At 45.6% G+C, this 144,179-nt stretch overlaps 1 protein-coding gene and 1 pseudogene across 1 annotated transcript; one reads left to right on the top strand and one right to left on the bottom strand.

Annotated features, from left to right (window-relative positions):
- Positions 1–23,215: 23,215 nt before the first annotated feature.
- On the bottom strand, positions 23,216–23,821 carry LOC121821945 (spermine synthase pseudogene; annotated as a pseudogene).
- Positions 23,822–80,021: 56,200 nt separating this feature from the next.
- LOC143268246 (uncharacterized) lies at positions 80,022–121,922 on the top strand. Its single transcript, XM_076549421.1, has 5 exons — positions 80,022–80,082; positions 82,921–83,009; positions 112,734–112,747; positions 117,454–118,052; positions 120,214–121,922. The coding sequence occupies exons 1-5, from the start codon at positions 80,022–80,024 to the stop codon at positions 120,384–120,386; spliced, it is 936 nt and encodes a 311-aa protein (XP_076405536.1). The 3' UTR covers positions 120,387–121,922.
- The last annotated feature ends 22,257 nt before the right edge of the window (positions 121,923–144,179 follow it).

Below are 144,179 nucleotides of genomic sequence, written 5' to 3'. Positions count from 1 at the left end.
TTCTGTTCACTGGGTTCAATATCATGGAAACAAAAGTGTGCAGTCCTCACAGGATTTCTGGGCAGGTCTCTATGATGGCTCAGGTAGTGTTTGTTCTCTCTTTCCCACACTGCACAGGGTGAAAGTTCAACACCTCAGCCCCTGATTTCAACAAGCCCAGAAAACTGTAGCTTGTGCGGCTCCCCAAGCAATCTGCTGAGACTTTCAAACAGTAGACAGAGACAAAGCCACTTCAAATACATTGCATCTTAAGTCAACAGAGCCGCATTATCAAAAACAAAGCAAAACAAAAGCTTTGGACAGCATGGCTCACAGTCTTTTAAGAGATGGAACCCATGCCTTGGCATGGCTAAGGTGATCCAGAACCTGACACTAGATAGTTCATGGGCTGAGGGCAAAGCCTACGACTGTTATTTTGCTAAAGGAATGTAGCAACAAAATAAGGTCCTAGTCCTGTGTTGGCTCGCCCATGGATCCAAGCACCATCAATACTCATCGGAGATGCTTATTCCTGTTGTAGGAGATGGCTGACACAGAGGTCCACATCTGGACAGTGTGCAACAAGTGAGAGACTTTGGAGCACTCCGTCCTAAAAGGAATGTGTGCATCAGACCCCTCCCCTCGGGGTTTAGGGATCTGCACAAAAGAGGAGGTGAGAAGATCGTAAGAGCCAGAGGGGATGTAAGTCTCTGTGTGTTTACTGGGGTCTGAGCGGCTGTGGACTGGGTGGGACACAGGAAAACTTCAGCTACAGGGATGGATGACTCTGGAGAAACAGCATCTCCCAGGTACACCAGACTGATGCAAGTATGAACTCACAGAGCCTGGGGCAGCAGGCACAGGGCCTGCATAGGTTCAAGCCAGATGGGGTCTCAGCACTGAGAGGGGACATGGGCATGAGCTCCCATCCCTAACCGAGAAGTGATTTGCATCTGGTACGTGCTAGGAAAGGGGAAATCAGGTTTTTTTCCAGTAGTGTTGCTGATCTATCAACTACACTCCTGCGTATTTTTTTTAGTTTACTTGGTTTGATGTTTGTTTTTCAGGTTTTTTGTTTTGTTTTGTTTTAGAGAGACAACATAAAGTTGGGTGGGGAGGAAGGTGGGGAGCATCTGGTAGGAGACTGGGAAGGGTATTATGATCAAAATATATTGTATAAAAATTAAATAAGATGAATAAACTTAATAAAATATATATTAAAAAGAAGAAATTCAAGTCAAAGTATCTCTCAGTCAACATTTTATACCAATATTTCCTGGACAGTTGAGGAAGAATCAAGATTAGAAGTTTGAGATACCCACAAATTCCATCTTTTAAATGCTTTTTACTCATGTTTTAAAACATTTAGCACAAATATTTCTTTTTTTTCCATGAATTCCTCTATTTTTGAGAAGGTTCCAACTCTGATTTTTTCTTTCAGTCATGCTGTTTTCAGAGTGGAGCCACCCTACTACCAATGTGATGAGCTTTCTCCATAAAGGCAAGTCCAGAGGTCCCATGCCTGGTTCTGACTGTCCATTATCACTCTCAGTGGTATCAATTGCCTTTTGGATTGTTACCTGGAAGGCAGCACCCATGTCTGTGTATGATATGCAAAGGAACTTGACAACCTACTCTGCTGGAATTGGTGGAATGAGGCTTGGAGCACTGTAAGACCACCATAATGAAGTAGCTCTGGGGAAAACCCCCCACACATGGGGTGGGGGTCAACACAGCAAGACAGGTTTGCAAGCATTTGACAGGATAGCTCATCCTCTTGGTCAGGGCAGGGCAGGCCACTGAGACAGTAGCCAGCTGCCCTCTTACACCAGAGCTGGATCTGTATTTCCCTTGCCTGTTGCCTCACTGACTTTTTTTTTTTAAATGATGCTTGTATCTCCCTAAGCATCACTGAATGATTATTAATACATCACTTACTGGTTTCTAATGTGATTTAATAGCGAAAACAAAATTCTAAAATCTATGAAGAAAATCATACTGTTTTTTAACCCCATGAATTTTGTGATGGGGTTTTCTGGGAATCCTTTGGGGCTTTCTACCCAATTTACTATGTTTTAATGCTGGTTTCCTTAAAGCCCATTATTCCCCTAAACAGGAGCTATAGAAGCTATTTCTTGTTCTTTTCTAGCCTGTCTAGGCATGGCCCTACAGAACTTGCATCATATTACCTCACTATGTGAGGTTCGACCTCTTCCTTACAACTGTTGGGCAACCACAGGCTTTGACACAGGAAAATAGCTCCAATCCTCAAAGGGCCTTGCACTTTGGCTGACATTTTTGAAAGATGTTCCGCTGACACATGGGACTGGCCAGGTGGAAAGTGAAGAACTACAAAGCCAGATTCAACCTTGTGAACATTGTTCCCATCAGGGCACTCCCCAATTCTCTACCTTCAGCCCTGGTAGTGCAGAGGAGCTCTACTAGATATTTCCAGCAGTTTCATAATTCTTATCTGTGAAGTTGCCTCCGACCATAGCCAGTGGAGCTCTAGACAACCATTTAGTGAGCAAATAACAACTACTAGGCTGTTAGATACTTTTAAAAAACGAGCCTCCAAGAATGGACCAACAGAATGCTGGCATGCCGATTTGGGGTGCCTCTCCCAGATGGACATGGGATGTTTAGGTGTCTGAGCTCTGAATGGTCCACTTTCCATTCTTGAACTTACACTGCATATGTAGGTATCGTATCTGTTGACTTCCATCCATCTGTGTTCTGACCACGGTGCCATCCTGGCTTAGACTATTGAAGGGGAAAGAAAATGGTTCAGGATTCCTTACCCTGTACAGCCCTTTTAATATGAGCAGCCATTTTAAAAAAAATTACCTCCCCATCTCCACAGACTCCATGGCACCTACCAAGAGGACTTCAGTCGGTGACTGCTTCTTTAGCTTTGGGGCACCATAGCCCCAATGGGCTCTTCTAAATAATACATTCTCCTGTGTCCAATCAACATGACGGCGGTCTTGATGAAAGATCTACTCAAAGGCACAGGACTGCTTTTCCGCGGACCCTTTGTTCTCTGCCCTTCTGGTGATGGTATACAAGGATGCAGAGACCCTACCCTAGAAACACACCTACTGCAGTGTGACCATAAACAGTATCTGCAGCTGTGCAGCAAGATTGCAAAAGGAAAACATTATGTGACCGGAACATTTGGAAGTATTTTTTGCTTTTTTTTTTTTCTCACAGTAGGAAAGACTTGTGGGGTTTGGTCATTATAGATCAAGCCTGGTGCCAGCATCTGACAGTGCCACCGGGGTATTCGCAGGACACAGGTTGTATCCTGAGGATTGCTGTCACTGACACTCAGTTATTGGTAATCAGGAACTGCAGAGGCCGAGAGATATATATTGCTTTAATATAAAAGGTTGTAAGGCGTCATGGCGTTGTGAGTCATGACAGAATTTCTACCTTTTATGTGTGGAGATAGATTTTTAAAATTAGCATTGACCTGCACATTTGACCATAAAGAACCGAGGAGAAGGCTCCTTCCTTGGTCATGAAAACAGAGGGTAGACACTACCGAGAGCCTTGTGTGCAGGGTGGGACGGTTGGGGGATATAAGTGCCTCTTCTCTACACACTGCTCAAAACCCCGGTCACCAAGGCGCTCTGCATGAGCCCAGCTGATTAGAGTATATTTTAAAAATCAGAGTGTGTGGACAAGGGCTACACACACACACACACACACACACACACACACACACACACACACACACAATGTACCTGGGCCCTACATAGACCTAGGTTACTCCATGATGCTGGGGCATTTTTTTTTCTTATTAGTTTTAACTCTCTCCAAATTTGCTTAATAAGGTGATTACTTCAACTCTGCCCAAAGCTGCTGAAAAATCGTCTAGTGTGGCAGTTTCTCTGTTCACATTTTTCCCCTTGTCTTTAGACCTTCATCCGCTCCTGCTGTCTTCATCAATTTTGTCTTAGTTTGATGTTACGTCTCATTATATGCACTTGATTTGGGCTTTGGAAATCTAAAAAAATTATTTGACAATTCACTTAACAAAAGTATTTACTCAGTTCTTGCTGTGTGCTGGGAAAGGTGACAGGCACAGAGCTGACAAAGATAACTAGGATGTGCTCCACATCATCGGGGCGCAGTTTAGTGGGGAGACATAGCAGCGAGCAGATAGAGTCGATGTTAAGTAGAAGCCATCAATAGACATGCGCAGAGCACAGGCTGAGCATGGAGAGGACACTGGTGAGTTCTCCACCAAGCAGTTCTAGTAGTTAAATAAATGTGTTTTAAAATAATCTCGGAGGGTTGAGAGGAGAGTTCACCATGCTCAGGGATGGCGCAGGGAAAAGGCCGTCAGGTCAAGAGCCATGGGAAGCAGATGGAATGGACACTGAGTATATCAACTGTAAGTCGATTCTGAGCCACTGAGATGTAGGAAAGAACTCAGAACAGGATGATGCTAAAGGTGGGAGGGGCCCACACTGCAGGGTGTGGTGGGGAGTCTGGGGTTTAGACCCCAGACGGAGGGAGCCAGTGGCGGCATTAGGGTGCGGGGCACTTAGTCATACTTTTGCTTAGAGATGTGAACTTGGAAGTGGTATAGGTTATGATGTGTGGAGAGACGAAGGCAGGGGAAGTTAGAAGGATGGCATGGCCTGAAGTTCACGGGCCTGAGAGACTGAGGCTGCAGTATAAGAGAGGGAAAGGCCAGGCTGAAGGAAGGTGGCTGAGAAGCCACGTGGGCACTGTCCAGTCCTGCTCGTGATCACGGTCAGGGCTAAGACGGCTTGCCTGTTAGAAAGGTTTTTTTTGTTTGTTTTGTTTTGTTTTGTTTTGTTTTGTTTTGTTTTTCCTGAAAGAATACCTAGCAAGCAGTTGGGGGTTTTCCTTCCCTCAAGTACTCCTAAAATAGAAGGCTGCTGAGAGATGCACACTGTCAGGGCTGGTATTCCTCCTCTGGACATCATGTAAACGTTCAAGACCGGAAGAAGCGGGTGAGCCAGCACAAGTAGGATCCGTGCCCCGTTCCCATTTCTCTCCATCCCAACTATCCACTGTCTTCTACCCTTGACCACCCGAAGCAGAGGGGGCAGGAAGCCTTGTGTCTGTCAGTGGAGCTCGCCAGGCAGAGGTCAAAGCATCGCCAGGTGGAGGTCGAGGCAGACCCCAGCACTGAGGACTCAGGCCCAGGTCAGTCTTAACTCTGGCTGTGCTCTGCTGCTTCTGCCTGGGCGTGTGCTGTTGTCTCGGGTACCTAGGCTTTGCTTGAATCAACAGTGAAATAATTTCCCACAGCAAACAACAGTCGAAGGCCTTTTTGCAGGTGATTATAAAATCTAGCCTGGCCATACCTTCCCCTAGAAACAGAAAAATCAAAAATAACCGACATGCATGGGATGGATCTCAATCTCAGTTTAGCAGAAGCTGTAAGTGAGAGGCTGCCAACCTCCTCTGGGGACCTCCATTAAGGAGACCAAGTGACCAGATAATAATAGCCAGTCGTTATTAAGCAGTTTTCATTTGTCACATGTCAGGGACACACTACATGGACCACACTCCTCCTTGGTTGATCTAAGATGATGGATATCATTACCCTGCTTCAAATAAGAGAAATCAAGGCTGAGATGTGCTGCTTGCTATGGCCAGTCCATCTAGCAAGTAACAAGCCAGGAGCTGAGCTGAAGCAGGTCAACCTTGTATCTACCTATAGTCAACCGCTTTGATTTGCTGGGTAAAGTCTTGACCCAGAAGAACCAAAGCTGTAAAGCCCATCTTGAGTTAAAGCTTTAATGTTAGGGAATCATGCCGGGAACCTTCCTGCCAATCACCCTCACTTCCTGCACTCACAGCTCAGATGGTTGGTTATGCAAAGGAAGCTCCCTACCTAGACTAAGGAGAAACGATTGTCTTTACCTGACTCGTGTGGCTGACAGCCCCAAACACATCCCAACCTTTGCTCATTCCCTGTGCACTAATTGCTGTCGTGCCAAAGGCAGGCAAGCGTGAACTGTCTCAACACCACTGCCAACTACCGGAGAAGTGTTCTGCATGCTCTTCTTCCTAAGTCAGAGCTAGCATTAATGCCCACTCCGTCTACACTACAACACTTTTATATGCCTAAAACTGGTGGAAACATTGTAAATAATAAAAACCAGAAGCCTGGAGTAATCGATGCTCTTCTTCAAAGTACACTTTTAAAAGCGGGGAAAGAATTATTCTTACTTTCCTCTCATGGTTTCTGGATACCTGCGTGGAGTGCCTGGCGGGGTCAAACACAGGGAAGGCTGAATGTCTTGGGGGGTAAGAGGTCTATGCCTGGGGAGAGGCGTTAAGGACAAACAAAGAAGTTTGTCCTTGTTATCTGCTACCTCTCTGGGTTTTGCCTGGGCCAGTAGAGTTTTGTCAAGGACGTAGGCATCATCTGGATCAACTACTGAATAGCTGTCCTGAAAGAAAAGACATTTACTTCTCGCCAAACTGATTTTATTCTGGCTCTTCTAGAGGTGGGCCTATGATTTAGGTGGCCTCATAAATTCTACCCCAGCCCCCTGGATTCCACAACTCGGCTTCCTCTGCTAGCACATGAAAAGCAACTGTAGCAAGCCTCTGCGCCTTCTTTCTACTTTTCTTCTCCACCGGCCTCCTCCTCAACTTTAGTGTGTACCGGTTGCCATGGAAACAGCGATGTCCTTGCTGTGGACAGAACTTAATCACAGCCAAAAGGGTGAAATAAAGTACATTTTTATCTTGGATTGAAATTTGTATCATGATTCATGAGATGGAAGAGGGGAAGGAGACTTCGAAAAGCCGGAGGACCAGGAGGATGGAGGAGGGGAAAGGAAAAGCAGGAAGGGAGGGAGGAGGCAGAAACTAAAAATGGTACCCAGTGTGTAGGCCCGAAGACACTGTTGGTGCAGGGCTGGGGGTTGATGGGCACAGTTCCCTTACTTCAAGGTAGCCTGGTCCTGTTCAGACCTCAGACATTCTGTGAAGCCAAGGAAACAGCAGACCCTCCAGGCTACTGGCAGCATGGGCTTTGAGAGACGCTTGCCCCAGGCTCTGTCCCTACCCCAAGTCTAAAATTCTGCAATTAGAGATGAATCCTCCTAGGAGCAGTTTTCCATCATTGCAAAGGCCTGGCCAAACGCGCTAAAACTTAAGCCACAACCTACCACTATTTTTAGAGGATAGTGTGCCGAGATCCCTTTCAACGGTTGGCAGTTAGTTGAGGGCTAGGCGCTCTGGCATTCGGCAAATGTGTAATTAAGTCCTAGGTTTCCAAGACATTTCCACTTCTTCAGGTGCCCTGTTGTGCTGACCTGTCAGTGGGCCCTCTCAGCGGCTGCTCTGTTCATCCACCGGGGAGCTCACCCAGGTTCATAGGGTTGGAAGCTTGGATGTGTTGTTTTTTTTTTGTTTGTTTGTTTGTTTTTGGTTCCTCTTTTTAAAAAGACATGCAAACTTAAAAAGTTACGTAGAAGGTTCTGAGAGGAACTCAGGAAAATAAGGGCCTCACTGGCTTCCTGGTAATTTGCCTCTGCTTGGACTATGCAAGTTAATATTTGAAACAACATTCTGAGGCACACAATTCTTTCCATTTACAACCAAGAAAATTGAAGTGCTGTAAGAGTAGTCAAATTTTATTTTTAAATAAATAGATAAAAACGTGTTCAGCCCGTGGGCGTAAGTGTGATTCCTTGGGATTGATAACCAGGGGTACGCTGGGGTGAGGTGTTGCCTCAGTGCCTTTTCCTTTTTGTTTTGTTTTGTTTTCCAGCTGCTGTAATGTGGAGAATCAATCCCACCTTTCCAAACTGTGACTTTTACTTCCCCTCCAAATCCAAGCCAGCTGACAGCATTGGATTTCAGCGGTGGCTGGCGTGCTGGAGATGGTATCTCCTGTTCCTCTTGCAAATAATTGATTGGCTCCCTGCAAAGCACTGCGTGCTCTCACCACAGAACAGGGATGGAAAGGAAGCCTGTCAATTGGATGGCTGGTTAATAGCCACAGCCGTCGTAACATCCACCGATTTCGGAATGGAAGCTGCCACCAGCCTGCAAAGCAACCGGATGGCTACTTTCTGGAGTCTTCCTGCTGGCATGGATACTCCCAGGAAAACAAGAGAAACAGACTTCCTATTTTCTTCCCCTTACGAGGGAAATGGGGCTCCAAATTTTATTTGCCGTTAGTCACTTAGAATAGATGCATGCACATACAGCCTCACCTGCTGAACATCTACAAGCATGCTTTGGCGGCGGATGACCTCAGAATGGTGAAAACTCATACAAGACAGAGAATCAGAATTCCCCAGAGAAGCAAATGGGGCGCATGAGTGAAGAGGCATGGCTTTCAGAAGACTGACTGCTACCAGGGAGGCCATGAGCCTCCACACAAATCTCTCCCGTTGGCTTTTGTGCACCGTGTGCTCTCGTGGGTCGAACGCTAATGGTACGGTTATGAAAGAGACAGCTAGGTACCAAGCACTGGATTAAGTGTACTGAGACCCATGTTCTAATTTAATCTGTTTTCTATTTGTCCTTATAACATCACCGTGAAGGCAGAGCAATAGTAGGCAACTCCTTTTTTTTTTTTTTCTAATGGATGAAGAAATGGAGGCCCCAATCAATTGATGAGACATCCGCCATGCGTCCATCCTCTTTTTAGTAACTTACATCACCTCTGACTTGCCTCCACATGGTAAGATGTTTCACTTCTGTCTTTTGATGGCTCGGTAATTTTGTCTAGGAATGGGATAAAGGAGAAGAGGTTTATGGGCTTCTTGTTTGTTGGTTGGTTTGATCTTCCGGTACACGTCAGAGTAAAGCAAGCGCCAACAGAAGGCTGAAGAATTCAGCAAATGTTCTAGTCCGCTTCGTCGTCGTTGTTAACGACCATGACCAAAAAGCAGCTCAAGGAAGAGTTTATTTTGGATGATCTTTCCGGAAGGTTGGATGTCTGTACTGGCGCTCATGGCAGCAGAAACAGTAGCAGGAAGCTGAGAGAGCAAGCAGGAAGAAGGGCAAGGCTATAACCCCTCAAAGCCCATCCCCGTGAACGTACCTCCCTTCCCAAGGCGGCACCTCCTAAAGGCTCCGTGACCTCCCCAAACAGTGCCACCAACTGGGGACCAGTGTCCAGACCCATGGGCCTACAGGGAAAATTTCTCACTTAAATCATGATATCAACTCGACGGCTCTGGGATGGAATTTTAAAGATAGTTTGGATGGGCGGAGGATGTACCTCAGTTGGTAGAGCACTTGGCTAGAACGCAGAAAGCTCTGGGTTTGATGCTCAGCATCATGTAAGCCAGGCATGGTAGAGCACGACTGTAATCCCTGTGCCTGGGAAACAAAAGCAAAAGTTTAAGGCCCATCCTCAGCTACACAGTGAGATCTAGGTCAGCCTAGACTATAGGAGACCTTGTCTCCAGGAGAAATACTGTTACCATGGTTTGGTTGAAACATAGGCCGTACATAGCAGAGATCTGGTTGGACATTTGGATTCGTGTTAAGTGCCACATAGAACATTTCTGAATTAATCTGTAGACGACAGAGAAAATGATCAAAATGGAGCCAAGCTTGAAAAAGAATATGCCGCACACGGAGGCTAGACTAATGCTGTAGTTCTTGTCGGGGAAAGATCTGGGGAAGAGACTAGAAAAATAAATCCAATCACCTACCAGGGAATGTTCATAGGGATGACCCGGAAATCTGAGCCTGCCATCATCAGAGGCTGAATCAGTCTGCCACCATTGCAGCCCAGCACCCTGGGACTGACCCCTTGACTGACCGGACAGCCTTGATTTGCATGACCCCGGTTTTCACAGCCCCTGAGTGCGGGCAGAGACTGCACAACTGGAACATTACACACACAGCAGCAGTTTACACTAACCCTCCGGGAACTACCCTGGCCACTCTGGACTGTCCTTCTTCATGTGGCATGAATTACATGCCAGGTAACTGCACACAAAGACATTCACCTGTAATGTAAAAGTGCTTCTCCTGAACGGTTACCTGCCTCCCCAGGCTGTTGTCTTACCTGTAGGTGGTATTCTAGTTATTGACCATTATGCTGTCTTCTGGGAGTGCACTCAATAAGTTGCATTTCCTGTTCTTGTCAAAGGGGTGAATTCATTCACCCCCTGCCAATTCCTGTTATTGTAGTGACTGGTTATCCAGTCCGTTGATTTCCACAGGTGATATCAGAAGAATGTGGTGAGTATGGTAGGGTGGAGCAGAGGGTCAGGGAATACTAAACATTGTACTTTTTCTCTATCCCACAGCTCGTCTAACATTAAGCCATGGTCCCTACAGGTAGCTACAGAGTGTCTCCAGGAATATTTCTCACAGAAACGTTGACATCCAGAGAGCCAGAGCCAGGCTGCCCAGCCCAGAGTGACCCGCCTGTAGCACTTACTAGTCATGGGTTCCCCACATTCACAAGCTAGGAACTCCAAGGGGTGAGGAAGAGATGGGAGAGCAAAGAGCTGAGGAGAAATGACTACTGAGGGTGCAGAGATGCAGCTTACTGGTCTGGTGAGGCCATTGGCTTTCAGAGCACATGGATATCTCTGCTCTGGAAGCAAGATCACTTTATAGGTTTCTATATTTCCAATGTTGCTTCCTTTCCTCTTCCTTCTAAGTTTTCCAAGGTCATGCTTTTCAGTAGGAAGCTCCCTTTGAAAAATCACCTGCCTGTCTCAGCTATGTGGACCAGGAATGCAAAGGGAATCCATCACCCCTCACCCAGATCTCAGTGTTAGAAGTGGAGAAGCATCACCAAGGCTGAGGCAGGGTCCAGTGGGGATCTGGGAAGAGAGAGGCTGGAACAGCTGCTCTTTCTGGTCCCATGGGTGTTGGTTTGTTTGGTTAGCAGAGGAGCCCCCTTCCAAACACATCACAGACTTAGTGATTCACTCACCTGAGAACAGAGACTAAGGTGACCCCAAAGATAAGCAGAGCTCCAGTTCCAGGGGTTCCATAGTTTCTCAGTCTCTCTTCACTGAGCTGCCAATGAGATCAGTCTAAAAGGCGAGTGCCATCACCTCAGATGAAGCCCTGTGCTTGCCCTCCCGTCTCATGCCCATTGCCTTCTGGGCTTATCTCCTCTATGCTTTATTTCCTAGCAAGACTGATCTGTTTGGTTTTTATCCTTCCTTTTGACCTCCATCACAGGCAAGCAAGCACTGACGCACATACGGGGACACACACACACACACACACACACACACACACACACACACACACAGGTATTTCTTTCTTGCAGTGGTGGGTATTGCACCTAGGGCCTTTTGCATGTTGGGTGAACCTTGCGTGACTGAGCTGTGCCCAGTCCCTTGAAAGGCATTTCTTAGAGCACTCTGCCTTGCTCTGAATAGCAAAGCATCCCCAAGTTCTCCTGACTTTAGTCAACTGGTCGCAGTGTTTAGCTTCTGGGATCCAATTAGACCTGTAACAGCATAACTGTTGCGCCGCCCCCACCTCAGGTCAGGATATTTGCTTCTGTTCTCTAAGCCAGACCTTGGACCAGGGTTTCTGGAATGTAAAACTCACCTCCGTTGTTATCTATGCCCATCAGTCACTCACACGACAGACTGAGTATCTGAATGAGTGAATCCTGGAAACTGGGTACCCATGTGGTGTGTGGGGCGGGGCCCCAAAACAACTTCACCACACAGCTGCCATGAGAGGCTTAGAGGCCCAGACACAGCTTCTGGCAGGCGATACCTGGACCCAGGAAAAGCCATCTAAGAGGAAATACCTGACATTCCAAACATTCCCTGTACCCCTAGACAAATGTCAGCCAATCAGGGTCCTGAGCCCTGGAAATCCCCTCAACCCAACATCTACTATGATAAAAACTCCTCCCTGCCTGGGCTATGGGCTCTCTGTTCTCACTGTTGTATGGGACAGAGAGCCCAAGCTCTGAGCTTGAAAATAAAGGCTCTTTGCTTTTACATATGGGATTTGGTCTCCGTGGTGGTCTCTTGGGGTTCCAGAGATCTGGGCATAACAGTGGCCCCAGTATGACTACAGAACTATGATAATCATACAAAAGGAGAAACATCTTTATAAGGGGGACGTTATACTCAAATAAAGATGAAAACGATTGATGGTTTCAGTGTGGACTTCATTTGGAGTCACCAGGTTGGAAGCTTTCAGCTCACTGATATTTCGTGTTTATTTACACATGATGAAATCCGGTTTCCTGTTCTGAGAGAAAATGTTTTCCACGGAGCTTTATTAAAATGTTCAAATAGTCTCACAGACATCAAATCGCTCTCACAACACAAACTCCTCAATGTAAACAAATCAGAAATGTGAGGATTAAATTCCCCATCAAACATATGTGGGCTTGAACAGAGAGGGCAGCCATGCTTGAAGGGAAAAGCTCTGAGCTGTGTGGAACCTGTCTCCATGGGTGCTCAGGACCCCACTCAACCAAAAAGATTCATCTGGAGCCCACCACACTGCCTGCAAGGCATCATGGAAGTGGAGAGTTGGGAAAGCCCTCGAAGACAAATACTTTCTTCTTTACAAAAAGAAGCCAAAGAGTTAAAAAAAAAACAACAAACAAACAAAAATCAGAGTGAACGCCAACAGCACACCGGACACACTAGAGACCCGTTCTTTTCTGTTGTAGTGGTTGCGCTGTGTTTTCTTTTTAGACAGTCTCATGTAGCCCAGGCTAACAGCAAATTCTTTCTAGAGTCAAGGGTGATCTAGAACTCCAGACCCCCTTTTATCCTGCAGGGCTGGAGTTACAGATGTGCTCCACCACACCCAGGGTAGTTCATACCGAGGATGCAACTCTATGACGGTAGGCAAGACCTCCAAGCAAGCCACGCCCCAGCCCTAAACAACCGTTGTTATCTTTCAAACAAACGACCCACAATGGCTGGACTCTCCTTACCAATACACAATTCCTATTGGCATGGAAAAGGATAAGTGGATTTTATCGTTAGGGTTTTATTTTTTAAATGCACGGGAGAGAGCTGCTATCACGTTCCTCCTGGTACAAAGGCAGGCACAGGCAGAAGTGACCGGCTGGCCCCACTGTGATGCTGCTGTGGCTGTTTTCCCTAACAGGAGCAATTGTAAAGCAAACAATTGGGAAATTACTGAAGACTTTCCCTGCGGCCCTCCCCTTCTGAGGGTCTAGACCGCGCCTGCTCCTGGCTACAATAGATCTGTTCACAAAGAAAATTTTGAAAGCACAGCACATATGCTTGTCTGTACCTTCTGAAGGCCACATGGGATTTTTCCGACGCCTTAGCTTACTTTCAGAAGCTAAAGCTGTCATTAAGTCAAGGGCAGAGGCCGCTCTCAAGCATGAATCATCCTTCACAGGCTTCATTAAAGGGAAAGAAACTTCTTTGCTAGTTAGTGAAAGGCGGTCGGGGAGCAGGGCGGGGAAAGGATTTCGGACTTTCCCTCCTGCTCGGGAGATAAGGGGAGATGGCTCTGGGCCTGCCTTTTGAAAGAGGCACAAGACAACAAACTAGCTCTAAAGATTCAAAAGACGAAACCTGAGGTGTCGGTGGCTTTAGCCCAGAGATTCAAAATGAATCAGCAGAAGTGAAAACAGAATTAAGTTTTTTTAAAATTCCAGGGCTCTGGCCCCTGGGTTTTTGCAATGCTGTCAAATTTGGGGCCAGGTGTAAGCAGTTTCCTTCTTATGCGCAACACATTCCAGAAAAGATGTTACCAAAATTGAAAGCGCGCGCGCGCGCGCGCGGGCTCCAGGCAGGTTCCCTCCCCTAGAGAGCCGAAATACAACACAATAGAAATCTCTGATTGCAACCCCCACCCCCGACTGGCGCACACCACAAGTTTGGCCGTATATTAGAAACAGTGTGTACTAAATTTTGAAGTAGTTGTGACTCATCAGTAATAACATAAAAGCTATGTGGGCCACTTCACACCTATATTCCCAGCACACTTCTTCAAGCTGAGGTAGGAGGAGGATCTCTGTGACTCTGGGGACAGCAGAAGCTGTGTAATGAGTTCCAGTTCAGTCTGGGTTACAGAGTTGAGGCAGTCTCAAAAAAAAATCAAAACAAAACCCTCCATAGAAACCCACATAAAAAATATCTGCAGTGACCGATATTTGACTGAAATGCTTATATCTGAAATTTAGTAGGAGCTGATAGGCAAAAGGGCGCTGGTGGTGGCAGTGCTGGTGGCCGGCGGAAAAGTCACGGGCCACGGCCACGGCCACGACTACCAGAGTTACAGAGAGCTTTATTAGAAGGAAGGAGGGGGTAGGGGGGAGGAGAGCCAGGCTTGGAGAGAGAGAAAGATGTCAGGAGCAGAGCAGAGAGAAAGGGTGGGGTCCACGTCTGGCTTTTTTTAAGGCACAGATTGCGTGACCATGCCACGCGTGTACATAGTCGCCAGTGCCCACTGATGATGTAAGACGCAAGACCCTGGGGAGTGAGGGCAGGATCCTAACAGGAGCCCCCTAAAACCTCTTTGCTGGTATATTTCTTGTTTGTTTTGTATGGTTTGGTTTACGACACTGGGAATTGATGCACACCACAAGCCTGGAACATGAGGGACACTCACTGCGCTTCTGAGCAATATCTCCAGTCCAACAAACTGTCCGGCCACACCAAGAGCCATTCTCCAGAATCTCATTCTCAGGTTTTTGGTAGATTCAGCTGCTCAGAAGGTCATATGATGAACTAGCCTGCATCCATCGTGGCTTGAAAACCATCTTATAATAAAGACAAACTAGGTTCACTCCTACTTATGATTAAACCTGTTTCTCAAGGATTGGGCTATGCCCCACCTATAAGCTTAACTACAAGTGATTCTGCACTGCCTGTTCCAGGAAATGGCAACCAAGTCTTGGTTTCAAAAGGTTATTGTTATTATGTCTGTTGTTATGACCACCTTGCAACCATGCCTCTGTTTCACAGGAGGTTGTTATGACCAACTTGTTCTGCGCATCCTCTTCCCCTCCACCTACTTGCCTGCCAAATACCCCATTTGGAACCCCCCACTCCTGACCTATAAAAACCCTTATCTCACCCATGTCCAATGCTGATCTCTCAGACCCTGCTTTTAGGGAGAGATGGCCAGTGTACCTGAATTTTAAAAAGCTTGCTTTAATTAATTTGGCCATGATGATTTGGATCGATGGTCTTTCTCCTCAAATCTCTAGAGTTCTCACATAGTCCTAAGTACTTTGCAAATACTTTACAAAGATTAATTCTGTTCCAAGCCCTATAACAACACAATGAGTTAGACACTACATTTATCCCCATTAACAAATGATAAGACCGTGACACATCAAAGGTAAATAAGTTGCCTAAACTTGTAGTTAGTAAATCATGATAAAGCTAGAATACAAAACATCCAGGAGTCTGGGCCTCTGGTCTATGTTTCTGACTACAGTGCTATGCTGTCTCATCTAGCTGCTCATCTCATTAGCTGTCATCTGTCTATCCATCCTGAAACAAAACAGGCTATAATAGACACCAGGACGAAGTCATCTTCCTACAGTATGCATCCCTTTGCAACTTGCTTTTCTCTCAATATTATTTTATGAGATTTGTCCACATCGCTGCAATTAGTTCTGGATCATTCATTTTTCATTGCTGGCTATTGCATCATGGTGTGAGAATGCAGGATTATCTATTTTAATACCAAGGAACATTTATGGGTTTCCAGAATATTTTCCTGTCACGTGCATCGCTGTAATGATCATTCTTGTACGTAATTTCTGTGCACAAGTGCACTTTTTACCTCGGGGTATGGGCTAAGTGTAGAACTGCTGAATCAAATAGTTTTCTTATCTTCAAGCGTATCGCACGTTATTTTCCCAAAGTGTGCTAATTCACACTCCTACAGCAGACAAGTATCCTTTGCCCACGTTATCTTCCTAACTGGGTGTGTTGGTTAATCTGTTTTTTTCAACCAAGGCTAGGTCTGTGAAGGTATTTGCAGGAACAGTTAACTAAGGTGGAAAGCCCCTCACCTATACTGAGTGGCAGTCCCCACAGCAGCCCAGACAGAAAGAAGAAAGGGGGAAGGGATGCCGCTTGCTTGCCTGCCTTCACTTCTTGTTGGTGGGTATGTCTATACTGTTGCTGTAGTTGTCTTCGAGGACACTGGAACCCAGCGTTTTTGGCCTTCTGTGGTGATATTTTACTAGTGCTGAAATGTGGTGATATTTTATTAGTGCGTTAATAAATAAAGCGTGCCTGGAGATCAGGGGGGAAAGACCAGCCATTTTAAATAAACAAAGAAGTCAGGCAGCACACACCTTTAATCCCTTAGCAGGCAGACTCTCTGTGTGTCCAAGGCCACACTAGGGAACAGAGCCAAGCATGGTGACACGTGCCTTTAATCCCAGAACCAACCACAGAGACCTGGAGGTCTGTACAGACAGACAGACAGTGACAGAGCTGTGTAGGAAGAGGAAGTGAGGTAGCTGGGCTAAGAGCCAATGAGAGGGCAGAAAAGCAAGGCATATAAGCCTGGGTAGACAGGAAGTCATTCTCCTTGGAAGCTGTGGAATTAGTTATCTCATGGCTTTTCATATATTTCCCTGATCTCTCTAAGACTTTAACCTGTGTTTTTTATTTAATAAGACTGTTTAGAAATTCAGCTATAGCCTTCCAAGTGGACTAGAGAACAGCAGCTCTCTAGGAATCTTCCAGACCTTCAGCACCAGATGACTAGTGCTGAGGTGTCCAGCTTTGTGGATTGAGGTGCTGACTTCTCATCCCTCCAACATGAGATGGCCACTCTCTCTGTCCCTACCATGTAAATCAATCTACTAAGTCTTTTTCATGCTCTGCATTCACTCTGTTGGTTCTGTTCTGGGGCGTTCTAACACACTGTGCATTATTAGACTTTTTAAAAATTCTTGCTGACGCACTTTAATCTATAACTTCTTGATTACTAGTTAAGTAAGAAAACCTTTCAAGTCAGCACTTCTGGGCACTGCCTGTGCGTAGGTTTTATAACCTCCACCCTCTCATCACCAGACAGTCTTTCTGTGTACCTCATGCTGTCTTCAAACCCCAAATCCCACTGCCTCAATTCCCAGTGGTAGGGTTGTGGGTCTATGCTACCACAGAGAGCCTCTACTTCTTTTCCCGTTTTTTTTTTTTTCCTCATTAATCTGCAGGCATATATGTTTGTTTGCTTGCTTGTTTGAGACAAGGTCTCAGTACTCAACCTTGGCTGGCCTAGAACTTGCTGCGTGGAGCAAGAGATGCAAGAATTCTACTTGCATTCATATTTCGGTGTGGTCGCTCTGCAACATTACCCATCTAGCAGGGGTATAGCAGCACCCCTCATTGTGGTTTCCATTTGAATTTCCCCAATGGTTTACAATATCAAGCATTTTTCATTTGCTTCTTGGCCACTGTCTATCCTGTGAAACAGCTGTTTGGACAGTTTGCTTGGTTTTAGAAGTCAGATAACTTGTGTTGTCCCGTTGTTGGAGTTTTAGTGACCTAGACACCAAAACCTTTGTAAGGCAAGTGTACTAGAAACATTAATTGACTTGTGCACAGTTTACCATTCCTCTTTCAGATATTAACTTTTGAGATGTAGAATTTCTGTTACTGTGTTTTCCTATTTGTTTTCATTATGACGACTCTGAGAGTTTTGTCTGAAAGCCTGTGCCCATTTCAGACACGTATGCTACAGTTGCCTGTGTTTTCTTTAGTGGTCTTAGCTTTTGTATTTAGGTTGTTTGATCCAGCTCAGGTGAACTGTTTAAATGTTTATTTGTTTATTATTAGTGTGTGTGTGTGTGTGTGTGTGTGTGTGTGTGTGTGTGTGTGTGTGTGTGATGTGTTGGGAGTGGTACATGGGTGCTACTGGTACTCTTGTTGAGGACAGAGGACAATTTGATGGAGTTGGTTCTCTTTCCACCTTGGTTCTGGGGATTTAATTCAAGTTGGTAGGTGTGTGTGGCACACATTCTATCTGGTGAGCCATCTCACTGACCTTTTCCATTAATTTTTATGTGGTGTGACGTGTCAGTGAGAATATTTTTTTTCATGCATATTGCAAAATTATCTCTTTCCCTGAGGCATTAAAGTGCCTTGATTAAAACCAAGTTAGGGAAGCATGACTTTGCCTCTATTCTTGTTAGGGTCTGAGGATCACTCCACAAAGACCACCACTCAGGTATGCATGTATTTCTCAAGACAAAATTCCCGCATGCAAGGGTCAGCCATTTAGGTAAAATGGCAACGACCACAAGAAGAGCGTGCAAATTCCTTTTAAGCACAGCTAGGAGAATTCCAGGGTGGGGGATTGGACCTTTGGGATGATTGGTGGCTTTGAACCTAGTGGCAGTGGGTCAACAGGGAGTTGGTTGGGAGCCAGGGACTCTCCAGCTTCAGGGTAGGGTGGCTGTCTTTGGTCACCATAAGGTGGTAGGGCATGGTTATCCCTGGGAGGGTCACCTCAGCCCAGGAAACCGAAACTGAGGCCTGGTCTTTTGGCAAGGCTACTCAGGCCCTGCCATGAGGTCAGTCCTGCTATAAGAGGGGACGACCACTTCACTCTCTATTTGGTCCAATTACTCCACTTATCTACCCTTCAAAGAATACTACACTGCATTGATGACTGGGACTTACATTAAGTTTTAAAATATGATAGTTTAAGTCTTCCACCATTGTTCTTATTGTCCGGGGTTGTTTGGGACTATTCTAGGTCTTTTGTGTTTCCATGAGTTTGTTTGCAATCTCTGAAAATCCTGCTGGGAGTTAACTGTATTATATTAACTCTACAGATCATCTTAGATGAAATGGATTAAACCTACAGATCAATTTGGTTAAAAAGAAACAGATGCTATAATGATACTGAGTTTTTTGATGCATGAACACAAATATATTTGTCCATCTATTCAGGATTTTTACTTAGCTCAGTGTTGGTTTTTTAGTTTTCATTATAAAGGTCTTACACATATTTCATAAAGTTCCTATGTGTTTTGCATTTCTGATGATATTGCAAATAGTGTTTTAAATTTTTTATTTCCAATTACAATTGTTTTCTGTGAGGCAATCATATATCTTGAATGCAGTGGCAGGCTCTATGTACTCCCTGATCTCTTCTTTTCATATTCGTATTCTTGTGTAATCTCTTCCTCTTTTGTCTAAGCTAGACATGCTTGGTAATGTTCTGCTAACAGACAGAATCTAACAGAGAGATGAGAGACACTTCCGGGCTAGAGTCCATCAGCTGACTTCAGTCTTGCTCGCTTCTTGTAATGGAAGCCACCTGCCTGGAGGGAGGCAGGAAGGGCTAACAGGAGGCTGAAAACACACCCAGGGAAGAGCCAGAGTCTCATCCTAATGACACATGAGGAATGGATGTTACCAGCCAGTGTGCAAGTGGTGCCGGAAGAGGATTCTTTTGACCAAGTCTTCAGCCCCAGCTGGCTGGCACATGTGATTTCCGAGATAGCCTGAGTCAGAGTGCTCAACAACTGTGCCTAGAATTTTCCTTTTCTTCTCTCCTCCTCTTGTCTTCATTTCCTCCCTCCCTTTCCTTCCTTCCTTCCTTCCTTCCTTCCTTCCTTCCTTCCTTCCTTCCTTCCTTCCTTCCTTCCTTCCTTCCTTCCTTCCTCCCCTCCTTCCTTCCTCCCTGAGGTGCTAGGGATCAAACTAGAACCTTGCTTATACTAACTCTGTATTACATACCTAGATGCCTCTCACTTTGAGATAGTTTCTCTCTATGTCATGCAGACTGCCTTAAATTCATAATCCTTCTGCTCCAGCCTCCAGATATTGAAAGCACAGGCATGAACCACCATACCAGGCTGTCCTACAGCAGCCAATACATAACGAATGCTTGCAATTTTACATTGCTAAATTTTTAAGGCAATCCTATACATGAATAACTAACAAACACACTATTGCCTTTCTAAATGCACTTATTGGCCATGATAACTAGTCTGGACTCTAGAATTTCCTATCAACACAGTTATGTTCTCTACAAACAAAGCCTGGTTTTGCTGTTCACTTTCCTGTGTTCTGTTTGTTTGATCTCCTTCTCAAGAGAAATGTATTCAGTCTTTCATTAGTAGGAACAGTGTTAGCTGGAATTCTTTGCAAAAGTCTTCTGTTTACAAAATGATAAAATTCTTTTCTGATCTTGGTTTTCTGAGGGATTTTTTTTTAAATCAGAATGGAAGTTGAAGAGTTTTCAAATGTATTTTCTGCATTATAAACAAACCCAAATTATATTAATGTATGACAATTGACTGTAAAATGTTAAGCCAACCATTGATTACTGGCATAAACTCTTGCTCATGAAGTATTGTGCTTTTCTCGTATTGCAGAACCAAATTTCAAATATTTTCATAGGGATATCTACATTAATGTCCGTAAGGAACAATAAAAAGATGTCTTTTGAAATTGCAGCATGAACCCTGTCGTTTACCCCTGCCTCTGGACACTGCTGTAACCACAGCTGGTTATCGCTCACAAGTTCTGCCTTTACTGTTATTTAGTTAAAACAGTTTTCAGATTTTCTTCCACGTCTTCTTCTTCCCACTTATCTCATTTCTTCTTTCTCTTTGTTCACTTGCAAAGCCTTTTTGTTTTGATTTCTGAGCTTTGCTTTAGAGTTTTCTGCTTGTCTTTAAGGGCTCTGATCTTTTCAGCAACACCTAACCTGCTAATTCTAGCCAATCAATATTTTGTTCGGGATAATGTACTGTTCAGTTCTATAATTCTTTTTTAAAATTTTTATTACATTTTATTGATTCATTTACTTTTTTTGTGTGTGTGCATGTACACGAGGTGGATGCATGCCATGTGGCATGTGTGTGGAGGTCAGAAGACACCTTGCAAGAGCTGCTTCGATACTTCCTGTTGGTCCCTAGGATAGAGCTCAGGTTGGAAGACTTGGTGACAGGTACCTTTCCCCACTGAACCATCAACCAACTCACTTCTATACTTTTACAGGTTCCTTTTATCTACTGTGATTCACCCATTTCTTTAATTTGTTTATATTATTTTCCCTTAAATCTTTAAACATATTACAAAGCCCTGTTTCCTAGTGCCGTCATCCCTGTGGCTTCTGGGTCTGCTTCTCTTAACTGATTTCCTTTTGGTTCAGTGTCTTATTGTCTTTCTTTCTCACAAGTTTACAAACTCCACTAGGGATGCCATTCATGTGGTTGGCTGAGGATCCTTTCACTCTACCAAATGGAACCTGCAAACAGAAAAGAAATAGCCAACACTTTGTGTTGGCAATCCTGAGCTCTCCTGCCACTCCTGCCACACATATATGGTCTAGACTTGTAAACCTGGAAGCTTTTGCCTCTAAGCTTTGGGATCTAGAGGCTCTGGGCTTTAAAAGGCTGGTGTTTTTCAGCCTTGAGAACTGGAATTTATTGATCCAAAATTTCAAAGCCAGTACGTTACATAGCTCTGGATCTCGGGTGGAAGGCTTCTCACTCCGGGCTTTGAGTGCCATTACCCAGCACCCAGCCACCAGTGTTACATCTCTCAGGATCCTTTGAGCTTTCGGTCACCTGAGATTGCAGCTCTTACCCTTGGCTCTTCCTAGCCTCTTGCCTCTGTACCCTCGGATCCCTACTGTTTCTGCCCCTGACTATCTTGCTGCCACTTTATGTGGGGAGCAAAAGTCCCAGCAGCTGCTCTCCTGTTCTCCGTGTAACCGGGACAGCCCAGTATCCTCATGATGAAGACCACACACAACCAGTTGGAAGAAGCCCTTCTTACGTCCTAATGCTGGAATAGGGTGCACAGAAGAGAAGTCTCAAGGGCTGACCCAACAAAACCGAGAGACAGCCTGCTTACAGAGCTAGAAAAAGTAGTTGACATACTAGTGCATGGGTTGAATTCCACCAACCACAGTGCGTGCACACAGCTCCTAGCTCTGCCAATCACAAAGCAGTCTTGGGCTTTTGTACAAGCAAACATCAATCCCAGGCTTTCTCCTTAGCCACTGAGGAGGTGCTCATCCTGACTGCATCCCGAGTGAGACCAGTAGGGTAAGCAGCGTCACAGAGAGTTTGCTGTGGCTTGTGGTGTCCAGAGAGCAGACTTCTGAAGCCAATGGAAGTTACTGGAGTAGTCATGACTGAAGCAAGGCCTTCACATGCACAGATCTGTACAGACCATCCAAAATTATGTAATAGTCCATCTGTCAATTAAAGTAAAGATCCACCTTATTCTCACTCCTGGGGATGGCTCCTCCCACCCCCTAAACTCAGAATATGCCCCCATCTCCCATCCTCCTGCCTCCCCTAAAGAACTTGGGTCTAGCGAGTCACATGACTGCTGGCTGCTGCCTTTCTAGAGTGTACACTCTGCTTCCACTCTCATTTTTAACAAGTCTATGTTTTCCACTATGTGTCTTGTTCAAGTCATTTTTCTCCACAAAGCACCTGGACATGGCCTCGGGGACACCCCAAGGCCCTTCCAGTAATAATAGTCATATCTTAGTTTTGCCTAACAGTTGAGACTAGTCATTAATGTATTTTGTCTAGTTTTATAGTTATTTGTAATGTAAAAGCTAATTACTTCATTATGGCCCAAGAGATTTTTTGTTTGTTTGTCTTAACCATAAATGTATTTTAAATGTTATCAAAGGCACCTTTTTTTTACCTATTAAAATTACTCTGTGCCTTTTCTTCACTTTGTAATTGTGGTGAATTACTTTAATACCTTTCCTAATGATAAAATGTCTTCCTATGCCTTCGAAAGCCCGACTTGATAATGAGGTTTTGGTGGGTTTTTTGTTTGTTTCTTTTGTAATTTTAATTGAAGCACTGCTAATTCACTTACTGAACTCTCTCACAGCACCAAGTTCTGAAATGGAAGTCAATTTTGGAGGCTAAGAAACACCACCAAGAACTTCTCTCCAGAATACCACAGTGATGCTCATTCTGCCAAACGAATGTCCAAACTGAAGGCCCTACTAAAAAAAAAAAAAAAACAAAAGAAAACCACCCCCAAAACAAACAAACAAAAAATTCCCATTCTAAGGATGAGTGCATTTTACAGCCTTGTGACACTGTCTAATCGTCCTTCAGCTGGCTTTCACAAAATAAGCACCCAAGCTGACTAAAATAGGCATTTCCCTCTGACTTTTTTAAAATTAAAAATAATAATTAAAAGAAAAGAACTTGAGGCAGTCCAGCCAATGGCCTGACTTGTTTCCACGGCGTATATAGCAGATGGAGCCAGGAAGGTGACCTGAAGCAAACACCATGAGGGGCTGCTCATCTTCAAGGCTTGGCTTTCTTCCAAAACTCAGAAAATACCCACAAGCCCAAGTATGAAGGAGCATGGACAATCTCCTTTGAGAGTTCCTCAGGATAATACAGCTGTCCCCGCTGTTCTTCATCGAGCAACAGGGTCTCCCTCAAGCGGACACGGCTCCCCTGTGTGGAATATGCCTCATCCTGCTGCAGCACTTTCATTAAAAAGAATCAGGCTGTGAAACTCCCGTGCGGAGTCTTCTGGAGATGCGGAGGATGGGACAGCTATCACATCATTAATCACATGATCAATCCCTGTCTTCTCGGGCGCGTCTCTTCAACACCGGAACGGTCTTCTGTGAGAACCTGATTGACGTCTCCTTCAAGTTTGCCTCAGACATCACTGAATGTTCTTCCTATAGATCTCTTACACCCATCAGTCACCATTTGATTAATGTCTCCCGCAGTGACCATCCTGGGCTTCACTTGGACCGTTTCATGTAAGATGCACCCATCGCCACATCCCAGAACATCTTCGACAGTGCAGTTTTCTGTATCACTGCCCATGATGGCTTGGCTCTGCTCTGAGTCACTCTCTGCAGACTTAACTTCCTCTCTAAGAATGAGAATCATGTTTGAGTGGCAATAAAGGCCCATTCAAAGAAAACTACTGTTGACCTCTAGAGAGGGGGATGCTAGGACATGGGCTCTGTGGAGGGGGTGTAGAGGCCCTTTATAAATGTGTCCTAGTAAGATCTTAGCTTGTTTTACCCAGCAGAGCTGCATTAGAGGATGCCTTGACCACATGCATGGTTACTAGGTGTTTGGAAGGGTCTCCACTTGACTGTGCTTAGGAGGAGGTCTTATGCCCCACCCCTTGGCATTCCTATAAACAGCTCTTTAGAAGAGATAGGGAGGGCCGGTGAATAAGGATCTAGTCCCTCCCAAGGCTATCCTGTGTTTCTGTTTCTCTCCCCTCTATCCTTCTATGGAAAACCCTCCTCCCTCTCTCCTTAAGAGTACCCCGGGGTAAAATGTGGGAGCTGGCCTCCCAGCTGGCCTCCCACAAAGGGGAAATGGAAAAATGGGAGAGTGTACCTACCCAGCGAGCGAGGAGGAAGGCAACCTAGAGATGGAGAAGATGTATAAATGATACTAGGGATGCTTGAAAAAGCCATAGGAAATCAGAATGTTTTGTTCACTTAAAAGTGTGTTTGTGTGTGTGTGTGTGTGTGTGTGTGTGTGTGTGTGTGTGTACAGAAACAGTTCAAATGAAGTCCCGCCACATGAGGCAACAACGCTCCCCACCAAAGTGATAGACTGTCTAACAAAAAACCCAGCGCATGTATGAGACACCTCCTTTTAAATTACTGATGGGGGGGGGGAGGTGCCCAAGAGACGCGCAAACCAACGGAGGCTATTGCCATTGCTCTTGGTTGCCTCTTGGAAGTTGAGGGTAAGGCCCCACCACTGAAGACACCATATACTTCAGATGGAGGACTTGGGAGAATTGGGAGGGGTCTGACCTTGGAAGCCTCTTTCCTGGGGACCAGCTCTCATAGTCTCCAAGGGTGCTGTACAAGCGGCCAGGAGAGAAAAGCAGCAGTCCTGCCCAGCTGAATGCCTACACACCACAACACTGACTAGCACAGCAAGAGCTCCCAAAGGGTGCAATAGCGGCCCTTGCACCCTGGGGGTGACCACAGCTTACCATCTGATCGGACTAAAGCCCACTCAGCTTGAGGAAACTCATGCCTGACAGTATAAACCTAGCCCACCACCCACTACAACTAGACTACTCCTCGCTGTAAAAACTAGCCCATTACTAGTGAGACCTTGAACCCTAGAAGAGAATCTCCCGAACCAGAATAATTTCTAAATGCATTCTAAATACTTATCATTATACCCCACATAAATGACTTCTCACCCCTCATCAAAGAAGCATATTTATGAATTATATAGAGTCTATTACAGAGATACACAACTGGTCAAAATGAATATAACGGCCTGATGCTTACAGTAGGGTGGCCAAGCCAATTGATACACCTACAACACAACCCCTACATCTAAGACTCAGAGAACACCGTAGAAGAGGTGGGTGAAAACTCTAAGAGCCAGAGAGGATCCGCAAGTCTGCTGTGAGACGGTATCTTCTATCTATGACAGAGAAGCCACCCTCTTAAAATCTGAGCAAGATGGTTGGCTCACCAAACTGTGAAGGGGGCCGGAGAAACGGCTCAGTCGTTAAGAGCACTGGCTGCTCTTCCAGAGGACCCAGGTTTGATTCCCAGCAGCTATTCGGCAGCTCACAACTGTCTGTAACTCCAGTTCCAGGGTCTATGATTCCCTCTTCTGGCCTTCCCAAGGTGCTGCTGCTGTATACGCATGGTATACAGACACATGTGTAGGCAAAACAACCGTACACAAAAAATTAAAATAATAAGTCCTGACCTACATAAAGACAACATACAGATGTAGATGGGGAAAATCTCACAAAACTTTACTCCTAGATGAAGAGCTACAGGCAGTTAATAGCTCCTGAGATGGAGATAATTATTATTCTCCAGGGACAAATATCCTGATAGATTATCCAGTCATACATGGTTAGCCGTGAACACGTACACAGGAGCAACATTAAACTCAGGAAGTTGTATTTATAAATATAAATATACCTCATAAATATATAAATATATATTTATATATTTATATATATATATATATATATATATATATATCAACAATAATTAAAAAAATAAGAGGCCATGGACTTGAGAAGGGGTGGCGGGAGGGCATGGGAAGAGTTGGAGGGAGGAGAGAGGGAGAGAAGTGACGTAACTACGGTATTCATGTCTAAAATTCTCAAAAAAAAAATTAAAAAGAGAAATAAAGCTAGAACTCCTTCTGGACAAGAGAATATAGTCTCTAGCATTTCAGGTGGGCCAGGTACATCACTTGGCCAAGAGACCGCCCAGGAAGGTGGCTCCAGTCATGCTAAAGAGACAAGCAGAATTATTATTCCTTTAAGGAGACACTGCACTTTGCCTTACCAGGATCCCCTCCCCACCTCTCCTCCACCCCCAGGGTCCCCACCAGCTGCAGTGAGGTTGAGCTGGCTGCAACTGGCTGCCTTTCTGAGACCCGGTTAGGAAGACCCGACTTCCCGGGCTTCTCTTTTCTGTCTCTTGCTTGCGGATGCTGCCAGAGCCCAGGTTTGGAAGACCCGACTTCCCGGGCTTCTCTTTTCTGTGTCTTGCTTGCGGATGCTGCCAGAGCCCAGGTATGCTTTCCTGCTTTCCTTCCTTACCCTTCCTCGACACCTCCTCTCCCCACCTTGTGGCTGCCCTGCGATGGACCTTTTTCTCTGTTCTCTTCTCCATTCTCATCCTCCTGGCGGCTGCTGAGATGTACAGCTTGCCCGCCCTGGGAGTTTTTCTTTTCATTTCTAATAAAATTGTCCTCAAGCTTCCATTAGAGTCCGTCCTTAAATTCTTTTACTAGCAAAACTAAGAACCGCAAGAAAGGACTCGGATCTCTCCTGTGTCGGTATTTCCAAGCTGCATTGGCGTAGATTTGAACGTTGGTAAGGGGGATCTCCATTGTACACCACTCATCCGTGTCTTACTCACCAGGCACCCATCAATGGTGGCCAGTGTTTGGGGTCCTCAAACTATAGGGGACAAACACTTCACCCGCCCCGTACTGTCCTGACTCAGTTCTTTCACTTTTTTTCTCTATTCCAAAGGCTTCTAGCTTCTTGTTTGCCTTGTAGACCCAACGACACCAGCCCAGTCCAACAAATTCTCAGATTGCCAAAGCCTCTGTTTTTTTGTTGGGGCCCTGGCTGAGGCTGCCATGCGCTGCTCCTGGAAAAGACGTCAAGGGACTTGAAGATTGGCTTCCTCCAAGAATGTAGTCCAACGGGCTGTGCCTCGCCGGCTGCTGCCACAGAGAAGCAAAGCCCTGCGACTGGCCTAGGGGAGATGATGGAGGGAGACTGGAGGCCGTCAGGCTGCATCAGGGCAGGCATGCCTGCATCGGGGTGGAGTGGGTGGAAGGCAGAGGGCAACCCCGGCCTGGGAGTGGGTGGGTACTGGACAGCTTCATTCTCTAAATGCTTCTAGAATTGTCCTGTCAAGGCTTTTCTTCGGGGTGTTTGCACGTATTTTCAAGAATGAGATCAGTTGGGGTTTTTGTTGTTGTTGATGTTGTTGTTGTTGTTTTTTGTCGTTTTGTTTTTGACCCTGTCTTTGATTCTGCTTTTAAGATTATGTTAATCTTTAAAGATGAAAGTTTTTATTAACACTGAGAATTTCATACAATCCATTTTGAATATATTCACCCCTCGACTCTGCCCTCACCTCCCTCTCGTTCCCCCTCCCCTTCCCCACAGAACTTTAAGAATACTTTGGGTGTTGTTTTTTTTTTCTTCTTCTCCCATGGAATCCAGTTTGTGCTGTTCAGCTAGTCTCAGGACTGGAGCCTGCCTCGATGTGAGGTCTAACAGCTCCTCAGCTGGCAGTGAGGTAAAGTGTCCCCCAACTCATTTATGCTGGGATTTTGTTTGGTGAGAGCTTTCACGGGTCTGTGTGTGCCTGTCGCGACTGCTGTGGATTCACACACACCCTGCCGTGCTGTACCTGGAAACCAGGTTCCTTGAAGTCAGGTTCCTTGGGCTCTTAACACCCTCTCTGTTCTCTACTCCACAAAGATCCGTGAGCCTTGGGTGAGAGGTGTTTGTTTTATCTGTATGAGTGTTTTGCTTGCGTGTATGTATGTGTACCACGTGTGTGCCTGGTGCCCATGGAGGCCAAAAGAGGGCCTCAGATTTCCTAGAACTGGAGTTACTACAAATGATGTGCATCACCCTGTGGGTGCTGGGAACCAAATCCACGTCCTCTGCGAGAGCACCAGGTGCTTCTAACTGCTGAGCCATCTCTCCAGGCTTTATGTCAATCTCTTAAAAGATGCAAGGGTGGGTTACCTTCTGCTTTACCTTCTGTTTCTGCTGTGGCAGTTTTTACTACAAAGTGAGTGACATGAGGTGACAGCAGTTCATCATCTTGAAGTTCTGGAGGTCAGAAGTCCAAACTGAGTCTCACTGGCTGTGAATGTCACCAGGGTCACACTCCCTTCTGTGTGTGTGTGTGTGTGTGTGTGTGTGTGTGTGTGTTTTGACGTCTCTGTTCTTTAGAGGATGCCTTCATTCCTTGCTCACGGTCCTCTTCCTGTCAGTAGTCACATCACTCTGCTGTCTTCCTTTCTCATCTATGAGGACACACGTGATTACCAGGGACCCACTACGTATAGGGTGAACCGCTGTCTCAGGTTCTTAAAGGGCACCTGCAGTGTTTGCTGGGGCAAGTACTCACAGGCTCCAGAGGTTACGGCTTGGTCTCTTTGAGGAGCCACTGTTCACTCTCACCACAGGGAAGAACAGTCTCTAATTTTCTTCTCTTGGGGGAGACTATATATGTGGTTGGAATCATCTATTTGTTAAACAGCTGATAAAAATTGTCTGAAACAGTTTTGCTTGCAGATTTTTATTTAAAATATGGACAAACTTTGAGTCTGTATGTCGGCTTCAATGCAACCACAGCAATATTATTAAAGTATGGAATTATTACCTTGCAGATTAAGAATATAATTATATTTTGCTCCATTTTGCCCGTATTCATATCCCTCTATGGACTTATATGTCCATATCTCATCAAAATGTTCCCCTTTAAATATTTTTAAATATTCCCATTTAATTATATCACCAACTAGAAATACAGTGGGGGCCTTTCTGATTCATAATTCTTTGTGTTATTTTATTTAATTTGGCAAAGTGCCTGCATGGGTTCTAATACCAAAAGTGTAAAATCAAAGTTGACACAAAGAAGTCTAGCTTCCAGCCCTGTCCACCGACCCCATTTTCTCCCTCATCATGTAAGTCATCATTTTCATGACTTTGAGGTTAATTATCCCAGTGTGCTGTTTTTCCTGCGAGGAATTATGGGTATGCATGCATGTGTGGATATTAGTTCTTTGTTTTACTTCTGTAAATGTCAAGGACTATCTTGTTACTCTCTGAGCTGGTGCTGATATGGTAGGTGAGAAATGGTATTTCAAGGTACTCTTCCTTTGGATTTTTTATATTTTGAGGAAAGTTAAGTATCTTTCCCCAAGTTTAAGGACATATATTTCTTTTTTGTGAATTATCTATTTAAAATTATACAAATGTATATTACTTATATTTTACACAGATCTATTGGCAGATACCAACCACCTTTATGATGCTAAGTATTAATATTTCCCCAATATATCATTTCCTTTACTTTGATGTGACATAGGATTTTTTGTCTTGAAAACTATTTTTACTTTATATACCTGTGTGATAGAATTTTCTGATATTATTTTCCTTCATTAAGCTTGATTTTTATTTATTTTATTTATTTATTTATTTATTTATTTTGGTTTTTCGAGACAGGGTTTCTCTGTGTAGCTTTGAGCCTTTCCTGGATCTTGCTCTGTAGACCAGGCTGGCCTTGAACTCACAGAGATCTGCCTGCCTCTGCCTCCCTAGTGCTTGGATTAAAGGCGTGCATCACCACCGCCCGGCCCTAAGCTTGATTTTTAAGTACTACTTAGAAAGCATTTTTTCCATGCCCAATTTATTGAGATTTTCGCCTGTTATTTTAAAAATGATTTATTGCAACATTTTGCATTTAAAGGCCCCTCATTGCTGACGGTTGGTGATGTGCTTGCCGTGGTCTTTCCTTGTTCTCTGTTGCTGTGATCAAATACCCTGACAAAAGCGACTTTGGAGAAGAGGGTTTACTCAGCTCATGGTTCCGGATTGCACTCTGTGAGGACAAGGGAGTCGGCTGCGGGAGCTGGAGGAAAGGGGCCAGTTAACTCCTGGAGGAGAACAAGGAGCTTGTCGAAGTGGTCCTTAAGGGCAATGCCAGATCCCACAAGGAAGGTAGAAAAACAAGAGGCCAGCACAGGCCAGGAATGCCTAGAGCAGTGGTTCTCAACCTGTGGGTCGTGACTTCTTTAGGCGTCACATAGCAGATATCCTGCATATCAGATATTTACTTTATGGTTCCCAACAGTAGCAAGATTACAGTTATGAAGTAGCAACGAAAATAATTTTATGGTTGGGCGTCACCACCTGAGGAACTGTACTAGAGATCTGCAGCATTGGGAAGGTTGAGGACCACTGTGCTATAATGGAATCACTGACGCCTGCTTTACCACCTTGAAGTCATGGTTCCTATTTGACACCTCTCTCCAGTCAATGGCTATGGTGGAGAGGAACCTGTACAAGGTTTCCTATTTGGCTCTGGGATGACCCCTTGAAACAACCATGAGGATGCAGGGACTAGGCTCTGTGCAACTCCATGACCACCAGGAGGGGCTGTCCACCGTGACAGATGACATGAGCTGTGGTCACGATTCCCTCCGCAATACTGAAACTGTTATAGATGATCTTGGCCAGGAATGTTAGGCAGTTGGTGGTGCAGGAGGAATCACTAGAGATCTCGTGTGAACTGCGCTTCTCATTGTCCATGCTCATCGCAAACGTGAGGGCACCAGCAAAAGGGGCAGACATGATCCTTTTGGCTCCACCCTTCAAATAGAGCCTGCCCTTCTCCATGGCAGTGAAGCCATGATTGAACTCCCCATGATTCTCTGCACCAACAGGTGATGGTGGGATCTGATTCCTTGAAGCTAGAGTTGGCCTTGTCATTGATGGCAGGGCTTCTGGGTTGAGCTTTGACTCTGCTATGGAACTTGACATAGATAGAAGACTTTGTAGTTAATAGATCTGTGGTTGAGGTTCATGAAGGGGCACTGGAGGCCTCAATAACCACTTTGCTGGGGTTAAAATCAGACCTGCTGACCAGAAACTTAATATATCGCTTCCTCCTCTGCTGTCATGACCACAGGGTGCCGCCAGCATTGTTCAAGAATATATAGCAGGGAGGAACAGTAACTAGATATCTATATTTTTATCTGTACTTCACAATTTTCCATATAATTTAGATATTTATTTTTGGTCTATGATCATAATTGGTTTATTTTATTCTATTTTTGCCCTTGTAAAATGGCATCTTTGGCTTGGTAGTATCTTTGAGTTGGTTATTCTTTGCATACATGCTATTAATTTATATATTAGCTTTTATAGCTTGTAACCTTATCCAACTCTCTTATTGTTTTTAACAATTTTCCCTTTTCTTTTAGGTTTTCTAGAGATAATCATATTGTCAACAAATAAAGTTTGACCCAACCTCCTCAATTTATGCTATTAATTGCTTTGTTTGCCTGTTTCTTGATTTTAGTTTTTTCATTTACCTATGAATTCAGAGTCAAATAATTTGCCTGGTTATTTTCCAAATGAAGTTAAACAATTTGATTAAAAACACTCACCTTTATCTCAGTTACACAAGACAGAGTAGATGTCTCTCGATATACTATCAACACTTGTAAGCCTGTATTTCTTCTTTAATGAACACTAAGTGCAAAAGTGAAAACCTATTTTCACAATACCACAGTCACCACTAAGGACACAAAGAGGTCAATGGAGTCAAAACGTTAATACTGGGCCACAGATAGTGCCCTCCTGAGATGGTCCCTTGTTTGACCTTCTATTCAAATGCAGCCTCTCAGGTGGGAAAGGACCAAAAAGTTATTAAAAATAATATAGCCAACTGTAAGTCATACTAGAATTAGAATTTTCAAAGGTTGAAGACAAACTGTATCTTTTTCAGCCAAGACATTTCCAGAACATATTCTTCAGCAATACTGTTATCTAAGTATAAATAGTAACAACTTTAGTTCACAAAATTCTGTGAGAGAGTTCTATTTATTTCCTTTTAATTAATGTTTTTATTGGCATGTAAAGTAAAAGGTTTCTCTCTAAGGTTTTTTTTTTTTTCTTGTTGTTGTTTTGTTTTATGAGACAGAGTTTCTCCGTGTAGCTTTGTGCCTTTCCTGGATCTTGCTCTGTAGACCAAGCTGGCCTCAAACTCACAAAGATCCACCTGCCTCTGCCTCCCGAGTGCTGGGATTAAAGGTGTGCCACCACCGCCCGGCCTCTCTAAGTATCTTTATACATGTATGCCATTGTAATTTGCTCATATCCACCTCCCCATCAGCCTTTAAATATTAACATTTTACAGGAATTTTATGATTTTAAATATTGATTGCTTTACAGTATGTGTGATTATACATTGTCAAAGTCATGGGGCATATGGCACCAAGAGTGAATCCAAATTAAGCCATGGCCTTGTGGTGACGTGGATTTGTCAACTAAGTTCACTCATTGGAACGAGTCGACCACTGCTTTGTGGGGTGTTGGTAGTTGGGGAGGTTGTAGCAGTGGGGATAGTACATATGTGGGACCTCTGCACCTTCTGATCAGCATTTCTGAATTAAAAATTACCTGAAAATTAAAGTCTAATCAATTAATATACAAGTGTTTACTAGTACACATGAACAGTCTACCATTTTCATTTAATAAAACTATGTGTTGAATCCTATTCTAGTTTATTGCTGTTTTACGATTTAATTTTAAAATATTTTATATTGCAATTGAGGTCCCTATAACCATGACTGCTTTCTGAGTTTCAAAACAGCTGTAGAAATAAATTAATGGCTCAGGAGAAATGCACATCTTAAAAACCTTTTTGATACTTAACATCCTCCTCTATCTGAACATAAGAAACACTCGCTTTTGTGGGGAGGCAGGACATGAAGAATTGGGGTAGGTGGTTCTCATTGGCGAAGGCTCTTGGTAACAGAGAAAAATGGAAAAGCACAATGTCTGGTGTTTTCCCCTCTACACCCCTACTCCCATCCCTCTAAGAGAGATTCTCCAAGGGAGGTTGTTGAAATGTTTGCCTTACACTCATCTTTCCCTGAGACCCATGCCTATGAGACTTGGGGGTCTATGGCAGGATCTATTGAAGAGGGAAAGTGTAATTCAGCTTTTCACAGCAGGAAATTCAACTCGTGAATCTCATCTTTTCGGGATGTGATTCAAATCAGCAAGCTCTTGATTGTGAGCCAGCATGGAGAGGGGATGGGCCCCTGCTGAGAGGGCCTGGCTCTCTTGGCTTTTGGGTCTCCCCCCTCAGCCACTCAGTGACCTCATCATCCCGTCTAATCAGGAAAACATAAATAAGCGTATCCAAAACTTAGCAAAATGTCACATAACATTCATTAAATCTGTCATTATGTCCACCTTTGTAACTAGAATGCCTTAATAAGATAGATTAACTCAGATACGATGTCGTTTCTCACAGTAAACTCTTGTAGTTCCCCTATGTGTAAAAATTCTTCTTGGGGGCACATCCTGTGTGCAGAAATGACAGTCACAGCCCTGCCCAGCCCCTCTGGGTCCCTGTCACCACACCGATTGTTACTCTCTGTAAGGACGGCTTTCCTGGCCCCTCCTGCAATAACTTCCATGTCTCCTGTCCGTCAGTATTGCCGGAGTCTTCATCTGCCCTTGACGGCCTCAGTCCCACATCCTCTATAAGTTGCTGTGTCTAGAAGTGGTCTCTGGGCTGGGCCTGGGTATCTCCTGGGAGTCCCAGCTAGAGAAGTTTCCCACAGTTGTTTACCCACAGACAGTGTGGAGGATTGATCTGACTGCCCCCTGACTTATTTTGTGAGACTCGAGTGGACACAGGAGGGAGAAATCGTGACTACAGACTCAAGGTGAGTTCTGGTTCCCACTCTGCCACACTCGTGGGGCCTTCTACCTGATCACTTCACTCCCTGATGCTTAGCTTCGGAATATGCAAAAAGAACACATTAGTCTGAACAATTCTCTTGAGGTTGAACTAAGAAATGTATCCTGTGCCATTTACGTTATTCGTGATTTTCAGTCTGAAACCTAAGGCTTTTCAGAGTTGCAGAAATACCAATGCATGGAGCCCTGAGCTCTCGGAGTGACCCTGCAAAGCCTTGAGTACCTTTGAATTCCTCACCCAGGTTTCTCCACTTTGACTGTGCACAATGTGATAAGGTGATAGAAGTGAGAGATAACTCAGCCTTTCCAACAACACAGTGTCACCTAATTTAAATCCTCACGGCGAATCTGTAAGGTTGGTTTTATTCTGTCTTACCTCTGGGGAATAAGGCCTAAGGGGATGAAATGGGGCACAAGGCTAGCGACTAGCTCATTAGTAAATGTGCTCTGACTTCAGAGCCTCTCACTGGCCTCTCCACCTCAGACCACTAGATGCAAGGATGATCTCTTAGCTCTGTCTATCATCGTATCAAAATAGACCTCGGAGGAACCCTGGGCTCCAGCCTCGGGCTGTCTTAAAGGAAGAAAACATTCAGATGCCCTAACAATTGAACAAATAAAAGCTTTTCAGGAAGTACGGTTTTCACTACGCATAACCTGTGTCTATACTTGGTGTAATGACCTGCAAATTTAGTCTTTGCCGAGTGTAGATTTATTCTTGGTCTCAACATTGTCGTCCTAGCCGCTCTTGCCTCATAGCAAGACATGTTGCCTTCTTTACAAGCACACCTTCTCTTATTCGTGATCAAGAAAACACTGAGCAGTTTTCCTTTAAGATGTCTACAAAACTGCCCCTTCCCTCCAAGGTTAATTGCTCCCCTTCAGGTAGGCCCCCACCTCTCAGTCTCCCTCCGAAACCTTTTTCCAGTTGACCAGGGAGGATGACTGGAGTACGTAAGATGGACAGCTAGAAGCCAGCTAGGATGAAGGACGGTCTCACTGACCTCCACCAATATGCGGAGAGATCAGTAGACACAAGCATGAATTCACAGTCACTGGCATAGGTGACTTCCCCACGTGTCTAAGGGAAAGGGGAGTTTCCTGAGACTGCTGGCCATTCTCAGAATGGTGCCGCACCCCCCCTGGGGTGACGGGGAGGGTCTGCTGTCAGTGCTGACCAGCCCTACCCCACCCCCAAGGACAGAAGTCAGCGTGACTCTTTCCAGCTGCACAGCATCCATGCCAGACCTGAGGCTGGTGTAGGGCGCTGTGAGGAAGGATTCAAGTACTTCATTATCCTTCAAATTCTAGAGTGAATACCCGGGCCTCTTTCAGTTTTTTGCTTTCAACTTTGCAAGCATTCTTATTGCAGGTTTTTTTTTTTGTTTTTTTTTTTTTTCAATCCCCAGCCACTTCTGAGAGTGACCTTGAGAGGACTTCTGTTTCTTGTTATCAAAAGAGCCTGGCTGGGCTGATTACTGATAAACCACCCTAAGCCCGCCTAGCCTCACAGCATTCGAAACAGGCTACAGCTCTTTTGGATAGATCCGCAGACAGCTGCAGGGCAGCCACAGATTCTTAGCTCCGACTGCCCAACACAAAGAAAAGTTGTTGAATTAAGTCACTAAAAGGAAGCAGGCAGAGGATTAGTTTAAAAACACCCTGGAGCGTGTTCCCATGGACAAGGGCAGCTGCAGGCTTCCAGCAAACACCAGAGGCCCACATTTCAGACTCATCATCAGAAAAGAAGGCAGGATGACGTCATAAGTCAGAGTCGCATACAAGCCTTTCCACACATACAAGCAGATCTCGCCAGACACATCCCCAAGCCATGCAGTTTCAGAGCGGCAAGCATATGGCACACAGGAGCCACTCTCTGCACCCTAGGTATCCTGGCCAATGCTGCCAACCAGGCACTGCCCACTGAGCCTATGAACAGCTGCCCTTCTTCCGATAGCTACACCCAGAAGAAGGTCAGCACTGGAAGTGGAACTGACTTGCCAGCATGTCCCTGCAGTCTCCCTCTCAAGGCAGAGGAGGAAACAGCCTGGGGAAGGAAGTTCGCTGAATTCTCCACTCCACTCGGTGATTTGGTGACAGAGCTTAAGTACAGTTCCGATCTTTTGACTCTTTACCCACTACTTTCTCTAGTAAAGTACCTCTGGCCCTTGAAATGCTATTTTCTCAAACAATGCCTTCTGGGAAACCTAAGAGCTTCTCCAGCGTACCACATGATGCCATACAAAGGCTGTCCAGCATCTTCCCAGGCTAGAGGAAGCAGGGCCCACAACGCCTCGTTAAAGGGAGCTGCAGATGACCTATGAACTTCTGCACAATTCTTAATTTCCCTCTACTTCCTGTCCTCGAGACACTCATGGCCTCTCCAGGGGAGTGCAGCAATGGCACCCAAATGGCCACATATCTGGTAAATGGCAGGCTGGGTGTGGTGGCTTCATCTGTAAGCCCAGCTCTTGGGAGGCTGAGGCAAGGGGGGTCATGAGTTCGAGGTCAGACTGGACTACATAGGAAAACCTGTCCTAAAAAGGAAATAAAAAGGAAGAAACGGAGGAAGGGAGGGAAGGAGGGAGGGAGGGAGGGAGGAAGGAAGGAAGGAAGGAAGGAAGGAAGGAAGGAAGGAAGGAAGGAAGGAAGGAAGGAAGGAAGGAAAACAAAAGAGAAATCACACGTGGTGGTATGTACCTTTAATCCCAGTCCTTGGGAGGAAGAAGCGGGAAGATCTCTGTGAGGCTGAGGCTAGCCTGGTCTACACAGAGAGTTTCAGACCAGACAGGGTTGTTTAGTCAGACCTTGCTTCAGAAGAAGAGAGAGAAATGATTAGAAGAGGTAAATACAGACACAAAACTGAGTCCCGGGGCTTTACGATCGGCTCCTACCGTCCCCAGCCTTTGCTTTGTGACACAAGCCTGTGCGTGTATTTTACTCTGTTTGATTGTCCATTTTCCTCATAAGGGAAGGAAGTCTTAATAAATCTTTTGTCTGTTTTGAGCTCCATAGATTCTTTTTTTTTTACCATGCTAATATACTACATGGCTGCAAGAAAGTAATTACTTGATGAAATTAAGACATTCTGCAACTCTAGCTTATAATGTCTTTAATTTCCAGATGCACACAAATTATATCTACCTCAAGAAAAATAGTAATTTCCTTTGTTTCTCTCACAAAAGCAAGTAATAACAATCTTTCTCCTGCAGTTATTTTAGGCAAATTTTCCAATTTGTTATCTTAGACCTCTCAGAACAGTAATGATACATTATTTCGAGTTTCAAGTTTTGCTTTTATGCCTGTATTGCTAATGATCTTTTCGATGGAAAATGATGCTTTCTTGAAAAAAAAGAAAAAGAAAAAAAAAGCATTGACACTCATTGTCATAGCTCTTCAGTCTCTTCATAGTCTGAGGGAGGAAATCATTAATGGTAATGAATGAATGGGCTTATTGAAAAAAATTATGCCACAGATAACTTGTCCTCATCAATACTGAAACAAGGATTGTGTCATACAAGACATAAATAGACAAAATTAATGACACGGAACAGAAAAGCTTAAAGAATCGTGACCAGGAGTGGTTTACCAAGTTGCTGGAATATTTATTAAAATCTTGTATTCATAAAGAATCAAGCATTATTGAGCACTTATACTGTAAGCAACACTATTTAGGGGATCACAAAGTCACCAGACCTCTAAGAGCCCATAGTCTTGTTCGGGACACGGGAGGTGAGAATCACCACAGAAGAATGAACGTTGCAAGGCAAGGCTTGCATTAGCAACTCGAGACTAGGCGCCAGGTAAATCTGAAGGAAAGAAATTCCATGAGCCCCAAAGGAAAAGACGACATGAGACCTGGGCGTAATTTCTGGACAGGAAAGTTTTTAATTGAGCACGAAAGGCCCCTTAGCCGAAGCGGAATCTGTTCCGTTGGCATTCCCCACAATCTCATCTCATTCTCATGTGCAGCCTTCCACACCTCACGGGGACTCAACTTGCCTAGCCTGACTCAGTTCTTCTTTCTGGTTCATCTTCATAACACCGCTCACTTCCATGGACTCGGTTACTAGGATTTAGACACGAGTCTCCAGCGGATCAGCATCGCACCACGTGGACTGCGAACCCCGCCAGGCCTCCTGCCAGAACTGTCCTTCTTCCAGGCCGGGTTGACCAAATCTTTTCTCTCTATGCTGGCCTTTCGAACGCCAGCTCCGGGAAACGTTCTCATGAGAACTGGAAGCTCCTCCCCGGAGGTCTCAGAGCGCCTCTTCTTGCACCGATTGCGTCTTGCTGCAGTCTTGGTTGTTTGCCGCATACTTCCTCATTCTGGGGTCCCCGCAGCTGAGAACAAGTTCTGCCACCAGCGGAGACCAGGCCAATGGCCCTGCTGACACTCTTGGCCATTGATGGATGTTTTCTTCTAAGCGAGCAAAACCAATTTTCTATTCCAGACATCCTAATTGGGATCTAGAGACGCAAATGAGTTTCTTTGGTTTCTCAGCTTAAAATGTTTGATATTTAGAGTCAAGGTACGCCGTCAAAAAGAGTAAAAAGAGAAGGCACAGACTGAAAGCATTTCGAACTGTATGTCTTAGGAAGGGTCTTGTATGTATAGCACACAAACTATTCTTACAACTCAAAAATAAAAGACAACCCAGTGAAGAGAGGAACTTGACTGGGTATTTCTGTCGAGAAAACAGAGAGCCCACAAGCATATGAAAATATACTCTATGTCATTTAGTCATTTGGAAAATATACATCAAAACTGCAGTGAGGGGCTGGAGTGATGGCTCATCAGTTAAGAACACTGGTTGCTCTTCCCGAGGACTCAGGTTTGGTTTTCAGCACCTACATGGAGGCTCACAACCATCTGTAATTCCAGTCCCAGGGCTTCCAATGTCCCCTTCTGGCATCCCTAGGCACTGCATGCATGTGGTACACAGACACACATGTAATTGCAAAACATCCATACACACAAAAAAGAAATCTCGAAAACAACACAGAATTGTAGACGGATTGCTAAATGATCTTTTTAAATAAAATCCTGGAACCAGATATCATGGTTAAAACCTGAGAGATCAGAGGAATCGGAAAAGTCACAAGCCAACTTGGCTTTACCAACCCTCAGCTTCCAAAAGAGACCTACTTCCTATATACCCACACCTATATTCCTTTCTGTTCAGCTACCTCAACTAGTGTTGGAATTTATGGCATGTGCCACCATACCTGGCTCTGTTCCCAGTGTGGCCTTGAACTCACAGAGATCCAGACAGATCCCTGCCTCTCAAATGATAGGATTAAAGGTGTGTGCTACCATTGCCTGACTTCTATGTTTAATATAGTGGCTGGCTTTTTCCTCTGATCCTCAGATAAACTTTATTGGGTTTCACAAATAAAATATTGCCACACAGAAACACTACTTCATTCTCTAGGATGGCTATAATAAAAACTATGGTGTTTTTTCCCAAGGCAAAAATATTTCCCATGGAAAAATTAGTACCCTGTATGTTGCTGGTGGGAATGTGAAATAATGCAGTTGCTGTGAACAGAAATTTATTCCTCAGAAAATGATACATAGAATCACCATATGACCCAGCAATTCCATCCTTGTGTATAAGTCAAAAGAACAGAAAAGAAGGCCGCCTCGTTTCTCCTGTCCTTCAAGAGCAGGCTCTAGTCATAAGGTTTGTGTGCATCCCAGCCTTTGATTTTCACACTTATATTCGATTCCTTCTTTTTAATTTTAAATTATAATCTAATTTATTATGTGTGTGTATGTGTGCACATGTAGTCACCCGTGTGCACCTGCTGGTCATAACAGCTTGCATGTCACCTCTAAGTTGTGGAGTCAATAGAGAACATGTATCAATCTGCTTCCTCCTGCTGTCATGTGAGACCCAGGGGTTGGGCTCAGGATCTCAGTCTTGGAGCCTCACTGACCCTCAATTACCTCTTTAAAAACAAGATCTATTTTATTTTTAGTTATGTCTGTATGTGTGTGGCACGTGCCCATGTGAGTGTAGGTGCCTGCAGAGTCCAGAAGAGGGTGCTGGATATCCTAGAGCTAGAGAGTACCAGGACTCAGGAGCTGCCATGTAGATAGATGCTGGGAACCAAATTCATGTCTCTGTAAGAGCAGGAAGTGCTTTTAAGTGTCAAGTCATCTCTCCAGACCACCAAACCCTCTCCCCGCTCTTCTCCCTTCTCCCCACCCCCTCCTTTTTAAAAGTCCCTCTTTTTAACTTGAATGGGTTTCTGTGACTGGGTCCAAAGATCCCTCAGATTCCTCGCTTCTTCCTTTAGGACATGGTATATAGAAGAAGCCATCTCCACTCTGTCCATAGGATCCAAGTAGACTAATAGCATGGTTAGCTGGAGCAGAGAATGTGTCTGTTAAAAAAGAAGGTTGGAAAATAGACTGGAAACCAACACAAGCAACTAACTTTTTGACCTAAGTAAAAACCTAATGGAAGACATTCTTCCTGTTTCTCATAATAATTTAAATCAGGTTGCCTAGTAACCATCTTCTTTAAAATGGTTCTTTATATATATAAAAAAAATGGTGTTTTTATAAGAAGCTATGGATTTCCAAGCCAGGTTTTATAACCTCACGCAGACCCATATGTCTTTTTCCAGGCAAGATTCCAACTGGCTTACAGAGGAGCATGCACACTGAAAGGCGAGCTCAGAGAGTGGAGGATCCCACTGATGCCAGGGGATGGACTTCAGTGGAATGGTATTATCCAAAGGGCACCTTAAAATGAAAAGCAGGTCCTGACTTTTTGCTACATTCTGTGTTTACTTTCCTGGAAAGAAAGCCATTGGAGGTGTTGACAGGACCGCCACACAGGTGGTCATGGAGCACTTATGGAGAGATGTCCAAAGAAGGACACTCCCAGTCACTGAGATTTAATATAAGAACTCTAAACTCACTAACAGAATGTAACATAGGAAGTGCAGTTGTTTTAAAGTTTTTCTTGAATGTAATTTGGTTATCTATTCATCATTATACATAATCACATTAGTATTATTCACTAGTCTTATTAATACATTTGTATTGTACTTAATCGGCTTTTACTAACCATCTCCAAGAACGGAAGTACATTGAATTAAAGAATAAGGTGTTATAATAATGTTTGTTTCTTTAAAGAATTACTCGTATCCATTTTTGGTACCCTGTGGGCAAAAGAGAATATCTCATTATGGCTGTTTCTGAGTTGTGGCTTCCTTCTGTATTTGCTGTAGGACGGAGGGTAGAGCCTGGAAGAGAGAACACTCTGTCTCAGACAGTCTAAATCAGGGAACTCAAAAAGTCAAGTAGGTGGCACTCAATTGGAGTAATTAGCAGAAGAGTCCACCTAATGTCAGCGTGCCAGCAGGTAACCAGAGCCACATCTTGATTATCGCACTGTTTAAATGCACTCATGGCATCATGCGCCACTACAACTAAAGAGCCCCTGGCATTTCCCAGGCATGCTTTCCCCTAAGAGTCTAGTTCAGTCATTTTCCCTGGGGTGAAGATGGCTGGACAAGATATCTTTGGAAACAATTATGAATCTCAATAAGAGCTTCAGGAGCACATTGTGGGGTGGGAATCAAGAGTGCTTGTTTTTGTCAGTTAATAACTAAAAGAATTTTTTTTTTCTTCCTCGGTGACTTCTCCCTAATTGTGTGACAAGGATGGATGGACATGTCACAGAAGCAGACAGGCAGCATTCTGAGTAGGCCATCCCTGGTCCCTGGGTTCAGCTGAAGTGAATTTCTTTTCCTGGGCCACCAGTCACACGTGCACACATGTGTGAACAAGGTATTCACACAAGCAGGCCCAGCTAATAGGGCCTCATAGTCAGGGGAGCACGAGATGACCCCAGCTGGGTCGCTGGACCTCACCTGGAGGCAAGCAGTGCACTCCAGACATGCACTACAGGCATCTTCAATGGCCCAGTGGTCTAAGAACCACTTGCAGGGCCTCCCACAGGCAGGCTTCCTGTTCTCAGCCCAGCCCCATCAGAGCAAACCCCAGCTGCTCAGAAATGGACCCAGGCACTCTGGGGATTCAGTCACGATTTATGACTTCTATTCACATATAGATTACTTAGCACACCATGCTAGTATAAGTTTGTCATATCTCATTAAATAATGAGGTACACACACACTACATTATTTCAGATCGAAGGCCCTTTTCTATAGGCATAGTAGGCCATACCTATACTCCTAGCAGTTGAGAAGTCGAGGCAAGAGGATTGTGAGTTCGAGGCCAACACTGGCTATATGGTGAATCTCTGTTTCAGAAATCCGAAAGAAGGGCTGAGGATGTCAAGCAGTGGCAGAGCACTGCTTAGCACACACAGGGGTCTGGGTCTGGTCCCCAGCACTGAAAACCCAGCCATGACAACAGCTGGCTTGCTTGCTTGCTTGTTTGTTTGTTTGTTTGTTTTGAAGGCATTTTCCCCTTGTGATGGTTTGAATGAAAATGGCCCTATAGGCTCAGAGGGAGTGGCATTGTTGGGAGGTGTGGCCTTATTGGAGGAAATGTGTCACTAGGGTGGACGTCGAGGTTTCAGAAGCTCAAGCCAGGCCCAGTGTCTCTCTCTCCCTGCTGCCTACCTATCCAGATGAAGAATTCTCAGCTCCTCTCCAGCACCATGTCTGCCTGTGTGCCACCATGCTTCCTGCCGTGATGATAATGGACGAAACTGCTGTGGGATGTTCTGTATGTTAAATGTGTTGCTCTGATTGGTTAATAAAAAAAAAAAAACACTGATTGGCCAGTAGCCAGGCAGGAAGTGTAGGCGGGACAAGGAGAGAGGAGAATTCTGGGAAGTGGAAGGCTGAGGCAGAGAGATACTGTCAGTCGCCGCCTTGACAAGCGAGATGTAAGGTACAGGTAAGCCACGAGCCACGTGGCAACTTATAGATTTATAGAAATGGGTTAATTTAAGATAAAAGAACTAGATAACAAGAAGCCTGCCATGACCATACAGTTTATAAGCAATATAAGTCTCTGTGTGTTTACTTGGTTGGGTCTAAGCAGCTGCGGGACTGGTGGGTAAGAGAGATTTGTCCTGACCGTGGGCCAGGCAGGACCAAGAAAACTCTAGCTACATGAAACCTCTGAAACTGTAAGCCAGCCCCAATTAAATGTTTTCTTCATAAGAGTTGCCATGGTCATGGTGCCTCTTCACAGTCATAGAACACAGACTAAGACACCCCTGACAATAAACCATGTCTAAGGAGATGGAAGAGAAATTTGGGAGATAGGAATGGATGGTAATCTCAAATTCACCTAGCAGTGGATTGTGGGTCTATCAACCTCAATGGATCAATAGCTGTAAAAGTCACCTTAGCTCAAAACTGATGATGAACACAGAGCTGAGTCTCTAGCATGGGGCCACATTATAATAAAGAGCATCCCCAGTGAGGTTTAGTTTCTTCAGTTCAGCAGTGTATATATTACATGTTTTCATTCAACTGAAACTTGACTTCAGCTACACTGAGAATCTAAACATGTGAGTACATTGTGAACCACTCAGATTGTGACGATCAACAGAGTTAACAGTCATCCACTATGAACCAGGTCCTGCACAATGAGCTGAAGGCACACGAAAAATGAGACATTGTTAGGGTCCGCAGATCACCCCATAAAAGACCACCATGCACGTATGTGAAGGTAAGAGTGTTTATTTCTCAAGAGAAGAATTCCTGCGTGCAGGGGGCAGCCCACAACAAAATGGTGACCCCTTTTATAGACAACCAGGAGGGGATCAGGTCATCCTAAGCATGACTGGTCAAGAGAACAGCAGCCACACTAATATGTCTCTGATTGGCTGGGGCTGTAAGTGCTGAATCATGCCTGGTATGCAATATCTCTCCCATCTGGCTCATCAGAAACAGAAACTGAAACTTGACTTTAACTCAGGCCTGGTGGAGACTGGGGCCAGAAGAAGCCCACCATGGTGCTACAGTGGTCTCTCATTCCCCCTTGAGTAGTGGTTCATCTCGAACCCTAGATACGTCTCTGTGTCAGGACCCAGTGGGTCCTGACTTAGTGGTTTGTACTGCTGTCGTAGAAGCAGCAGCTGCACTGTGGAGATCTGCTCTGTGACGAACTTGACCAGAGCATTGATTATACAGGGTCCACAAGTCAGGGCCAGCGTCAGAAGGACCAAGGCACATACCAGAGTCTTCAGCCAGGGCGACCAGTTAAAGAGCGAGTCACACCATCCCTCATTTCTTTGCTTTTCTAGCTGTCTATCATGTAGTCTTTTCCTGAGGAGGGTCATAGAGTCTTTGATAACACCGAGTGGTTGGCATAGAAACAACATTGTTCTCCCAGAGTCGGAGAGAGACCTCCTTGTTGTAGGAACAGCAAGTCTAGTCCCCTTCTATTCTGGAGTGCTTCCTCTGCCAAGGAAGAGAGGGACTCTTCTAGGTGGGTGATAGATTTTCCTAGAGTGGCTGTGTTCTTAAAGCTCTATAGTTCTGGCCCTGGAGAACAAGAACTGATGTTCCAGCACCTGTAGCCCTGGCAAGGCCAAGGCCTAGGAGGGAGGATGCTAAGATAGCCATGAAAACCTCCTGTTTGGCCCATTCTGGTGGTCCTAACTGGTAGAAAATCTCCTCCTTGAAGTAATAGGTTATCTTGGGAACTAATTGCACCAAGACACAGAAATCCTTAGTGTTATTAAAAACTTGGGCATGTGTGCAGGGGGCTGAGCCAGTGGTTCAAGCCCATCAGGCATCATCAGGGGAATAAAGTTCCCTGTCCCTGTTGGACTGAGAGTCTCATTGCAGAGACTGGTATAATCTGGTGGGGGCTGGCCTAGGCAGAGGCCATTCCCTGTCACAGACCATAGAGCAAGCTTCCCTTTGCCTGATTATTGTCATCTACATGACTGGATGTCCAAGGAGTCAGTACAGTCTCCCATTATTGCAATCCTTTCATAATAGGGGGGTTTTGAATCCAGGCCAAGCCAGAAGGCTTTAGTGAGACCGAGCTTTGAGGCATTTAAAACCAAAGAGGTAGCTTTTAAAGGATTTAAAGGTCCTGGCCTGGGGGTAGGTCCATGGGGGCAGCCTTTCTAATGAGGGTGATTCTATCTGTCAATAGCCATGGTCTAGTTGTCTTAGGTCACACCGTAGGGTCCGGTATGAGCCTGGTGGGGCCCATCACCTTACTGGAGCCCAGGAACTTTTGTCTTATAAGGGCTGGATACCTAGTAAACAATGTCCCTAAGTCCTCTGTTTGTCATACACCCTTAGACCCCATGTTTTCCCTGATGTCCAACTGGGGGCTTTTTATCAGCCTCAGTGAACTGGATCAATGCCGGGTTACATGCCCCCTTTCCTGCCTGCCCATCAGGCTGGCAAGGTGGTTCACTTCCTTTTTTACTTTGATAAGGTCCCTGCTCTTAGGGGCCTTCCACCAGGTGTGGCCTGTGGAGATACACCTCCATGAAGCACAGAAATAGAGGCTTCCACACACACACACACACACACACACACACACACACACACACACACACCCCGCAGGTCCCATTTTTGAGTCTTAGTCAGATCATGTTGGGGCAAACATAGAAATGATGGAAATGTTGTCACAGTTGTGAATCAGAATAATAGGTTCCTAAGAGGGTCCCCAAGTCAAAGTATAAATCAGGAAACCAAGTCCCTAAGGGTGCAGGGTGGGAGGTTTGATTCAAGACCTCTCTTCTGTGTCAATGGCCTTCCAAGTAAGGTTAAAGGGCTGATGGGGTTGGGGTGCCCTGTGGGGGCCTGGTTGGAAAACCCCAGCAGACATGAACCAAGGAAATTAAGGAAGCATAGGAGCAAGCCCACCACTTAGCAGGTTCAGTGACTTTCTGGATTCTTAGTTGAAGAAGGTCCTGTGGGTGTGTAATGGTCCTCCACAGTCCAGGGTTGGTCTCCTCCGGAGCATAGTCCTCAGGGTCAGCATGTGGATCTATGAGCTTCATGTGCGAGTGTTGTATCCAGGTGGGGACCCCGTCTACTTTGACAGCCATGGGAGCTGTCAGGATGACGGTGTAGGGTCCCTTCCAGCCCCGCTCCAAGGTCTCCTTTTGATGTCTTTTGATGATCACCACATCCCTTGGCTGGAACCTGTGAGGAGCAGGCAGAGATGCATTCTTGTAGACAGCACATATTTGGTGCCAAAGCTGTTTCTGCACCTGGAACAAGACACACAGGGAGGAAAGAAGTCTTTGGTCATTAAATTCAGATAACAATTTTGCCTTAAGGTTGGGTAATAAGGGTGGAGGTCTGGCATACATTATCTTCAACAGAATTAAGTTCAGGGTGTAAGGAGAATTGCAAATCTGAAAAAGAGTGACAAGAAGAAGAGATACCTAGTCACCACCTGTCTCAAGGGTTTATTTAGTTTGAGTCTCCTTTAGGGTCCAATTTATTCTTTCTATCAGGCCTGAACTCTGGGGGCAATAGATATAATGAAGCTTCCAATGTCTCTATAACCTTAACTAGCTTTTGGGTTACCGGAAAGATGAGGGCAGGTCTCTTATCTGAGCCTAATAAGAAAGGAAGTCCATACCTGGAGACAATATGTTCCAGACGTTTCTTGACCACAACAATGGCTGCCTCATTCTTGGTAGGGTAAGCTTCCGTCCATGCTAAAAAGGTATCTACAAAGGCCAATTGGTACCTGTAGCCATAGAATCCAGGGTTTATCTCAGTGAAGTCAGTTTATCAATTGGTTCCAGGCTGTGTTCTTTCTTTGCTCCCCATTGATGCTCTTGTGCCTGATTTGGCATTCACCAGGTGACATGTCCGGCAGCAGGTTATAACTCCTCTGTCTTTGGTCTCAGGTCAAACACCTTGAGGTGTGCTCTTCTTAGTAGGTCTTGTATTGTCCTCTCCCCTAAATGGGTACCTCGATGTATCTGCCAGACTAATTGGCTGGCAAAGTCTGAAGGGAGGATAATCTGCCCAACAGGAGTCCTATACCATCCATCCTTTCTGTGGGCATTGGTGCAAGTTCGAATCCTCCAAAGTTCCTTCTTGGTATAGGCAGGGTTTTGGGGCAAGGCTGGGGCTGCTAGTTTAGGCAGGTTGACTAGCAGGGCGGCTGCCCCCTGGAGGGCCTGTGCAGCTGTGGCTGCCCTCTCGTTTCTCTTAGAAACAGGGTCCTCTCTGTTTTGATGTCCTGGGCAGTGAGTGACAGCCACTTTTGGGGGCAGTCATATGGCTTGCAGGAGATTCAGGATCTCCTGCTTGTTCTTGATAGTGCTTCCTTCTGCCACCAGGAGGCCTCTTTCCTTGTAGATGGCACCATGGACATGCATGGTGGCAAAGGCATATCAACTGTCTATATATAGGTTGAGTCTCTTCCCTTGCCTCATCTTTTCTTTAAAAATTTTTTTTAAAAAAGATTTATTTATTCATAATGTGTATGAGTGCTGTATCTGCATGTACACCTTTATACAGAGGAGGGCATCAGATCCCATTATAGATGGTTGTGAGCCACCATGTGGGTGCTGGGAATCGAATCTAAGACCACTAAAAGAGCAGCCAGTGCTCTTAACTGCTATGGGATGGTCTGTATGTCAAATTACTCTGATTGGTCAATAAATAAAACACTGATTGGCCAGTGGCTAGGAAGGAAGTATAGGCAGGACTAACAGAGAGGAGAAAAGAAAGAACAGGAAGGTGGAAGGAGACACTGCCAGCCACCGCCATGACAAGAAGCATGTGAAGACGCCGGTAAGCCACAAGCCACCTGGCAAGGTATAGATTTATGGAAATGGATTAATTTAGGCTGTAAGAACAGTTAGCAAGAAGCCTGCCACGGCCATACAGTTTGTAAGCAATATAAGTCTCTGTGTTTACTTGGTTGGGTCTGAGCGGCTGTGGGACTGGTGGGTGACAAAGATTTGTCCTGACTGTGGGCAAGGCAGGAAAACTCTAGCTACACTTAACCACTGAGCCATCTCTCCAAACCCCCTTGCCTCATCTTTAAGGCCTTGGTTAGGGCTATCAGTTCAGCCCTTTGGGCCGAGGTACCTGGGGGTGGGGCTTCTGCCACCCAACTCCAACTCTTCCATAGTCACTACCATCCCTGCCTACCTGGCGCCATCCTTGATGAAGCTACTGCCATCTGTGTACCAGGTGACATTGGTCTCCTTTAAAGGTGAGTCGCCAAGGTCTGGCCTTGTTCCCTGTAGGTGGTTCAAGATTTCCTGGCAGTCATGCAGAGGACCCTCCAGGTCCGGGTTTGGGAGCAGAGTGGCTGGGTTGAGAGAACTACTGGGGGTAAATTGGACTCAAGGGGGATTTGAGAGCAAAGCCTAGTAGTGAGTCAGCCTGGCATTGGTCAGGCATATGTCTGGTGGATATTTGAGGACCCCCTCTATAGCATATGGTGTGGTTACTATGAGGGCTTGACCAAGAGTCAGTTTGTCTGGGTCCTTGACCAGCAAGGCTATGGCTGCTATTATGTGGAGATATGGGGGTCATCCCATTGCCACTGGATCTAGCTTTTTGTTTTGTTTTTTTGTTTGTTTGTTTGTTTTTTGTTTTTTTAAAATATTTATTTATTTATTATATATACAGAAGAGGGCGCCAGATCTCATTACAGATGGTTGTGAGCCACCATGTGGTTGCTGGGAATTGAACTCAGGACCTCTGGAAGAGTAGTCAGTGCTCTTAACCTCTGAGCCATCTCTCCAGCCCTGGATCTAGCTTTTTGACAAATTGTCCACTGGCCTCTTCCAGGGTCCAAGAGTCTGGGTTATGACTCCTTTGGTTACCCCTTTCTTTTCATCCACATATAGGTGAACCGGCTCCATGACCTCCAGCAAGGCTAATGCTGAAGCCTCTAGCAAATCTGTTTAGATTTTGCCAAAGACCTCTTCCATTTGTTCAGTGCATTCTAGGGTATTCCCTCCCTGCCCAGGATTGCTTCATAGAATTAGGTCTAGCCAATTCAGCAAACCCAGCTATCCAAAGCCTACGGAATCCAGCTGGCCCCAAAAACTCTCTCTCCTCCTGATAGTTGGTGGTCCAGGAGATTCATAGAACGGTCTCTTTTCTTACCTTTGACAGCCAACTTCTACCGTGCCCCCGCCCCCCAGTATGTTCCCCAGGTAAGTTACCTCGGTCTGTCAGAGCTGAGCTTTCCTTGAAGACATACGGTACCCCAGAGTCTCCAAAGTTTTAAGCAATCCCTCAGTAGCAGTCTCACAGGATTCCAGAGAGTCTTCAGCAAGCAGCGAATTATCCAAGATCTGACATTTGTGTGGGCCTGTCTGTACTCACCCAAATACTTGTAGAGAGCTTCATTGAAGATAACAGGGGAATTCTTAAATCCTTGGGGGAAGCCTTGTGCAGGTCAGTTGCCCATTGAACCTGCCGCCTGGATCTGACCATTCGAAGGCAAACAGGTGCTGACTGGCTGGCACCAAGGGCAAGCTGAAGAAGGCATCCTTGAGGTCTAGCACTGTATGGATGGCCCGTTCAGGTGGCAGGGTTCTAAGAAGTGTTGCTGGAGGGCTTTTCTCCAGGTTCCACCAAGCCCCACTGTCCCACAATCCACATATAAAATAATCACTCAGATGCTTATATTACTTATAAACTGTATGGCCGTGGCAGGCTTCTTGCTAACTATTCTTTTATCTTAAATTAACCCATTTTTATAAATCTATACCTTGCCACGTGGTTGGTGGCTTACCGGCGTCTTTATATGTTGCTTGTCCTGGCGGTGGCTGCAGTGTCTCTCCCCCCTTCTTCCCGTTTCCCCAATTCTCCTCTCTCCTTGTCCCGCCTATACTTCCTGCCTGGTCACTGGCCATCAGTGTTTTATTTATATAGAGTGATATCCACAGCAAAGAAGGGTGTATGGGTTGGGGATAGTGGGATTAATGTCCTCTATCTGTTTGTTTACTCCTCTGAGGTCCTGTACAGACCTATAATCAGTGGAGTTGGGCTTTTTGACAAGCAGCAGGGGTGTAGTCCAGGTAGACGGGCGGGGACAAGGATGCCTAGGTCCCTCAGGTGTCTGATGTGGGGGACAATCCCTCACTTAGTGCCTCTGGGCATTGGGTATTGTCTGATGTGGGCTGGCGTAGCATTGGCCTTCAGTTGTACCACCACAAGAGGCCAGTGTTTGGCCAGTGCTGACCCTCCAGTCTCTTCCCAGGCTTGGGCAATTTCCTGGAGCCATTGTTGTAGCAAGCTCCTTGCGTCCCCTTCTCTTTCCCACTCTGGGAGATCTATGGACAGCGCGTACTCATCTCCCAGGGCCATAGTGAGGACATATAGGGGTCCCCCTTTTTGATCAGTCACCATGATCTCAGCCTAGTTAAAGTGGATGTGGGCCCCCATTTTGGTCCACAGGTCCCTCCCCAGCAAGGGGCATAGGTATTCATGAATGATTATGAAGGAGTGGGTTACCTGCCCCTTCCCTATGTCCATTGATTTTCAGGTAATCCATGAATATCGGCTCATTCCTGTGGCCCCTTGCACCCATGATTGCTTTTGGGACATCTGGCCCAGAGGTTGTTTTAGAATGGAGTGTTGCACCCCTGTGCCCAACAGGAAGTCCATGGCCTCCCCTCCACTCTTAGGGTTATCCATGGCTTGCGGGGGAGCTGCTAAGCCCCATCTCCTTTAATCACTCAGCTCTCCCAGCTCTACTACCTTGGGCAGTCTCATTCTTCCAGTATCCCAACTTCTTGCAGTAGGCGCATTGGTCTTTTTGTAGACAGGGCCTATTTCCTGGTCTCTGCGTCACGTCCCTCCCTCAAGTGCTAAAGCCCCAAAAGCCAATTTCCTTAGTTCCTATCTTTTTGCTTCAGGGTTGGCTGAAGTTGCTTAGCCAACTACCATGTCTGCCTATCTTCAGGTGTCTCCCTATTGTTATATACTCTCTCAGCCAATGGTATAAGTTCTGCCAGTCTCTTACTTTCGAATCCTTCCAGCCTCTGTAATTTACAGTGAATGTCTAGGGCCAGCTGGTTGACAAATCCAGGCTAACTACAGACCAGTGCCTGGTGCCTCTGGGTCCCAGGGTATACAAGTCCATGAGTCTCTCCAGAAAGGCCCCTGGCGACTCCTCCAGCCCCTAACATACCTGATTTACTTTGGATAAGTTTGTGAACTACCTTATGGCTGCCCAGAGACACCCCCCCATTAGAGTCTGGCAGTAGACCTTCAACCTCTTCCTACCTTCCTTGGTGTTGAAGTCCTGTTCAGGTCAAGTCAGTGGAGACCTAGCATTGATGAGTTCTGTGTTCATGATAGGTCTTTTGTCTGCACCCAGGATCAGTTTCTGGGCCTAAGCCAAGATTTGTTCCCTTTCCTCCATGGTGGAGAGGACCCGGAGTAACTGGTAACAGTCATCCCAGGTTGGAAGATGGGTAAAGAGGACAGAACCTAACAGGTCAATTAGCTTGGCAGGCTTCTCAGAGAACTTAGGGTTCTGCAATTTCCAATTAAAGAGGTCGCTAGTGGTGAAGGGCCAGTGGACCAGCTTCTGCCTGCCATCTGCACAGGGTAGGGCACCTTGGCAGTGGAAGAGTTGCTGAACCAGTCTTGCTGACAGTTCCTCTTTCTGTAAATAGTTGCACATGTGAGGAAGACTCCTGAACTTTCCTGGGGCACCCTCAGCCTCCCCCACATACCCCTCAGGTTAACAGGGTATGGTGTTGAGAAAATTTCCTTCTCTAGGTCTCCTCCTGAGGTGGGTAAGACAAGGTAAAGAGGGGCCGGGGGTTGAAGTTCCCCATCTGGTTTCAGTTTCTTTTTTGTTACCACTGCAACTATCACCCAGAGTGGTGGCAGAAAAGGTTTTAGTCATTTAGGGGGCTTCTCTACCAACATTTGCCAGGTAGTGATATAAGGAGCCTGATCCAAGCTCCCTAATGTGACCCATAGACAATGTCCTTCACCTGGTAGACAGTGGGGAGATTGAACATCCCTTCCTCAGGCCATCCTACATTGAGAGTCGGCCATTCATTCCTGCAAAAGTTAGAGAGCTTTCCTTTCTGGGCAACAAGTCGTAGGTTAGTGGCCTGAGTCTGGAAGTCCTTTGACAGTTCAGCAAAAGGCTCAAAGGGATCAAAGTTGTCTGCCCCATCTCTTCTAGAATAAAAGTGGTTACAAGACAAAAACACAGAGAAAAACAACACAACACATCAAACAATGTACCAGTATGGGGCGCGATAAAGGAACCCAAATCAGGATGACAGCCCCTCTCGCTGCAAGCAAGCCCTGTCTGGCAGGAGTGACTTGCACTTCCCCACCTCAATTCTAGTTGGACCCAGTCCCCCTGTGGTGGGTCCGAGCATGGGTCCTACTAGAGCATCCACCTGGCTCACCCAAGCCTTCAGGATCAGCTCAAGCCTTGCAAAGTCACATATAACAGAGACAAAGACAGAGGGTTCTCACTTACTGGCCAGGTTCCTTAAATGCTCAACATGTCAGGAGCCTGCGGGGGTGGGGGCGCCATCCCAGATGAGCCCCCAAATGGTATGCTCTACAGATCCCCACAAGAGACCACCACTCACATATGCAAAGGCATGAGCATTTATTTCTTCAGAGAAGAATTCCTGAATGCAGGGGTCGGCCACACAACAAAAATAGCAATGACCCCCAGAAAAGCTCACAGGCTCCTTTTATAGACAACCAGGAGGGGATTAGGTCATCCTAAACACGATTGGCCAAGTGAGCAGCAACCACACTAATCTGTTTCTGATTGGCTGGGGCTGCAAGTGCTGAATCATTTCTGGTTTGTATTATCTCCTTCACCTGCCTAATCAGAAACAGAAACCAAGACCTAAACAGAAACTAAAACTTAACTGAAACTCAGGCCTGGTAGAGGCTGGGGCTGGGAGAAGCCCACCATGGTGCTATGGTGGCCTCTTAGCATGGTCCACAGACAGAGCCCAGCTTAGTGTGGGGGAAGCCAATGAAGGCAGCAGCCGGAACACATGGTAACTTGTCAAACAGTAAGTCCTCTGGGCAGTGCAGGAAGGGTTGAGGGCAGGAGCACAGGGTCTGAGAGAGGATCCAACAGAACTGAGCCCAATGGGAGGACAAGAAAGGGCAGCTAGGTGTGCCCAGGTCTGGGGGCAAAAGGAAGCTCACAGTTTGGGAACTGTGGGGGGACTGAATCTTCCTTCTCTGTCTCTTTGTTATATTTGACTCTAATTTCTCTTGTTTTTCATTCTTATTGTGAAATATAACATTGGTTGTGAGAATGAGTACCAGACGTGCTCAGCATAAGACATAATTCTAAAGAAAGTCACCTGTTAGACAATCTCACTAGAAGAACATTGCCACAGCCCAAGGACTCCCAGCCTGCCTTTTCTTGGTCATAGACGCTCCTCCCCAGACTTAACTGAATCTTGACCTTCTTGGTTATCGAATTTAACAATATGTTTGCTACTTACATTATGTATCTCCAAAGAGAGAATTTCATTTCCCCTACTTTTTAACTTTGTACACACCACACACACACACACACACACACACACACACACACACACACACACACATTTTCTGTCTCCTCTCCCCAATATTAAGTTTTTGATCTGCAATTATATTTAGTGCACATATTTGTGATTGGCTTATTTTATTGTAATTCAGTATTACTGTGTCAGAATCTACACACCCATTTTATTAGTAAAGGATACTTGAGTTATCCTATGTCTGAATATAAATAATCCACATTTTCTGGGTAAAAGAAAAAGAGAAAAGAGATTAGTATGGTAGGGAGTAGTTTACTTTGCGATGCTTGAATCCCAGGGCAGGTTGTCTTATAAGGTTCTAGAACTGTGAGAGCATGCTGTCTGCCCCTGCCAGGCTCTTGTGATGATACCACAAGGGCAGGAACAAATGCAGAAGAGAGAGATTCAGCCGGCTTGTGACAGCTTGTCTCAGGACCCGACTCCCCCTCCCTCCCCCTCGCATGACCTAAGCTGCTACAGTAAGACAGTATGAATTCATCCTGAGGGTGAACTTCCCCTGCTCCAATTATCGTCCAGTAGGTTCCATTCTTTAAAAGTTTCAACACTTAAACAGTGCCATATGGGGAAACAAACTTCTAGCATGTGGACTTTTGAGGGACAATCTGTATTCATATCATGAAAAATATGCCTGGTTGTATTTGGGGCTGGAGAGAGAGTGGGCTCATTGGTGGCATCCTTGGGATGTATCACCCGTTCTATCAGTCCTGAGTTAGGAGCATGAAGTGGGGCGTCTCCTGCATGCCAAGAGCATTGAGGAAGCAAGAGCAGCCCATTTTCCCATCACTTATGCTACAAGGCTCCCTTGACTTCTGCTGAGAATGCCCCACCCTGCCTCATGGGGTGTCAGAGTCTGTCTCGACCATCGTTCCTCTCTGTTCTCTGTCGAAAGTGGCACCAGCAATGCATTTCCGCCGCTTTGTTAAAGCTCTCTCTCTCTCTCTCTCTCTCTCTCTCTCTCTCTCTCTCTCTCTCTCTCTCTCTCTCTCTCTGTGTGTGTGTGTGTGTGTGTGTGTGTGTGTGTGTGTGTGTGTGTTTCCATGGGATGCTTCCAACAGTCCACAGATGCGGGCACTGCAGACATTGTTGCTCATTCCTGGAAAACAGACCCCAAGGAGTCATCCCGGGTCACACCGCTCCAGTGAGCACGTGGCCCCTGATGCTGCACCTGCTTTAACAAGCCCACCTAGAAGCATCACATTATCATCAGAGCATGAGGTCCACACCTCACACCCATGTGTGAGCGGATCCATGCACTTGATGAATCCACTAACAGCCTAGGCATCTTGGAGGGATTTTTATATTAATCACATATTAAAGTACTACATGACCAAAAAAAAAAAAAAATCTCAAATTCCAATCCCTTCAAGTTCTTACTTAAATCTAACTAAGTGTCCCCGTAAATCCCCCCCCCCCCGTGCTGTGAACTTTATATGCTTTCTCCATTTCACAAAGCACCTGAGAAACAAAGGATCCCATGACTCACAAAGGTTTTAGCTCTCATTGTTCTATCCCAGAGGAAAGGGAGAAAGGCAGAATTTCCCCTGTGTTTCAGAAATCCAATTTTTGGTGTGAAAGAGTAAATGGCTCGGAGCTGACCCCTTTGAAGCATGCAGTGAAGAACAAAAAAGAAGCAGACAGGCGGAAATCAATACTCCTTGGCTATTGTCTATCAATTTGGGAAACCAGTCCTGAACATACACTCCTCCCCCTGCTTCAGTTGCTTGTAAATGTCACACACTGATATCAAGACTTGTGACACATTTTTGTGCATTCTTTCTTGCATCATTTAGGACTATTTTTAATACTAATTTTTTTCACGGTGCTTGATTTTTTTAAGAAAAATGCAGCATGCTGAAATTGTAACTGACCAAACAGATGTGTTGGTGGATTATCACTTGTATTGCAAAACCATTCTTGGTCTTGACAAGCACGCATTGATCACGGCTCACCCTCTACCTCCCACTCAGAGCTAGATGAGAACAAGATGGTATTACAGCCTTTTGGGACTCATCTCCTGTGTAGAGAGAGAAGTATTTGTATACTCATTTGAATGGTGAATTCAACAAAGCTTTCATAGAAAGTACTCAAGAAATGATCCCATTACTCTCCTCTCTGAAATCTAAAACCAGCCTGTGCTGTCACCAAAGACAAAAATATAGGAATATAGAAAATGTCCCCAGTCATTTCAATCCATGAAAACATTACACTGGAGTCCTACACTGCAGTCAAAATCACCATCATGATGGACTGAAGTGATCTAAACTGTAAGTGAAAATAGTAACTTCTCTAGATTATAATAAATGTTCCCATTTAAAGTGCATGATCCACTTAAACCATCAGGCAGCTTTGCTGTTATATCACTTTGTTTTGATTTGGACAATGATATCAACATCACTAAAATTTTCATTCCAAGAAAATACTGTCTCTATTGAACAGAAAGCCTTTGTTTAATCTGGCCTCTTCAAAACCGTCTCCTAAGACCCAGCCACAGAGTCACCAGCCTATTCTGGTCAGTTAGTACTGGAAAAAGGAAGGCCAGCTCCGACATGAGCTTGCACCGCAAAGGACCATGGGTAATTTCCTTCCGCTCTGAATTTTCTTCTCTCGTCCATACAGCTGAATTGTCAGGACCTGTCTCATGAGACTGTTGTGAAAATTAAGCACAGTGAGATACAGGAAAACTTTTGTGCACATGGCTTAGCAGAAAACAAAAGATATCTTTTGTTGGGGGGGGGGCAGCAGGAATGGGGGGAACTTGGTCCTACTGCTAATTCAGTTGCTGTTGACTGAAAAGCTAGGACTGACCTTTAACTCTTGCAGGCCGGGGTTTCCTCGCCGCAAAATGGACACTGGTGGGAGCCACAGATGGCTATTCTCAGCCACGCTGGTAGGTAGCTGGTTGACATTAGCCGTCTTGAAGGTCATTGAGGATGGACTCTTCCCCCACGGACAGCTTCGCGCCTCCCCCCACTACCCCTGTTAGCACACACTAATTTTACAAGTGGAAGACATTGATGGGTAAAGGCAGGGGGACTGTCCCAAAGGTCGTCCCCTAAGATTTAAAGTACTGGAGCCGGAGGGGCGGCTCAGCATTGCAATGACTTGTTGTTCGTGTGCAGAACCCAAACCCGGAGGCTGACAACTGTCTATGACTCCAGTTCCAGAGGATCTGATGCTCTCTTTTAGCCCCCATGGGCACATGTACACAAATGCTATGAATGCTGTGATGGATACACACACACACACACACACACACACACACACACACACACACACACACACACACACACCCCAAATCTTGGAAAAACATTTTAAAACATCATCATAAAAGACAGCTAGAAGTTAGACATGGGGACAAAGGCTCAGGAGTGGGTGCTTTGTTAAGACCCACAAAAGAAGGCTCTTTCCTTCTGGAAAAGTCTACTGTTTTCATAGATTCATTTTTATGCACTTTCTCAAACTTAAAAAAAAAATCTGCTCTATTTCCTGATTGTCGGTCAAAAGAATGAGATCTGAATTCTGTCTCTGGCCTTGCATGGAGACATGACTTTCTGAACTGCCTGGGAAGATTCTAAGATTACTGTCTATCAGGAGGCCTTTCTGCAGAGGATTGAAGACATACCTTTGTCTTCTCCCCTGAGCTAATCCAAATGGGCCTGTCAGTCACCTGGACAGAGAAATCAGGAACCTGTCTACTCCAGAAACTTTAAGAAATTGTGTCTTCTTAAAATGTAAGTCGGCAGGCACAGTGGTCCCTTCGGCCATGGTCCATTCTTACTCCTTCACCATGGTCCCTCTGCCCTCCAGCTACTCTTATTCCCAGAGAAACCTCCGCTTTACCTTGCAATGAACCCCACCTACCATCTACACTAGTTTCTGTGTTTCTCATTTGAATTCCTTCGACAAGATCACAAGTACCAGGGAGCCGAGAGCCGGAAGTGAACTCGCAGCAGCACTTGGGCATCAGGTCTGTGAGCTTGTGCCAACAGTCTGTTCTTCAACTCTCTCAACACTCACGGAACACCCCGCCATGAGCTCAGTTCTGGTACTAACTCCTTAGCCATACAATTCAAGTTTTAGGGCAGAAGCCTGGGGTCCAGCAGCCCCAGCAGGCTGGCCTCAGCCACCATCAGGGTGCTCCAGGCTGCACTTCAATGTTATCCTTAGAAGCAGTTGCTCCTATCTGGGGGATGGTCTGTCCTGTGAGATTCCACTCTTTCAAAACTCCAGTGTGATCGCAGGTTTAGGACAATGACTTATCTTTGTCCCTTTACGAGGCATAGCATACCTTCCTTGTGTGGTTAGCATGCTCAGTGTAGACTCAGACTGAAATCTGACCCAAAGTAAGGACAGCTGGGCAGTGCATGTCGTTCAGTAGGAAGAGCTTGCCTCAGATCCACAAGCTGTGGGGTGGATCCTCAGTACTATATAAACCAGATGTGGTGGTGGTTCAAGCCTGTGAACTCAGAACTCAGAGGCAGGAGCAACACATTGTCTTTAGCTGGGCGGTGGTGGCACGTGCCTTTAAACCCAGCACTGTGGAGGGAGAGGCAGGTGAATCTCTGAGTTCGAGGCCAGCCTGGTCTACAGGACAGCCATGGCTATACAGAGAAAAATCTGTCTTGGGAAAAAAAAGGATCAGAAATTTAAGAAGTTTGAGGCCAATACATCCTCAGCTGAGTGGCATAGTTCAAGGTCAGCCTGAGATATGTGAGAAGCTGTCTTTAAAAAAAATTAATAAATGAAACAGATACAAAATGAAGGTCAAGGTGCCAGGTTTTCATCCTGTGGTTGCCTTGTGGGCCCAAATGAGAAGCCAATGGTTTTTAGAGAAAGCTGCTTCAAAGTGGCTGCTCTTCGATGGCACAGACCCCAAAGGTCAAGGGCTTGACCCCACAAGATGGCCTAACTTCAGACATTTACTGGAGGCTCTGAGTTTCCTGTTTGTCTGACTGACTGGCTATAAATCCGGGTTTCCATGACCCCTCCTGAAGTTAAATAATTTGCTGAAATGTCTTACAGAGCTCAGGGAGACACTGTGGTTACTGTCATTGAAGCAGAGTCCAGTCAATAGCCTAAGTAGCTTCACTTTGTCCCTCCCTGGGTCTTTTTGCCTCTCTAACCCCACCCCCACCCCTCTTCATCCTCAATCGCCCATGTCTTCAGCTACCTTGGATTCCAGGAACCAATCAAAAGAACTGACAAAACTACCCCCAAGCAATGGTGACCACTTCAGAGCAGATCACTTCATGATGAGATCACTCCCCTAAGTGGGACCATTGTCCCATTACAGAACCAGAATCCCTTTGTCCTAGTTAGCATAACTGTCACCTTAACACAACAGAAATCACCCAAGAGAAGAACCTCAGTTGAAGAATTCCCTAGATTTCATTGGTCTGGGGCATGTCTACAGGGGATTGTCTCTTATTACTCATTGGAAAAGGGCCCAACTCATGGTGGCGACGCCAGTCCCTGGGCAGGAAGTCATAGGTTGTACAGGAAAGCCAGCTAAGCATAATCATCAACAGCACTCCCCAACGGTTTCCGCAGTACGTCTTTGGCTGTGTGTTTGCTAAGGCTCCATGGTCCCGTTTGAGTGGTTGCCTTGACTGCCCTCGGTGATGAACTGTGCAACTTGAAGCTGCAGGCTACAATCAAGCTTTTCTCCCTAAGTTGCTTTTGGCTGGAGTATTTTATCACAGCAACAGTGTGAAGCTGGGACACCCCTAATCAGGGCAATCATCTCAGGGGATCAGCTCAGGGAGTCAGACTGCCCTCTCAAGTGAGAATAGCAACTGTGACTTCTTTAGACCCCATAGCAAAATCCAAACTGAGAAAATAATCTACCAGACATGGCCTGACAAGATTGCCTGTTCCGGCAGCCACATAAACAGCCCTCTTCCTCCACATACGTATAATGTGGCTTCTAAATGTGTCAACGTTCTTATCGCCCTCTCAAAGGCAGAGTTTGAGGTGACTAAACATTTTTATCTGTTCTTTCCGATGGGGCCACATTGATTAAAGCTTTTTCCTGCCTTGTACCCTGTTTGGCTCTTTGGCATATGGGGATAGATGTCAGAAACCAGTTTATTGTCTGGCTCCCAGAATTGAATCTTTTGCTTTAGAATTCTGGTGGCATCACGAGATTATTATAAAGGCTACAACTCAGGAATGTCAACTGGAAAAGAGGCCCAAGGCATCATGCTCTGAGAGAGGGCTGTAGCGCTCACATGCCCTCAGATGCAGTCTCCTCCCAGGAGCTCAGTATGTTCAACAACCGGGCTTGTGCTCTCCACAACCCATCTTTCAGTGGAGGCCCCATGGTGCCGTGTGGCTGATTATTCACTAGTCATTATTGTCTGAACGCAGACTCTGGCTCCTTTCCCACCCTTGTGAGTGGAGTTGGTACTGAGAGGAAAGTTCTTACCCTCTAACTGCACAGTCAGGCCATCTTGAATCTTATCCAGAGCCCCCCAGGAGTGAGCTCACTAGCATAAACTCAGGTGTGAATGAATTGGGCGGACAGTAATACAAGATGCCCCTTCACTCTGGCTTCGCTGGAAACTATAAGGGTTTCAGGAGCTCCATGCTGTGCCAGCGTCTGGGAACAGGACCAATATTTATATAGTACATCACAGTATCATCCTACCTTAGAGGCTGAGGCTGGACAGAAAAGTATGCATATGAAAACAACAAACAGAAAAGGTTGGAAGAGGCCGGACGGTGGTGGTGCACACCTTCAATTCCAGCACTCGGGAGGCAGAGCCCTGGAGACCCAGGGACACGTGGGTTCTAAATGTGTTAAGTAGACGCAGCTTTCCAAACTGTCCACAGCAAGTCTCATTCTGAGTGTGAGTTGTTGGTTGGTAATACCTGATGGAGACTCCGATGAGCTTGGGGGAGGTTCTCTTAGTGTCCATGTTCATCCTCTTCTCCGTGTCTACGACAGGTAGACGAACAGCCTTTCAGCCAAAGGGGTGGACGATGTGGGTATTGTTCTCCAGTGCCCGAGCCACTCCTGTTTGCTCCATTTCACCTCCCACAGCTCATCCATGACTCCCTCCACCCCACACTAATATCATTTCCTGAAGCCACCATGTTGGGTATCTATTTTACAGGAACTGCACATACATTGTTTGTCTCTGTGTCCAGCTGCCGTCTTCTTTATGAGTGTTTTAGGAGAGACACATCCCACTGTGTATGCTCTGATTGGGGGGCTCAGTGCTGTGACCATGTAAGCGTGCCGATGAAAAAGTATGCCAACACAGACTTTTCGAAAAAATATGCAAGCACAGATTTGGATTTAAATGCATCACGCTTCAGGCTTCTAGATTTCTCTTGGTTCCCCGAACATGTGGTACAATTAGATGGCTTCATAAGTCCGTAGGAAATAAGGCTTGTTCCAATGCACTGAGTTATTGCCCCTCCCTCTGCTTCTCACTCAAGGTCTAGCGGATACGGAACAATTCCTTGAAGCTGTCTTTCTTTGCCACTGCAAACAACATACAGTAGAAGCATCGTGGGGCTCAGATGTATGAAGAACATCTCACGCCCACAGAAAGGAGCCAAATACAAAGAGTGAAAGGGGGTACTTACTTCTCGGGGCTTGTTACTGGAGGAAACTCCTTTTCAGATCACTTTCATTACCTCAGAAATGGAGGCGAATGCTTTAAGAAAAGCCATATAATTCTTAGAGAGGCTTGTTGCCACAATGTGGTTATTAAGCCCTTGGGGGAAAAAATGGGGTTCCCTAAGGTCTGTGGAATAACTGTGCTCCCTGAGAGTCATCTTAAAACAGAGTCCAATAAACTGATCACTCTGGAGAGCAAAATATGATTGATTAAGGCTTAAAATCTGCGATGTTTGGGGTCGCCCACCTCTGGCTCTTTCTGACGTGTTCTGCAGCCCAGCAGAACACAGATCTGGCTGTACAGAAGCTCTCTGGCTCCCGGGATAGTGTAACACATGGAAAAATGAGCTCAGCTCAGAGTTATGTTTTCCTTTTCTTAATCCTCCCAGGAAGACTCAATTCCAAGAGTGAGCTAGAAACAGGGGGGGGAGACAGGAGACAAATGCAAGCTGAGCGTGGAAGTGAAAGTTTGACCTAGCATTCACATTGAGGAATCATGAAAAATGTATCCCCGTGAAGAACACAAAAGCCCTGAACGGTCCCTTTTCAAGCTGCTTGCTCGTACTTGCCAGGCCTGGGACGTCTGGGCAAGCTAGCCTCTGCTTCAGTGCACACATGCACACTCAGCCCGGGGTCCAGAGGGGAATACTGCAACAGCTCCCCTTCTTCATACAAGAACATCTCTGTCCCTCGAATCCGCTCTATTTTTTTTAAACTTAACCTTTAATGCCATTTCCACCCCCCTGCCCTGTAAGACATTGTTATGAGCCGAGCCGAGTCTGTAATAAAGAATGACCTCGAAAGAATTCATTTTCCCTTTTACCCTGTGGTGCTGGAAATTCATAGAGGTACAGGCTGTTTGGTGAGTGGGGTTCTCACCAGGCTCCTGCTGAAGCATCGAGGCTTTCTATTTCTTCTTGCAGGCTGGGGACACTGGGCACGTGGCTGGAAATCACGAGAGAAACAAATAAACTATATACACCATGTGGGAGCTCCTGCTGATGGTGACATTTGCTGTTGCTTTGCAGTTTGGGATCAAGGTGCTAGGCTGATGATGTCTAGCTAATACCCTTGGGGTTACCTATACTTAAGCAAAAGGGCAGTGGAATAGTGGAAGCATTTGAAATGAATGAAAGATTTCAACCTGTAAAGGGAAGGAGTGGTTACAGCTAACCTCCCAGGCACACCAAGCTGCCCCTCTCACTTCCCAAAGACCCAGCCTGGGTGCAGAGACTGAGCATCTCTGTCCTCTGAGTGAGTTGAGCAACGTCATCAAGGTAGACATTGAGAGCTATGCATTAATATGACTCTGAGTACACACCACTGATGTCGAGCAAATTTAATTATAATATTTTAATAAAGTGTGTGTGTGTGTGTGTGTGTGTGTGTCTGTGTGTGTGTGTGTGTATGTCTGTGTGTGTATGTAATACTCAACCTATATTCCCATATTTTTATTCTACTTTCACTATTAAAAAAATCAATATTAACAGAACGTGTAGGATAAACTCTCTGGGGATGAGATCACTGAGCTAACAGGTATGAACACCTTTCTGACCAATTCGGTTCTTGGTGCTCCACTGTGTCCACAATGATAGTTGCTATGTACCAGCCAGCTATCGGGCACAGCGTAACAGTTTCCCTAGGACCTTGTCAGTGGTGGATTCTTGTTTCACTTTCAAATAAGCATAAGAAGGAATTTCAAAGTTACTTGACTTCCATTGCAGCTCGAAGAAGTCTTAAAGTAGTTTTATCTCATTAATTATACCAATAGGAAGAAATCGACTCCTCGTAACAGCCCATCTCCCTTTCAAGATCTCATTTTCTGCTCTTCTGTAGTCAGCCCCAAATTAGGCTATGGGTTTAAAAATGAAGCGTAGTTCTGAGGCAATTATCCTACTCTGCTCTATTTTAGGATCAACAACACAAATCACTGTTGCTCGAAGCTCTGCTAGCGGCGCCCCGCAGAACTGGCTGTGGGGTCCAGCTGTTTCCCGTATCCGCTGCGTGGGCTTGGATGGACCTCAGGTTCAGACCCCGGCAAGCAGGTTCTTCTTGCTCTGTTAGCCTCCCGGGACTGCTGTAAGTACCCAGTGAGGTAATAATAACAATGGTACTTGGAGAAAGAGCCTTTGTTAAAAACAGTACAATCACACCCCTTTCAGAATCGCGGTTATCATGAAGACAAGAGCACATGCTGGAAGGGTGTGGCCGAACTCAAACCCTTATACGCTGTTGGTGAGCCTGTGAGCCAGTCCGGTCACCAGGAAATCAGTATGGAGATTTTGGAAAAAGAAAATTAGATCTACCCTGTAATCTAGCTGTACCATTCCTGAGTGTTTACTCAGACGTCTCTGAGTCAACCTACCATAGAGATACTTACACATCAATGTCTGTAATAGCCAAGTTATGGACCCAACCTAGGTGTCCAATGACAGAGGAACAGATAAAGGAAATGTGGTATAAGTAAACAATGGAATTTTTTTCAGCCATAAAGAGCATGAAGTATTGTTTGCGGGAAAATGAATGTAGCTGGAGAGAGTCATATTGAGTGAATTAAAGCAGTCTCAAAAGGCAGATATAGTCGGGTGGTGGTGGCACATGCCTTTAATCCCAGCACTGGGAGGCAGAGACAGGCGGATCTCTGTGAGTTCAAGGCCAGCCTGGTCTACAAAGTGAGTTCCAGGAAAGCCGCAAAACTACACAGAGAAACCCTGTCTCGAAAAACCAAAAAAAAAAACAAACAAAAACAAAAACAAAAAAAACAAAGGCAGATATAGACATACAAAGTCATGTATTTATAGATGACAGGGAAGTGGAAGCAGAGGGACATGTCACTGAGGGGAAGGGAACTAGCTGGACAGGAGGGGTCTGGGGGAAGGCAGCAGGTAAGAGAACACAGAACAGAGTACAGTGACACATATGGATGAGGCTATCATAATGACGTCCATTTCTTTAGATGCTAACCTGAAAATGTGATTTTATAAAAGGTGGATCAGAGACCTAAATGTAAGAACTAAAATGATCATCCTCCTGCAGAAAAGGGAGGGACTTTTTTTTTCAAATAATTTTTTTAATTCATTTTACATACCAACCACAGATCCCCCTCTCATCCCTCCTCCCGCTCCCCCTAGCCTCCCCCCCCCCATCTGCCGCCACCAACTAACCCCCCAGCCCCTCCTCCAAAAGGGCAGGGGAAGGGAGGAAATGTTTTTTATGAACTTGGAATAAGAAAAAGATGTTTGAGGTCGGGTGTGGTGGCTCATGCCTTTAATCCCAGCACTTAGGAGGAAGAGACAGGCGGATCTCTGTTAGTTCAAGGCCAGCCTGGTCTACAGAGTGAGTTCCAGGATAGCCAGGGCTACACAGTGAGACCCTGTCTCAAAAAATGTTTATGAAATAGCATATAAAAAATATTAAGGCCAGGCAGTAGTGGCGCACGCCTTTAGTCCCAGCACTCAGGAGGCAGAAGCAGGAGGATTTCTCTGAGTTCAAGGCCAGCCTGGACTACAGTATGAATTCCAGGACAGCTAGAGCTACACAGAAAAACAATGTCTTGAAAAAAAAAGGATTAAGAAAAAAAACAATAAATTGGATTTCTGTAAAATCTGTTAATGTACAAATAATAGTTACACATGTTGTATTTATATACTTTTGCATACTTTATACATATATACACACAACAAATACACAATTATTCATGGTATAATTTTATAAGACTAATATAATGTAGCTAACGTTAAGAGTATATAACAAAGCCATGTGTGGTAACATACTTCTAATGCCACTGCGTGGGAGACTGAGGCAGGAGGATCACAAGGTGAAGGCCAGTCTAGGAAAAACCCTCTCTCTGAATAGAGCTTGAGGAATTAGTTCAGTGGCAGAGCACTTGGCTAGCATGTCCAATCTCCACTATCACACACACACACACACACACACACACACACACACACACACACACATACACACACACACAATGTAAAGACCTCTACAAACCACTAAGAGAAAAGCCAAAGGACCCCATTTAAGTTGGAGAAAGTCTTGAATAGACAATTATCACGTCCCCACAAAAGAATGTCCAAACAAACAGCAAGCATAAGAAAACATCAGTATAATCTATCCCAGAGAATTAATTGCACATCAAAATATGTTCTTCTAGTGCATAAAGCCACTGTTGAAAAGACTGTGGAACAACGGACGCCTTTGGTTATTACCATGGGACAGAAGGCCAGCCTATGAATCAACAGCTCTGCCCCAACAGTGCATGCCAAGGGGAAATGTGATTATGTTCATGAAACAAAGACATAGAGCATAGAGCTGTGTTCATAACCACCACTAGCTCTAAACTCCCAACGTTCTTTAATAGTAGTAGTCCATGATAAGCAAATTGTGACACATCCAGTGATGGAATACTACCCATCAGTCGGCAAAGACTGCTGATCTGTGCAACAATATAGAAGAAGCTCACCGTCATTACACTGAGAAAAGAAAAACATTCTAGACACGGGGACTACTGCATCAGTTCACGCAAACAAAGTGCAAAAACAAGAAAAAGTAGTCAATGTCTAGAGGAGTTAGGATTCATCTAAAGATTATGGATTGGGAGAGTATATAAGGGAGGCTTCTGTAGTAAACATCTGCCTATGCTTTTGTCTAGGTGGCTATCACAGTGGTTGGTGTTTGGGCATGCCTGTGTGTGTGTGTGTGTGTGTGTGTGTGTGTGTGTGTGTGTGTGTGTGTGTGTATTTCATTAAGAACTCACTTAAGATGGGTTCATGACTGCATGCTATATTTTACTTCAAAAAGAAGAAAATAGTATTTCACTTTAAAGACTCTGAAAGTTAATCTTCCTTTTTGTGTGCGGACGAAACCCAAGGCCTCTTGTGTGCAAGGGTAACACTTAACACTTGTTATATCTCAAGCCCTCCTTCCTGGAACAGAATTCTGGACTCTTGATGTTGAAGAATGTCTTAAAGACTGGGCATTTCAGTCTGGAGTTCACCGTCAGGCTTGGCCTTTCCAAAACCTTAGGTCAGACACTGGGGCAACATTATGGACGGACTCCTGATGGCTCTGTCTCTTCTTCTCTTATCCTCCACTTCCCTAAAGCACTCCTACATGGGCCTTCATCCGACTCCTCCATCCTAGTAAAATGCTTGTAGAATTGGTCCATGCATCGTTATGTTGAGAGAGTCCCAGTTGAGGAACTATGTCCATCAGGTTGGCCTGTGGGAGTGTCTGCAGGGGATTGTCTGGATTACTGTCTGGTGCAAGAAGATGTAGCCTATTGTTCTGGATGCAGCACCACTCCCAAGGCATGGGTCCTGAGCTGGGTAAGACAGAAGAAAGCTGGTGCAGGCAGACAAGCAGTGTGGATGTGTTGTCTCTCTCTCCCTTCACTGTGAAGAGGGTGTGATGAGCTATATGGATTCTCGACTTGGCCTCCCTTTGGTGATGGATTTGCCTAGACTTGTAAGTCATGTGGAGATTTTCTCCCCGCTGTGGCTTTTTGTCATGATACATAATCACAGCAGCAGAAATGAAAGTAGAATACCCTGTCATCAACTTGGATTTCAAAACATTGCCGAAGCTTTCCCACTTCTTACATGGATTTCTCTATCCTTTTCTCCTGGAGAGCTGGCCCCTCTCTCTGTGATATCGTCCTTGCTTTTAACGTCACTCTCCACTGAGTATCACTATGTACCAGGGGCTATTGGAGATACTTGGTACTCAGCAGTGAAGACACACAAAGCACCTGTCTCCTTGGAACTTACGTTTGGATGAAGAAAGATAAAGTTAAGAACTAGCAAGCCGTAAAGATGAAGATGAGGAACAGTCGTTATGGGAGTGCCCTTTATCAGGTGTCCATGCATTTGAGGAGGTGACATTTGAGCAAAGTCCTGCAGAAGAAGGGGCGATGGATCTCTACAGAAACAAGACTCCTCAAGGCACCTTCATATCTCTCAATTGTTCAGACAAGATTCTGATTAACTTAAAAGCAAAATCTCTATCTTAACTTTATTTCTAGTTTTTAGCTTTGTATCATTGTAGGGGATACATGTGTGCGAGAGTGTGTAGATGGCATAAGCTAAAAAAAGGAAACATAAATAAATTTGACTTCATTGAAATTTGAAACATTTTGTGTTACACAGGTCACAATCAAGAAAGGGATACAAAAACCACAGAATGGAAAATGGTTTGCAATTCATATGTCTGGTAGAGTTTAGGTGTCTGAAGAGTTCACACAACTTAACTAAAAGACAACCTAATTTTCAAATATACAAAAGATTGAACTGATAGTCTCCAGAACACACTTATGTACTCACACACTCAAGCAAGAGCGCGCGCACACACACACACACACACACACACACACACAGCCAATAAGGATGAGAATTTTTTTCAAAAATACTGTCACTGTACCAGGCAATGATGGCGCACGCCTTTAATCTTAGCACTTGGGAGGCAGAGGCAGGCAAATCCCTGGGTTCAAGGCCAGCCTGGACTACAGAGTGAATTCCAGGACAGCCAAGGATACACAGAGAAACCCTGTCTTGAAAAAAAAATACTGTCATTTAGGAAAGTGTAAATAAAAACCGTAATGATATACCACTGCACAATCCCTGCGATGACTACAAATCAAAAAGACAATTCCAAGTGTTGGCACAGGCATAGAAAGTAGGAGCTGTCATTCATGAAAATGTGAGTGTTACAGTGGTTTTGAGAAATAATTTTGGAATTTCCTCAAAAAATTACCACAAATGTATACACAAGAGTACACGGACACTCATAGCAGCATTATTTATGATAGACAATAAGTATAAACAACTAAAACGTCCACAAGTTGATGAATGGATAAAGAAAATGTCATGAAAATGTCTTATATCCATACAATGAAATGTCAGTCAGCCATAAAACAGAAATGAAGTTCCGGTGTGTGCTATGACAAGGATGACCCTTGAAAACACCAAATGGCAGACGGAAAAAAAAAAAAGCCAGATGCAAAAGGTTACATAGTCTATGACTCCATTTATAAGAAGTGCCCAGAATACACAAATCCCTGGAGGCAGAGAGTAGCTAAGTGGCTGTCAGTCAGGATTTGGGGTTGGAGGAACAGGTAGTGACTGCTGACAGACTGTTTCTAATGGGGATGATGAGAACGTTCTGGACTTAGAAAATGATAATAAATAAAATAAAACAACGCTCAATGTACACTGAGAAATAGTGAATTTTTAGTATGTGAATTGAATCTTGATTTTTTTTTTTTGTTATTGATGTTTTTGGTTTTTGAGACAGGGTTTCTCTGTTTAGTCTTGGCTGACCTGAAACTCACTCTGTAGACCAGGCTGGCCTCGAACCCAAAGATTTGCCTGCCTCGTCTCCCTAGTGCTCGGATTAAAAGCATTTGCCACCACATCCAGCTGAATGTTGATTTAGAAGAAAAAAAAGTGAACAAATAAAAAATAAAAACCCAAAAGACAACAAAAAGCTTTGTAGAATTATAACAAATACAAGCTCTTCAACTTGTTTGTCTACTGTGAAAGGATAAAATGTTACTATTCAGTCCCCGCAGTTTCTCTCATACCTGCTCAAGGGCAGTGGCGTCTTTGCTAATGAGAGCAGCCAGCCCATCAGTAGGTGAAGTTGTGAGCCAACGCAGGATTCCGGGCCACAAAGTCAGCCTTTCCAGCACACCAGACCAGGCCATAGCCAGTTTGAAACAACGCTTGCACATCACCTGATTACAGATCCTTACAGCCCTACAATTCTACCCGGGAAAACACTAACTCAGAACAGAGGGTGGGTAAGTTCTCTCTCTAACAAGCCAATCAAAGGCAGGTAAAGCAATGGATTAAGAAGAAGAGAGGGAGAGGGGAACTTTGAAGAAAAGCAGCAAGTGCTTTTGATCCACTTGTTTATGTCAGAAATCAATAGAGATGTTTTCTTTCACTTTGGAGAGTGAGAATTGGAATTTGTTGAAATTGGATCTTGAGGCTCTTAGCTTTCTTTGCTCCTTGGTGCTGGAACAATGGAACACATTCTGTTTACAAGAAGTGCTGAGCACTGGGGCAAAAATTGTAGCAATTGTAGTGATTTTATTCTCAGCCCTCTGTTTCTGGGATTGTACAGAACAGGCTCAAAGGCACTAATGGATGCTACACAAAAGAAACCCTTAAGACATTTCTGGAAATATGTAAAATATTTCCCCTTGGTGAATGCTTGTTTCTAGAAATAACAAACTATGTTAATAGGGTGGTGTCAGCGAGAGACCACCATTGCGAATCTCTATTTCATCATCTCAGAAACAGGAAAGGCTTGTAGGAAATGAAGGGTCTCAAGATAAAGCCTTTTTACGCAAGGAGCCAAAATTAGGGTGTAAAATGCAGCTAGCTTACTTTATGTGACTCTGCTTTAATTTGGGTCCTGATTACCGCAGCTGCTATTTGTTTATCTAATAACAAGCTTCAGTGTATTAAAATCAGAGAGAAATGTGGGGCAGGGACTGTGGCGCCTCAGCTGAAGGAAGTCTGTCATGATGACCTTCACTGTAAGGACCGTGATTTACTCTGGGGTTTCACCTAAAGCCCTGTGAAATTCATGGCAGAGAGAGCATTGTGTTGAGCTATGGAGTAAGAAGCAGCTGTCCACCGATGCTTCCCGCCCAGCTGGTATAGGCTTCTGCATACCCCCGTCATGACTCAGAACATCCTTCATCAAAGTCCCAGCCAGTTTGCTTGGTCTCTGAAAGATTCCATTTCCCTTTGAGCAACTACTGTGACCAGACTTGAGTGCCCCACAATTACAGGGTAGATTCATCAAGAATCACAATTGTCCCACTACATCCATGGGGAATTGGCTTGATGACAGTCCAAGAATACAAAACTCTGCAGATCCTTGAACCCCTTATGCAGAATAGTGTAGCCAGGGACACAGCAGAAGAGGAGACAGAAAGATTGTGAGAGCCAGAGAGTCAGGGGCTTGCCCTGAGACCGTGTCTCCCAGTAACACCAGAGGCTGCACCCTCAAAGTCTCACCAACAAGCCCACCCAAACCTGAGCCGAACAAGGATGTCACCAACGAACATGCCAAACTGGATGAAGAAAAGCCCATGAGGCGTCAACCCTACACAAAGAACCACGGGCAACTGAGGAAAGACAGGAGTCAGAGAGGTGGCTTTTCCCAGGAAAGAGCACACCAGATAGTTGTTCAGTGCCAAATGGTCAGCAGTGAAAACATGCATACAAGTAACGTTCTATGGATTCAACTGGATGTGTGTGTGTGTGTGTACATACATATATGCATGCAATAACAATTGACTAAAAAATAGCACTGTGTTTGCAAAATCCTACTCACAACCTTCCATATATTTCAATCACCTCTTGCTTATTTATAATACACGGGACTGTGGGAATACTATGTAAACAGTTGATATAGTATCATCTTAGGGAATGATATCAAGAAGAAAAGCACACGAACTTTTTTCCCCGTTGCTTTCTGTCTACGGTTGGATGAATCCATAGATTCACAAGCCACAGACATGCAAAGTCAACTGTAACTTGATCCATGACCCAGAAATATCAGGAAACAAAGTTACTGCATTGCCTTAACAGACAGCACTAAGAGAGTGGGTGGGGCAAAGATGAGACGATTGAATGACTGTACAAAGAACCAATTAGATCCCACGTCAAGGCCACACCCCCAGGTAATTGTTCTTTCCTATGATAGGTATGAAAGCTTAGATGTTTAGCCTCTGCATGGAATGAAGCAGAGACCTGGGGATATTGTGCACAGATGAGAAGAGATATGAGGCACTTTTCAGATTAGTGGAGCATTGCCACAAAGTCTACACATTGACGACTTAGACAGTCAGCCTCTTACCCACTCAGCTCTCAGACAACAAACTTACATCTGGGTAGGATTCTGGGTTTCTTCTTTAGAAGAATCATTTAAAGGGAATATTTCCCACGGACACTGACAGTTGTGAAATTCCAACAATACACTCATTTTCTCAAGGACTCAGCTCACAAAACAATTCAGTCATTGAAAATCCTCTCCCCTCCCCTCAGCCCCCACAGTTCAAAATTTCAGCAAGTATAAGAGCTTCACCCAAAGTACAAGACAGCTGGTGATCACTGGGGGGGGGGGGGGGCGGAATCCACCAACATAAAAAGATGGTGGCAAAGAATTCACAAAAAAACCCAAATCAGAAAAATGCAAGAATGCATAGCATAGAGGAAACAAAATAAAGTGTGCATAGTAGTGTGATTATTAATCATCAGGTGAGAGAAAACATGCAATAATGGAACAAGACATGAACTATAGAAAGGAAACAGTAACACGTAATGCCTCCTAGTTCCATACATTTACACACAAAATTCACCATAGCTTCGTACATTTTTCTTCGTATGTACGTACATTTTTACGTTTTATTCATTGGTTGAAGGACAGATAGTTTTCTTCCATTTCCTAGCTATTCTGACTAGAGCAGCAGTGAGCAGGACTGAGCAAGCATCTATGGAGTAGGAGGTAGTTGGATTGTAGATCGCACCACCAGTTCACAAATAATGACGTGGAGACTTCTTATTAATTATGAAAGCTCAGCCTTAGCTTAGGCTTGTCCCAGTAGCTCTTACAACTTAAATTAACCCATTAATATTAATCTACATTTTGCCTCATGGCTTTTTACCTTCTTTTCATTCTGTATGTCCAACTCCCACTGGGTCTCATTGGTGTCTCCCTGTGCCTTGATTATCTCCTCTCATTTCCTCTCTCTGTGCCTGAAGGTCCCGCCTATACCTTCTGCCCAGCTAGTAGCCATTCAGCTCTTTGTTAAACCTATCACAGTGATATATCTTCACATAGTGTATAATATCCCACAACAGCAGAATGTCCCGTCTTTGGGGGCATATGTCAAGTAATGCTGTAGCTTATGGTAGATATATTTGTAGCATCTTGAGAATGTTTCATGTTGATTTCCAGAGTGGCTGCACTAGCTTGCAACTCACCAAGAGTGGAAGAGTGCCCCTTTTCCCTACAGCCTCTCCAGCCTTTGTTGTAGGTTGTTTCCTTGGTCACAGCCATTCCAGCTGGAGGGAGACGACATCTCAAAGTTGTATAAGTTTGCATTTCCCTAGTTGCTAAAAATGATGAATGTCTTTTGAGATATTTCTTAGCAACTTATATTTCTTCTTTTGAGAACTCTCTGTTTCAATCCCTAGCCCATTTCTTAGCTGGGTTGTTCGTTTCCTTGGCTCTTTGTTTTTTGAGCTCCTTGTATATTCTAGATATTAATCCTATGTTAGAATGTATAACTGACAAAGATTCCCTCCCGCTATGGGGCTTCCTCTTCCTGTTTGTCTCCCCTCCCCTAAATGAAAAGGCACAGGCACTTAAGGACTGTGGAGAGAGGAAGAAATAGTTTTCCGCAGAAATGAGTCCTCCCACTGGCTATCTAACAAAGTAGTCAGCCCTAAAAACATACATCTGAACAACACTAGACTTACTCAGCAGGTTGTAGCTATACATTTATTCATTTACATATATCCATATATATAAAACGATAATGATGAAAGAAAAAGAGACCTCGAATTTGAGGGGGATGACATGGGAGCAATTGGAGGGAGAAGAGGAAGGAGTGGAAATCATGTAAATAAAGTACATATAAATGAAATTTAAAAAACAAATTTAATTTAATGAAAAAGTTTTAAGACAATCAAATATATTAAGTGCAGAACTCCATTAGTCTGTCAAACTCTTCAAAGTCTTCCATACGCATCATTTCAACTGAGAAGCATTTTCAGTTTCTTCACCTGGACTCATCACCTGGCCATGCCCTGCCTGTCCCTGACCTCCCCTGTATCATTGTCATGGTCCCCTTTGACATCCCGCCTCAGGCTCTCTCTTCATTCCTCCAGAGTCCCAGGTTCTTCGTGGGTTACCATCACCTCCCATACATTTCTGTCTCTGTTTACACACCTTCTGTTTACACACCTTCCCTTTGTTCCGCAGGGCTGTCTGTCCTGCCCCTTGAACTCAGCCTTTCTCCTTCCCGCTCTCACAGACCTACCCCATCCGCCTCCCTCACCACCAGCGGCTGCACAGCTCTACCCCTGCTTTCTCCACAACAGTCCCTGGCACGCACAATCACTGCATTTACCACTTTGTTGCTCAGTTTTCTGTGTCTACTTTCCACTTATTTAAAAACTTCACGGGGCGGGGGGGGGGGGGGGGGGGAGGCGCGAGGGGGGGGCGGCGGAGATCAGGAGGAACCGCGTCCATCAAGGATACAATGATCCATGTCAGAGACTGGAGTACACACGGCCCCTGGTGAGTCATTCAAGTAGTCTGATGCCGAGGAGGACTTTGGCCCAGTCTGCTAAGTTCTGCTTCCAGCTGTGTGACCTCAGGTTACTGGGTAACTTCTGAGCCCATTTCCTCATGTGTCAAAAGAGGACACAACTGGCCACATCCTAGTCTTGCTGTGAGGAACGAATGTCGTATCGTGAGAACAAATGCATGATCACTAAAACAGAAAGTGTACGTTGGTACTGAGTCCATCGACAGTACCACTTCTTCATGCTCATTTCAGATAACTTTGAGACCACTTTCAACTGCACCTACCGCAACCCCCCCCCCCATTTTTTTTTAAAGGCAGGTCTTACTATATAACGCAGACAGGCACGTAACTCACTATGCAGCCAAGCTACACTCAAGGTCGTGATCCTCCTGTGTCAGCCCCCCAAGTTCTAGGGCTACAGGAGATTACAGTGTACCACCACGTCTGGCCCCTTTCACTTTTAATCACGGATTTGGGATGTGGAAATATAATTAATCAAGGGGAAGGTTCTTAAACTTCAAATATTGCCAACCTTAGTAAATTAGCTTGTCTGTAAAGGGTAATTTCAGGTTAAACTGAAAAGCTATTCCATTGAAGTTCGGCTGATAATTGGGAAGAATTAATTGAAGTTAGTAAAGAATTCTGACTTAATGAGTTCCATCAATACAGTGCAGCGCTTTACTTATCTTATTAATTGGTGTAGCTCAGAAGCTGGGATGGTCTCATTAGGGAACACTTTGGCCTCCTACAAAAGCACAGAGAGGCCTGGGTCTCGGCAGCCCCACCACTGGGGAGGTCTTATGCCCCGGAGAGCAGTGGTCCTCAAAGCGGCTTGCATCAAAGCTACCAGAGGGTTGACGCATTCAAACCATGCCGGGTTTCTGATTCAGAAGGTGTGACGTGGGACCAGAAGACCTTCATTTTGATGTTTCTGACAAAGTCCCCCTTGCTGTGTGACAGGGTTGATGTGAGGGCCTCACCTCAAAGTCTAGGGGCGAGCCTCAGGGAGCCAGTGCCCTGAAAGCTGCAGGGTTACCGGCAACAAGGTGCAGGAGCTGTAAATCTTACAAAGTGTGTCTGTCATTCAACAAGTATTCCTAACTAGGACATCAGAATAGAAATAATCACATTACTGGGAACTGACTATGTAGGACAGGGGCCGCAGAGCCAAATGGAGATGGTAAGGAAGGATGGGGAAGTAGCACCCAGCCGACGACACTAGTCTCCAGACCTTCCAGGCCATTGGAGGAGATGGCATTACCTGCAATCCAGGGACGGGGAGCCTGGGGAGGCCGGGACCAGTTAGGGCCTGTCGAGACTGGAACCTTGGGGGAGATGCAGTTGCCTTAGAGTATGTTGCCCTGAGCAGGAAGAAAGGGAGGGCGAACCCTTTGGCTTCTCTGAACATCCGCCACACATGCTTGCACGTCATGCACACCCCATAGCAGAGCAAGAAACAGACCAAGGGGCAGACAGGTGCAAAGCTTCCCACAAAGGCTATGCACTGAGCAGCAGGTGGTGGATGAGACAGGCGGGGTCCCCACTTCTGTCCCTGTCATAGTTTGAATGCACAGAGCTCAGCAGCCCTGCAAGCACTGGGAAGGGTCCCCACTGTCCTTGTGTCCCCTCAGACTCATTTGTTAATGCAATGGCATTTAGAGGTTTGGGATTTAGGGGCCATAGGTCTAGGAGAGTAGAGCCCAAATCAACAGAGTTGGTGCCCCTGTAAGAGTATAGCTGAAGAAGCAGAGGTTTTGTGTGTCCCTGTAAGAGAAATTGCCCCGGGCGGTGGTGGCGCACGCCTTTAATCCCAGCCGTCAGGAGGCAGAGCCAGGCGGATCTCTGTGAGTTCAAGGGCAGCCTGGTCTACAGAGAGAGATCCAGGACAGGCACCAAAACAACACAAAGAAACCCTGTCTCGAAAAACCAAAGAGAGAGAGAGAGAGAGAGAGAGAGAGAGAGAGAGAGAGAGAGAGAGAGAGAGAGAGAGAGAGAGGATTGCTAGGGAAACGCATCTCTACCCGTTACAGGGGCATTCCACCTATGCCCCACCCCAGTGCGCAGGGCTACTAAGTTCTGTGCATTCAGATTATGACGGGGCAAAGGTGGGGACCGTGCCTGCCTCACCCACCCCAGGAGTATGCGAGAGACGAGCAGTCTACCACCCAGAAGAAGGCTCAACTCCGCTGGTGCCCCCATCTCAAGCTTCAGCCCCCCAAATTGTGAGAACTGAAGTTCTGTGGTTGATTAAGCCACTGGTGTTTGCCATTTTGATTTAACAGTCCACATAGATGAAGACAAGAGTTATTAGAGTAAGTTGATTATGTTGCTTTATAAATCAAGATATGAAAAGCAAATTCATCCACAGGAGATGTTGGGCTTTGAAATGATTGAAATTATAACACAACCCATTCTCGCTTGTCTATTTAGGAAGAAAATTATGGAAAGAATTTTTTGTGCCCAGACAATCATATTTTATAAAAAATTAATGTTTTGAAATGAGAAAGCTCTAGAAGTAGTAGTAGTTATCTTTTGAATTTATGGATGTTTTTGCTGGCACGTAAGTTACATTAAAATTAATGGAAGGCACGCACGTGTATCGAGGGGAAGGAATGGAACCCTGGCTGAGCTTTTGTTGAGGGCTGCATTTGTGCTGAGAAATGGAATTGTAGGCATGGTGTATAATCAAGTGTGAATTAATAGCTTGGTATAGTGGGGGGCTGCAATGAAAGCACACGGTTGTCTTTCACAACCCAAGTGCTCGGCTCCATTCAGAATCCTAAAATTAGGCATTTAAGTCAGATATCTGTAAGTTCTTGGCAGGAAAACCCAGAATTTCTCTGGTAAGCCTGATTTGGTTTGGGGAGGGGTAAGGCAGGAGGTTACAGAACTGTCCCTTTGAATGTTGTTCCTGTGGAATCTGAACCACCCTGACTTGGGGTGGGGGGGGGAGAATGGGGGAGGGGAGGATGTATTATGAACTGAGATAACTGTAAAAGTGTGAGGTGGAATCATTCCATGATGCCAGCTTCGTCTAGGAAGAACGACAGCAGAAAAGAAAATTCAGCTGATTTGCCTAGACAAAATGACATGGACTTAGATGTATTTTCTGGAGCAATTGAGAGATAGGCGTTTGTTTCTCAGAGAACAAGCAATTTGGAGACACAGCTCATAACCAGGATACCGTTGTCGCAATAAACATGTGTCGGAAAACATCTCTTCATTCTTAGGATGGGATGCCACTGAGTGAGTAGTTTAGTTCATTTAGGGTTAGGGCACGTTTTCCTCTACTCTACAGATTGTAAGTGGCTCTATACATCTGACTTTCAGGTTATCGCCTGAGTTTATCTCACGCTGGCAAAGGTAATTCAGAAGAGTCTATTGGAAGAACACTTATTTTTCCTGACAGGGCTGAGTAGGTGCCAGTCCATGCAAAGGTGTGCTTCGCCTGAGAAAATAAACGTGTTCCTGAAGGGTGGGATGTAAGTTGAGTCCTCTCTGTACTGGCTTACATCATCTTGACAAAGATGCTGTCTTCTCTCCAGACTGAACTCTAACTGATGTCTAACGATTTAACTTGCAGTTTCTGTCTTGTCTTTTGCTTCTTTTGAAATGTTTGGCCTGTTAATCTTGGTCATCTTAAAAACACACCAAAAAAATAGCCAGGAAATCTCACAATTTAGACAACCTTTATTCACATAAATGACTTCTTTTTCATAAACCGTGTATACACTTCTGTTTTACTGAAAAGGAAAAAAAAACCGCAATGACTTGCGTATCAGATGTAACATGTAGGTTGAGCTGCCTGTGACTGAGTTGTCATTGGCCACTACTGGACCCCAAGAGGCCAAGATGAAGTCACAGACATTTCATCATCATCATCATTTTCAAGCTGCTGGGACAGTTCAGCATTTTGAAATGTTCAGAATTCTGCTTCTCAGTGGAAGAAATAGTGAGGACTGCTGCAGGACCCCTCTGTCCAGGCTTCTGATGTCTGAATGATCACGCACTCAAAAATGCTTGTCGGAAAGATTTGTATTGATTTTTTTCTCATCATTTTTCCATTACACTCTAGATTGTTCTATCAAACAACCCACTGTGTAACAGGTTACATGGTGGAGTCGTAGGAATCCAGATCTGAATTCCATCTCTGATGCGTCCTTAAGACGGGCATTCTGCACTGTCTAATAGATTAGTGGTTAGATGTTAGCAACGATATACTCTTTATACCTAACACACTGCATACACATAAACTAATATCCACAATTGACAGTTATCATCCGATTCCTCTTCCTCATATCATCACCATTAGAGTTAGTTACTGGTAATAATCTCTTTATTAGAGATAATTGTCTAATGGCTATTACACTTGGAGGCCTATAACATCAGAGTCTGGCAGGGTACCAGTCATCACAGATGCTCAATTATTACTCACTGAAGAATCCAGAGGTAAAACTGAGCACATAAACCACACAACTGTGCACTCCAGATTTCTCAAGCACTACCAAGCCTATGAATGCTAAATAATTCAGGGTTCCTAGCTCTTAAACACTGGTCCACGGATCCTTCATCTCTGGGCACAGACTTTAGGAACATTTCTGTGAGTCTGCAGAATCCAGTTATAGCTACACAGACAGACTTGAACCCAGTGGACCCTTACATATCATCATTCATCTGGCTCCACAGCAGCAGTTAGTGCCAAAGGGACATGGGAGTGCCTCTCTCTGTGTGTAATGACATCCTTAGAAGACCTCTAAACAGTTGGGAACTGTCTTAGTTACTTTTCTACTGCTGTGACAAAACACCATGATGAAGGCAATTTATCAAAGAAAGCATTTAATTTGAGTCTCGTGGTTCCAGAGGGTAGGGAAGTCCATGACCATCATGGTGGGGAGCATGGCAGCAGATAGACAGACCTGGTGTCAGAGCAGTGGCTGAGAGCTTACGTGCTGAGACAACAACCCACAAGGCACCCCCAGAGGGAATTAACCAGGAATGGCAGGGCTTTGGAAATCTCAAAGCTCACCTCAGTGACATATCTCCTCCGACAAGGCCATACCTCCAAATCCTTCCCAAACAGCTCCACCACGCAGGGACCAAGCCTTTGAACATGTTAGCTGACAAGGGCCGTTCTTACCCAAACTGACACAGGTGCGGAGGTCACAGGCACGGGCATGAGGCTCAAGAGAAGTTGTCGTGAAACAACTGGGTGCGGCATTCAGAACCATCCGCCTTCTTTCGGAAAGGCCCTGTGCATCCTGTCCGCTCCTCCCTAGGGATGAGTCACCAGGAAGGAGGCAGCCTGGCCACCTCTGAAAACAGGTGAGCACACTGCTGTTTCCATGGTTCCCCTAACACAAAGGACATACCTGAACTTGAACTTCTGCAGTGCACCGGTTGTTGTAATTCCTGCTCTGTAGCTAAATGTTAGTGTGGAATCAGGATGCTCCCTTCCTCTGGGACACAGACAAGCCTAGACGCGGCCCATTTTGTTTTCCCTCCGTAAGGTTTTCTCACAGGAAACCCAAAGTCTCCTTTCAGGAGACTGTATGAGAGATCACCACCACCACCACCACCCCATACCCAAAACACATCTATTCACACATGTCACAGCACTCGGAGGGGCGTCAGAACCCTGTGGTTCAGAATCCCACCTAGGAAAGTTTGTAAGCCAAGATGAAGCAGTCCTGTGCGTGTGTCCTCTCACCAGGACCCTGGGGACCCCGTCACCAGGAACTGAAAAGCAGGAGGCCGCACAGGCTAGCCATGACTAGCCTCTTTCTCGACGAAAGACCAAGTCCTAGAGCTCTGCAGAACCCTGGAGACCCTCTAAGCGCCAGGACCATCGAGGGGACAGGTTCCGAGCACCAGTGTCCCAGTGGAGGCCTCACGTTAAGAGAGAAAACTGGACTGGGGCTAGATGGAGAAATTCTAAAAGCCAGCGCGCAGTTTTACCCACAAACGACTGCTAAAGCATTCTGCAGTTGTCAAGATCCTGGGCTCTGAATCATAATGAGCGGGGCTTCCAAAGGGTAATGACTAATGGCCCCTCAATTTCCTGCTGATGCCAGCAGATTTATGTCATTTTGTTTTTATGTTAATTTATGCACACAGGATTAGAATGTAGCATTATGTGGTCATTTAATTTAATTGAAGTGTGAGACTTCCTGGGCCCAGTTTTACATTCTCCTTATAGATTTCAGTGATTTTTATCTTTCGCATTTAATCCCCCCACCACCACCACCACCACGTTCCTAATGGCAATAATAATACATTTACACCAGCCTCAGACCCAGCTCCAACGAGCTCCAAGCACGTCATGGCCCATTACCCCCCAAGAGCTCTTCAAGGCAAATGCCAGGGAGGATTTGAGGCCCTTTCCTTAGGTTGAACATACATTAAAAAGGTGCAGCCTTTACCGCAGAGATAAGTTCTTCCCAGCCATTTAAATTACTTTTGAGTGCAGGGGGAAGCTTTGCTTATGCATAAGGCTTCCGCTGCTCTGCTCCTGAGTCTTCACAGCTCAGAAGTACGTGACCTTTAAGGCTGACAGACACATTCGGGGGTGCACGTGACTTATTAGGGAGCGCTCCTTGATGACCCACCCCCTTTTCTAAAGGAACACCATGTTGGTGTCACCCTGCCTGGAGCAGCAGCCGAAGGGCAAGGAGGAGCAGCGGAAGAGACGTAGAGGAGAGTGCACAGTCAGGGAACTCACCCTGGACATGGCTGCAGTGGGGGGGGGGAGCTTCCCGTGGCCAGAGGCAGCCTGAGGTGGAGGTTCACCAGTCCAGTCAGGCTTTCTCTGCAAAGCAATGCCAGTGTCCACACGAAGACACTGGCACCAGGCATTATTCTTTCTTTTAAAAATGATTCAGATTATATGGGGTTACATAATATTGTTTTCATGCATGTATATAAGCGTATTTTGAGCGTATCCCCTACACCCCGCCACTCTCCTCCTTTCTACCCCTCCCCCTCCCCATTAGTCCCCCTTGCTCCCACAGACAATCTCATTTTGATCTTCACATCGTCTCAATGTATATGATCTGCTTTGGTATATGTAGCATTCCCCCCCCCCCCCCGTAACATACATTCTTCCTGTTTCTGTATGAAACCAGAGATCCACAAATGAGCCAAAGTGGGACCTCTGTCTCTCTTAATATGACCGTCTCTGGTTGAGTCCATTTTTCTTTCCTTGCAAATGACAGAACTTCATTCTTTAATGTATTTATCACATTTTCCTTATCCGTTCCTCGTTTGATGGACACTGTTACAAGCAAAAAGGTATATGTGTGTACTCGGTATAACAAAAGTTATATTCTATCATGCTGATGGTCATCATACAAGGTTCACACTCTACATTCCTAACTCTGGTCCTAAGCCTGTCTCCCCAATGCTGCCCACCTGTGCTACTTAACTTTTTTTTTCCAAGACCAGGCTTCTTTGTGTAGTTTTTGGTTCCTGTCCTGGATCTCGCTCTGTAGACCAGGCTGGCCTCAAACTCACAGAGATCCGCCTGGCTCTGCCTCCCGGGTGCTGGGATTAAAGGCGTGCGCAGCCGCCGCTGCCGCCGCCGCCGCCACCACCACCACCACCTGGCTTCTGTGCAACTTATCTTAGCTGAAGGTCAGGTCCAGTCTCTAACAGAAGTCTCTGATTTGAAGGTCAGGATCCTGGGGGACCCTCTCCAGCTGCAGGGCAGATCAAGGTGGCGGCTCTCCACATGTGCAGAGCAGAGGATTGCACTTGGTCTCTGCTTATGCACTGTCCAGTGGATATCATGGGGTCTGGACCTGTGTCTGGTGATCCTGGGTGAGGGATGTCCCTGGGTTCTGGTTATCAGGTGCAGCCTCGGGTGTGGTGAGCATCCTGACTACACTGTTTCTACACACATAACAGGCATGTCATGCTCATGACAGACACCTAGGTTGGTTCCACTACTGGGCTACTGTGAAGAGCAGGCCCTCTTTGCTTTCTGAAGGTTAAAACAGCAGTAAGAAACATCTACACCTCTGTTCAGTGAGGGAGGAACCTTGCCTCTGCCGGAAGTCAGGTGCCACCGAGAAAGAAAAGGCAAAGCAGACAGAATCAAGGGGTGGCCTCATCACGTGTGCCTGCCTTGAAGGACCCGCAAGGCCGCCAGGGCTTCTCCCTTCCTTGAACGTCACACAAACACATGGAGAGAGGTTCTTGGATAGCCACAGAATTCTGCACTGTCGGCCTGGAGTGTACTGTAACAGAGAAGGCACAGCAGCAGAGGACTCAGGGGGACAGGGGTCCCCTGTGCTCTGGCACTACAACTATGGGCCTGTGCTGTCACCTGGTATACTGTAGGGTCGCCCGGGTCAACCCCGGCTGGTAGACTGTCATTGAGTTCTGGTACTGAACACCCAGAGTAACTTCTTGCACATCCCCCACAGGTAATCAACTTAGTCCCCCCGCTACAAGACTGCTCCCAGCTACCAGCCACAAGCAGAGTACCCATCCATCCTCATCTGACCAACCAAACGCACCTCTCAGGGCTTTTCATGACCTCCTTTGGTTCAGCCCCTTAAAGTGACGCATGGAACTCAGGGAAAGGACTATACTTATAATTCTGTTTCACTGTAAAAGATACAGGTGGGTCCAGCCAAACAAGGACACATAGAGGTCAAGGTTGGGGAAGGTGCAGACCGCACAGAGTATCCATGCTTTCTTCTCCTCAAGGGCTCCAGAGGCATTGCCCTATAGGAACTGCAATGTGTTCACAAGCCAGGAATCCAGGGTCTGGATTTATATCACCGCTGCACCACACAGATAGGATTGGTTAAGCCACTGCCACAGGATCTAACTCAGTCCCCTCCCCAATCCCTCCACCCTTACAGATAGGGCTGGCTCAAAACTCAACCTTCTAGTCACAGTGACCAGTGGTAATACTGAAGCCTCCTCCAAGCATGTGCTCAGGAACGTGCCAGGGGCCTCAGCTGCAACCAAGACTTCTGTCACCCAGCGAGGTTCCAATGGTTTTACAAGTTCTGGGCCAAAAAATCCAAGATGAACCCAGAGAAATTCTTAATCACACAGTAAGAGGGGCCTGGAGAAGGGAGCAGAGGCTGCCATGCTCATGTCCTACAGTGAAGACCCCCAGAGCCAAGGGGAGAAGGTGTGTAAAGAAAAAAAATCTCAAAATAAGTTTTAGAATTCCTTCCAGGGACCCAGAGAGGAAAGACATTTCGTTTCCACATGGCGATACTCAGTTCTAGCCGTGTTTGGTTCCAGCACCTTTGAGAGTGGATAGTCTGTGTCAGTCATGGACAGTCCCTATCAGCCATCTTACCAGAAATCATCTATAGCCGGGCGGTGGTGGTGCATGCATAATCCCAGTGTTCAGGAGGCAGAGGCCAGCCAGCCTGGTCTACAGAGTGAGTTCCACAACAGATAAATACACAGAGAAACTCTGTCTCAGGGGAAAAAAAAATCATCTTTAATCCACCTCACACTAGCAGATTGCGACCTGGTTCTTCTGTTCCTTCCTTACCTCAGTGCCTGTGGAGCTGTTTGCCGTTCTGCTGCTAAAGTTTTCTCCGTGTGACGCTGAGTGGCCTCTGTGTGGCCTTTGTGAGGAGCATAAGGTACGGGTACCAGATAATGTGGATTTGAAGTATCTGTACCCTACAAGGAAAGGGCATGATGTAAAACAAATTGCTAAACGGTCTTATTAATAAAAAACCCAGAGAGATCAGAGAAATAGGACAAGCCACAGCTAACCTCACCTCATCAACTCCTCAGCCTCCAAAGAGACCTACTTCCTGTACACCCATGCCTATATGCCTTTCTGTTCTGCCATCTCACTTCCTCTCTCCACCCAGCTGCATCACTTCCTCTTCCTGCCCAGCTCTGTCACTTCCTGTCTGTCTGTACAGACCTCCAGGCCTTTATGGTTAACTAGTGTTGTAATGTAAGGCATGTGCCACCACACCTGGCTCTGTTCCCAGTGTGGCCTTGAACTCACAGAGATCCAGATGGATCACTACCTCCCGAGTGATAGGATTAAAGGTGTGTGCTACCATTGCCTGATCTCTATGTTTACTATAGTGCCTGGGTTTTTTCTCTGATCCTCAAATAAACTTTATTGGAGTGCACAAAGAAAGTATCCCCACAGCATGGCTTTCTACTACAGTTGGGTCTGTAAGAACTATCCAGTTACTTCTTTTGAAATCTGAAGCCGACATCTTGTGTGCTAACCCATTATAAATCATTTCATTCTTGGTCATTACGGCCTTTTGACTCTCCATTGTAGTAGTCATAACAACAAACATCTGAGAATAAAAACATGTGACCCATCTCTATTTCTGTTCTGTACTGGCTACCAATGACACACCAACCAGAAGAGGCATCAATAGATGTTATATCTCGGGGATTTATTGGGGATATGCAATGAAAACCTCTAGGAGACAGTGTTTTATACCCACATAATGACTATAATAAAATGAATACTGATGATACCAAATTCTGGTGACGGTCCGGAGTGACCAGATTTCTCACGCATAGCTGGTGACTGTGCCGAGTGATACAGCTCATCTCAAAAGCCGTGTGGCATTTTTTGTGTCAAGTTGGGTATACTTTGACCATATGACCCAGAAATCTCATGCCTGGATAGAAAACCTTACATAAATGTACAGAAAAGAAATATTACACACACACACACACACACACATACACATACACACATTCCTGTGTATGAGTGTCCGTAATAGCTTTATTTGTGATGGTCAAATGCTGGATTCAGCCTAAGTGTTCTCTACCAGGTGAGCAGACTGTGGTCCATCTATGCCAGGGAACAGGATACAGGTGCTGAAGACATGCTGACTGAAATGTGCCAGATCCAAAGAATACATAACATATGAGTCTGTTTATTTGATGTTCTCAAAAAGACAAAAGTTAGTGCTGGAGAACAAATCGAAGATTTCCACAGGTGGTGGGAAAATGGGGGAACTCTGGGAGGTGATGGAATTGTTCCGCATCATGAGAACTCGAATAAGTGTGTGTTCATTTTTAGAAAATCTACAAAAATATATTACTGTATAATTATAAATATCAAAATTAAAGGGTTGGGGAGACAACTTAGGTGATAAATCATGTAAATATGAAGCCCTGGGTATGATCCCCCAGCACCTACAGAAAAAAACTGGTGGTGGTGACATGAGCTTGGATTCCAGCTCTGGGGAGGCCAAGACAGGTGGATCCCTGGAGCTTGCTGGCCAGCCAGCCTAATCTAACCTCCAGGTTAACTAATGAGAGACCCTGTCTCAGAAAACCATGCAGACAACTTCTGAGGAACACCACCTTAGGCTGACTTCTGGCTTCCACATGCCACACACACACATGCATGCACTCCTGTACACATATACTTACCCACAAGAACACATGGTATTAGAGTTAAAAATTATTCACAGTACTCACTCTTTGGATAACATGCTTGTGTCCAAAGTCCTGCACATTCTAGAGCTCCAGTGCTGGGAGCTCCCTAGGCCAAGAGGGCCTCCCCCTCAAGAACCTGAGCCCTCCCTGAGGAAGAGCAATACTGGACCCGTCTGGCTTTATAAACTACATTCTTTTAACTCCACTTCTCTAGGCTCTTCCCTGTCAGAGAACATGCTTGCTCAGAATTATCAAGACTTTCAGCCAGGGAGGGGTGGTTCTAAACGTTGTCTTCGTCTAGCTCTTCAAATACCTGATGCAAAGCCAGGTGATGTTGGTGAAACCTTTAATCACAGCACTCCGGAGTCAGAGACAAGTAGATCTCTGTGAGTTTGAAAATAGCCTTGTCTACAGAGAGAGTCCTAGGCCAACCAAAGCTACATGGTGAGACCCCGTCTCACACAAACAAGCAAACACAAATACCTGATGCCAACATGACTAAGGCCTCAGCCCTTCTAGGAAAGCGGGGAGCGGGAGAGAGGACACCATGATGGCCCTGTTTCTTGATATATTTGTTTTAGGAGCCAAAACAAAACCCAGGTTAATACTTCTGCAAGTTATCCCACTCTACAAAGAACAAGGAGAAAGTTTGGCGTAGGACCATACTGTTTTCGTTACTGGGATCCACAAATGTTTGAAGTAGGGAGGTTTGTTAAAAGCGTTGCGCGAACCTAGAAGCGTGGGCATGAGTTTGAATTAACAAAGACACCAAGAGGAGCCTGAGGGGGGAAGGTCGGAACAGATGGGCTAAGAGCCCCTGTGTGAAGACTGCGTCAAGGCAGCAGAAACTGAGTGGCGCCAAGAGGGTTATCGGTCACCTGGAAAGCCAACCCTATATTCACAACAAGAGGGTTATCAGTCACCCTATATTCACATCGCTGGTCCAGTAGTAGAAAGGGGGGTGGCAACACCCCGACCTGCCTAAGACTGAGCACTCACCTGACGGAATAGGAGCTGGAGAGGAAGAGGTGGACCGACTAGGTCTACCACTCAGGTCACACCCCACCAAGCTCATGTGTGAAGCCCACATTCTGCTTTCCAAGCCACGAGTCCTGTCATGTGGAAATACATACACGGCAAGGCAATTTAATAGAAAACTTTAAAAATTTAGAACCACTTTAGAAAGATTACATACATTCCATTTGAATTAGAATAATTAAGCATTAAACATAGCCACGAACTTTCTGAAAATCCAAGGAGAAAAGAGAATTTTCATTGAACCATTAGCCTTGTAATTATTCAACAAAAGGGAACCTTGAAGTCATTTTATATAAGCAAGCTTTGTACTAGAAGTAAATGCTCCTGGCTCCTCTTTAGCGCGGGGGGGGGGGGGGGGGGGGGCCCGCGGGGCTCGAGGGAACATGGTGGATAGTATTGTTGGTTACAGTTTCTCAAAATGTGAAAAGGCATTCTTCAAATGAACGTCCCATATGCACATTCTGAAAGGGCCCTTGTGAGGGACAAAGATAACGCAATCCAGACTGTCACTCTACAATTTATGAGTAGTGACAGAAGAGAATGAAATTCAAAACAAGGAAAGTCAACATTCAAGAGGCCACTGACAGGGACTTTCAAGCTATTCCCCAATACACATTAAACACATTCAGGGTAGTTCTCTGAGGAGCTCTGGACCCAGCCAGTTCTTCCCCGTCTACTGGTACTTCTCAAGATCCACTGAAGAATGTACTCAGAACATAGAGTCTAGAGAAACAGAGGGGTTGGTTGGAAAACCAGGGCTCTGGACTTGTCTTTCTCAGCCCAGGCTATCCTACATGGCTTCCTCTCAGAAGAGTCTCATGGCCTCTTAGCCATATCCCTCAGCTGAAATGTAAGTGAGGCATGCACAAAGAAAATTCTCTGTTCCCTGCACAGCTTTCCCGAGCCTCCAGGAATTGGCTCGCCACAGGTCCTGGGCTCCCACTGTCCCCCACTGTCTATGTGCAATGAAGTCACTTTGCTCAACTTTGGTGCAAAAGCTCTGTCTCCCTGGACTCTTGAAAGTGGTCAGATTGGCCCAGCTCAAGGTGCTGTGGGTAAGGTGTTCAGCACACCCGCTTGGGACTGTAGCTGTTGGGTGAACATGATCCACAGCAGTACCTGTGGAATAGAGAAAAAAAAAAAAACCCAACTCAGATCAAGTTAGAGTTGGCGATTGCCTCTGACTTTAAAGGAAACCCTAACAGGACACATTCCATGCTGTGCTTCTGCCCAGGCCAGGCTGCAAACTGAATCTAATCAGACAAACCAAAAATAAGGAACAGTCTAGTAAAGATGGCAGCATGAAATGCATTCTCCAAATACGTGCGTGTCACAAAATGCAAAGAAATTCAAAGAAGTGTTTTAAATTGGGAGACATGATAACCAAACCCAATACCTTAGTCTAGTCTAGGTCTTACCCAGAAATGAGAAATGTGCTATGTAAAGGGCCCTCTGAGTCAACCAAATACAGATATAGATTAGTTTAAGATATCATAACAATGCAGTTTCACATAAAAATATCCCATACTCTTAAGAAATACTGAAGTATGTAAAGACTATGGGTCAGAGTATACATTACTACTTATCTTTACATTTTTAATAAAAATATTTATTGAGAGAGATACAGAAAGAGCATAAATAAATATGCAAATGAGGGAAAATAATGAATGAATTTGGGTATTAAGTAAAGCTCTTTATTTTCTTCTTGTCTTCCATCGTGGTTACTTTCCATTGCTGTGATAAAATGATGTGACCAAGATAACTTATAAAAGAAACCATTTCATGGTTTTAATGGAATCACAGAGTCAGAGTTCACGATATCAGAGTAAAGGACAGCTGAGAGCTCGCATCTTGATCTACAACCAAGAGACACACAGAGAGAGGCACACTGGGAAAACCTCAGAGCTTCCAATGGTGTCACATCTCCTCTGACAAGGCCACATCCTTCCCACATGGTTCCACCAACTGGGGACCAAGTATTCAAACATATGAACCTAAGGGGGCTATTCTCATCCAAACTACCTCACCTTCCAAATCTTCCATAAATTGAGAATTATTTCCAATGAAACATTCTTTAAAGAATATTACTTTAGGGGCAGCAAAATGGCTCAGCAGGTAAGGGTACTTGCTGCCTGGCCTGGAAGTTAAGTTCAATGCCTGGGACCATTTGTGAATAACAGTATGAGGTTCAGTCACAATCAGGGCTCCAGGATGTGTTATGCAAATAGTTCCCAATCCCTCTGCTGAACCAGCCATTTGGGAGGCTCCCTTCAGCTGAACTTCCACGTGGAGGAAGAAGATAACCGACTCCCACAAGTTGTCCTCTGACCTTTACACACATGCACACCCTCTTCTTTCCCCCCAAAACAAACAAATAAATACACATAAACAAATAAATAAATAAGGCAAGAATATTACTCAAAAAATAGAACTTATGTTCCAAAAGGTTGAAAGAAAGCTATAAACTAAAAGTGTGATTAGTTTAAGATACTAAGTCAATAGATGCTGTCAATAGATGCCCCCTTTAGACTAACTCAAGGCAGTAATGTGACTAAATTCTGAAAAGTGTCTGAGCTGACAGTGTACACTGTTGATTAAAAAAAAAAACAACTCAGGTTACTTAGCTAGCAGTTGGGTCGTTCAGTTATTAAAAATTGAAGGCTTTCATTCTTAGATCACTCCAACTTTTCAAGGAGGTGTGTCCCTGGCATGCCTATGGACATGTGGCCTCAGCCACAGACTCCAGAAAAAAAATTAAAGTTTTTCATTTCCAAGAGAAATCTAAGTTGTACGTAGGTATAGATTAACACATGAAATCAGTCTTCTGTGTTTTCTTCTTGAACAATAACTCCATGCTAGCTCTTCACATAGTGATTGATCTTCACGTGATCATTCCTGATTGGCAAAGAATATTAATAAGATGTCAAGTAGGTGGGCCGGGAGTCTGAAACTTTGATCAGTTGGGAGTGACATCAGAAGAGCATCAACGTCCAGTCAAGCTGGAGACCCTTCAAGAGGTGGTGTGAGCTTCTTACACAGCCCGACACCAGAATCTGCCTTTTCACTCTTCAGGGCTGTCTACCCTGCCTCCTGCACACCAACGGGTCTCTGAACTGGATTAGGAAGCGTCAAACTGAAGTCTGTGGCGATCCCGTCACGCCCCTGCAGCTCAGCCGACCAGGACTTGTCTTTCATCACACCTCCAGAATCATACATCCTGCCCCAAGCTAAATCTGCACCTCCCCAAAGGCGAAGCCAGTGACGGAGAGGAAGAGTCTGGGTTGTGCTGCTTCCTGAGAGTTGGCTTTCATTGATCTTTGCTCCGAAGGTGCCTTTGAATGACTCCTGGTGCAGTGAAGGATGCTCACACACCATCTCTCCTGTCAGACATCTTCCTCACCCTCAAGTCTGCTGACGGTTTGGAAGCGGTGTCTTTCATTATCACGTTTTTCCAACTGGCTTTCTATTGTTCCTTCAGAAAAGTGTGGAAACACGTGATTGAAGAGAACCTCCCTTTCAAGTGCCATTTCCATTGTCTTTCCCAGACACGGCCTCTCATAACCGGAGGAGAGCGACTGAGCTTACTTGGGAAAGCTTTCAGGGTAAGGTATACATTGGACAGAGCTCCGCCTCACTGAGATTCTCCTTAGCTACCGCCTCAGAAGCACTGGGAAGCCCAAACAAGCACATGTCTAGTGTGTGTGACCTCCCCGTGAAGGCAGCGGCTCTGTGCTTGTGAACATACTCTCATTGCAGATGCCCGACTCTGTCCCTCCCCTACTCTGTCAGAACATACAAAACACAGAATTTCAGTGACTCAGAAGCCGCACCTCCGTTAACAATTGGGCTGGTCTCTGAAAGGTGTTTAAAACCTGTTTCGTTAAGTACCTGCCTACATTTTGTTCACGTTGTCCCTGATGTATTTTCTCCAATAACCTCATGGATGGGATGCAGCTTAAAAGTCGGCAGCAAAGAGCTGACAATCTGCAAGAGAGGAGGCTTAACTTAATATGCGAAGGCACCGGGGCCTCTGAGAAGACAGTTGATGCGGAGACAGCCGGAAGGTCATTATGTGGACTCTCTCCCGCACAGCATCTTTTGAACCTTTTTAATGAGGGAGGACGAACATTCATGCAGGCTCATTGTACAGCTGTCCTCAGAGCTGTCAGTCACCTGCATGGCTCCCAGGATGAGTTTTGCAAATGCAGGCTCACAGTCCCCATGCTGACCCAGCAGTTTGGGAGTTCCCTCCGGTCTGAGTGCGGTTTCCTAGAGACTGTTTCTCCCCCTTTCAGATGTGTGCAGATCCACTGGGGAGGCTGAAGATTCGGATCCACCAGATGTGGACGGGCCCAAAGGTCTGTGTTGCTCACAGGCCTCCAAGTGAGGATGCAGGTGCTTCGGCCCATTATTTACATCTGGAGTAGCAGGCTTTCAGAGGACAGGGCTCCGGGCTCTTCTCACATAGAAACAAGGGCTGGGACCTCGGTGTACACAATTCACCTGCTGTGCAGGCCGGTACTGGTCAGAGTCATCATCCATATTCACTTGTAGTCTCCTGGGACAGCCAGAAACCTGGAAACAGTGCAGAAGCTGAGGCAGGAAATCCAAAGGTTGTGTTTGAGTTTCTGAGATGGTCTCATGATTAACTTTGGTTTTAGAAGCTCGATTTGGAAGCTAGTGGATAAAGTACAGGTTTTACTTTTTTTATTTTTTACATTCTATTAAATTGTTGCGGGGAAGCACATGCCACGGCATGAGAGTTGTTTGGGGGGAGACACGTGCCATGGTATGAGAGTTCATGTGGCGTTCACAGGACAGCTTGTGCAGTCAGGTCTACGCCTCTACCAGGAGGACCCTGGGGAGTGAGGATTGGGTTGCAAGTGTCTTTACTCACTAACCCATCTTGTCAGCCCACAGTCCAGCTTTTAATCCAAACATATCAGCCAGGAAAAAGTCACTTCCGAGGTTTTCTCTTTGTTCCTTATGTTGAGATGAGCCCAGGCACTCTCATCCTGTTGATGACGTTGAACTTCTGATCCTTTGGACCTAGCCTTCGGAGGGATGGGATTACAGGCAAGGCCCACTACACCCTATTTATCCAGAGCTTGGGACCAAACCCAGGGCATCTTCACATGCTAGGAAAGCAATCTCCCAATGAACTCTATCTGTGGCCTGAGATATGAACAGCAAAACACACATGAGGATGCGTGTTCTAGGATTTTTGTTCTCTAATGAACAATGAGGCTAACGTGGAATAATCAGGTTTGTCTAAATTTGGACAATTGTTTCCATGTGTGGAAGCTAAGTGAGGTGGCTCTTTCTTTTTAATCTATCATATCCATTATTTCAATAGGGTAATTCATACTTTCATGCAGGCCAGGGTTACATCACATGGATGCATTGGGGGGTATTAAATTTGAAAATCTCTCATCTCTGTAATATCTTGAGGGGCATTTTTGTAGTTCAAGGTTTTCCTTGAACTACATCTCAAGTATTTTTCATCGGCTCCATTGGAAGTCTGGTACTACGTGAGCTTCCATCATCCCGACAGCTCACACTACGTATGTGTACATATATTAATGATGGATTGGGGGGCGGGGAGCAATGGCAGTCAAAGCCTAGGGCAATGGGGCTCTAGAGAATCAATACTAAAGTCATACGATCAAGGTGGTAAACTCAAACTGACTTATAACCGCACCATTCTTTACTATTTGCAAAGGTTGTTGTGTGTGTTGGTTGATCCAGAGAGAGAAGCTCAAAAGCTAAACATGACTACCCTGTCTGCTGGCCTAGCTGTAGTGTCACAAAAGATGGTTGGGGACACGAGTGGACAGTGAGATCCCACACCTGTAGGTATATACATAGCATAGTGCATACCACAATCAGGCAAACATACAGAATTCCCTTCAGGAAGACCATAGATGATTGTTCAATACTTACTTGTGTAACACTGATTTACCTTGGGCCAACACAGAAAGCATCTCCTCTCCCCAGGCAATAATTAGTAGTAATAAAAGCTAATATTTGATCTGGAGCTATAGCTCAGTGGCAGAGTACTGGTATGGGCCAAGGTTCAATATCCTGCCACACACACACACACACACACACACACACACACACACACACACACACACAGTGAAAATTTACCATGCATCGGCAAGTCAATATTCAATATAACCCAATTTCTATACTACATGTAGGTGTAAGTGGTGGAATCAAGATCTTTCCATGTAAGCACACTAACTACAGAAGCTGTCTCTAACCATAAGTAAGACGTATTACTTGTAATAAACAAAGATTGTGCCTTAATAGGACTTTATGATTTTCACAATAGTCCAATCCTGGAGGAGTTGAACTCTGAATCTCCACTCTGAAAATCAGAGCTTGAGTCTATCTGCACATACCTCAGCCAACACCACAGCTATGCTCGGGCAATTTCCAGGCTATTTGTTTTATATTCTGGAAGGGAAATACTCCTGATTCTTTAAAAGATACACACAGGAAATTAGACCATTCATTCATTTTGTTTCCATGCTTGCACGCTTCCATCATGCCACAGACTGAGCTTGCGAAGCTCAGCGAGGTCCCCCTCAAGGCCGATCCTCATGACTGCTTCTCTGCACACCTCTTGCTTGACCTCATCCGCTGTCAGCCCCTTCCTTGGCCTTGAGATGCTTTCTTTAATCGCCTGTGGGAAATCACACCTCGCTGCCCTTCCTCCTGTCCTAAGGCTGGTTCCTTGTCCCTCTCTGACTTGACCAGGTTTGACAGGTTCTCTTCTCTTTCTTCAGTTCTGTCCTTTGGTAATGTTGCCCAACCTCGAGGCGGAGCACTCTTAAATGCGCAGTCTCAGGCTTAGACCTGCCCTTCCTATCCAGCCTGTTCTTCCATGTCTCCCTGACAAAAGTCCTCTCTGCCTCCTCGTGCAGGGTGATTGGGTAGGCACATTGTATGGTCCTTCTTTGTCTCAGCCTGGAGAGTCACTATATCACAGTATATTGACCCTGAAAAACATATCCCAAATAGCTTTTGGCTTTATTTGCAAACTATATCCACATATAACCACATCTTGGCATTCTTAACACGGTCACCCTAGCCCAAAGCCCTCTGAACTAGAAAACATGTTCCTAACCATCTCTCCCGTCCCCTGTCCCACTGCGGTGCAGTTCATTGATTTTTTAGAAAACTCAGATCGCATCTTATTCTGTTCACAGCTGTACAGTGTCTTCCCATTTCAAGCACAAGAAAGGTCCACATCCTTGCAATGCTTTTACAAGTACCTACACATTCTGTCCTCCCCCAGAACTCCTCTCTACCTTCCCTTCACTTGCTCAGCCACAGCCACTCTGGCACATACTAGACACCGAGACCTTTCCATTAGGACCTTTGCAGCTGCCTTTTCCCCCATCTTGATAATTCTCTATCACACGGTGATCCGTAGCCTCTGCTGAGCTTTGCTTAACTGTCACATGCAGTGTGGCCTTCCATTCCAGTTCCTTTTGTAGCATTGCAAACACCCTTGAAGACCCATGGTTAAAGCAAAAACCATCATGCGGAAGGCTCCAGCAGGTCAGAAGTTCAGGCAGGGCACAGTGAGGATGCTTGAGGTGACATGGTATCTGGGAACTGAAGGCCACTGGTATGGCATGGAAGCTGACGTCTCAGCCGGGACACCTGTATGTGTGTCCTCTCCATGTAGCTGCTTGGGCTTCCTTGCAGTATGGCGGCTGAGCTCCTAGAGTGAGTGTGGTGGCTTGAGTGATAACAGCACGGATAGGCTCATATATTGGACTGTTTGATCCCCAGTGCGTGAAACTGTTTGGGAAGGATCAGGAGGTGTTGGAGGAGGCGTGTGTTGGAGAAGGGCTTTGAAACTTTAGGACATAGATGGAGCCATTTTGTGTAAGTAAAAAAAAAAAAAGCCTTTCTGTGTGACTTGAAATAATCTGTGGCCTGAGCTTGCCACCAGACAGCTCTGATAAGAGCTGGGACTCAGAAGAAGCCCCAGGCAGGCTACCCTTGAGCTCCACAGCCTAGTCCAAGATAGGCCTTGGTATGCCAACAAACTAACCCCAAGGTGACTTTGACATGCTAGTGAATCCAGCCAATACGGCACTGGAGCTGTAGCTGAGAGCTCACTTCTGACCCTCAAGCTGCAGGCAGAGAGAGAGTGTGTGATTCTGGGCCTGGAGTGAGCTTTTAAAACCCCACAACCCATCCTCAATGACACACCTCCTCTAACAAAGCCACACCTCCCAATCTTTCCCAAACAGTTCCACTAATTGGAAACCAGGCATTCAAACACATGAGCCTATGGGGAACATTCTTGTTCAAACCACCACACCAGGCGTGTGGCAGGCTTCATCAAGAGACATTGTATCAAGCAGAGGCCGCAGAGGGCAGCCAATGTCCTCCCCTGGCCTCGACATGCGTATGCATATGCAAGTGTATGTGCTGTCCTCCCTACATGTACACACAGTAATACAATACAACACACACACACACACACACACACACACACACACACACACACACACACACACACACCATGTATGTGGCTCACCGAGAAAAAAAACAACTAAGGTCTATCTCATCATCATTTTAAAACAATAGTTTTTCATTTCCTTTTAGGCATTATTCAAAAAAGTTATTGCAACTACCAGAGCGAGCATGTAGCCAACTCTCTGTGATCTCTCCACCTGTACTTGCCCCATATAAGGAAGGAAAGTGCAGGATTATACACAAAAAGCTCGGGGACCATCCTCCTTTAGCTCTTTTTTTTTTCTTTTCTTTTTCTTTTTTTACTTTTTTTTTTTTTTTTTTTTGAGACAGGGTTTCTCTGTGTAGCTTTGCGCCTTTCCTGGAGCTCACTTGGTAGCCCAGGCTGGCCTCGAACTCACAGAGATCTGCCTGCCTCTACCTCCGAGTGCTGGGAATAAAGGCATGCGCCACCACCGCCCAGCCTCCTTAGCTCTTAACGGAGCATCCTTGACTGTGCTTCCCTGATGGTCCACCCAAATAAAGCTGGTTTGTGTTTTAACTTTGAATTTCCTGGTTCTGAATCAAGCCAGATGTGAGGCCATGCGTGCAAGCAGGACACTGATCCATATCATGCGTGCATGTGAATTCCATGACCTCTGTCCCTCCCTCCCTTGATGGACTGTGCACACAACCTCATACAGCAATCTCATAATTGAGTTGGATCTGTTTCAACAATGAATTTTTCAAACCCATAATCACTGTGGTTTCCATGTCCACTTAAGAAACAATATAGTCATGCGTGTCCACAAACGAACATCACAGAAGACTGCCTTTTATCAGTCTTGTTCTGTGATGCGAGCCAAATTGGGCTTGTTTATACTGGTTTCAGAGTAACAACCTAGCTTGTTGATAAACATCATATAGGAAGCAGAATCCCGTAACATAATGAATTTTAAATAAGCAAATACTGCTTTCTCTGTGAGCTACAGAGACGGCAATATTGGGGGGAGGGATTGAGAGTTCTTAAGACCTGCTGTGTCTGTCTCTAAGGCTCAGTTTCCTTAGCTGTGACGTCAGTGCGCTAAACGCTTCCTTGGCAACTGACTGGGAATCTATAAACCTGAATTCTTGTACATGAGCTTGACATGATAATAATACCCAACTCATAAAGGAGATGGAGTATGAAATTACTTTCAGATGTGAGTGCCTAGTGTTTAGTGAACATTCGATACATTTTAACTCATTATTGTCATCCACACGGAAAATTCGATTTACTTTAACTAATTGTAGTTATTTTTTTAAGCCAGTATTTTAGAGAAGTTATAGACTCATAGCATGACTGAAGTGAATGTTCAAATAGTTTGCATATACCCTTTCCCCTGCTCGTGCCAGCCTTGACATTGTCAGTATCCCCGGTGAGAATGATGCCTTGTATATTCTTGACTTTGGACAAACTTATAAAGATGTATCCAACACTCTAGTGCCATACAGGGTAGTTTTACTGAGATGAAAATCTCCTGTTCTGCACCTAGTCTTGCTTCCCACTGCACACCCCCCCCAAACCACTGATTTTTAAAAAACTTTTATTTTCTCCATATTCTTACCATTGCTGCAAGTAATATGCAGCCTCTTCTTCCAATGTCATGATATTTATTCAAGCCTCTTCTCATGATTTGAGATCTCATCTCTTTTTCAGTGATGAATACTATTCCATTATCCGGATAGACCTATTGAAGGACTTCTTGGTTGGTTTCTTTTCTTTTTAAATACTTTATGATTTAAAAGAGAAACTTTGCAAATCAAACATCACACACCCAAACTAGCCAAACCCAAAGTCTATACAACCTAATGAACTTACAAACCATTAGAATGGATTGGGTTTTTCGTTTGTTTGTTTGTTTGGTTTGAATTTTTGAGACAGTCTCTCTGTGTAGCTCTGGCTGTTCTGAAACTCCCTCTGTAGACCAGGCTGGACTGGAACTCATAGATATCTGCCTGCCTCTGCCTCCCAAGCAATGGGTCGATTATTTTTAAGAACAGAATGGACTTATCTAGTTGAGAAACTAAAGAACTACTTGTATAGTGTGGTTTAAGAAACACTAATAATGTTCTGTTTATCCTTAAAAGTTCCATCTTGGAACAAAATCTGCTGTTTCTCTAATAAAGCTTAATTTATCTTCCTTAAAATGTTAATGTGAAAATACTCCTAAGAGAAATATCACTTTCAGCATCGTTAGCTATTTACACTTTAGAATGAGTGAGTTTTCTGTCTGGTTCTGAGAGATTTCCCCAGAGGTGGAGGAAAGAACATGGAACTGTTGGCAATGAAGGTGATAACCTCACCTGCTCCCTCGTGGATAGCTTACGTCATTAGGGCCCCTGTCCTGCGTAGCTTTCGTGATCAGTAGACAGAACAGCTAGCAGAAGGGTTTGCCTCAGTGTATATTGTGGAAGTCTTTCCTCCTACCCCACCGAGTGCTCCGGCTTCTGAGATAGCACAGGTCGAGGCAAAAATCCTTAGCTGACCTTGGTTGGAGATGAGAATTTTGGGTGAGGAGGGTGGTTTAAAGAATTTTCAATTGACAGTTATTGCTATTTGGAGACGGCATCCATTTGTATATTTGATGTGTGGGGCCCAAGGTTCCAACCTTGCTCTTGGTCCTGGCTTCATGGACTCTCCTCATCTCGCCATGTGGCTGAGATCCACCCATCTCTCTCACAGCCTTCCTGACCGGGCCCAAGTCTGTCAAGAGGTTTGCTTCAGAAAAAGACACTGGATGAAAATCCCATGAGGCAGAATGTCCAGGGAGGGGGCAGGAAGGGGAAGGGAGATCCCGGCCTAGCTGTGCTGTAGATGAGAACTGCTGATAACTAGCTTCCATTCTCTAGCCCATCTCCTCATTGGCAAGATGGGGAGTGGATCATATCATTTGAAAGGCAGATTCTCCAGCACTAAGCATCCTTGTCTACTCCTTCACACACACACACACACACACACACACACACACACACACACACACACACACACACACACCTGTCATTAGTCCCAAGGACTTGACACCCAGTTGGAATATAAGTTTCTTTGTCATGGACACTCATGCTCCCCACACCGCTGAATCGGTCCTCCCATATGCAGCCACAGCAAAGACACTGTTTTAGTTACTTTGTCTCCTTGCTGTGAGGAAGTGCTGGACAAGTAACAAGCCTCCAGATACAAGGGCTTGTTTTGGCTCTCAGTCCACCCGAGCTGGGAAGCCGTCATAACGGGAGCTTGAAGCAGTCGGTCACATCTCATGTACAGTCAGGAGGTACAGGAAGATGAACGCTCTTGCATGGCCACCTTCCTCCTTTTTATTCAGTTCAGAACCCCAGCCCATAGAGTGCTGTGACCCGCATTTGAGGTAGGACTTACCACCTCAAGATAGCCCTTTCCAGACAGTCCCGGAAGTTAACTAGATAACCCCTAACAAGCATGTCCAGATGTATGTCCCCTAGGGGATTCTAGACCATGTCAAGTTGACAATATTAGCCATTGGATGAGGGGGTCACATCTTTATGACCCCAAACCCTTCATTTTCTCCTGGGGCCACCCAGGTAGACAGCTCTGAGATCTTAAGCCCCACTCTAAACCATGTGTCCAACCTCTCCAAGTCTTAGTTTTTTCTTTGATTAATACCTATCTCAATGGCTTTGTGATGAGAATTAGTTTATATAATCTTTAATGCACTTAGCACAATGTCTGCCACATCTTGGCAATTCTCCTTTCCTGTTGACTTCACACTAAAGAAAAGGACATTATTCGATATTACCCACACTCATTCTTTTCTCGGTTGGTTCCCCCAGGCTCCTGTGAGTTCAGCTTATTATCTCCGACAGTGGAAGGCTTTGACTGACCCAAACGGATCCTGAGTGTGAGGATGGAGGTGGGGAGCAGGGTTCTCTCGCTAAGCTGGACATCTTTCTTGATTCTCAGCTCCAGGTCCTCTAAATCCGCTCTCCAGTCCAATTTGGTTGGCTCTCGGAAGTCACCGCCCTGGTTAAGCCTGGTGGGTTGGCGCGGTAAGTCTCCACTAGCTCCCTCACCACATGCCAGGGCAGACACAACTGCATGGGCTCCCTTGGGAGGCACTAGCAGCTGCTGGAAGCTCTGGCCTGGGAACTAGTGGGTTGGAGAACTAGCATGCTGGCATCAAGGGTTGTTTGTGCCAAATCCTCCTCCAGCTGGCTGCAGTAGTTTGGGTGTAGAGCAAGTATAGAGAAGATGAATAGCTAGAAACAGCTGGCTCTCTAGAAGGATCTCATCGAAAAGGCTGCTTTGAGAGTTGGGCGCCTGAGCTCAGAGAAGTCAGCCCAAAGTGGCAGTCTGGGACACAGCCCCACGCTGCCGGTGGACCACAGAAGGCACCCCACCCCAACCTCCCCTACATGCTGTCTAGAGCTTTCCTAGGGTGGCTGCTGCCTGGTTTCATCTCCCACAACTTCTCCCCACACCAGCTTTGAATTTTCTCTTGAGCAGCCTCCACACCCCATGCTTCCATCAGGATAGAAGCCTCATCATCCCCTTCCCATCTTGAAGATGCTGACCCAGCTGCTGACCAGCGGAGCCATCTCAGGCTCACCTTTCACATACGGGTCACGTGGTCTCTGCTAAGCATCTTGACAGCATCTTCCCTTGGTGAGGCTGTCTCTTTGGTTAGGTCGTGACTATCTGTTTACAAGGCTTTCTCTTCCACTAGGGAACGGCTTGAGAATAGGAACCCTGCTGGATTTTTTCAGTCATAGCCTGGCCACCACAGGGCAACCAGATGATCACTGAATCCTCTTCAGTGGATTTTGATCTCCAGCACCAAGATGAGAAGATTCATCGTCATTGCAAACTTGATAGAAACTTTATTGTCAACTTGGCATGTCTGTGAGGGCGTTTCCAGAAAGGTTTAACAAAACAAGAAAGATATACCCTGAATGTGGACAGCATCATCCTATGGGACTGAAGAGAAAAGGGGAGAGGAGCTGAGTGCCAGCATCCATCTCTGTTTCCTGGCTGTAGGCATTGCCGCCGCCTCACATTCCCACCACCACGCCTTCCCCACCATGATGAACTGTGCTGTGAGCCAAAGTCAACTCCCCAGGGGCTCATACTATCAAGGACGAATCAGCACTGACTTAGCTCAGGCTCAGCTGGAGGATTAGGAAAGATAACATCTAGAAATGAGGCTCGCCTATTGAAAGAAAATGCTCATTTTAGTCACCCTTTTCCATATTCAAAACATATCTCCCTTCTATTGTGGAGGCAGAATTTCTTCCTCAGCTGCCAAGGAGCCTTGCAAAGTATTTCTCCCCTTCCTTCTTATCATTATGGTTCTACAGAAGCAGCTAGAAGAGGAAAAGTAGTTATTGCGCACTCATTTACACAGAATTTTGGCACATAATGGACATCACAGCAGTTACCTGAGAGAACTTTCTTTCTGAGAAAAGGCTAATATAGTAAGCATTTCCTATGTTCCCTATCCATTTTTTGACCACTCCTAGAGGAGTTTCATATCTAATTACCAGCACTGGTGGGAACTATGTTCATTGATGCTTAATTACCATGCGGTATGTTAACTAACCTTGACAAAAGCACACTCAGTCTTCAATGAGCATGGCTGACCATCCTCAGGAAACAGCTGTCTGCTCGCACTGGAAAGGCTGGGAAGGCTTTTGGTGAGAGTCACTGCAGACATCTTTTCTGTTTCCTTCACAACACTCAGTCCCTGCTACTCGGTTGCTTTGGAAGACTTCATAAAAACAAAGGCCATTTGCTTAGCATCATAGACGTAGTGTTTGGTCCTTTGTAGAACATGTAGTGACAAGAAGTTTGGGGAAGTTACGGTGGCTAATCTCAGTTGTCAGCTTGACGGAATCTAGAAGCACTGGGGAGACTGGTCTCTGAGCAGGCCTGTGGGGCATTGTCTTGACTAGGCTGTTTGTGGGAAGACCTGCCCACAGTGGGTGACACCATTCCCTGGCCTGAGAGCCTGGACGGCACCCCTCCTTTCTCATTCCCTTTCATGAGTGTCTAGGCCTACCTCCTAGCCTGGGGGTTTCCCCCACCTGTACCATGCTCCCCTCCATCTTGTACAGGCATCCCTTGCCTCAACTCAGTCACACTTCCAACCCTGTTTCAATGTGTACTTCCCAGAGAACCCAAACCAACACTAGTTATATACACAAGATGGCAGACTCTTGTCCCTAAAAGGTTACATTGGCTCAAAATGTAGGTTTATAATGTTTTGTCCACAATTTAAAATCTAAAGCTCCCTGAAAACACCAAGATGTGATCTTACCTTACACAAGGCTATTTGTTTTTTTGTTTTGTTTTGTTTGTTTGTTTTTTGTGGGCATTCTACTTGGTCAAACATCTTGTTACAAAAACATGATGTGACTGGTTGGAGGTATTTTTCTAAATCCTACTGAGAACAAAATGTAATATATGGTATATTCATTAAAATAACTCTTAAGTGCTGGATAATAAATACCCTAAATTGTATAAAATATTTGACTCTGAAAGTTTGGAATAAGAGATTGCATACCTAAACTATAAAAAAGTTGAAGTAGCCGGGTGGTGGCGGCGGCGGCAGAGGCGGAGGCGGTGCATGCCTTTAATCCCAGCACTTGGGAGGCAGAGCCAGGCTGATCTCTGTGAGTTTGAGGCCAGCCTGGTCTACAGAGTGAGTTCCAGGAAAGGCGCAAAGCTACACAGAGAAACCCTGTCTCGAAAAACCAAAAAAAGAAAAAAAAGAAAGAAAAGAAAAGAAAAAAAAATTAAAAAAAAAATAAATAAAAAAAAGTTGAAGTAAGGAGCAGCTAGTCCCTGGGGGGAAGCCCCATTGAACCTTGTGCTCTTGTGTGTTCTCTCACACCGAATCTGGGTGCTTTATCAATAGAATGTGGCAGAAAAGATGTCGTGCCAGTTCTGAATGTAAGTCTCTGGACGTTTCCCATGTTGTCATTTCAGACAATCTGACCCACAAAGAAACCTGGCTATTCTGGTAGGCAAACCATGTGTTGTGTAGAAGTCCCATAATCATTTGAGAAAGGCAGGCCTTCACATCAGGGTCTCTCTCTGCCTTCCTTCTGGTCACGCCTGCCCAGGAGCCAGGCATGTTCCCTAAGAAACTGTGGGTGCTGAGTCAACCCCAAGGAAGACGAGTGTCAGGACCATGCAGCTGAGCCCAGTCCAGCCACAAACTGGACAAAATCATAAATCACTCGTGCTTTAAGTCGCCAAATTTTGAGGTGTTTATTACATGGTAGAACAGGTAGAGTGTAACCACAGTACGGCAGGGCTGCCTCTAGGCACAGATGGATGAGAGGGCATAGGATGAGGAAGGCAGCTCTGCTCCAGGAGAGATGAAACTGTACCACAGCACAGATATGAAATCAGACAGCTTCTGCCCATTCCATGCCTGCTCCTGAGCTTACATGTGTAACGTCAGAGCAACCTTGGGAAGAAAGCTTTTACTAACTCCATTATCCATGCTAAGAGGGATCTGGAATTTTTCAGCTCGTCTGTGATAGACTGAGATTTCACACCTAGTAATTTCTGTCAGGATTGATGCTGTCTACCTGCCGGCTCACTGAACCTCAGTGGAAAACGTATTATCACGATTCCACGGCCAATCTCCCAGGAACTGCATCCTAACTTCCTCTTAGGAACTATCCACCCAACTCTCAATGCATGTGCTTTGGGTAACCTTGATCTCAGCCCACAGACCCATGTCATTCCCCAAGATACAGTGTAGGGTGAGAGGGCAGGGGAAGGTGGGGTTCCTTCAGGAAAAATGTCAGTATTCTGCTTTAGACTTGACCCAAAGGAAATGCGTGTCCACCTCATCCAGATCCCTATGGCCTTTCCCTGTAAGAGTGACTGCATTCTTACCATCTCCACTAGAGGATCCTTTGTCCTTAACCAGAATACCCATCCAATGGGGAATTTATTAAGGCAACTCCACTTATTTAAAAAAAGAGGTTTATTTTGGGGTAACTTACAACAAGAAAAGGGATAGGTTACAGGATCCAGGAGAGGTAAAGTGCAGTCCAGCGGTGTTCTCTGGAGAACTCTGCTCGGTCTACCATCCAGCCTCCAGGATCACTAGGAACCAAAGAGCTGGCACATCTGGATCTGGGGTCTTAAGGGTTTCCATCTTGGCCCCACCTCTGGGGTAGGTCTTAGGTAGGTGTGACAGTTACCGGAAGCCTCACTGGGGGTAGTACTTCCAGGTCAAAGCTGGGACAGCTACCCACTACACCCATCCCCCCCAAATTGCTTTTTATCTAACTCTTTCTCAACCTCAAGGCTCAATTCACATTTTTTTTTCCAGATCCGGCATGAACTAGCTCACTCCTAGCCCCTCCCACAAGGACCCAAGTTAGGGAGTATCTACTTTGTGCCCTGTGGGCACTATACACTCTGTTACATCACTCCCGAGCAGGCTATGTTTCCCAGAGCATTTATTTACCTGTCTTCTCTACCACTGGCAGGCAGTCTACGCTGAACATCCTTCTACCTTTGTAGCCTGGTATAATTTTTCAATCTATGGATAACTGATGGATGAGCGAATGAAGGACAATGACGCTAGCACAACTCCCCCCCCCCCAAGGTCATTTCCCCACAGGGCTGAACAGCAGCAAATAACTGGTGAAATCCTGACGTCTGCTTTCACTTTTCCAGGTCCCCCAAGTTGTTAATGGTTGGAAGCGGCATGTGAGGAGGTGAAATATTGCTTACTAATGGGCTTGGGAGACAGTAAATTGCATTTCCTTCTGCTCAACGGCAAGCTGAGGCACAAGAGCAGGAACAGGGTGTCTAAAATGTTAGTTTTATTACAGTTGAAATCAATTGGAGAACGTGACTGATGTGGTGGCCATGTTGGACTTTCAATGTGCTCTCCTACAGGGATAGTTTAAGAATGCAGAGCAGTCGGTCCATTGGTTCTGGGTAGCTGACTCTCCCAGCTTCACACCAGCGAGCAAGCAGTGGAGCAACGAGGACAACATTTTAAGAGATTGGATCCATCCCCTTCATGGAAAACTCATTGCAAACAAAATGAATCACTGTAGCTTGAGTTTTTTTCTCTGGGTCCCGCCAAGCCCCGGCAGTCCCGTAGCCCACTTATAAAATAAACATACAGACGCTTATATTATTTAAACTGCTCGGCCATTAGCTCAGGCCTACCATTGTCTAGCTCTTACTCTCATACTCAGACCATTTTTGTTAATCTATATGTCGCCACGTGTTCTGTGGCTTTACCTGCTGCCTTTACATGATGCTCCCTGGGCGGCAGGCTGGTGTGTCCTCCTCTCTGCCTTCCTGTTCTCTCAATTCTCCTCTCTGCGAGTCCTGCCTATACTTCCTGCCTGGATACTGGCCAATCAGTGTTTTATTTATCAATCAATCATCCACAGCAAATCACTGCCACTCCTGGTATGTAGAAAAGTAAAACGAGGCCTGGCATGTTATCTGTAGGAAGTCACTTCCTGAAAATGGGAAACCAGGGATAAGAATGTATGTCATGTGAAAGAACATAGATAAAGCTGGGACTCTGGAACCTAGGAAACTTGTGGTATGCCCAGAATGAAGCATGGGAATTGCTTTAATCCTTAGAGGGAACAGCCAAAATACTTAGAGAAGCTGCTGTGGTAGTTCAGGGCCTGAGTGCTCAAAAACATTAATTAGGACTTTTAAAAGTGTATGTATGCATTCACAAAGTAATAGTTATGGCATGGAGAATAACAAGCCTCTTTGCTAACAGATCCAATGACATTTCTGAAACATGAGCAATTACAGTGTTCTATAGTTTACTTGTCTACATGGCAATTTCTTATTTTAATGGAAAATGCTGAAATGTTATATTATAATGCTCAGACAGGAATAAATGAGGCTTTTAAAAGCATTGTTTGGAAAATTTAGGGGAAAGTTCAGCCCTGTTTTGCTTCCTACCTTTGATTAAAGTACAGCATGCATTGACTTGTTTTTCCCTCTTCAGACTCAGCTTCCCTCTTAGATGATAAATAAGGGGGAAAGAAGACTGTATTTAAAAGATAATGGTTCCGAAGTGTAGGATTCAAACAGCAGTGTGGCCGTGACAGCTAACTCCCTGGCTTCCCATCCTCTTTTTGCCATCTGTAAAATGAAATACTACAGTTCTGTTATGGTTTGGACAACAAGCATCTCCCAGAAAAACTTCACCTGCTTAGGATTTGGCTCTAAGTGTGTTTGGATGTGCAGCTTTTGGGGAGTGCCTGGATCATAAAGACTCTAACCTAGTTGATGGAATCATCCATTGATACTGTCAGAATTTGATGGCATTGCTGGGCAGGAGTAGAGACTGAGAGGTGTCGCACTGGTGGACGTGGTTACAATGGAAGAACACACTTTAAAAAAAAAGATTTATTTTTATTATTTTTTAAATTATGCTTATATGTGTGCATTTGTGTGTTGCTATGTGTCCATGAGAGCAGGTGTCTACAGAGAGCAGAAGAGAATTAGTTGGATCCCCTGTGGATGGAATTAGAGGAGGTTAAAAGCCACTGGTCCTGGGTGCCAGGAACCAAATCTGATTCTCTGCAAGAGCGGTATGGACTTTTAACTGCCGACCCATCTTTCCAGCCCTTGGAAAGATAAATCTTATCCTCAGGTATCACTGCTGCTGCTGCTGCTGCTGCCGCCGCCACCGCCGCCGCCACCGCCGCCACCGCCGCCACCACCGCTGCAATGGTGGCACAGCCTCCTTATCCTCTTCATCCTCCTCCAGCCACTGCTTTCCCCCCCCCATGCCCCCTCATCCCAGGCAGCTGCAAGGTAAGCAGCTTTTCTCCACTGTCCTCTTCTGCTATGATGTCTCTTCAATCCTTTCAAGTATTTTTTTCTCACAAATTTTGTCACAGCCATGACAAACTAACACTAATACCTACATCCTGAGATTGAAATAAGCAGAACAAGGTTCACAGAAGTCTTTAACAAGGAGCTTGACAAGTGGTTTCTTCAAGTAGCCAGCAGGTCCTTCCAGGATGATGATAATGGCATTGACTCCAGAGCCAGGGGATGCTATGAAAGTCTGATTTTATAATGTGTGTGTTGTCCAGGATGAGTTTGCTGCTTCTGTGAATAAAACGGGACTACCAATAGTTAATGACAGAAACACTAACACTGAGGCTGCCCAGATAGCTCAGTGGATAAAGGCAGTTGCCACCAAACCTCATGACCTGAGTTCCACTGCTAGAACCAACACAGTGTAAGGATTCAGTATACAGCCAGCTCAGGGGTCTTGTCTGGCGCCTTATTACATCATCAGCGGGCAACTTGTCCCAGACTAAAAGCCGCACATGCACCCCCATGCTCTCTCTCTGCACCTCTCTTGGTCTCTCTCTCTCTCTCTCTCTCTCTCTCTCTCTCTCTCTCTCTCTCTCTCTCTCTCTCTCCACCTCTCTGAACCCCTTTCTGTTTCATCTCTGCCAGGCCTGGCTTCTCCTGTCCTATCCCCTCTTCTCTCTAATAAAGCCCATTCTAACTCTGGTAACCATGGCTCATGGTTCTTCCACTGCCGACCAAACCAGCACCGCTGCAGTATCCAGCACCAGCCAAACCAGCACCGGATACCCTTTCACACAGTATCAGGATCAGACCAACTCCTGTGTGTAGTGGAGATAGACATACATAGTCATACACATGTGCACATAAATTAAAAAATAAACAAATAATTAAATGCATACACTAAAAGATAAATAAATGTTTTTTTTTAAATAGGAATGCCAAAAGTGAAGTTTGGAAAAAGTATGTGGGAAAAAAAATGAGACTTTTAAAGGCTTTCTTGAACCCTGTGCTGAGGCCATGAGGTTGGAACTGTTAGTGAGATGAACACACTGAGGACTGGTGGGGGGTGGATATCAGTGACTTGGGGCTTGCCTCTGGTGCATATGCAGTTAGCAAACAGTCACAACCCAAGAAACCATTCACTTCATTCTGAGCATCTTCACGTGACATCCCAGCATTTTCATTTAATAATTTCTTATGCACACTTAACTATGCCAAGACTAAAGTGTACACTTTGGGCCTCAGGATCTATGCTGCAGAGTCTAAGAGATAAGAAGAGCAGATAAGAGGAGAAAGTCACAGTTGTCAACTGAACTGCCCATTTTCTGCACGCATTTGTTCACAATTTATCTTTTCACAGTTGGAATGTGGGGCAGTGGGTAGAGAAAAGAACTAGCTAGCTTGCGATCAAAGCTCAATTCTTTAACAAACTAGCATGCCTCTTGTTTTGAGGTACACTTGAACACAATGTGTGCAAGAATGCATTTCCAGAAAGATGTGTATACACTGATCCCCATCTTCAAATCTGCATTTGAACACTCCAGTTCCTAATATGGATATCCAAATATGGAACACACGAAATTACTTCATCTCAGATCTTAAAATGACATACAAGAAGCCTAAGGAGCCGCTCAATCAGTAGCGTTTGCCATGCAAACACGAGGAACCAGGTTAGATCTCCAGTATCCAAATAAATAAGCCAGGCATGGCGGTGCACACACAGATAATCCCAGTGCTGGGACGGACGGTGGGGACAGGAGAATCCCTGGGGCTTTCTGACGGGCCAGTCTCACCCTAATGAGCCAGTCTCACCCTAGTCAGCAAGCTGAAAACCTAAGGTGAAGAGTGATCGAGAAAGACACCTTTTGTTCCCTCTGGCCTCTATACATATGTGCATGCATACAGGCATGCACACACATACAATATTTTAAGAGCTTTGAGGGCAGAAATTACACATTTAACTATTGAATCCTCCTCAGCATCTGTCTATAATGATCTAGTAGAATCTCAATACATGGTTAATTATTATCCATTGATTTAGAAGGGCTTGGAAGTGTAAAGGATGCCAAATAACCTTTCATATTTTTTCTGTGTCCTATGAAAGAAAATGAGGTGCAACAATACACAGGCACTAGGGACACTTTAGTTCCTTTTTGAGTGCCATATTTAAATAAAAAGGGCTATCCTTCCCACATAGCTGTTTCTTGACAGTGAATGTGATACAATCACACAGGCAGGTGACACATTGGAGTTACTGCAGTGCTGTTCTGTCTGTGTGTTGTGGAGACGCAGGCTCTCTCACACCAGTGCTGGTCTGTGTGTTGTGGAAAACTGCAGGGTCTCTCACACTACAACCTGTCTCCACCTGCTCCTCTCACCTTCCTTCTGCTGTCCTGAATATGACAAGGATCTTACTATTGTGGAGAGGTCTGCTTTCTCCCCTAAAAAGAACAATAAAGTTTATAAAATACGTTCAAAATATTACCTCAAAATTAACCAGTTTCAAATGAAGAAAGGAGGCACCACCCAACTTCATTGTGGCTGCCCTCAAAATGTTGGAAATAATGGCGGTTACTCTAACATGTTTCTGCTCGAAAATGTTCTAACTTGCTGGGAGTGCATAGTTTACTCTCTAATGTGACAAAAGAGAATAATTGTGCTTACTGTCTTGCTTTTCTTCAGGATAAATGAGTAACTGAGCTATGTAGCGCCACCCTGGATAACTGAAATGAACGGCATGGGAAGTGGCTCTCCTGGGACTCAAAGCAGGCCTGAGATGTTTAACTAAAAGCTAGGTGTTCATCCATTTCCTCTCCTCCAGGAAAGACGATGGTGGAGCCACCATGAAGTTTATTTCCCTAGGTGTTCACTGAAATGCAATAGATAGTAGGGCTAAGGGGATTGCCTCTAAGATCCGTTTGTTACAGCTTCAACTTGAACTCTCTTCCTTTGCTGTGGTTCACTGCCAGCACCTTGCCCTGATGCCACCATGACCCAGAGTTGGAGACTGATGGCCTGAACTTCACTGAGCCAACACTAACAGTTTCCCAAGGAAATCAGTTGGTGTATTTGTTAAAGGAAAATGAATACCTTATTTTAAGCAGATGTCTCTGAGGCCTCTGGAGGAATTCTATAAGACACAGACAATAGGAGAAAGCCCAAGAAGCAAGCAGAAAGCAAGTAGATAGGATCAACTCAGAATAGCTAAAAAGAGGCTGAGAACAAGGCAGCACTTTGATTGATAAGGTGATTTAAAAATTAAAAGAGAAGAGTCTATCTGTGAGCTGAATGCCAGCTCTGGAGATTGATGGATGGCACGAGGCTTCTTTTCTTATTTCAGATAAAGATGTGTTTTCCTTTAGAGAGAATCTTTATAAGACAATTGCTTGACTAGAAGTGTGTGTGTGTGTGTCTGTGTGTGTGTGTGCGTGTCTGTGTGTGTGTGTGTGTGTGTGTGTGTGTGTGTGTGTGTGTGTAGGGGGGAAGGGAAACGAGAGAGAGAGAGAGAGAGAGAGAGAGAGAGAGAGAGAGAGAGAGAGAGAGAGAGAGAGAGAGAGAGAGCACTATAGCATTTTAAAGCAGGGCTGCATAGTTCAGCAAAGCATCTGTAGTTTCCATAGCTGGTGAATAGATAAGGCACTCTGCAAACATTTCTCCTGGATGAAGCTTCATTTCCAATTGTGTCCATGCACCGTGTGGTAGCCAGCATGATTAAGGAAACAGTGATTGTGTGAACCTCCAAATCCATCTGTCATGTCATTGGCATTGAAGAACCTCTGAAAAATTAACCTCCTCCTTCCCCCCAACTTGTGTTTTCCCATCCTTGAGACAATAGTAAGAGAGGAGGGAACAAAGGGGGCAAGGAATTCAATAGAAGAGAGAGCTGGAGCAAATGAAACATTGTTTCTCTTTCTGTCTTGCTCTTTCCCTTTCCAGTCTGCCAGAGTCTTAACTGCTTGTCTGCTGTGCCAGGAGACAGAACTCTTTCTAGGATTTGCCCGCCAAGGCTGAAGTCTCTCAAGCATGGGGTTGTCTAGTGTGATAATCTGGGCTGCAGGAAGCTAAACCCAATGAAAAGATGATAGGGGAAATGTGAAAAGGCTATGTTAGTCCCTACATCTTTGCAATTTTTCTAATACAACTGCTTAATTAAATATCTGTATAGACTCAAGGACATTAGATTTTTAAATATCCTCTGTGTTTACATTTTATTTACCTACACATATGTGCATGTATTTAGGGAGGAAATCCATAGCAATCATTGCAGTTTAAAAAGGTCTTTATGACCCATAAAGCTAAAAACTGTATCACTATGGCATTTATTTCTAAACTAGTTTGTGTGTGCTTTGCAATTATAGAGGACACATTTTCTGTTACAGGGATTAAGGGTTGGAAGACAAATTCTGTCCATGAAATAGATACGTTTGTGGACCTAGAACACACACACACACACACACACACACACACACACACACACACACCCCACATCAAAACATCACCATCAACAACAACAAAATGCCAGGACACTAGAAAACAAGTGCTGAGGTAGAAGAAAAAGCAAAGGATGAAAGACAGAGGACTCATGGGAGATTTTTTGTTGTTGTTGTTAGCTCATTACTGCAATTCAGACCCAGGCAGAAAATGAAATGTACAATATATGGATTTCTGTTGTTTTCTTTAATTACCTTTTTAAGATTTTTTTTCTTGTTTCATTCATCTGAAAGAAAAGATGCAAGTATTTGGGCAAATCAACTCATTATAAGAGTTTTCAGTTGCTATTAGATTTGAAGAAAATTAATTAGCCTGGAAAATTTCAGAATAGCCAATGTTTCAGGTCAAGGACTTTTGGTGGAAAGAGCTATTGACAGATCTTGCCAGAAACAGGCCAGCTTTGCAGTATTTGAAATTTTCAATCTTTGCACATTCTTCTTAACCTGGATATTTCTCAAGATTTAAAAAACAAGGTTAGGCGCATACTTCAGAATGGTAAATATTAGCTACAGTGAATACGGAAGCTGCACAGAGGCACAAAGCTCCCCAAGTAGAGATTAAAGTGGGAGTGGTTCTCTTCCTCACAGATTCCTTGTACATCACAGTAGTGACGTGTAGTGTTACCTTTAAGAGGTCAATCCCACCCCTCCGTGATTAAAACCTTCTTTCAGTAAAAATAGATTGGCACTTCTATAACCTGATAAGAAGTGTCTATCTCAAATCTAACCTTGTATTTGATTTTAAAACACAAAGCAAGACAAATGTATCTATTCTTGCTGCTTCTTGTCATCATTGTCCTGGAAGTCTTAGTGTGGGCGACTAGTCAAAAACTCAGACTAGCCAGGGAAGTGTGAGTTACCTCTACTCAAGTGCAGTCTTGTATGTGTCCAGTCCTAAGGCGTACACACAAAATTGTGGTGCCAAGAAACGAGTTCAGCAAGGTGCAGGATTGATGTAGAGAAAAATGATATTTTTTTTTACAGTAGTAATGAGCAACCCAAAATTGATTTCAGGAAGCAGACCCATTTATAATAAAGAATAAAGCATGTAGGATTACAGCTAACAAGAGCAGTACAAGACAGTCTCCTGAAATCACAATAAGATGCAAATATACAGAGATGCAGCCATGTTGGTGGATTAGAAGACATAGTGTTCATAGACTGTCCGTGTTCACCAAAGTAATCTTTAGATTTTACACTGTTCCTATTAAAATTCTCAGCTAAGATTCTGGGTTTTCTTTCTGTTCTTATTAGCTAAAATTGGCAAGAAGACACAATAACAAAAAAATATGGAAACGAAGGAGGCCCAAAATAAACAAACAACCTTGGCAGAAAAGAAAAAGATTGGAAGATATACATTTCTTTCTTTCAAACTTGACACAAGGCTACATTCTTCAAAATAGTGTGGCATTCACATAAAGATAAGCAAATCAGTCAATGCAATACAATTGAAGATTCAAAAATAACTGTTGCATTTTTAGTCACTCCCTGTTTTGTTAAGTGTGCCAAGACAATTTTATGTGAATTGTCTTTTCAATGAAAAGTAGTTGGAAAACTGGTTGTTCACACACAAAGGAATGAAGTTCACACCTTCTATAAAAACTAACTTATAATAATATATCACAGGCCCAAATGTAAGTGCTAAAAATGCTTAGAGTTATAAACCTCTAAGAAGAAAAATAGATGAAAATGTTCATGGCCTTGGATCGACAATGGCTTCTGAGATAGGACAGCTTAAGAGCTGAGGATGTAGCTCAGGTGGTAGAGTTCCTGCCTAGTGTGCACAAGGCCCTTGCCTCAATTCCCAGCAACACCAGCACTTGGGAAATAGAAGAATTATTAATTCAAGGTCATCCTTGGCTACATAAAGATATGCAAATCAGTTGATGCAATACAATTGAAAAATTAAAAAATAAACTGTTGCATTTTAACATTCAAGTTCAAGAACAACCAAAAATTACAAAGGAGGTGGGGGGAAGGAAGGGAGGGAAAGAAGAAGGACAGAGGGGAGGCAGGGGGAGGAGGGGAGAGATGGCTCAGCTGTTGAGAGCACTGGCTGCTCTTCCAGAGGACCCCAGTTTGATTCCCAGCACCAACACGGGAGCACACAAGCATCTGCCACTCCAGTTCCAGGGGATCGGATGCCTTCTTCTGGCGTCAATGGGCACCAAGATCACATATGTGTCTCCTACATACATGCAGGCAAAACACCCATAAACATAAAATAAAAACAAACAAATTCAGCAAGAAAGGGAGGAGGGAGGAAGGGAAACAAAAGTCCACATAACAGAGAAGAGCGCACGAGGGCCTGGGAGATGGTTGACTGCAGGGCAAGCCCAAGGACCTGTCTTTGCATCCCCAGAACCCATGTTTAGCAACCACAGCACAAGGGGTACATGGGGGGATGGATCCCTGAAGCTCCTCAGCCAGCCAGCCTAGGCAAATGGGTGAGGCTCAAGATCAGCGAGACTGTCTCAGAGTACAATGGTGGAGAGCAGCCAAGGAGAGCCACTTCTCATCAGCCTTGAGCCTCTCTGCATGCACATCCATGGATGTGCATTCACACAAAGTAACAAGAGCACACACACACACACACACACACACACACACACACACCTCATCATCATCACTGGGGGCATGAAAATAAAAGGGACAAACAATAAGAAATATTGATTAAAAACAAATAGGGCAATTGGACCAGTCAGAGATGGTTGTAAGCATAAAATGATGAAGCCATTCTGACCCATGTAGTTAACATATAACCCAGCAATTCCACTACATAAATACCCAAAAGAACTGAAAATACATGTGAACACACAAACATGTACACAAATATTTATTTGCTGCATGCTTTGTAATAGCCCCAAACTGGAATCCACACAAAAGCCCATGAGATAATAAAAGATTAATTAGTGTGCTCTATTTCTATGCCATGGATATATTTTACTACTTGACCAGAAAAGTAAGTTAAAATATACCACGTAACAAAATCACTGGGCCATGCTAAAACATGCTAAGCAAAAGTAATCTGCCCCAAAGGATCCCTTGTTGTGTGAGTCTGTTTCTAGGACTGCCGGAACAGGTGAGTGCACAGACAGAAAGAGGTTGGTGAGTCCAAGGAGCCAGGGGAAGAAGCAATGGGGAGTGAATGCAGACAGATGCAGGGTTTGTTCTGGGGGTGATCAAATCGTTCTGAAATTGGTTGTCATGACTACATAATTCTATGACTATACTAAATTCTATATTTAAAAAAAATTAAAGAGTCAAAAAAGTTCTAGTATACTATAACTATACTATACTATATTATACATCTGTTAATACCTATATATTATAATAATTATATAGATAATATTATAAGTAACTACATATTTAATATAATATAGTGTAGTGTCTCTACCATAACCCACTTGTAGGTCTGGAGATTTTAACTTATTTAATGAGTACATGTGTCAGTCATGAAAGACAATGTAATCAGAAGTCACTTGATAAGATATCTGCAGTAGATAATATCACTCATTCTAAGTCTTCATTTCCGTGGATAATAAAGTATAAGATCAGAATATGTAAAACTGACACTTTGAGTTTAGTAAAAAAAAAAAAGTCATCAAATATCAGCAATTTTATGTTGCTTAACTTAATACATAATCCCTTTTGCAATGTGACTTTGCAATGCTCTCCCAGAGTGGGTGGACTCCTCATTGATACTGGCCTTGACTGTGTGGCCTTGCTTTGGTGTGTGTAGAGACGTAGAACATGCTTGAGAGCAGAGGCTTTACATATGCTTGTGTGGTCTGGTTTGTGTACTAACTATTCAATGTGAGAACACAGCTTGTGTAGTCACCAGTCCAAGGAAGATGAAATACACATGCAGCGGAGGTAGAGTCGACACACTGACCGATGCTGACCCAACAGAGAGGCAGCCTACACCAGAACGCCGATACCTACAACCACTGGATCTCCCTGACCGATTGGTGAATAATGACAACCCTTTTTCATTGTAAGCGGCTGAGGTTTTAGAAGGTTTGCTAGAAAGCATGACCGTGGTCATAGCAGACTAATGAATCATCTACACTGAGAAAGATGTAGACAGAGTCTGCCCATCACTACCCAAAGGAAGTGGGTACGGTGAAACAGACTAAAATAGATAAATTTCCTAGACCCTGGAAGGAGGAGATACTGATAAGGGAGTGGAGCTGTGACAGTAGACAGTACCTTGAAGACAGGCCTTGGGTACTTGATTAAATATCATACTAAAGGAGGAAACTGACAAATATCAATTTCTAGAATTTTCCAGTTCTGACCAAGGTCTATGCTGCAGCCAGGATTTTAATCTGAATTCTCAAAATAGAAGGACTGTCAAGGGGCGGGGGAGTTTGATTATAAGCAGGGACGTATGTTAGGGACGGCTGGAGCGTGCTCAGAAGCAAACACTCGGCTTCTATATTGCTTTCATTTACTGTGAATTTTATGCTAAGAATTTTTCACTTGTGCAAAATCCTGAAGTTGAGGAAAGACTTTCAGAAGTGAAACGTCAACTAATTGAAGTTGCTGGAAAACACAGAATCAAAGGCTTGTACATTTATTTATGTCGACAATTTCAAAGAAAATTGCCATTACATCTTTCCAACTGTCATCTACTTGTCTTCTTTCATACCCTGGGTTAAGCTATGACAATAATATCCTCCACTTCCCCTAATCACAACAGTAGCTGTGGTTTTTAAAGACCCACCATGCACCGAGGACTCCTCAAGGCACTTTTGAAAAAATAGATTTATCTGTTTTGCTACTTCATTTCTTAAATAATTTTTTGAGAATTGGAAACATGAATGCTGTGCTTACATCATTTCTATCTCCCTCTTCCCCTACCAAGTCCTCTCACACACACCCTGCAACTCCTTCCCAAATTCATGACCTCTTCTTCAATTATTCTTGTTCCATAAATAACCTGCCGAGTCCATTTCATGTTGTCCAAATGTGTATGCGTTTGGGGCTGACTACCTGGGGTTGGATAACTTGTCAGGGGGGCTCTTCCCTGGAGAAGATTGATTGCCCCCATTTTTTTCCAGCCACTGTTGCTTGTCTGTAGCTCTTATCTAGGGGCAAGGGCCTTGTGAGATTTCCCCCATGCATATTGGCTTTGTCAACTGGAATCATTGGGTAAGTCTTGTTTAGGGAACCATATTGTTGAGATTTCCTGGATGTAGATTTTATGCCATGTGCAGAAGACATTATATCACTAAAGGCATCTTGGTCTTCTGGCTCTTACAGTGGGTTTAGTCTCCTCTTCTGGGACGCTTCCTGAACTGTAAGTGTAGGGGTTGTGTCATAGATGTATCAGTTGGTGCCAGGCACCCGCAGTTTGTTGTTCTCTGCATTTTGACTAGGTGTGCTTTCTGTAATAGTCGCCATCTGATGTAAAAAAAAAAAAAAAAAAAAAAAAAAAAAAAAAAAAAAAGAAGATTCCTTGATGAAAAGAGAGAGCTAGACTTCTTTTTGGGAGAAAGATTAGTATTTAGATTTAGTTATTGAAAGATCCCAGCATACTAGCTTAGCCTAACGCCATTTCAAGTAAGGTCTGAAAAGCGCAGGGTGTCTACAGCCGGCCTCCTGGCCCCAGAAAAGGGTACTAAAGGTCAGAAAAACAACTTGGAGCCAGGCAGCAGGCGTGTCAAGCTCGGGGAAAAACCACGAGCTGCCCTGAGTTTGAACCCGGCCTCATTTGAATCGTCCAATCAGAGCCCTGTAAACCATGAGTTGCCCTGAGTTTGAACCCGCCCTCCTCGTGCTCCTGCTGCCCGACCCTATAAAAACCCTCCGCTCCAGCCCGGGGGCGCGCCAGTCTCTTGAGCTTCTTGAGGGACTGTGTTGCCCCGGGTACCCGTGTTCCTGAATAAAGCCTCTTGCTGTTTGCATCTGACTTGTGGTCTCGTGTGATCTCTGGGCGAGGGTCTCTCCAGAGGGAAGACTGCCTTCGGGGGTCTTTCATTTGGGGGCTCGTCCGGGATCTGAGACCCCCACCTCGGGACCACCGACCCACTGTCAGGAGGTAAGCCGGCCTTGGTGTATGTCGTTTCTGTCCTGTCAGAGTGTTGTCGGTTTATCTGAATGTTATCTGTTTGCGCGCCTGAATCGGTCTGGAGTCAGTGGGGCTGAAGGAGCTGACGAGCTCGGACTTCGCCACTGCGACCCTGGAAGACGTTCCACGGGTCTCTGAAGTCCCCTTCGGGGGCACGGGAAGTCCCCTTCGGGGGCACGGGAAGTCCCCTTCGGGGGCACGGGAAGTGTTGTCGGTTTGTCTGAATGTTAAATGTTGTCTGTTTGCGCGCCGGAATCGGTCTGGAGTCAGTGGGGCTGAAGGAGCTGACGAGCTCGGACTTCGCCACTGCGACCCTGGAAGACGTTCCACGGGTCTCTGAAGTCCCCTTCGGGGGCACGGGAAGTCCCCTTCGGGGGCACGGGAAGTCCCCTTCGGGGGCACGGGAAGTCCCCTTCGGGGGCACGGGAAGTGTTGTCGGTTTGTCTGAATGTTAAATGTTGTCTGTTTGCGCGCCGGAATCGGTCTGGAGTCAGTGGGGCTGAAGGAGCTGACGAGCTCGGACTTCGCCACTGCGACCCTGGAAGACGTTCCACGGGTCTCTGAAGTCCCCTTCGGGGGCACGGGAAGTCCCCTTCGGGGGCACGGGAAGTCCCCTTCGGGGGCACGGGAAGTCCCCTCTGGGGCACGGGAAGTCCCCTTCGGGGGCACGGGAAGTCCCCTCTGGGGCACGGTTTTTCGGGGCCACCCCCGTATCAGAAGGATACGTGGTGCTGGCAGGGGACGGAGAATTCAAACACTCCGTGTCCCCATCTGAGTTTTTGCTTTCGGTTTTACACCGGAGCCGCGCAGCGAAACTGTTTCTTGTTTGTGGTGTCGGTTTGTTTTGCGTTCTTTGTATAATCCTTCTCCATCCAGGCGCGGCGCCTCCTGTCACGGCGCCGGCCGCGATCCCGGCGGCTGCGCTCGTGGCGCCTCCTGTCAAGGCGCCGGCCGCGACCACCTCAGCGGCTGCGCTCGCGGCGCCTCCTGTCACGGCGCCGGCCGTGACCACCTCAGCGGCTGCGCTCGCGGCGCCTCCTGTCACGGCGCCAGCCGCGACCACCTCAGCGGCTGCGCTCGCGGCGCCTCCTGTCATAGCGCCGGCCGCGATCCCGGCGGCTGCGCTCGTGGCGCCTCCTGTCATGGCGCCGGCCGCGACCCCGGCGGCTGCGCTCGTGGTGCCTCCTGTCACGGCGCCGGCCGCAACCACCTCAGCGGCTGCGTTCACGGCGCCTTCTGTCATGGCGCCGGCCGCGATCCCGGCGGCTGCGCTCGCGGCGCCTCCTGTCATGGCGCCGGCCGCGACCCCGGCGGCTGCGCTCGTGGCGCCTCCTGTCATGGCGCCGGCCGCGATCCCGGCGGCTGCGCTCGCGGCGCCTCCTGTCATGGCGCCGGCCGCGACCCCGGCGGCTGCGCTCGTGGCGCCTCCTGTCATGGCGCCAGCCGCGATCCCGGCGGCTGCGCTCGTGGCGCCTCCTGTCATGGCGCCAGCCGCGGCCCTTCCAACGGCTGCGTTCACGGCGCCTCCTGTCATGGCGCCAGCCGCGACCACCTCAGCGGCTGCGCTCGCGGCGCCTCCTGTCATGGCGCCGGCCGCGACCACCTCAGCGGCTGCGCTCGCGGCGCCTCCGCGGCGGCTCCTGTCATGGCGCCGGCCGCAACCCCGGCGGCTACGCTCGCGGCAGCTGCGCTCTCGGCGCCTCCTGTCATAGCGCCGGCCGCGACCACCTCAGCGGCTGCGCTCGCGGCGCCTCCTGTCATGGCGCCAGCCGCGATCCCGGCGGCTGCGCTCGCGGCGCCTCCTGTCATGGCGCCGGCCGCGATCCCGGCGGCTGCGCTCGTGGCGCCTCCTGTCATGGCGCCAGCCGCGGCCCTTCCAACGGCTGCGTTCACGGCGCCTCCTGTCACGGCGCCAGCCGCGATCCCGGCGGCTGCGCTCGCGGCGCCTCCTGTCATGGCGCCAGCCGCGGCCCTTCCAACGGCTGCGTTCACGGCGCGGCTGCGTTCACGGCGCCTCCTGTCACGGCGCCGGCCGCGACCACCCCAGCGGTTGCGCTCGCGCTCGCAGCGGCTCCTGTCACTGCGCTCGCGGCGGCTCCTGTCACGGCGCCGGCTGCGACCTTCCCGGCGGCTGCCCCCCCCATGATGACCCCGCTCGCTGGGGACTCGGAGGAAGAAGAAAAGCAGAGAGTTTTCCTGGAGACCTGGAAGCAGGTTCCGGGCGATGACGGGAGGCCAACCCAACTCCCAAATATCATCGATGCCGCTTTTCCCTTGACCCGCCCAGACTGGAACTTCAATACACCTGAAGGTAGGGAGCATCTACGTCTCTATCGCCAGTTGCTCTTAGCGGGTCTCCGAGCGGCCGCCAGAAGGCCTACCAATTTGGCTCAGGAAAGGAAAAAGAAAAAGGAAAGGAAAGGAAAGGAAAGGAAAGGAAAGGAAAGGAAAGGAAAGGAAGAATCACCCGCTGCATTTTTAGAGAAGCTGAAGGAGGCTTATAGGATGTACACTCCGTATGATCCAGATACCAGTATAGCTCAGATATCCGAACCAAATTGCAGCGGTTGGAAAGTTTGCAAGCGCTAGGTTTGCCAGATTTATTGAAGGAAGCAGAGAAAATGTTCAGTAAGAGAGAAACTCTTGAGGAGAATGAGGAAAGGAGATGGCAGAAACGTGAGGAAAGGGACAAGAAAACAACATAGGGAGATGAAAAAGGTTTTGGCCACCGTTGTGTCTCAGGGACAGCAGAAAGAGGGAGATAGGTTGGGAGAGCGAAGGAGGCCACCCCTTGATAAAGATCAATATGCTTACTGTAAGAAGAAGGGACCAAGAGTCACAGGTCCTAAAGGAGACCCCCTACAAATCCTTGCCCTCAGTTTAGAGGAAGAATACCGTTTGTTTGAGGCAGAACCCACGGAGAAGTCACCTGAGGAGCTACAGAACTGGCTGAGGAAGTTTCCTCAGGCCTGGGCAGAGACTGGGGGCTTGGGGTTGGCACGCGATCAGCCACCGCTGATGATCTCACTAAAGGCCTCCGCGACTCCCGTTTCAATCAGACAGTACTCAATGTCACGGGAAGCTCATGAGGGGATCAAGCCCCATATTCAGAGGCTCCTGGATCAAGGGGTGTTAAAGCCCTGCCAGTCACCTTGGAACACCCCTCTCTTGCCTGTTAAGAAACCGGGGACAGGAGACGATAATCTCCATCCCCCCTCCTCGTAACCCCCACCAAGTTCGAGAATGACTAACTACGGCTGGGTACTGCCGCCTTTGGATTCCTGGCTTTGCCGAACTGGCAGCCCCATTATACCCCCTCACTAAACCAGGGACCATGTTCCAATGGGAAGAGAAACATCGGAAAGCGTTTCAACAGATCAAAAAGGCCTTACTCGAGGCCCCGGCTCTGGGTCTGCCAGATCTAACCAAGCCCTTTGAGCTGTTTGTGAATGAGAACTCAGGTGTTGCCAAGGGGGTACTGATGCAAAGACTGGGACCTTGGAGGAGACCTGTAGCGTGCTTGTCCAAGAGATTGGACCCGATGGCTACAGGATGGCCTCCATGCCTCCGCATGGTGGCAGCCATTGTCGTATTACTCCCGACAACCACCGGACAGATGGCTTTCTAACGCCAGAATGACTAACTATCAGGCCTTACTGCTGGATTCAGACCGGGTAAATTTCGGGACCACAGCCTGAGAGAGACCCCGTGCCCTATAGCCCAGAAGACCATGAGCTAGCAAAGAAAATGGGGGTGGACTGGGAACAAAGAAGACAGGCATTGACCCATTTGAGCAAAAACAAGATAAAGACCTTATTAGACAGAGAAAACACCTGAGCAGTGCTGCTGAACCAGGATCAGGTACTCCAGCAGGTAACTTCCACCTGCCCAGCCTGTGCTCAAGTCAATGCAGGAAAGGTTCATCTAAACAAGGGGGCCCGCCAAAGAGGCCATCGTCCTGGTGTTCATTGGGAAATAGACTTTACAGAAGTAAAACCTGGACTCTATCTCCTGGTCTTCGTGGACACCTTTTCTGGATGGATCGAGGCATTTCCAACCAAGAATGAGACGGCTAACGTGGTAACAAAGAAACTGTTGGAAGAAATCTTCCCCAGGTATGGGATGCCTCAAAATATTGGGGTCGGATAACGGGCCTGCCTTCGTCTCCCAGGTAAGTCAGAAGGTGGCCAAACTATTGGGGGTTGATTGGAAACTCCATTGTACATACCGCCCCCAGAGCTCAGGACAGGTAGAACGAGCTAATAGAACAATTAAGGAGACTCTAACCAAATTAACGCTTGCAACTGGCACTAGAGATTGGGTGCTCCTACTTCCCTTAGCTCTCTATCGAGCCCGAAATACCCCCGGCCCACACGGCCTAACCCCTTTTGAGATCATATATGGGGCCCCACCTCCTGTTGTAAACTTTCTCCATCCTGATATTTCCTCTCTTGCCACCACCCCTACTTTAGAAGCACATCTTCAAGCCCTCCAGTTGGTGCAGAGGGAGGTCTGGAAGCCCCTGGCCAAGGAGACAAGCCGGTGGTGCCCCACCCCTTCCAGATCGGGGACTCCGTTTGGGTCCGACGACACCAGACCAAGAGCCTGGAATCACGGTGGAAGGGGCCCTATACTGTCTTGCTGACCATCCCCACTGCACTCAAGGTCGACGGGATTGCTGCATGGATCCACGCCTCTCATGTAAAGGCTGCCAGGGAACCCGACCCAGCAGGATCCAGAAAGTCAACATGGACAGTGCGCCATACACGAAACCCCTTAAAAATAAGGTTGACCCGCGGCTCCTCTTCCTCCCCCTCCTCTTAATCTCTACCTACCCCCAGGGGACTAGGGCGGCAGAGAGCCCGCACCTAGCTAAGAGGCTCACTTGGCAGGTCATCTCACAAACTGGGGAGACGGTCTGGCAAACGACCGCCTTTCACACCCCCTTTACATGGTGGCCTAACTTACATCCAGATCTCTGCCAATTAGCAGCAGGGTCAGAGGACTGGGACATCCCTACCACTGACCCCATGAACCCCAGAGCACCAGACGTCTGTCAGGATGGTAAGGGAACTTGCAAATGTAGTGACGGGAGATACGGATGTGGCCACCCTGAAGCCAGGGCAGCCCTGTCACAACTATCCTTCTACGTCTGCCCCCGGGATGGTAGGGACAGAAAGCTGATTAGCCAATGTGGGGGTTATGAAAGTTACTTCTGTAAAGCATGGGGATGTGAAACAACTGGCAATACCTATTGGAAGCCTTCGTCCACTTGGGACCTCATTAGGGTAAAAAGGACTACCCAAGGGGAAAGCCGCACATGGCGCCCACTCACCCGAGCACATTGTTGGGGTTTCCCAGGCGAGCTTAGTACATACTGGGAGGGGGAGGGCCCCTGTATAAACTTCATCTGCAACCCCCTAAACATATCCTTTACCCAGAAAGGAAGGGGGACAGCACAAGATTGGATTAAAGGAAAAACATGGGGACTTAGATTTTTCATGACAGGACAGGACCAGGGATTTACCTTTATGATTAAACTTAAAATTGAGGAGCCCTCCGCCTCTATAGGCCCCAACCAGGTTCTCGCTGACCAAAAGCGCCCCTCTTTACCTGCTCCAGCACCCCCGAGGGCTACCACCCGACCCAATTCGGTCATTCGCCCAAGCACGGCTCCGAATGCCGCTGTAACCCCAGTCACCCTCCAACCACCCAGACCCGGTATGGGAGACCGGCTATTGAATCTTATAGAGGGCGCTTACTCAGCCCTCAATGTTACCAGCCCAAATCGGACTCAGGAGTGCTGGTTATGCCTAGTTTCCACACCTCCCTATTATGAGGGGGTGGCTGTAGTCGGAAGTTTCACCAATTCCTCTTCACCCCCATCAGGATGTGCCTCAACACCTCAGCATAAGCTTACAATCTCCGAGGTGTCAGGACAAGGACCAATTTATCAGGGAACGTGTTTCTATTGTTCAGACCTTGGTATTGACCCAACAATACCAACGACTCAACCAGGTGGAAATGGAGCCACATCCCTATTCTTCCCCATGAATGGAGGATTCCATTCCCTGAGATAAGAAAATGGGGGAATGAAAGATCCCAGCATACTAGCTTAGCCTAACGCCATTTCAAGTAAGGTCTGAAAAGCGCAGGGTGTCTACAGCCGGCCTCCTGGCCCCAGAAAAGGGTACTAAAGGTCAGAAAAACAACTTGGAGCCAGGCAGCAGGCGTGTCAAGCTCGGGGAAAAACCACGAGCTGCCCTGAGTTTGAACCCGGCCTCATTTGAATCGTCCAATCAGAGCCCTGTAAACCATGAGTTGCCCTGAGTTTGAACCCGCCCTCCTCGTGCTCCTGCTGCCCGACCCTATAAAAACCCTCCGCTCCAGCCCGGGGGCGCGCCAGTCTCTTGAGCTTCTTGAGGGACTGTGTTGCCCCGGGTACCCGTGTTCCTGAATAAAGCCTCTTGCTGTTTGCATCTGACTTGTGGTCTCGTGTGATCTCTGGGCGAGGGTCTCTCCAGAGGGAAGACTGCCTTCGGGGGTCTTTCATTATAAACTATACTGGATTTATCTTTTGATTTTTCAGATTTATTTACAGATGAGTGTTTTGCCTGCATGCATGTTGTAGCAGGGTCCTTGCTGTTGTTCCCTTTGGGGGTGGGGGGCCAAGTAGGCACAGAGTCAAACCACACAGACTTCGCGAGAATGTCAAAACAAGCTCAGTTTATTCAGGAAGAGGCAAGCATTATATACCCTCCACCCCACCCTGGGGGGAGGTCTGATGAATATGCATCAGCTGGTGTGACATGGCTGTCTCTCATTGGTCCAGGTCATCTCCAGATCATGTTTCAGCTGCTGTTGCTAAGACCCTTAGGCAGACCTAGGTTGGCTCTCAGAAAGTATCTTTTTTTACTTGTTTGGACCTTCTGACCCTCAAGCCCGTTAGGGATGAGTCATCCCACAGCTTGTATGTGCACCATGTGTGTGCCTAGTGTCTGTGGAGGTCAGAAGAGGGCCACAGATGCTTGTAAGCTGCCATGTGGGTGCTGGGAACCAAATCTAGGTTCTCTGGAAGAACAGCAAGTACTCTTAACCATTGAGCCATCTCTTCAGCTCCAGGGATTTATCTTTTTAATTAGTATATATTAGCTGAAGACCATTACATGTTTCATGTTGACATTCATACAAGCATGCCCCATTCTTTGCTCACACTCACCACCCTCATCCCCCCTCCCTTATGGGCCCCCTCCCAAGCTTCCTCTTGTTCTCCTGTTAGTCCCCTTCTACCTTAATGTTACAAGGCGCTTTCAGATTTAATTCCACAGTAACACTGAGAGGTATTTTAACCTCGTGTTCCAAGTGAAGAAACTGACCCAGAAAGACGGAGTGACTTCACCAATTACATAATTAGCAAAAGGCTGTGGTGTGGCTCTTCCTGGGGAAACATAAACATCTACTCGCTGCAGGTCAAGAGGGCACAGGTAGAGAAGGAAACAAATACACAAAGACAGGATTCTGTCCACATCCAGCTCGGCACCCCCCCAAGTTTCTTAGGATCACTCACGGGCGCATAGGTGACTCTCAGGAAACTACGCTGTTGGGAGGTCCTGTTCCCAGCATGGCCAGCTCATGACAACTCTACCACAGAAGAGCCCCATCTCCTGAGTCAAGTGTTTACCTCTCATATAATCCTGCGAAGGAGGGATGCCTTGGGAGGGTCTTGTGAGCTTTGCGGACCCTGAGTACCTCCTTGTGCTTCCACAGGGCAAATTACTAGTCTCTCCTTGTGAGTCTTTTGAGGGAACCGTCACAGCTGCTCTGCTTCAAGATGGCAATGACCAAAAGCCGGGTGGTGGTGGCCCACGCCTTTAATCCCAGCACTCGGGAGACAGAGCCAGGTGGATCTCTGTGAGTTCAAGGCCAGCCTGGTCTACAAAGTGAGTTCCAGGAAAGGTGCAAAGCTACACAGAGAAACCCTGTTTCAAAAAACCAAAAAAAAAAAAAAAAAAAAAAAAAAAAAAAAAAAAGATGGTGATGACCTTGTCCACACAGAGGAAATGGTTGCACTAAGCTCCGCCTCTTCCTCTTGCTCTTACATCCTTTGCCTACCCCATCCCCCTTGCACCATGTTCCATGAGCCTTAGAGGAAGGTATGTAGATGTGTAGTAATTTTCTCCCATTTAGAACTGAGCGTTAGCTTGCTATGGTATAGCAAGACACTTATTCCCAACGGTTCAACCAGTTACGCATCATGGCAGTAACTTCTGCCCACCATAAAAAGAGGTTTCCTTTCATTACAGCTGACAACAGGAGTAATCAGCGAGGAAAAACAAAAATGTTTAGAAAGCACTGTGACAAGCATATCACATCCACATAATAAAACAACAGCAGTAGCTTTCCTGTTAGCTCCTATTATCTCCTCAGATAACAGGTTTTCGTAGTCGTTTACAGCTCCAAATGTGGGTTCCCTCCTGTGGAACAAGCTGTAAAACCATGCGGAAAATAGTCGGCTGCCACTGTCTCGCCAGCATGTGCCTGCTGCCCCTCATGCTGATGGTGTCACATGCAGAATCTGTAGCGGGAACACCGGCAACAGAAGAACGGAGGTTTCCAGCTCAGTCCCAACCTGATTTCTCTGTGCCTTGCAACAAGAGCATGTGGTGACCTCATCCATCGGAACTTCCCATCTTGTTCTGGCTCGCATCCAACAGCAGTGGCAATAGCCAATCTATTGGGAGTAGAAACTCAGGACCCTTCCTGGCAACGACTCATGGGTAGATAGCCCAGTCCGGCATTGAAATTTTCATCCGACCACCTTATAACTCTGGGAATGTCCCCTTTCACCCACATAGGGCATCTGTGTTAAACTTTCCAATTGTAGCTTTTTTTTTTTAATCCTTCCAGGTGCTTTTCCACAAATCTCTAAAACACTCAAAATAGCATTATACTCTCCTTGTAATGAAAAATGTTCTCTTGTTTTTTGTTTTTTTTTACATAAGGTAGACATGATAACAAAAAAAAGGTGCCAGGCCACTGTTTCATGACAGACAATAGCATTGGGAAGGTAACTTGGAAAAGCACTCTGAAGATCCGCTGTTGTCTATTCCAAGCAAGGATGAATTGATTTTGGGACTTGGCAAAAGGGGAATCTAAAAAAATAAATAAATAAATAACCAAACGAACAGTAACTAAAATAAAATGAACAAAAATATTAGCAACATCCAATACAGCATGGAAAGATCCCACTTCGTGTGTGTGTGTGTGTGTGTGTGTGTGTGTGTGTGTGTGTGAGAGAGAGAGAGAGAGAGAGAGAGAGAGAGAGAGAGAGAGAGAGAGAGAGAGAGAGTGTGTGTGTGTGTGTGTGGTTTTATTCGTTTTTGAAGTAGGTATGCAACTGAAGCTGTCCTGGACCTCCTGGACCTCCTGCATCTATCTCCATAGTGCAGGGATTACAGAAATGCAACACTATGCCCAGCTATCAGACCCCATCACTTGCCAGAAGAACACAGAGTGGCAAAGAGAGGGGTTACCATCCCACCAAGCCCTCCCTAGTCCACGGTCAGTCTCCATGAGCCGTCGTATCTCCTCACCAACCAAACCTGGCCATTGCAATAGCTTTGGTCGGGGTGCAGAATCTCTCAGCTTTCTAGGCCCCTGTTTACCCAGTCACTCGTGGCTGCTACTATAGTTGAACCTTCAGGTACAACCCTCCAAATGTGTCCCAGCATACACGCACCTCATTATATTTTCTTGTAGGAGAGAAGTGCATACCACAGGCTCTCCAGGGAGATATAACTGCTCACCCCTAGAACAAGATTAATCTTCTTTGCCTGCCCTGCTCTGTCTCCATATCCACCTACTACTGGCATTGTCCCTGGTGTTTGGGGGGAGGGGGAGGAAGTTGCTATGAATTAGTGTGTACTTGGTTCCAGGATCCCCAAAGCCTGAGTATGCCACACAATCTACGTTCAAGATGGGACTCTGGCTGCGCTGCCTGGCCCTCGCCTGCAGGTGACCTGGGTTATTCCATTAGGGGAGCAGCTGGGATGGCTTCCTCCCCAGATCTTCTCCTGAAGGAAGCAGGGAAGAGCTCACCTGTACCTGCAGTCATGCCTCCAGCACATGCTTGCTCAGGTTTGAAAGCCCTCTGGAAGTTCACAGTGCGGCATTTGGATTCTTGTCCATTCTTTTCCCTGGGGACTCTAGCTTGACAGGAATCTTGTCCCATTTGCTCTCCAGTGGCCCAGACAGGCTTTCTGTGTGCCTTTCCTCTTTCTTACCTCCTCTTGATGGCTTTAGCACTTTAGAAAAACCCAATTTACATGCCAGCCTAGCTCATTCAGACCCCAGAAAGCCTCTCTGCCTCATTCTTCCTCTATCTAGTTCTTCGCATAGGTTTTATACTTTTGGATTCCAGAGAGGACTTTTTACCACAGACCTGGTTTCTATGCTCTTGTCTTACCGTATTTCCCCCCACACAGGCCAGCTGTAAGAAATGACAAGCCAGCACCTCCATCTCATTCCCCCTTTTATCCAATTGTCCTGCCGAGTCAGAGGCAAACGCGGAGGATACCACCGCCTTGACCTTCTCTTACTGTATTTTCTCCCTTACATGGGTGAGCTCCCGCTGGGCGAGCAGGTAGGCCTCAGGTTGCATGTCTTATCACAAATGCCAAAGGCCGTGCCTCTGCCACAGCAGCACCCTGAAACATCTGCTTCCTACTTTCAAGGATAGCTGTGTGTGTTCTCTGGTCCTTCGTCCATTTCTGAGCATCCCTGGACTCACTTGGCAGACTCCGGCCATGGAGGAGGTCCATCACACCGTGCCCTGCAATACTACACGAGAGAGAAGACCACACTGGTGTTTCCCCACACGGATGCTGCACCATGATCCCACCTCTGCCACTGAAAGACATTATTCATCCTGACACAGTGAACTTTATTGTCATTTCACAGATGGAAAAGCTGAGGTCTTAAGAGCATTGCAGCATACTAAACACCCTACGATGAGTTAAACAAGCAGATCAAGCCTGAACCTCTAGAGGGTTAACCATATAGACCCAGTCATAAACTGCTGAAGAAAAATCAAATAAGAGCATGTATGAATTATGTGATAACTCATTCAATCTGTTTTCTAAATATTTTTTATTAAGCTATGTGTATTTAGAATGATTACAATTAGCTAAGAAAATAATAAAAAAAGTGTACAAGTCATAAAATGTATATCCTTACAAAAACAAGCTAAGAAATAAGTGTCTGGGACTGTGGACATGGTTCATTGAGTCAAGTATCTTCCATACACGAGTGAGGACCTGAGTTCAAATCCCCAGAACTCACCTAAAGAGATGTGATAATACATGTCTGCAATCCCATGGTCCTGCGGGGAGACAGAAGAATCCCCCAAAAGCCTTCTGGCCAGATGTAGCAGGACTCTTAAAAGTTCTTATTAATAAAACAAACCCGGGCCAGGTATTGTGGTGAACGCTGGAAGATCAGAGAGACAGAACAAGCCACGGCTAACCTCACCTGGGCCAACTTCTCAGCTGGTCTTGTTTCCTCAGACTGGAAGCCTCTGTGCCCTCATATCCGAATGGCTCTCAGCTGAACTGTGCTGCTAGAAGCCTGAAAGCTTAACCAGTCAAATGCTTAACCAGCTAAGTGCTTAACCAGCCAAATGTTTCTAGTTTCTGGTCCTCACGCCTTATATACCTTCCTGCTTTCTACCACCACTCCCTGGGATTAAAGGCTCACTTCCTGGGATTAAAGGCGTGAGTCACCATGCCTGGCCGTTTCCAATGTGGCCTTGAATTCACAGAGATCCAGAGGGATTTCTACCTTTGGAGTACTAGAATTAAAGGTGTGAGTGCCACCATTTTCTAGCCTTTGTATATAGTAGCTGTTATGTCTCTGACCCCAGATAAGTTTATTAGGGTGCACAATATTTTGGGGAACACAATACCACCACATTTCCCCTTTTTGTCTAAAATTTAAAAAAAGCTTATAACTAATGTAAGAAAAATTATGTCCAATAAGTATATATAATATACAGTCAAAATTACATTAACGATGTCTAGTCCATTAACATTTGACAGATTCAGACAAAAAACTCCATTAATATATAACAATGTCCAGTCCAGTAACATTTGACAAATTCAGACAAAAGTTTTCATTACTTATCTTATTTAAAACAAGTAATTCCTTTTAAAAGTATTTTTTATTTTCATAATAGATTCAGTAATCTACCTTTTGTCATTTTTATATCTTCCTCTTTTTCTTTTTAGTGTAGATTCAGTGATCTACCCATTTATCCTATTATTCTTTATCTTTTTTCTCAGAATAGATTCAGTGATCTATCTCATAACTATATTCTTTTCTCTTTTTTCTTCCTTTTTTAAACAAAACCTTTGAATCTAATCTCCATGTTCAGCGTTTTTCCTGACCATTAACAATTAACAACTTGTAACCAACCATCATAAACAATGATGATATCCATAACTCATTAAACGACCAAAAACCTCCCATCCCACCTCTTGGGAATGTGGGCGTCGTTTTCTTAAAATTACTTCCATCTTTAGGGGATTCTGAAAAGAAAATTTTGGGGTTAATTGTCAAGTCCTATATCATTTGTCTAGTTGCTGCATAATGAGAAAGTGCAGGGCTTGTTTCAAGTCCTTGTTCAAGTAGTCTGTCAGGCTGGATCATCTTAGCTAGCCATCTCAAAACTGTCCTAAGCAGTTTGTAGTCCAAAGTTGATCTTTTGGTGGTGTTAATCAGCTTAATGGCTTTACCATAGTACTTGTGGAATCATCATTGCGGAGTCCTGTCATCTTTGAAGATTTCAAAGTTGCTGTTAAGCGTGATCATGGTTCACTACAGACTTTTTTTTTTTTTTTGTGCCTCCTCTGTGGTTTGGAGTAATCACAGTCTGATAAATGTCTGTCTCTTGGAACCATGAACATTCTTCCCTAGAAGAGAAAATCTTCACAGCAGTTTCTCCCCACCATTTGTCTTGCCAAACTTTTCCAAACTGACCTTTGTGGATGCTTTCTGGTAACACAATGATGCTGGCAATTCTTCTCTGAACAAACAGCAGTAAACACTTCATACCAGGTAGCAGCATCACTGCAGTCACCAACACGATGGGAAGCAGCCAGCAACTCGGAGTAGCAGCCACTCTCTCCATGGTCCCACCAGTGTTTGTGGCTCAGCCCTGGCTGAAGCTTCTCCTGAGCAAGCCTCCCAGGCTGCCCTCAAACTTGGGATCCTCCTGCCTCTGCCTCCTTCAGCAAATCCTACCAGCATGCACCACCACAACTATGGTGCTGAGTGTAGCTCGGGCCTGAGCTGGGGTCTACAAGACCACAGGCAAACAGCTTTTTCATGAATTTGTACCACGAACGTTGGGCGCCAGATGTAGCAGGAATCTTAAAAGTTCTTATTAATAAAACAAACCCAGGCCAGGTATTGGGGTGAACACTGGAAGATCAGAGAACCAGAGCAAGCCACAGCCAACCTCACCTGGCCAGCTTCTCAGCTGGTCTTGTTTCCTCAGACTGGAAGCCTCTGAGTCCTCATCCAGAATGGCTCTCAGCTGAACTGTGCTGCTAGAAGCCTGAAAGCTTAACCAGCCAAAAGCTTCTAGTTTCTGGTCCTCACGCCTCATATACCTTTCTGCTTTCTACCACCACTCCCTGGGATTAAAGGCTCGCTTTCTGGGATTAAAGGCATGAGTCACCATGCCTGGCCGTTTCCAATGTGGCCGTGAACTCACAGAGATCCAGAGGGATTTCTACCTCTGGAGTGCTAGGATTAAAGGTGTGAGTGCCACCATTTTCTAGCCTTTGTATCTAGTGGCTGTTCTGTCTCTGGCCCCAGGTAAGTTTATTAGGGTGCACAATATTTTGGGGAACACAATACCACCACAGGCCAGATGTCTAGACATACTCAGTGACAAACAGGTGACCTCATCTCAAATAAAGTAGAAAGTAGGGACCAATACCCTAGGTTGTCCCCTGATTCCCACACCCATCCAAGGGCACGTGGGTACCCTTACTCACATATGAATACACATACAAAAATGATAATAAATAGTGTCTGTGAAAAAAAACAACACAGGTTTGTATTTTCATGGGGTTATCTTTCTGAAGACTTGATAGATTTTTTTTATTTTTTATTAACATAATTTTTATTGTTCCTTGGGAATTTCGCATCATGCATCCCAATCCGACTCATTTCCCAGTCCTTCCATATCCACGCTCTCTGCCTTTCCCTGGATGTGGGCCACAGACATCAACACAATCCCAGTTGCGGTAGGGCCAGGGACGAAGGCGTGGCCCTGGGCAGCAGCACAGGCTGGGACATCACAAGGCCCGGTGGGCAGCATAGACCACCCATGTCAGCCTCACCACCTCTGCGTCTTCAGATCCGAGTCTCTCCACAGCGCATGAACCCCTCTGCTTCTCCTTCTCTTCCATTTCTCCACCACATACCTGTTCACGCTGTGGCTTCCGTCTCCCGCCTGCCCCAGGTACCGGGCGCGGGGTGGGCCTGAGGCTGTCTTCCGCCCAACCGGCGGCCCGCACTTGATTGTGTGTGTGTGTGTGTGTGTGTGTGTGTGTGTGTGTGTGTGTGTGTTGAAAGTTTTCTTCTTCATATATTTCCAAGAAAATTCTGAGTTGGGAAGATTGAGGTAATTCCAGAGTCCCCAGTCATCACCACGCTAGGGCATCACATTTCATTTTATTTTCTTGTGCTAAAGATGTGGCATTTTAGGGCCAACAAAATGGCTCAGTGGGTAGAGGTGCCTGTGGCCAAGCCTGGTGACCCGAGTCCAAGCCCCTCCCATGGTTGAAAGAGAGAAAGTTGTCCTCTGACCTCTGAATATATGCTAGGGGACACACACACACACACACACACACACACACACACACACACACGTTAACTTTTTTAAAGATTAAAAAGAAGCTGCAGTATTATAAAACACGGAGCCAAATGAAAGGTTTGTAGGGCGGAGATGGGGCAGGGGACATTCCTGTTTATTGTATTATTTTTCAGGGCAGCTACTGCTGACATGTGATACTCTCCGGGAAAAGTAGAAGCCTAGATCATATCAGGTAATTGCAAGAGGCAGAAACCAAACAGGAATTGCACATGGAGGCTTCCAGAAGCAGTAAGGATTATATCACTGATGGTAAACAAGAGGAAAACCATTCGGCAAACTGGGTCACCACACAAGGCAGAGCTAATGAGAAGGAAGGCAGGTGAAGACCAGAGGGCTAGCCTGCAGGTGAGGCTAGACCTTCTGCACGGAGTGTGACGACCCCAGATCTCTCTAAGACCTTTACTAAGTTAGCAGTGGCTCCTGAAGCTTGGCAGTAGACGGAACGGATGCTGCGGCCCGTGCCCGGTGCGGAATCCCACATGAAAGTCCTTTGTGCCTTTGTTGTATGTTCTCATCTCACCTGTCAGAACTTTCTATTGACGCTTCCTCCTCTTCTTTAGCAAAGAGAGGAGAGCCTTTATGGACAGTCGATAAAAAGTAAAATGTGGAGCTAAATTTACATAGTCATTCAGTGACTGTCATGGCCCATGATGCCTCTGGAGCGCAGCTAGGCGAGTCTCTAATTTGAATGAAAATGCATTCTTTTGGTTTCATGTCATATATAATATCACTACACGCTCATCTACATAGCCCGCTATGATGCACACATTCCCACGATGGCAGTCATCAACTAATCAGACCTCCACAAGCTAATCAGCTCAAATACTGTCACAAGAGGCAGAATGCTTGCAATTATCCTTAATTCAACTTCCAAGCACAGAGGTGAAAGATCAGACTTAACCAAAGGGGCTTATCTGGAATTCATGAATTGATAATCGTGATTAATGGGAAAGAATCACATGTAAACCCTGTTTTAATTTACCTGTTCATGTCATTTGTGTTACAGAGAGAAGTGAGCTTCCAGCTACAGTGAACAAAGGATGGCCAGATTATCAGCTGAATTTGAGCCCCTGGGATAAGAAGTGTGTATTCACTACCTCAAGAGTTACCTTAAATGACAGAATTCAGTGTGGCCACGTGAGAATTAGAGCTTCGAACACAGCCGGGCCTAGACTCCAGTAAAGAGAGATGATTACTCGGTCATGGCATCAGCAGTCATCACTAATAAGTGTTTGAGGGGGCACTTGTGTGGAATGAGGCAAATTGAACTTCTTGTGTTCTGAAGAACTGTAGATTTCCACAGTGTGCCATTTTTGAAAACTGGTCCTTGAAAAATATCTGCATCAAAATGTGTGTTCCTCCAAGAAATAAGAGGCCTTGAATACTGACCTGAAAGGTATCATTTATTGAAATAATATTTATTGAGAAAATATTATATAGTAGACTATGCCAAGTAGTGAGGATAAAAACAATGTGTAAAAGAAGCCCCATCCTTGAGAAACTCGCAGCCCAGTGGGGAAGACCGTACAAGGCAGGGCTACTGAAATAACTCATGCACCTCTGTGAGACCAAGACAATTGCTGGCTTCCATCTTGGTGGGTTTTTTGTTCTTTTGTTTTGTTTGCTGCTCGTTTGCTACAATGAGTTGATCCGGGAAGAATAAATACGTTCTAGCAGCACAGCACCAGTATTAGGTCTCCTGCAAGGCTGGGAGTACTCCTGAACATCCGGGGATAGAAACATCTTTTGTGCTCTGAGATGGAACAAAGGGGGTTAGAGATTAAACCACCAGCGGAGGAATTGGAGCTGGGGCTGGGATCAAAGTGAGATCATGGTCAAAGGCAAGATGATAGCTTCAACAAAAGCGATTATCATAGTTATGGTGCAAGACCCAGGAGGGGCTGATCATCCATATCATGGGGTGGTTGTGGGGAGCCAGAAATTGAAGTAGTGTGGCTAGAGGCTCTAATCAATCCACAGAGGGAAAACCCTGTGAAGCACATCTCTGAGGCTACCCCTCACACCTCAGGCAAGGCAGCAACACAAACAATAGGAGGCTGTGCTGAATTCAAGGCTGTGCCCGTCGGGCCAGGAACCACTGGAGCACAGAAATCCTGTGCATCACTGTGCATATCTGGGAACTCCACACACCCTTCTGAGATTGCTCGGAAGCAAACACTGTCAGGTATCGGAGATGAGTTGCCTATCAGGACTGCAGCCAGCGTAAAGACATCTAGAGGTGGTGGACCTGGTTTGGGGGGAGGTTAGCTGGAATCCACACACTTCAGAAAGATCCATCCAGTCAAAGCCACATGGAAACGCTGGAAGAGTACCGTAAGATTTTTAATGCTGGCAAAGATTCAAAATTTAAAATATGAGGGCCAAACAACATCCATCTTCTGTATTGATCGGCAAATGGGTATCCGTGAATTCTAGGCTAAGAAAACAAACTTAAAAATGAGGTAAGCTGTGGGAAGTGGATAAAGAAGTTGGATCTTGACATGAAATTGGGGGAATGGATAAGATGCTTGGTAAGAAATGAGACATCAGTGACAGCGGACACAATAAAACGCCAGAATTTGTGAGTTTATTTGTCTACTTCTTATTCAACTGGTATTTATTGGATATTGGCTGTGTGGAAATGGTTCCTACACTCAAAAACACTTAGTATAGTAGTCAGACACCTGAATGATTGAACATAAAATAATAAAAAAAATTCCAACTGTGAAGGAGATTGTCTACCACAGAAAGAACAACACATAAAGACATCCCAAACTGACCATGGTAAGGTGTACCTGCAAAGACAAGAAGTGTGGATGTCTCAAGGACAGTGTCCATAGGGGATGCTTCAGCAAAGTCTGGAGAGCTGCTAGAGCCAGAGCCCTGGAGCCCCAAGAAGAAGCCCTAAGCAGAGCTTGTACTCACCTTAAAAACAGAGGAAAATCCATCCAGAATTTTAATCACGAGTCCCACGCCCAAGTCTTAGTACTCAGAATCACTTGAGGTTGGCATATGGGGCATGGGGTGGGAGGTTAAGGGTGAGATAGTGACATGATTTGGGTGAGAAGGAAGTAAATTGATTTAAGGGGCATTTGGGGCATGAAGGAAGACCGAAGGTCATTGATAAGGCATGCAGGATGAAGGAACTAGCTTTTAAAGATAGCCTTTCCAGGGTTCCACTCAACTCACTGAGCAAAGGATGGTACCATTCTTTGAGAAAGTAAACTCCAATTCAAAAGCATAAAGCTGGTTTGGGGGAATTGTTTTGTTTCAGAATACTAAATCCATGGTGCAAAAGAGAAGATATCCAGGTATCGACATCTGGTAGGTAACTGGTGTATGGGCTGTGGACTAAAGGGACGCCTTGGACTGGAGATTTAGTTTCTAATACCATCAACCAGTTGTTGATGTAGCGTACACTGAGTGTAGAGGAAGAAGAGCATCAATCCAGAAAAGACCCCACAGGATTACCTCTATCTAATGACTGAGGAAAGGAAGACTGGGAGCCTGTGTGAGAAGCAGCCACAAGAGAAGAAAAGGAAGAGTCGGAGGACAAAGCTGGAAGGCATGAAAAGAAACGTTCTGAATGAAAAGCAAAGAAACAACTAAAAAATGTCCTTAAGAGTTTACAACACGTAGGACATTGGGGCAAGAAAAATGTCCTTGAAGAACCAGAAATAGAAAATATGAACATGTTTTCCAAGGGTGGCTGTGAATAGGAAGAGTGAGTTAGCATGGGTGTTGACCAAAAGGGACATGGAATTAAGGCAAAGGGTGTGTGTGTGTGTGTGTGTGTGTGTGTGTGTGTGTGTGTGTGTGTGTATAGACTCAAGTTTATCTATATATGAATGTGAAAAGGAACCTATCTAGAAAACAACAAAATTTTTTTAAAAAGTAGGATAACAGATGCAGTGAGCCCTGGGAAGCATCAAAAGCATAAAGGACAGTCTGTTCCCTTACACACACACACACACACACACACACACACATGCACACACGCACACGGGCATACGCACATGCACACATACACACACAGGCACACACACATACACACACACACACACACATGCACACACACTCTTGAGTGTGCACATATGCCACTATGTAAGGGACATCATGGAAGTGTGAAGAGACTTCAGTCTCATATCTGTTTTTTTCTCAGAAATAGAAAGCAAGGTTATCCCTTGGAAGTGAGAAAAAGAGAGAAAAAGATAGGAACTAGAGACTGGAGGAGACTGAACAAGGTTGGAAAGATATCAACAGCACCTTAGCAGCAGGGACAGCTCATGTATGCTGCATCCCTAGAGGTCCCTACGTGGCTTGCCAGCATGCTCAGAGAGCCCCCTCTTCCCAGAAGTTGCTAGTGCTTATATACACTTGGAAAGGGGACTTGTGAATCTTGTAAGTTTCTGGAGCTTCCTGAGACTTGTGAGTTTTCTATACTTCCTAAATTTTATGATCCCTTTACTCCAGGAGGGAATCTTTCAATATAGAGGAAATGGCTATATAAAATCTAGGTGTTTAAGCAACCTAGAGCAAGAATGGTTAAAATAGTGGATTCTGAAATTGAGCTGTCTCCATTAATAATTACAAATGGAAACACACATTCTTACTGGTAGTTACAACACCATCTGTATACCAGGCAATATTCTGAGCTCTTTCCATCAACAGCTTACAATAGGCACATGGTGCTGGCACTAGTGTTTTTCTCTATTTTTCAAGTGACAAAACTGAAGCAGAGAACAGTTAATTAACCTACATAGTTAAAGGATGGCCACATAGTTAAATAAGCAAAGATTCCGAATTTGCACCCAGGAAGTCTGATGTAGAGCTCATGTTTGTAACTAGATGACATATCACCATCCTTTGTCATTTGGCATCTCTTTCTTTGACATCCGTAGACTGACATTTTTGTCCACACAGTTTAAACCAGGGGTAGGATACAGAGTTGGGAAGTTTTTGATATTATTTTACTTCATTCTAAAATAGACATAAGACTTGGAGCCTAATCCCAGAGGGACAAGGAAATAAATATGTTTCCTTGAAAATCGGCATATATGCCACTAACAGCTGCTGGCCAACCTTTGCTGCCATCGGCACTATGACCTGTCAACTGGGTGTCACTGATAACTTCCTGCCACCCTACAGAGGCTGCAAGACAGTGAGGAAAGACCACTGTCCCCACCCATCCTCCTCCTGTGCCTATGATGCCTCAATACTAGATGATCACTAACTCTTTGCATCCAGTTAAAGTGTGCATGCTCTTAGCTACCCAACCAATCACCTAACACGCCTTTCCTGAGTTCAGTTGTTGGTGAACAGAGTTAGAGAGAATAGAGTTATAAAGGGGAAAGAGAAGGGTAAAATGGACAAAAAACACTTTGTCTCTTTAGAATGCAGTCTTCCAGCTGGTGGTGACCATAGGGTTTAGTTATTGTGTTGGTGATTTAGTTACTTACTTTTGGTATTTTCAGAACTCTGAGATTAAACTGTTCAGTGAACTCCAGGACTTACTCTGGACTGTGACTCGCTTCTAAATTAGAAGTTTCAGAATGACTGTGTGAAGGCTGTTTTGAATGGTTTTAAGATAATGGAATCTTGGAAGGCTTTAAAAAAAAAATCACAGATACTTCACATAATCTAGCAGTTTTCCTAGTGTGCTTTCTTTGAGATCTTTTAAAGGAGTCCAGCTGCATAGAAATATCTCATTAGTGACTAAAACAAAGCAAGACCCCCTCCTCCCTTGCTTTGTTGGATCTCACAGTGCAAAGCTCATCGTCATACACTGGTGCAGCATGTGTGGACAACGGACCGTGTAAGTTGGACATTTCCTTATCATTCTTTAAACACTTCCCTCCTCCCAGGTGCTCAGACTTCCTCCCATCACAGAACATGGTATGAACATCTGGCTCCTAAAAGTTCTTTTGAAGACAAAAACAGTATGCTTCTCTGGTCAAAGGAAGATAATGAAGAAAGCTATCTTGAAGATTCCTAGCAGAAGCTGCATGGGGCTCATCTTGTCCACAAACCCTCAAAGAGCTCATCCTGCCTGCATACTTTTCTGCAGGGGGTTGTGATTATGAAAGAGCCACCCAGAGCAGAGGAGGAGCAAGAATCCCGAGGCCCTGGGATTGCAGGCCAGAGAGCATGGCTAGCATTTTCTAAAGACTCTACGCTGTGTATCTGGGAACTTGTCTTCTCTTGTATGAAAGCCAAAGGTGCTTAGTTGCAGAAATATAAAGCTTAGAAAGCAAGATAAGAAATTGAGGCCACCCACCCTGAAGAGATGACGAAAATCTGTATTTGATAAGCCCTATATGAGCGATTGAATGTGAAGCCAAAATACAATAAAGCTCCTGCTATTTACTCTCATTTCATGTAGGGGCAATGAAATTTGCTCAGCGACCACAGGTTAGCTAGTGTGCACATCCTCTGAGACCAGGATGCCTGACTGTCTCGATCAACATTAAGTTTTTTGTTTGTTGTCGTTTTTGCTGGGATACAGCTGTACCACTCAGACCCCAAATCATGTGAATGTTTTAAACACCCAATTAGCTAGCCTAAACCATTCTATAAATGTTCTGTGAGACGATTCCCCAAATATTAGTAAAACTTAACAACAATCAGAGATCCTATTAAATGTTTTCTCCCTTGATGTTGTCCACATTTTAACTGATACACCCAATTTACCTTGTGGATCTTAACTTCCAATAGTAAAGAAACAAATTTTTTGTTCCTCAGGGGAGGCCCCAGAAGGCCACTTCCCTTTCAGAAGAATCGAATAGGTCTCTGCACTGCTGAGTTCAAATCTTGAGCACTCAATTTAGCCAGGAAAGAAAAACTACCATCTAAATTATTAAAAATGCAAAAACCAAACCCTAGCACCCATCGCCCAATAACGCTCCGGGATGCGTGACAAACGTGCATTGAACGAGCCAGGACCTTGAACAAAACCCAGTCGCCTCCTCCTCCTGACCAGTCAGTCTCCATGGAGGACAACTACCAAATGGGCCATCACTTAGCTCTCTGCTGCACAGTGCAAACAAGGAGTGAGCAGGCTCCTCCAACTACCTGCTGCTTCTTTACAGCCTGCCATAGCCTTGGGCTCTGCCTGCAGAAGTTGTCAGGGGGACAGACGTTAGCAGATGTCATCCACCCTGCCTCAGCCATGTTGCAGAGTACCACAGTCCACAGATTTCTCCCTTCCCTCCCTCCCTCCCTCCCTCCCTCCCTCCCTCCCTCCCTCCCTCCCTCCTTCCTTCCTTCCTTCTTTCCTTCCTTCCTTCCTTCTTTCCTTCCCTCCTTCCTTCTTTCCTTCCTTCCTTCCTTCCTTCCTTCCTTCCTTTTTCTTTTTTTCTATTTATATTGATGGCTCAAGGGTTAAAACCCATCAGGAATCAGGAGACATATCAAAACAAGAAGGATGATAATCTGAGTCGAGTTTAACAAAGAGACTAGTAACAATAGCAGACGGAACACAAAGGGTGGTCCAGTTCACAGATGCCAGTCCCTGGGAAAGGGGCGAGTAAGAGGGAGAGGCAGGGTGAGCTGTGTTGGAATGGCCTTCCGACAGGAGCTAGGACCATCCTTTAGCTCTGGGGGACCCACGGGAAGGGTGCTGGTGGAACTGATTCCTCCTTCAGCCTTCTTCCAGTGCACCTCACCGATCAGTCCAGCGGGATGTCAGAGAGCTAGGGAAACCATCAACAATTTCGGAACATGCCTGGCTCCAGGGGCACAGAGGAGGCGGGTAAAGAGAAGATCCGGGCATGCCGCTGGATCCTCAGTCTCTGCATCTGATTTCGGGCTTAATGACATAATTAAGATGTCCTTGAGACCATTATTTCTCTCTCCCTCAATTGGATTTTGCTTTTTTTTCTTTTAAATTCGTCTGTCTGCTGATGACAGGGCCTATTTTAATTTCAGAGACCTTGATTGTCTGCTTCCTCAACTTCAGACTATTTCCAAAGTTGCAACCCTGAGTGTTTCTGAGAATTCCTTTAGAAAGCTGGTGTGCTATCGATGTCACGCAGATAACGGCTGAGGCATTTAAATATCTACAGTTTATTTTAACACATGCTAGCACACTTTTTTCTTTTTTTTTGGAACTTATACTAAAAGAGTAAAGATCAAAATCTCTCCGTCAAAAGCCAACCGAACTGCTGTCTCCGTTCAAATTAAGCACATTATCAAGTCTGTGCTCACATTCGCCCACAGAGGCGCACACTCACTGTGCGGTGGGGCCTCCATCTGGAAGGACACATGGAATTCAGACTAGGAAACCATAAAGAATATTTGACTGCCAATGCTTCTGCAATGGTTACCTCTCTTTCTTGCTCCAACACCATAACACAGGCCAAAAAAAAAAAAAAAAAATCCACTCCTCACCCTCTGCCCCATGAGATCTCACCCTTGTATTACTATAATAAAATTCGTCCTTGCTTGGGTTTCCTATAGAACCCTCACATAATGGTATCCAGCCGAAGAGTCATAGGGCCCATGTTTAAAATACAAAATGACTTCAAATCTCACAGGGATTATTTTTCAAGCATGCATCAGTTTATATGAGTGGATTTTCAATCAAAACACCACGTCCCTCAGGCTGCCTATCTTGGATGCCTTCTTCCCTAAATGGAAAAGTAATCAGGGGAGATCAAGTTACCTGGCCAAGCACATCTCTCCAAAGCAGCCGCCACGACACGATTGAAGGCAGATGCCAGTCGGTACTGAGACAGGTGATGAGAATCCACAGAGATACTTAAGTATAGAGTCCTGACAGTATCTCTTCATTTGCTTCACATATCTACACGCAAGCCAGAGTTTCTTAAAAGTAATTTAAGAACTATCTAGTCCGCAATAGTACCAGGAGAGGTGAGTTGCTGGCTCCTTATGACAGATGTGCACAGTCTGGGGTAGGCTCCCGTCAGATTGTATTAGACTTAAATCTGTTTTACACCCCCCCCCCACCATAGTAGGTCAGAAATAACTTTATGGTGGTGATTCCAGATGTCCCCTATGATTACAGTTTGCTCTTTCAGATCTGAGTTACTGTGTTAAACATTCCTATTTTCCAAGTCAAGGGCTGACAGGGTCAAAAACAATAGACTCCAGACAGTTTTCAAGGCTTTCTCTTCTGGTCTCATGTCTATTGATTGGTTTTCCTTATTAGACAATCCAATAATAAGCATTTTTAAAAGACCTACAACCTGGTGTGGTAAAACCTCACCATCCCAATATTCAGGAGACGATGCAGGATGACCCCGCATTCAAGGCTAGTTTAGGAGACACCTCGAGATCATGTTTCTCTAAAAACCAACCAAAAGACCAACAGAAGGGCTAACGGGAAAGCTCCTCCAGGAACGAATTTGCTGTTTGAATGTAAAGACTTGAGTCTGATTCCCATGTAAGGAAAGCGCGTGATGGTGTGCCTGTAAATGATGGTGCACCCCTGTGACCTCAGCACTGAGGGAGCAGAGACAGGGGGATCTCTGAGGCTGGCTGACCAGCCATCCTATTCTGCTCAGAGAACTCCAGGCCAGTAAGAGACCAGTCTCAAACAGAGAAGAACAAACAGTGGATGGGGTGGTGTTTTGAGTGAGAATGCCCCCCCATACGTTCTCATATTTATTTCAATACTCGATCTCTATTTGGTGGACTGTTTGGGGAAGGATTAGGGGGTGTGGCCTTGTTGGAGAAGGTGTGTCACTGGGCTGGGCTTTGCAGTTTCAAAAGCCCATGCTAGGCCTATTCCCCCCAATGCCTGTGGACCAGATGTGAGTTCTTGGCTACCGCTTGGGCTCCATGCCAACATGCCTGCTGCTACACTCCCTGCCACGGTGGTCATGGACTCACCCTCTAGAACCATGAGCAAGCCCCCAATTAAATGTTTTCTCTTATAAGTTGTCTTGGCTGTGGTGTCTCTTCACAGCAATAGAAAAGCAACGAGGACAGATGCGACCAAGGCTGTTGTCTTTCCTCCTCATGCATGCATAGAAAGGTGCATGTGCACATACACACGTGTACACATACACACATGCTCACTGGCCTCCTCATGCATGCATAGAAAGGTGCATGTGCACACACATGCATGTGCACACACATACATGTGCACATACACACATGTACACACACACATGCTCACTGGCCTCCTCATGCATGCATAGAAAGGTACATGTGCACACACATACATGTGCACATAGATACATGCTCACTGGCCTCTACATGCATGCCTAGAAAGGTGCATGTGCACACACACACATGCTCACTGGCCTCCATATGCATGCATAGAAAGGTGCATCTGCACACACATACATGTGCACATACACACATGTGCGCACACACACACACACACACACACATGTGCGCACACACACACACACATGCTCACTGGCCTCCATATGCATGCATAGAAAGGTACATGTGCACACACATGCATGTGCACATACATGCATGCTCATAAGACAGGAACTGAAAACAGGAAAGGAGGGAAATGGAGATGGAAGATGGGAGAGAGACTGGAGGGAAGGGACAGAGAGAAGGGGGGAGGGGAGGGCAGATGGAGAGAGGAAAACAAACCCTTGCAGGACTGTGTGATAAAAATCCTTTGTTCTAGGCCGGAAGCTGTCCTTGGAGACCCCACACAGAAGGAATTGGTAGAATAAATGAACTCTATCTTCCCCACCTTTACTTGGCTTAAATTCTGTTTTATCTAATTATCAGGTGTGTGCTCTTGGGCAATTTTATTAGCCTCTCTTAACCTTGAATTTTTTTCTTCTCCTTTCTTTTCAAATTTTGGGTGATGATAAAAAAAAAAATCCTATTCCGTGAGGCGGCTATAATGACTAAATAAAAATGTAAATCTCTTGGGGTATCACCTATACCACCGATTAAATAAACATTAGCTTCTCCACATCCCTGTCCCCGCTCTCCTCTGCTTCATTGAGCTTCTTATGCTCAAGTAAAAGCCATTGCACTTACAGGGAGCGGGGGGGGTGGGGGAGGTGGGGGGGGGGTGGGGGGGGGCCGGGGTACCCTTCAGATGGACCACAAAGGTTCCATCCACTTCTGCCTTCCCAGCAGAACACCCATTTCATTGTCCCATCTTCACTTCAAGGGTGCATCATGTTTTAAAAATAAGGCTCCTTATCCTGCCTGCTCTTAGAGAAACTGAACTGTTGAAAACTCACTTTTTATTCCAAACAGAAGCCTGTCACCAGGATCTCTCTGTCCATTGAGTCTTTTTACCCTGTGGACTTCTGCTATGCTGCGGAAAGGTCCCTAGAGTTAGATGTGAGGTTCCAGAAACTGGTCAGCTTTGCGCCCTTAAATAAATGACCTGTCCTGCCAGGGAGTAAGGAGAGCATATGGCCAGCCTCCTTCAGGGCCCCCAGAGATGCTTCCTGGCCACTCTGTACTCCTCACGGTCAGCCATTTTGCATTCTCCCCCATAGGAAAGCACCCTCTGTTGGTGCTTTACACTTGGGAGTTTTAAAAGACAATGAAATATGTGTAACAAGAACTTCCGGAGAAGATCGCTGAGAGCATTGTGTGGGCAGGCCAAGGCTTTTCAGACACTGGGCAGCAGGGACAAGTTCGTGAATACAAGACGGGACCAAGAGCAAACACCCCAGGATTTGTGAAGCAATCGGGTGTGGCTGCTTAGGGAATCTTGAGGTCTGGGTGAGGGGTTTGAATGAGATACAGCTCACAAGAGGGAAATTTTGAGGGTTTTTGAGTCAGAAAGAGGGCACGGTTTAAAAAAAAAAGAGGTCATTCAGAGAAAGAATTCAGCCCAGCAGCTGGCAACTGTGAAAGCCTACAGTCAGAGATGCCAAACACATGTGGCATGCTGAAAGAAGTGTGGGCTGATGGAGGCTGTAGGGTACGTAGAAAATGCATCGGGACCGGGGGAGATGTTCCTAGAGATGAGGGCGAAGGCAAGAGGAAGCATGGAGGATGACTCCCAGATTTCCCATCCACATATTGGCATGACCCAAAATAGCAGGGCTTTGGGCAGAGGCGGGGAAGTGGCGAGGGAGAGACTTGAGTCCAGAACAGTCACCCGGGGCTGTGGTGCTAGATCTAAGCAGGTGATGGTGTGGCTGGCACAGCTCTGTAACAGAGCACATACTTCAGTGGATCACCTGCACTGGCTCTGGGCTTCCACCAGCACAGCGCGGCTCATTTTAGCCTATTCTCCAAGTCACAGTAATTGCACATCTCCTTTCTACAGTTTATGTGATACCATAGTCATTTATGTAGACCTTATCCTTTCTACCAGTTGTCTGAGAGTGAGCATCAGACCTGGTACCTTCATTATCACCCAGCATGTCTAGATCAGTGCCTGTACTCCGTAGACGCCAGTTACATATTTAATAAATGAATGGATTCAGTGGGACTATGATGTAAGAGCCCAGACTGGACACGTGCTTGATGAGCTCTTGGGCTAAAGATGCACATCAGACAGGAGGGTGTTTCCAAATTGGTTTGAGACCGGCCCAGGCACACAGCCGAGGAATGACATATGCAAAGAGTAAAGACGTGAAAACAAAACCAGAAATGTTCTTGGCTAAAGCGAAAGAAGATGTTCAAATCAGCCAGTGAGGAGTGACGCTGTAGGCCTGCAAAGCTCCAGGTACACATCAGACAGACGGGAGCAGAGGCCAACTCCTGCCCTACAATGGAGCCAGAATGGGTCCACACTGCCTGACGGGATTAGCAAGTTTCCTTTACACAGTGCTGCTGAGCAAACCACCCTAAAATGCAGTGGTGTAGGGCAACAGTGACTGTACTGTGCTCATGGACCCTACAGGCCAGCGTTGTTAGGGGTTTTCATTCTCTTTGGGGAGGGGACACCATACAGCTCCCAAATAAATCACACATGGAGGCTTATTCTTAATTATGAATGCCCAGCCTTCGCTTGGCTTAGTTTCTTGCCAGCTTTCCTTAACTTGAATTATCCTGTCTATCTTTAGCCTCTGGGCTTTTCCCGTTCTCTTACTTCTGTAAGTCTTACTCCGTTGCTGGTTGGGTAGCTGGGTGTCTGGCCCCTAGTGTCCTCCTCCTTCTCTGGCTCCTCCTCCCTCATTCCAGATTTCTTCTTCTATCTATACTCCCTGCCTGTCAGACCAACAGAAGGTCTTGCCTGGCTGGTGGGTAGAAGAGTTGGGGCAAGAGAATCCATTTTCAAAATGGCTTCTTCTGGAGCCCGGGATGTAATGGCTGAAGATGGTCTCAGCCAGGACTGTAAACCTCTGAAGGAAAATTAGAAAATGCAGAGGTAAATGAGAAATGAGATGTTACAGCATCCGCCCTTGTCTGCAGGGGGACAGCCTCCAAGGGCTCCTTGCAGTGTCTACAAGCGTGAATAGTAAGTCCTATACATAGTCTGGTTTTGATAAGCTTTAATTTATCAGTTGAGCATGGCAAGACATTAGCTAATCACAAACTAACACAATTATGATACATTGCAATAAAAGTTATTTAAAAACCTAT

The sequence above is a fragment of the Peromyscus maniculatus genome, chromosome 13, assembly GCF_049852395.1.
Source record: "Peromyscus maniculatus bairdii isolate BWxNUB_F1_BW_parent chromosome 13, HU_Pman_BW_mat_3.1, whole genome shotgun sequence".
Classification (NCBI taxonomy): domain Eukaryota; kingdom Metazoa; phylum Chordata; class Mammalia; order Rodentia; family Cricetidae; genus Peromyscus; species Peromyscus maniculatus.
Note: the sequence above shows the minus strand (reverse complement) of the source record. Positions and strands in the feature narration are given on the sequence as shown.

Coding starts and splice junctions, on each gene's coding strand:
- LOC143268246 (XM_076549421.1), top strand. CDS start 80,022: ATGTTGGTGTCACCCTGCCTGGAGCAGCAGCCGAAGGGCAAGGAGGAG. Junction 80,083..82,920: donor GGAGGAGCAGCGGAAGAGAC/GTAGAGGAGAGT, acceptor TCCTTACCTCAG/TGCCTGTGGAGCTGTTTGCC. Junction 118,053..120,213: donor GAACTTCAATACACCTGAAG/GTAGGGAGCATC, acceptor CCCCTACTTTAG/AAGCACATCTTCAAGCCCTC.